The 144,179-nt window shown below is 42.7% G+C and overlaps 1 protein-coding gene and 1 pseudogene across 2 annotated transcripts; both read left to right on the top strand.

Moving 5' to 3' along the window:
- The first annotated feature begins 57,794 nt into the window (after window positions 1-57,794).
- Window positions 57,795-132,818, top strand: Lrp12 (LDL receptor related protein 12). 2 transcript variants are annotated; one of them, XM_057792461.1, is made up of 7 exons: window positions 57,795-57,961; window positions 99,576-99,632; window positions 119,708-119,843; window positions 122,931-123,133; window positions 124,452-125,556; window positions 127,180-127,312; window positions 130,465-132,818. In XM_057792461.1, the coding sequence occupies exons 1-7, from the start codon at window positions 57,883-57,885 to the stop codon at window positions 131,326-131,328; spliced, it is 2,577 nt and encodes an 858-aa protein (XP_057648444.1). In that variant the 5' UTR covers window positions 57,795-57,882; the 3' UTR covers window positions 131,329-132,818. The 2 variants fall into 2 exon arrangements, with proteins under 2 accessions (XP_057648444.1, XP_057648445.1); XM_057792462.1 differs by lacking the exon at window positions 99,576-99,632.
- On the top strand, window positions 83,977-85,065 carry LOC130888499 (NADH dehydrogenase [ubiquinone] 1 alpha subcomplex subunit 6-like; annotated as a pseudogene).
- Window positions 132,819-144,179: the final 11,361 nt, after the last annotated feature.

Below are 144,179 nucleotides of genomic sequence, written 5' to 3'. Positions count from 1 at the left end.
GATTGATGCATCAGAGTATCTGGATGGAGGGATGGAAACACCCAGAGCCCTGACCTCTCTTCCTCATCCTAAACCTCGTCTTCCTTTAATCAGGAGGACTGGTGAGTTTTAAGCACAATCATCACCAAAGAGGAAGAGTAACAATTTTCTGCCTAGAAATCCAATAGGGTTGGAGCCCAGAGAACCACAGAGACGAGCTAGCAGCCTCTCCATTTCCTGTGGCCCAGAAAAGAGAGTCAACAAACAGCCTGCAGTCTCCAGTGAGAACCTCGCAGCAGGTGCAGTGGTGAGTGCATTCACCAATTTGATTGAGGTCATGGTAAAAAGAGGTGAGGATTACTGGGGAGTATGGCTGCCTACATCTGGTGAGGAATATTTTATTTTAATATTTTATAGCATAGAGGGAAAAATATAAAAAGCATACAGTTTCTAAAATCAGGTCCCTAGGGTAACCAACCATCCTGATTTGCCTGGTACTGCCCCAATTTTAGCACTGGGGATCTTTCATCTCATGAGAGTCCTCCAGTTCCATGTAAACTGGCATGGCTGGCCATCTTGAGTTTGGTGAGTTTGCAGCTGATTGACTGATGGTGACAATTGTACTGACGCTGTAACATTCAACACTAAGACTCATCCCCTCTGGGTAATTTACTCAGCATTTCCGACTTCAGGGTCCTCTGTATATCATGGGGGGAAATAGAGCTTGCGCACCCCCAATCGAGGGCAGACATGCTCTATGGTAGGTAGTTCTGATCTTTCATCGCAGAGGCTGGACCAGAACCAACTTCAACTACAATAGTACTAACACAAGAATGGCTGCACTGGTGAGGAACAAAGCTCAAAGAACCAGGATCATGGTCCTCAGCCAGCAACTATGACGACAACCTCTTGCCTCTTCCAAGGGAGGAGTTATCTGAGCAGAGCCACGGTGGCTGCCGAGATTCTCTCAGACAGCTGTGAAAGAAGAGTTAATTTATTACAACGTTAGGCACATGTGCTAATATCTAAGCAACAAGGAAAGCAGAGCATCAGCTGTGTTCTACCTTCCAAACAGAAAAAGTCTTAGACACGTTCTGTCAAGTGTAAAGACGTTGATGTTATTCTGAAAGAGGTGTTAGCAATTATCTAACAATCTCCATTTTAATTCTTTTACATTGTTTCTCTCGTGTTGGAGGTAGTTTCTCGCTTTGTTGAAAGTCAGAGTCAGCTATATTTATCTGAATAATTACCCTCTGAGATCCATATGTTCCAACTGATTTAACAAGGCCTGCTTTTGTTGTGGATATAGGCCCTAGATAAAACACTTCATATTTGTATTTTTATTTCTTTCTTCAAATGTTACTAGAAAAATAGCCATGAAATTATTCAGAGCAGCCCATCTTTTCCAATGTAATATCAGGGGCCAATAGTACCACTGTTCTAAAATAATGGTCTTTGATGGTGCTGGGCCCCAAAGACAGCAGAGGGACATTTTTTAGAACCATGTTGAAAGAAGCTGTGCCATACGCTTCATAAATGGTTAAGCAAGGTAAAATAGAAGCCATTAAACAAAGGCTTTGGTCAGGGACGAAGTCTAGGGGATCCACTGGAGGAAAACGGTGAGCCTTACCAGACAAGGCCAAGAGATTTTCCAGAGCAATGAAGCACAAATCATATGACAAATTAAGACCTTTAAACTACCAGAGGCAGCGAATGAAAAAGAACAGAGGTAAAATGTTAACATGACTGGGAGGATAGAATATTTGGGGAACAAATAAATCTTCACAACTAAAAGACCTCCAGCTGCAATAATTAAATGCGGGTAATGTTTTGTGCCACATCTTATGTGCCAAGCACTGAATTAGCTCTTCTTCTTGCACAAACTTTGTGAGACAGGCATTAGAACCCATAAGAAGTCCGGAAAAGATAACAAATGTATTGAAGGCTACGGAACTATTAAATAACTGTTGGATTTAAAACCCAACTCTATCTGTTTCCAAAGTGTGTGTGTGTGTGTGTGTGTGTGTGCGTATTAATATATGTCTAATTGGGGTTTTGTTGTTGTGAAGATACATCATGACTGTGACATCTCTTATAAAGGAAAACGTTTAATTGGATCTAACTTACAGTTTCAGAGGTTTAGTCTATTATCATCAAGGTGGGACACGGCGGTGAGCAGGCAGATATGGTGCTAAAGAAGGAGCTGAGAATTTTACATCTCAATCTGTAGACAGCAGAAGAGAGTCTCTGTGTATCACACTAGGTCCAGCTTGAACGTGAGACTTCAAAGGCCGCCTCTACAGTGACACACTTCCTCCAAAAGGCCACACCTACCCCAACAAGGCCACAACTTCTAATAGTGCCACTCCCTATGTGCCAGTCATTCCTTGGGTTCTCTATGGAGCTGTATGCTGTTACTGGCAACCGAGAATGCTGACGAGCTGCACTTGGGTTAGGCTGGACTCACAATTAGGGGTATCTAAGAGTCTAAAATAAATAAATAACTTGAAATATAATTAGCAGGCATGCATCCTACAAAGTTCTTTTATTGTCTGCTAAGATGCTGTTTTGGTGCATATGTGCTTGCTATTGCCATGACAAGTTAGAGAAATGTTTAAAGTACTTCCTGAAAGGCGTTCTTCAAGACAGTAACTCAACCCAGTTAAAGAAATGGTTGATGCATAATATACCTTCAGGCAATAAACTCCCAGTTGTAAAAGCTGTTGCCAAGCTCCGAATGGCTCCTAATTGAATAGAAATAAAAAGAGGCCATGTCTGCTCCTAAGGGGTTGGGAATTTTGTGATAGATCTAAGAGACAGAGGCCTGCAAGAGTCCAGACTGAACCTCTGGTAAACTGAACCATGCCATGTGAGGGGATGGGGAGAAGTGAGGAGAGAACCAGAAGCCAGACTCCAGGAAAGTGGGGCAGGAGACCAGGAGACAAAGAAACCCATGTAGACAAAATGACTGAGTTATATAGGAATCAGAGCAGCTGGGGTAAGGGCAGCCCAGCCCAGATCCTGACTGGAGAGTTCAGGACAGGGGCGGGGGGGGGGTGTATGCTAGGTACCGGCCCTGCTGAGACTGGACACCATCTGCTCTGTTATGCTACGTAGGCCCCTCAGCCACTTCTCTGGATGTGTTTGAACTCAGGGCATCCGTCAGGCTTGAACGCAAGCACTTTTCCCTGCTAAGCCATCTCACCAGCCTGTGTTCTGTTCTTCATTCCCCTTTCTGGAACCAGGCCTTAGACCCCTCTGGTTCAGGCTCCCCTAATGTCACCTGCTCCATTGAACAAGCCTCCTCATTCTATGAGCCACCACCTAGACTAAGTAGGTTGGTGCAATTTCTGGCTTACTTCTTCCAGATTCTAATCCCTCTTGACCCCGTCTGGCTGAAGTTAATGCAATAAACCTTTGCAAAGTTCCGATGACTATCCTTCTGTTGACTTCCTAGATTCATAAATAGTGTGTGTGTGGGGGGGGAGATTTTAGGATCTTGAATCTTTTGACCCACAAACTCTAAGAATGAGTGCAGCATAAAAGACGAGACTGTGACCTGTATAGTTTAAAAACATGTTCTGTAATTGAGAAAATCTCCAAGGGAAAAGAAATCCTGCAGCTAATCTGGAAAATAAAATGGCAATACTAATAAATGGAATTATATCTATTCACATGGGCTGTCACCTCACAGATTTGCTTCTGGAATCCTAGGATACATCCTAGATCTAGCTTAAGGTTTTCCATAACACTAGAGAAGTTGCTTCTCCAGTGGAAAAAGCGACTTCTAGTAGAGAGGTTGAAGAACACTCTGTGCACTCAAGCGAGGAATACGGCCCTCTAAAGAAGTAGGTTAGATCAATAATAACCTATGGGAATGTCTGCCCCCTGGAGCAATCTGGTACTCAGCTCACCATGCACACACTCCGCAGCTAATAAACAAAACCAAGACCATTAGTGTGCACTCCCCACTGACCCTGTTCTAGCCATATCGGGCTCTAAATTCCTGAGTCACCACCTCCCTCTAAGCTTTACAGTTTGTCCCTGTGATCTTTGCCATTGGTCATTCTAAAATTCCACCCTAGTGTTCCCTAGTGAAGCCCCGTGAAAGAATGAGTTCCATCTAGGTGTACAGGGCTACAGCAAGATCCAGAGTTTTGTAGAGAAATTATATAATTTTACTTTTAAAAGTAAATAATGTCCAAAAATCAGATAGATAACGCTATAAAGAGTCATATTTAGATATTTATATGAGTTTGAGTAGGGTTTCTGATTCTTCTTTCACCAGTTTTTATTAGCAATGTAAGATAGTTAGGATGGTAGCAGAAATAGGATGGGGACACTTTACTGTACTTAAATAAATACATATTTTAAATTATGAAGCCTTTGGCTTATTTCTATAGTGAAGCTTCCACATATACTTAAGATAATTTTTAAGCTTTCCTATTTCTTTATTGTATGTGTGCAGAGCTCAGAGGATTGCGTGGAAGCCTATTCTCTCCTTATCTCTATCATTTCAGATAACAGGGATCAAAATTGGGACCTATGGGAGCAACAGTAAACAGCATTGTTTCATACTATGTCAAGGACGCCATTTCTGTATGACTGTCGTGTTCCTCCTACATCCTTAGGAAACGATTCAAGAATACACGATACTGTCTCGAGCTACAAAATCATCAGTCTCATATGAGCTTCTCCTGACAAAAAGACCATCAAATGAGAAGCCATGGAAGTAAACCAAGAAGAAGTCCAAAGAGTCTGCCACACCTAGAAGGGGACAAGCAGGCAGGTGATAAGGAACAGCACATACACTCGGCATGGAGTTCACCTGCAGATCTCAGCATGTTTTCCAGAAGAGACATGACAGATAACCTTTTTCGCAACACAATTCGATGGGCACACCACAGTTTAATAAAATCCACTACCAACTTTAGCATTCTATTATGCCAAATATACAATGCCAATAACTTATATATCATATATGTGTATTATATGTATTACATAAAATCATATGTGTATATGTATATATATAAATATGGCAATGTAAACTACTATTCCTTTTTCACAGCAACTATCAGAACATCAGGAATGATGGGAGTCCTCAAAGGATTGCAGTATATGTAAAATAAGCCTCAAGTTATAAGCCACACCCCAGGAAGTACTCGCAACACTGGACCTTTTCTTTTCAATCAAGAGAGCGATCCAATGTAAGAAAGGCTGACAAGGTATGAACGGGACAATCAATCTGCTCTAATTTGTATAGAAAATAAGTCTTCATAAGCTTCACTGTTTCATGTTAAGCGATAAAGTACCTGAGTCACACAAAATGCAGCTGTACAAACCTCCTTAATCACAACACAGGGCCTTCCAGCTCAATCCCAGAGAGCGTTAAAACAAACAGTGGGGTCTATGTAGAGTTTCAAGTGTGTTCACTTGAAAGAAGTAGTGTGGAAAGACCATGTTAGCACAAGGAAAAGGGAACTGTCTATCCGACTCCCTTCTCAGCCTGCCCCGTTAACCACCATGCACCTGCCATGACAGGCATGTACTGTCTGTCGTCCTGAGATCTCACCTCAACTTCTTTCTGCATCACCAAACCATGAATCCATTTTTGTCACTTGGGGTTTTTTTTTGTTTTGTTTTGTTTTTTTGTATTTTGACTCTATGACCATTAATTCTCTAATCTTTAAGGAATGATTTCAACATATCTAGTGACAGGCTCTCCCTGTCACCTTGGATAAAAGAGTCGATGCTGGTCCTTCCTTCCAGTACTCGTTGACCAATCACCATTACCAACTTGCTTAGACCCAGTCTCTTCCCAAGAAAACAATCAGAAAAGATGTTAGAAATAGGAAAGTTAGTGGGGGCAGAGGGGAGGAGCAATCCAGTGAGAGCAAAATTATAAGGGTTCAGACCAGAGACAATGAAGAAACTCCACATAAAAAGGAACTGAGTTGACAATGACTAATTCTACACCGAGAGAGAGAGAGAGAGAGAGAGAGAGAGAGAGAGAGAGAGAGAGAGAATGAGAATTGTATGAAGTGACTACCTTAAGCAAATATATACCTCAACACATACAGAATAAAAATCAATATGAATTTAATTTTTGGTGTTTAATCTCTCCACACTTGGGGCGCTGGGAGGGGGGTGGTGATCCTTGCTCATGAGTGTTTTAAGGTGTAATTCTGAGGTATACATCTCATGTCTTGCTTATCCCCTAGGCGGAACAATTCCTAGTTTCAGGGCTTTTACAATCATTGTGGAAAATGCTCTCTCTGAGTATGATCGCTCAAAGTTCACACTTTAAGCACGGTGACTTATGAGGCACAAATCAACCACAGTGTGTTTTATACGATCAGTTTTTTCTTTTCTTAAGCTCCAATTGTGTCTTAAAAGGTACCATAAATCAATGGCTCTTGTGCTTGGCAGCAATGAAGACACCAGCCTCTTACTCGTAGACGCTTCACACTTTTATGGGCCCTTCTTGGTCTCTGTTTACATTTATGAGGCTTTCTTGGCTCCCGTGTGCACTTCCATTTACCGTCTCATATTGTTTTCATAGCCTTACCTATATATCTATCTGCAGCCGCTCACATCTTGGCGACGCGTGGTTGAAAGTGGCTCCTTTCTCCCTTACCATCCCTCTTCCAGAGTGGCCTGCTGCCCCTAGGAGTCCTCTCACCCCGTCTTTGAGCCTCTCTGTCCCGCTTCCTACCTTCAGTCCTCCAATCCTTCAGACACACTACCCAGGAGTTGTAAAGATTCAGACTGAGTAGGGCCTGAAATGCCGATGTCACACACTACCCTTCTCGCTGCTGCAGCACAGTACTAGTAAGTGCAGGATGGGTTGGGGTCGCTGGCAGGAGAGGACTCATCAGTCATTTCATGACCTCTTCTTACCCACAGAGCCTGGATAAAGCCACCTTTTAAAGGAGATGGTGACATATGTCTATAGCTCCATCGCTCGAGAGGTGGGGTTAAGGAAGATCATGGCTTTGAGGCAGTTTAAGCTACACAGTCCCATTTATAAATAGAAATAACTAATGCAAACAAACAAACAAGTGCTAATTCGCCATGCCACTTGAAAAAGCTGGAACCCCTCCCCATTTGTGAATCGCGGGGCTGCACAGGAATAGACATGTTCCTAATCAGACACCTGATTAGACCGTGTCACACACAAACGTCCAGTGTCACAAATTACTTACAGCACTATCTCCATATAGAACTCCACTTTAAAGTGTTTCTCATCTCCTTGCTCTGGGAACAGAAAATGCGGCAGGATCAACCACATTTTTAATTTGGGTGAAGCCGAAATGAAGTCTGCCCACCAGAGCAATTAGACTGCTCGCCCAGCATTCTGGGAGCTCACGTTTATGTCGTCCATCCCATCCCTACTCCCTACCACCTACAAATACATAGATTGAAGCATTTACTCCTAATGTGATGTATGTGGTCATGAGGATTTTGGGGATTCAATAAGTTTAGATTTGATCATGAAGGTCAGACCGTCACATAAAGGTTAATGTCCTTAGAAGATGAAGTAGAACCCTCCCCCACTTCTGCTCAACACCATGCACAACCAAGAGTAGCCAAGAAGGCATGAAGACAGGGGTTCATAAAGGGAACTGTGAGAAATAAATGCTGCCGTTTACACCGTCCACCCTGCAGTGTTTTGTTACAGCAGCCCCAACCGACTAAGCCACCTGGAAGCAAATGCAATAATCATAAAAATCAAAATTAATAAACTGCAGTTGCCCATCTAACAGCTAGGCGCTGGCGCATTAATTTCCCTCTCTGTAGAACCAGCCACGCTGTTGACTCTTGGTGACTCTGGATGAAACGGGCTGCATTAAGACAGCCATCTGTTCTGTTTGATGTGATGAGTGGAATGAAGACAGGAAACAGAAAGTTTACATCGGGGCAACCTAGACTCGCATAGCAGAAGGTAAACAATCTCTCGCTGTAGACATTGGGTGGAAAATCCTCCAGGGATGTTGCTTGGATTAACTCTTGTTCTGTAACAGTCCAAGTGGGAATTTCATCTGGATAGCTTTGCCGCCAATGGACTGACTAAATGCTAAATATTTATGCCATCCCATAGCTCCAACATTAAATCGTTTTATTTTATCGCTCTTTCACGCTTCATCTGTGTGAAAAAGCTACAAACATTATGTAAAGATTTCAAGGCCAATTAGGTTATTCAATGATTATTTTTACTTTCTGTGCGTATAGACTACTGATGGCGTCTTGTTTATAGAGCTTCCAGCTGCTGAGGCATTAAAGGATTTCTTGATTCTTTCACACAGGACTAAAGCGTCTACCAGTACTTTCCAAGAGTGGCCATCCTCCTCCAAGCTCTTAAAATAAACTGTTAGTAGCATTCCGGTAGAAATGGAACCTAAAGGGATTGGGTGCTAACTGCAAAGAGCTGCTTTGCCGAACCACACAGTGTGCAGCTTTCGGGACGAAAGCAGAAGAGGTCATGATGAACCACGCCGCTGCTTATATATTCTTCCACACAAGAACAAGACCCAGAAACGTGCTGGATTCCTGTGGATGCACACAGATTTTCAGGATTATTGTGGTTTTATTTCTTCACAGCACCATTTCCCCAGACCTTTTAAAAGCATGTCTTTTTCTACGTTCATGAGTAGTTCCCTATTACTGCCTGCAAGGGTAATCAAATTATTCTTAATCTCCTCTTCCAGATTATTATAAAGGATGTCCAGTGTAAGTGGCCACACAATAATAACCCGACTGACATTCTGCCAGCCAACCTCACCCTTGCTCGGTTGACAACAGAGCCATCTTTCATTCTGGCTTATATGCTTCTGTTCCCTGTCCAGTCTGTTCGACGCACAGCAGTCAGAGTCTTCCTAATGCATCACTACTCCACATCGAGTTCTTTATTACCCTCGCACCACACTGAAGGGCAAGCCCACGAGGGCTAACTCACACCAGAGACCTTTGGTGAGCTTCTTCTAATCTGACCCCACGTCCTCGGTCACTCTGCCTTCTCTTTCATTTTCCACCCTGGAAGCCATAGCTACGTCTTAGCCTCTCAAACATGGTATCATTCATTTTGCTCAAAGGTCTTTGCACACGCATGGTAGATAGGAACTGTGTCTGGAAGCTTGGGCTTCATCAGCAGCTTTGCTTTAACTCCCTCCTCTGCTTTCTAAACCTCTTTGTAACACCACGATTAAGTCATTATCTGCCAGGCCCCAGTTTGAGTTGCTTAAGGGCAGGCCTGAATTTGTCATGCTCATGCCTGTGGCCTCTGGTATAAGTCACAGACTTTCAGGACATGCTTATGGAATGAGAAAATAAATGAGTAAATAAGACTTTTCATAAAAAAAAAGCTTGCGTCTGAATCTTGCAGCAATTTTCTGCAGATTTTATATAACAAAAGAAGAAAATATTGCTTTTATTGTAGTAGTAACACGAGTTTCACTTCAGGAAATTAGAGCATTCTTTCCTTTTTAATCATCTGACAAGAAGGAGCCAAAGCAAAATTGACAATACATACAGAGTAAGTTCATGCCACAAAGCCAGGATGATATTTCTACTGTATTTGAAAGCTTCCAGTTTTAGACACATCCTAAGGAGGTTGTCTTGTTTTTACAATTATCAAATCCCATGTCTGATAGAGCCCCCTGAGAATGCCATGTATTGCTCATGAAATTATGAGAGACATTATAGTTTGAAGAGTCTTTGGCACAAAAATCTTTCCGAGCAAAAAGACTGTAGCCAGCGATGTGGCCGTAAATGTTTACAATCCCACTGAGCACTGGGGTAAAGTGTATGGACTATGGCGTCTGCCGCTTCCTGTAAGTATCCCACTGCAGCAGCCAGCGCTAAGCTGTCTTTAATATTTACAAAATCCCTCCACATGTAACAATCTGCTCCTCCAAAACTATGTGAGCATCTCTAGTAAGTCACTGGCTACGTAAGTTCACAGAAGCACGTTTATAGATGTGCATGTTTGCAATTACAAGGGGCATAAAAACTTCATTAAAATCACTTTCCACTTAATGTATGTAGTTACAATAAAATATGGAACAGAATAGTGCATGCCTTTAATTCCAGCACTTGGGAGGCAGAGGCAGGTGGATCTCTGTGAGTTTGAAGCCAACCTGGTTACAAAAGGAGTTCCAGGAGAGCCAGGGCTTTTATACAGAGAGAAAACCTATCTTGGAAACTACATATATATATGTAGTGCAAAGAATGAATTTATACTATTTACTGTGAGAAAGTTGATTTTACATTCAGTTGACTCCTTCCTGTTGCCATCTAGAATCTACCCCAAAGCTGTTTCTCTGGTCAGACCCCATCCACATCCCTTGGCTGAAAAGAAGGTATTAAATGTTATAATAGCGTTTTCCTCCTGGTTACTGAAAAGCTCGCCAAGTCCCTGACTACTACCACACATAAGTGTCACCATGAACCACTGACAGGGCAGAGATCCTTTAGGACTCAGACAGACAGGGATAAATGCTGATCTCACTGTTTGTGCGTGTCCTCATAAACTGCCTAAACCATCCCCCTGTCACCCACATCCAGAGAGCCTAGTTTGGTCCTATGCAGATTTCCCAACTGTCAGTACAGAGTCAGTGAGCTCCTACTAACTCGGGTCAACTGTCCCTGTGGGTTTCCCCATAATTTTCTTGACCCCTTTGCTCATGTAATCCCTCCTCCCTCTCTTCAACTATCTGGGAGCTCAGCCCAGTGCTTAGCTGTGGATTTCTGCATGTTTCCATCAGTTACTGGATGAAGATTTTATGATGACAATTAAGGTAGTCATCAATCTGATTACAGGGGAAGGCCAGTTCAGGCCCCCTCTCCACTATTGCTAGGGTCTTAGCTGTGTCATCCTTGTGGTTTCCTGGAAATTTCCCTAGTGCCAGGTTTCCCACTAACCCCATAGTGGTTCCCTCTATCAAGATATCTTTTCTTGTTTCCTTCTCTGTCCTTCCCCCAACTTGACATCAGTTCCCTCATGTTCTCCTCCCTTAACCCTTTCTCTCCTCTCCCATCCCCTTCCACCCTCCCCCCCCCCGTCCCCTATGCTCACAATTTACTTTGGAGATCTTGTCTATTTCCCTTTCCCAGCAGAGTCCACTCATGTCTCTCTTAGGGTCCTTCTTGTTACCTAGTTTCCCTGGGGTTGTGGAATGTAGGCTGGTTATTCTTTGCTTTATGTCTAATATCCACTTATGTGTGAGTACATATCATGTTTGTCTTTCTGGGTCTGGGTTACCTCACTCAGTATGGATTTTTATAGTTCCATCCATCTGCCTGCAAATTTCAAGATATCATTGTTTTTTTTTTCTTTTAACCACTGAGTAGTACTCCATTGTGTAAATGTACTGCATTTTCTTTATCCCTTCTTCAGCTGAAAGGCATCTGGATTGTTGACAGGTTTTAGCTATTATGAATAATGCTGCTATGAACATAGTTGAGCAAATGCCTGTGGCATGACAGTACAACTTTTGGGTTTATGCCCAAGAGTGGAATTGCTGGGTCTTGAGGTAGATTGATTCCTAATTTTCTTTTATTTATTTATTTATTTATTTATTTATTTATTTATTTATTTATTAAAGATTTCTGCCTTCTCCCCACCACCACCTCCCATTTCCCTCCCCCCCCCATCAAGTCCCCCTCCCTCATCATCCCTAAGAGTATCCGGTTCCCTGCCCTGTGGGAAGTCCAAGGACCACCCACCTCCATCCAGGTCCAGTAAGGTGAGCATCCAAACTGTCTAGGCTCCCACAAAGCCAGTACGTGCAGTAGGATCAAAAACCCATTGCCATTGTTCTTGAGTTCTCAGTAGACCTCATTGTCCATTATGTTCATCAAGTCCGGTTTTATCCCATGCATTTTCAGACCCAGGCCAGCTGGCCTTGGTGAGTTCCTGATAGAACATCCCCATTGTCTCAGTGTGTGGGTGCACTCCTCACGGTCCTGAGTTCCTTGCTCGTGCTCTGTCTCCTGCTCTTGATTTGGACCTTGAGATTTCAGTCCGGTGCTCCAATGTGGGTCTTTGTCTCTGTCTCCTTTCATCGCCTAAATGTTTTTCTTTGGGTTCACCTTCTTAATTAGCTTCTCTAGGATCATGCATAATAGGCTCAACGTCCCCTATTCATGGCTAGAAACCAAATATGAGTGAGCACATCCCATGTTCCTCTTTTTGGGTCTGGCTCACCTCACTCAGGATAGTGTTTTCTATTTCCGCCCATTTGCCTGCAAAATTCAGGAAGTCATTGTTTTTTACTGCTGAGTAGTACTCTAATATGTATATATTCCATACTTTCTTCATCCATTCTTCCATTGAAGGGCATCTAGGTTGTTTCCAGGTTCTGACTATTACAAACAATGCTGCTATGAACATAGTTGAGCATATACTTTTGTTGTATGATAGGGCATTTCTTGGGTATATTCCCAAGAGTGGTATTGCTGGGTCCAGGGGTAGGTGGATCCCAATTTTCTGAGAAACCACCATACTGATTTCCAAAGTGGCTGAACAAGTTTGCACTCCCACCAGCAATGGAGGAGTGTTCCCCTTACTCCACGTCCTCTCCAGCATAAGCTGTCATCAATTTTTTTTTTTATCTTAGCCATTCTGACAGGTGTGATATGGTATCCTAGAGTTTCTGCTGTCTTCTTGATCTGTAAATCTCCATTAGGTCTTCTTCTTTTTTTAAAAGAGTAAACATGAGTCAACATTTTGTATCATAAATTTAAGGAAGGAAATGAGAACAACACTTAGTAAAGCAAGAAGATCTGGTGGCCAGTGTGAATTTAAGTTTAAAAGAGGTAATTCAGTGCTGCGGATGTTGCACATTGTACACCATTGTGAATCAGCATCAACATGGTACCAAACTGTGATGTCCATCACTGTTGCTCTTATGGAATCCTTGAATAGACTTCTCTATGTGGCTCTCATCTCTCGTGTGGTGACTGGATGTAAAATGTCTCAAAAGACTTTCTGCTGGCACACTTGATGACTATTGCTGTCTGTCTGTTGGGAGTGCAGTAAGGGTTCTCAGCTAGATCTCTGTGTGATTTGAGCTTGCTTGGGGCACACTGTAGGATTCTGCAGTGAGTGAGCTGAAAAAAAACCCAAACAAACAAAAAAACCCAAGTCAGTTCTATAGATGTGAGTCACTATGGGTGGCTTATTTAAAAAAAAAAAAAAAAAAAAGACAAGAGAGTTAGAGTTCATAGTTGATGAGGGAGGAAAAGTTTATCTAAAAATGCAAGTTTCTGGTTCACACACCAAGATTCCAATTCAGCAGTAGGCTTGGGGTGCAAACTGAAGTGAAGGTGAGCATCTTCTGTGAGCCCGGGCACTGTTCTAGACACAAAGGATGAATCTTTGAATAAACTGCAGCCTCTGCCCCTATAGATGACATTCCAGACAAAGAGACACACAGGGAACAAGCACCGTTTCACGCCAAGAAGTGCTGTAATAGCGAGAGCACTCTAACAGTTGAAGATGTAGGTCTGTGGTAGAGTATGTACATGCCTGCACAGCCTTGAGTTCAATCCCTAGCACTTAAAAAAAGGAAAGGATGAGGAGGAGGAAAGGAAAGAAGGGAGGGAAGGAGGGAGGGAGGGAGGAAGAAAGGAAGGGAGAGAAGAAGGAAGGAAATATCTGTTGAAAATAAAAGAATACAAATGTTGTCCCAGGAACAGAATGGGAAAAGCCAGGGTCAGGGAACCAACAGAGATGACTTAAAATGGAGAGTAGAAAGTGGGTTCATGTGAGTCTCCCAGCTTCCTCCCTCTAACAGAAAGTCCTCTCTTTGGGGCTGATACAAAACTAGGAAGAAGTCTAAGGGGAAGGAACGTGTTGATTGACTGCAGTGGGAAAACTGATGGAAAATCAGCAGCATAGGAAACAAAAGGTAACTGGAGAGCAAAACCCCTTAGAGAGCATCTTCTGCCCCACTCTTACGGTAGCTCTTCACCCCCATCACACTCCCATGTTGTCTTCTCATCTGCACCTGCCACATCTGGACTTGCATGCTGTGCCTTGGTGGGGTGTGTGCTCCCAAAACTTGAAAATTCCCCCACTCAACTCTCCCAATCTGGAAATTTATAGCCAGATTAAAAGCAAAACTTTTAACTGATATATGAGACTTTCTCTCTATCTATAAGGTGTTGAAAATAATTTGATAAATGTATAATGACCAAACCATGGTAACGAACATTTTTATCTCCATAAATATTTATCATTTATTTCATCATTGAATGTCTTTTTTTAAAGCATTTTTTTTCCCAAAATCACTTGGAGATGTTAGGAAATTCCATGACTACTGAGATACATCTTTAACCACTAGCAACCTTTCTTACACATTCATTTACTATGTAGCATAATAAAAACCATATGACATCATTATAAAACATCGCTCTGTTTAACCACCATTTAATTAAAGAATGAGAAGTGGGAGCTGGAGAGATAGTTCAGCGGTTAAGAGCACTGCCTGCTCTTCCAGAGGACCCAGGTTCAGTTCCCAGCACTCATGTGGTAGATCACAACTCCCTATAACTCCAAGACCATGGAGTCAGACACCGTCTTACAACTTGCACAGACATCAAGCATGCATGTAGTATACATACATACATATAGGTACTCACACATTCATGTAAAAAATAAAAATAAATGCATCTCCCCCCTCCAAAAAAAAAAGAAAGAAAGAAATAGAACTTCATCAAGATACTAGAATCTTAAAAAAGGTGAGCCAGAGAAGGCTTCTATGAGAAAGGACACTGAACAGAAACACATGAACCAAACTTAAAATCTGTGGCATTCTAGACAGAAAAGGCAACCATGGTAGAATCTGTACACAGTCCAAGTTTAACCTGAAGACCCAGAGGGAGAGAAAGAAATGAGACTGTGGCTGAAGATAAAGTTGGGCACGGGCACAGATCATAGGACTGCATAAGACAAAATAAAATACATTGGTTATTTCTCTCATCGTGTGACAACATGTCCAAGAGAAGCGCTATAAAGGAGAAAGACTGGGTTGCTTCACAGTTTTTAAAAACATTGCTCATCCTGGTGAGGGAGATAAGGTCCTGGTAAGCCCAGCTCCTATCTGCAGCAGCTGCAAGAGTCTATATTTGCTCTCTCCAAACTGGTTGACCAGGGAGCAGAGAACTAGGACCTTGATTTATTTGACTATGACCCAGAAGCTCCTCTCCCAACAACACAGTTTCTCCAAGGAGAAATTCCATTAGAGAAATTCCACGGCCTTCCTAAGAAGTGCCATCAGTTAGGGGCCAGCTGTTAAAGCACTCAAGATTGTAGGGACTTTTCTATCCAAACCATAACAGGTGGAATTTGAATTTTAAGTTTGATGGAAATTACTGAAAGATTTTTGAGTCACTGATGACATCAGTTAATAGAGGTTCTGAGAAGGCCATTCTAGTAACTGTATGGAAGGTGAAAAGAGAGGGAAAAGGACAAGCAACAAGCACAGTCAGGAGGTTACATCAGTGGTCTAGAGAGGAGGTGACCATGAGCAAGAGGGTGGGCACTGGAGATGAAAACTGGTTTGAAAGGAGAGCCCAATAACGTTGCTGATGGAGTAGGTACCATGGATGAAGCAAGAGAGAAAAGTTACAAAAGATTCTCGGGGTTTTGATCCTGAGAAGTACATGTGGTTTTGCCACAGGAATCCACTGAAGAAGGAGCACATTTCAAGGAAACTGCAGACATGAGTTAAATCTGAAATGCATATTGTGTAGTCAAAAGATCAAGTTGAAGATGCAATTGAGGGAAAAATTGACGTTGTGGGGGAAAGATCAAGGAGACTAATTCGTGAATGTGTTCTTTCAAGAGAGAAAATATATTTTAAATAAATAGAAAAATTAGCCCTCCCTTCTCTAAAGCCTACAGAGAAGGATGAAGGGTGGATGTCATGGGGGAAAGAATAACTACTGACAGGAGAAAGCGTTTTCTCTAAGACAAGTAAAGTTTTCGGAGAATAAAAATGACCAACTTGCTAAAAGACTTCCCAGAAGGGCAGAGTTGACTGTTAGGTTTGACAAATCTGAGGTTGTCAGTAATCTCGGTCGCTCTAAAATGAGAGTTTTCTCTGAATTGTGGCAGCAAGATGCTCAGAGATTTGCTGGGGGAAGAATGCAGAGAGGCGAGTGGAGGTTTTGCATTTTGCTGAAAGTGAAGCTAGGTTGTGGGGCAACAGTTAGATAGGAATTAAGGCTCTAAAGATTTATTTTAAGGGTAGACATATGACAACATTTTTGTGTGCTGAAGGGGATGAAGCAACAGAGATAATGATAGTGACAAGGATGAGGGCAGGGTAACAGGGATGTGCAATTGTCAAACAAATGGGAAGGGACAGAGCATAGCGCCGATGCTGTTATTTAACATGACCCAGTGTTATATTCATAAGACCAATAAGTTACTCCTGCCCTTTGAAAATCAATAACAACTTGCCCTCCATAGAAACGAGACTAATCCACCCATGGCAACAGATAGGAAAGGACAGGCATATGGATAGACACACACACCTGAAGTGATCTGGTGTTGGAAAAACCCCAACCACTTGTTTAAAACAGCTAGTCTAAATAAAATGTCCAGTAGGAAGAAAGATGAGAGACTCATTCATGAGCAAACATGAATAAGGAATGAGAAGGAGTAGGGAAAGGACTTCAGTACTTCGGGCCGTCAACATCACCTTATGATGGACTGGGAGAACAGTGAAGTGTTGCTCTGACCACACAACTTCTCTGTGGCAGCAGCGTTCTTCAGCTCTCTCCTCACCAACACCTCCCAAAACTGCCAGACCTTAACCCAGTTCCTCAAAAGCAGAGAAAAAGGATCATCAACTTGAGTATTTTTTGAATCTTTTGCCCAGAAATTTTGCCACCTTCTCTGGAACTCTTTGGTTCCAAGCTACAGAGTCACTTCTGGTGTAAACCAATAAAAAATAATTAAGGAATAATGTGGAGAACATGATACTCACTTTTTCTGGCATTTTTCCTCTGCAGACAGTATGCTAGAAGTATTGTGGGTGTGGTTTGGTTGGCGGTGCTTTGTCTTATTGCATGGAGCTGATTTTTAATCAGTAGACTTTAAGTAAAGCATATTGTATTATGCTTAGTGATTTGGGTAAACTTACCCTGCTTCAGAAAAAGATCCAAGATCTTGTTGTGGTTTATAAATGTCTACCAAAAACAAATGTCAGAAAGTCAATCCTTGGTGCGAATATTAGAATCCAGGGCTACACAGGCTCTCGGAATCCCGAACATGTATGCTCTGGATTCCTGCGCACCACCAGATCCAGAACACCTGTTCTAAACACTGTCACTGAAGAAGCTTTGTCATCACTTCCCCAAATGTGAGGCTACTGGATGTTTCTGGAAAAAGGAAAGAAGAAATGGAGGGAGAGAGGGATGCCGGGAGGGAAGAGCTTGCTCCTCCCTCCTTCCCCTCTCACTGGAAGCAATCTAAAGACATTACTTTGTTCACACTCTTCCAAAGAAGAAAGATCCCACTGCAGAGCTGTCAGACTTGGCTATGGTACAGCTTGAGAATTATAGGCCTGAAATGAGAAGATCCAGGCTGGCTCCAGTTCCTATTGTCTTAGTTAATGTTCCTATTGCTGTGAAGACACACCACGGCCACAGCAACTCTTCTCTTCTTTGTCTTTATTTTCTCCTATTTCCTCACAGAATTTATCTTGTTTACAGTTTCCCCTCCCTCTGCTTCTTCCATTCCCACTCCACCTCCCCTCCCACCCAAATCCAGTCCCGTTCTGCCTCTCATTAGAAAACAAACAGGTTCCATCAGTAACTGGATGATGGCTGTATGATGATAGTTGGGGTATTCACCAATCTGATTAGTGAAGGCCAGTTCGGGTGCCCTCTCCACTATTGCTAGAAATTTTAGCTAGGGTCATCCTTGTGGATTCTTGGGGATTTCCCTGGTGCCAGGTTTCTCCCTAACCACATAGTGGATCATGCTGGAGAAATCCACTGAGACAACTGAACCAAGCTTGTGGAAAATCATGAACTCTAGACCGACAGCTGTGGAGCCTCCATGGGACTGAACTAGGCCCTCCATGCGTGGGAGACAGTGGTGAAGGTTGAACTAGCTGAGGGACCCCTAGCAGTAGGAACAGGGTCTATCTCTGGTGCATGAGTTAGCTTGTTGGAGCCCATTCCCTATGGTGGGGTGTCATACCTTAAAGCAGGGTAAAGGCTTGGTCCTGCCCCAACTTAATGTGTCACACTTTGTTGACTCCCCATTGGAGCCCTTACCTGTTGTGAAGAGTGGATGAGAGGTGGGCTGGGCCAGGGGGAGGCAAGAGGGGGTGGGAAGAGAACTATGATTGGAATGTAAAATGAAATCAAAAAATAAATTAAAAAACAAACAGGCTTGGTGCATCTTTTTACATTCAAGCAATTGGTCCTTAAAATATTCCTGTGTGCCAAGTGGTGGTGGTGCATGCCTTTAATCCCAGCACTCAGGAGACAGAGGCAGGTGAATCTCTGTGAGTTTGAAGCCAGCCAGGTCTATAAGAGTAGTTACAGAGGAACTCTGTCTCGAAACACACACACATACATGTGTGTGTGTGTGCATATATATATTCCTGTGTACCTTGACTAATACTGTAGAGCTCATGTGGCTACCTCGGAATACATTTATTATCTAATTTTTACATAACTGCACATCCACAGACCAACCAATGCATCAATAGTGATAGAAAATGCATAGGAAAAATACAGTGATTGTTAAACCTGGATAACAATAGAAACATCTGGTGATGTTATTAAAATTCATAGTTTTAGATTCCCCCATGGACAAACTGAATCAAACCTTCCAAGAGTGACAATATGAATATAATATATATAATATGTATATAAAATATTTCCACATTACAATGTAAAATTGGCCACACTTAAAATCAGAGGTATTCAGGGATAGAGGTGGCCTAGTGACTCTGATTCTGATGAGGGCTCGTATGAGTGCCAGTATAAGTGCCCCTGAGGTAACCTAGGTTCTGGACAAAGAAGCAGGCAGTTATCTTACTCCGTGCTGTCTCACGAGGGCCCTTGGAGATGATCAGGAGATCCAACTGAGAAAATGCCCATAGACCAGTAACTCACTTAGAACAAATCCTGCTCTCATTTGCATACTCCGAACCATTAAAGGAAGATTTTACAGCTCATGATCATTTTAAGCACCATGGATTTACGAGTATAGCTGCTTCCACTGTTTCAAAAACTTTATTGAGAATTCTTTATCTTCCTGCAGTCCTTTAATATGGAGATGATGTAATATATTCTGCAGTGGGAGGGTGGGGGAGTGGGAGACATTAACGAGAATAAAGCACAAGATAGCCGTGTCGGTCTTTGCAATAACATTGTCTTTAACATCTGCTGTGACTTTATAATTGAAGTATGAAAATTAATTTTTGCTCTCCAATTTTCCCTTAGAAGAGAAAGAAATTTTTTTAAAAAAGAGTATTTAAAAGCAAAGGCTGTTGAAACTTTCTATTAGCACAGCTCATTTCTGCAATCTTTCCTGCCCTAAGCTTCTCACTGTTTTATACTGGATCATTTTGTTGTTGTTGTTTTGTTCTGTTTTATTGGTTTTTCGAGACAGGGTTTCTCTGTAACCTTGGAGCCAGTCCTGGAACTAGCTCTCCTAGACCAGGCTGGCCATGAACTCACAGAAATCCACCTGCCTCTGCTTCCCGAGTGCTGGGATTAAAGACGTGTGTGACCACCACCCAGTTTTACACCAGATCTTAATAAGAAGAGGTGCCACTTTTTCTGAAATGTCAAGTCATAACATATGCCATGCTGAAGGTGACATCGACTTTAGTGCCGCTTTCATAAGAGAGGAAAAGCTGCATCTTTCATCTGACTGTTGTGCCATAGGCTCCGGTCGGCTGCCTTCCTTCCTTCCTTGACAGATCTACTGGACAGAGGAGCATCCTTGAGATGCCCACACTGCTAGTCACCATGCTGCTCCTTGAATGGACTCGAAGAAATATTTAGGGTTTTCATATTCAATGCCAAGCTCAACAAAAATGTAAATGACGATTCTCTTTCATACTTTGCATACTCTTCTAGAGATGTGAGCACCCTCCAAGCTTTCCTCGACAACTTTATGGCTCCATTACCACAAACAAGAAAGATTTGAGAATCTCTTCTCCGGTCTGCCTCTTTGGAATGTTCAGAAAGCTCCCACATGGCTTTCTGAATTCCCAAACCCCACCTGATCTACTCACAAATCACAGTGAAATTAGAACTCACAGATGTTCCCGGAGGCTGACAGGATCCTAGCGGTAACAAATGCTGAGTTTCTCCAGATATTGGCACAGGGCGACATTTACTACCATCCCGCAGAACAGCCCATCGATCCCTAAATTATCATTGGTCTCTGCTTGTGGCTGTTTGAAATAGAATGGCCTCCATAGGCTCAGACATTTGATTGCTTGGCCCCCAGTTGTTGGAACTGTTTAGAGTGATTATGAGGTATGTCCTTTATGGAGTCATTAGGGATGGGTGGGCTTTGAGGTTTGAAATGCTCAAGGCATTCATTATCAATTCTCTCTCTCTCTCTCTCTCTCTCTCTCTCTCTCTCTCTCTCTCTCTCTCTCTCTCTCTCTCTCTCTCCCCCCCCCCTTGTGCCCATGTCTTAAGATGTAAGCTCTCAGTTCCTGCTCCAGCACCATGTCCAACTGCTTGCTGCCATCTGAGACCAAAAACCCTCAAAAATCTTCTGTAAGTTACCTCCATCGAAACAACTACAAATTGTCTTACAGCATTAGGAAAGTAGCTAAGACACTACTCCTGCCATTAGCACTAGGGCTCAAGTGCCACTGACGACAGTTAAAATACTGCCTCTGTCAGAAACTTGTACTTCTAGAACAGTAAGCCCAGTCTTAACCTCAGTCGGAATCTCCTGCAGACCCGTTCGAAACAAATGCTGCCTCTCTCCAGCAGATGATATTAGTGGCCATACGAATATGTCCTGCACAGTTTCCAGGGCCTGAGCTTCTCCAGAGCAGCAGACAAGGAAAAGGCCCTTTCTGTTTCTTCCTGTGTGAAGAAAAATGGCCCATTTATTTCTTTGTGCTGCTATTCAAAGGTACAAATAGAACCTGCACCTACAGCCCCAAATAAGAGAAATGATAGGGACCACCCTATGGAAGGAAGTACAAGTTCATGTATAGATGGAAGTTTCTGTCCTGCCTGGTCCTGCAGCCTTTCAATCTCAACAAAACACACAGAGGCTTATGTTAATTATAAACTGTTTAGCCTATTAGCTTAGGCTTATTATGAACTAGCTCCTAAAACTTAACTCTTACCTATATTTAGTCACACTGTAGTAAGAAGGCCACGCATTCATTTCCTGGCTGCCCAAAATAACCACACAGAAACTGTCTTAATTAAATCACTGTTTGGCCCATTAGCTCTAGCTTCTTATTGGCTAGCTCTTACATCTTAATTTAACCCATTCTAGTAATCTGTGTATTGCCACATGGTTGTGGCTTACTGGGTAAAGTTCCGTCTGGCTCCAGAGGGGCTACATGGCTTCTCCCTGACTCTACTGCCTTTCTTTCAGCATTCAATTTAGTTTTCCCTGCCTAGCTCTACTCTACCCTATCACAGGCCTAAGACAGTTTTGTCATTAACCAATGTTATTCACAGCATACAGAGAGAAATCACACATCACCACGTGCCTTGGAACCTTTTCTCAGTGCAGCATTCTCATCTTGCTTTCTCTGCGTCTGACTGGTGACTACAGACTGAGCCTTTCCTTTTCCCAGAATTCTCCTAGTCTGGTTTCCCCACCTATACTTCCTGCCTAGCTACTGGCCAATCAACATTTTTTTATTAAATCAACGAGAGTGACAAATCTTTACAGGGTATAAGAGCATTATCCCACGGCATTCATGTGTCAGTAGAGGAGGCTTTCTCTGGTGTGCGATCCTCCACTACTCATGTCTGCTACCATAGGAAAATTGCTGTCCTTTAGCCATCTAACCTCTGCCCAATTAATTCTTCCAGTTTTAAGTCTTTCTGCACTTTTATGGTAATTTATATCATAATTTTATGATTAAAGTTTTTATCTTCCCAAGATTTGGCCTTACTCAAAGCCAAGTGGTCAGCCCAAGTAAATGTGCATATTATTTAATTTGAGAGTATCATAATCTAGTCTGCCCTGCAGACTCCCCAAATGCAAGAGATTTCAGCTTTGTCTTGGAACCTTCAAACTCTATAGCTGAGATGCCATAAGGAGACCAAGTGTGACTACTACTGTTTGGGTGATGAGCCTTAATTAAAAGACACAGGACATATGAACAGGTGTGTACATGTGAGCACACAGACACACACATAGGAAACCCTGAGACTACAAGTTCTCCAGCTGAAGGAGACGTAATGCAAGGTTTTCCTTTGCAACGAGGCAATGCAGTTGCCTGCATCCAGTCAGAGTGAGTATTAAGTCACTCGGTAAATCAATAGCTGTCAGTCACAGCATGCAGCAAATCTCCAAGCCCTAGCCTTAGAAATGAGCGCTCCAATATTAGCATAAATGTGATCATACTCACAAGGAAGTGAGCAGACAGGTGAGTCTTTTCTATGGTCGGTGACCTTTATTATTTCAGCATGGTATTCTATTATATATGCATACCCAGTCAGCTTGGAAAGTGCATATTAATAATACTATGGGAGACTTGCATTCTGGTCAGTGTTGCCTTATTTGATATGTATAGCATTTTAAATCCATAACAATAGCAAAATTTGCTCAGTGTTTTCCACTACCAGTATTTACTCTGTTAAGTACCTTAAGGCATGTTCAGTATGAAGGATATTGTAAAAATAATTATAGATTTGTTCCTATTACTAATCTAGGTAGATCATCTTTGCATGTACTTTAAGGTTAAACAAAATTAATCACAAGTATCTTTCACAAGTAAACAACACTGAGTGAGAGAACAAAAGAAATAAGAAAATGAGACACCTTTGTCTAAGTATATCACAAACACGTTTGTGTTCAATAACCACATTATGATATTATTAATTTTTAAAATATCTAATTGAGTGCTGTTTTTCTTCATATTTTAGGTTCCCAAGTGTAAGTTTTGATGTTTTCATTATATTGTCCAGGTCCCAAGGTTTATACAATGGATTGAGCTTTTAAAAACCTATTTTTGACAAAAGTTTCATGAAATAATCAAGGCTACTTTCAGAATTCATAATCATCCTCCTTCAGCATTTCCACCACTGGGAGTGCAGCTAAGGCACGCACCACCAGCTAGCAACAGCATCAGCTAGGCATGCGCCACCAGCTAGCATCAGCACCAGCTAGGCATGTGCCACCAGCTAGCATCAGCACCAGCTAGGCATGCGCCACCAGCTAGCATCAGCACCAGCTAGGCATGCGCCACCAGCTAGCATCAGCTGTTTTTCTTCAGGAACCTGTAACTGATAGGTAAGTCCACAAAGCAACCATGTGATCTCAATGCAGCATCACAAGGGAGGTCTGCTTAGGTGTAAATCAGATGCTAAAGGGATGGGAACTTATTCTGCAGGTAAATAGACACCGTCAACCTTTCCTCTGTCCATGTTGAACACTAAACAGTTGTCCTTAATTTCAACAAAAGGGTGTCCCAGAGCCTCATCAGACATCTAAAGTCAAACTCCAGCATCTTCCATAAGAGGTCATAGCACTTGCATATGAACTACCCCCTTCTTCTTTCCTTCAGTAATCTCTAGATTATAATACTCAGTAGAGTGTAAACATGACATAGTTGCTATACTGTATTGTATGGGACTAATGACAGTGGGAAGTCTATATATTTGTGCAATTTTTTCAGAGTACTCTCAATCAATATGTTGTTGAATCTAGAGACATGAATCAGCAGACCAGGAGAGCCAACTCTTAGCAATCAACACCTTGCTTGTTTTCAAATGCACCACCAGGATGCATTCCTTCAACCTAATCGCCTCCTTCTTGGCCCTTATATAAATACCAGTATTCTGCGTATCTTGCTTCTCTTACTTCACATTGTATTTTGAATAGTTTATAGATGCAAGTTGTTCACTGTGAATGGCGAATTCTAAACACGACTTAATAAAAGTTATACACGCATTCATCATTTTGGACATGTTTTCTGTTTACATTTTGAGATTTACAAAACTGAAACTGTGTAGGTGTTTGGGGCAACAAAGCAGTATCAGTCAGAAATACCGTACAACACATCCAGACTCCACTGGCCTTGAGCCTCCCGAAGATAGAGCAAATATTAGCACCATTGCTAAGAATATACATATTATATTCGTATGTATTATATGAGGAATATATTAACTTCTTGTGCATGTATCTAAATGTGTACGTGGTGAAGAGTTCTGTAGTCACAGCGTACATGTGGCCTCAACTTCCCACAAATGATACCAAAGTGTAATACTAACTTATACTCTTATTGCAGTTCAGTAGGTCTCCCTTGCTCTTTACCCAGGTCTCAGCTGGAATTTGATGTCCTGTGGCTATCCTCGTTCCAGAACACCCAAGCACTACTCCTCCAATACCGTCTTGTCTATTGCTCTTAACAATTTTCTCTGAGTCCCTGATCCCTGTTTGATGTCACGTTGTTTGTCACTGTGCAATTCCAGTTAAAGGCAAGATCCAAGCAAGCAGGAACACCCTCTTGCCTAAGGAGACAAGCAGCTCATCTCAAACAAAAAAGGTTCCCTACAACTCTTTGCTGAGTGCCTGCTGTAGATATTCACAATAATGCCAATAGAAAAGATGTCGCAGAATACAAACTTTGAATATCCTATTGAAAGGAGCAATACTTTTTGAATGGGAATTTCACGATTCTTGAAATATGTATAACAGTGAGCATTTAAAAACAATTAACCATTTAAATTATCCTGTAATATGACCTTCATGCCACATGTGAAATATTTTCCCTGCCTCCTGAGCACGGGGAGGATGAATATTGCCTGTCCTGTGTGAGCAAGCAGGTGCCTGCAAATGAAGACTTCTTGTCGTTTAGAGCAGGGCCCGTAGCAATCGATTGACATGCCTGCCATCAATAATAACGTGTGGCTTCTCAAGAAATCCAGCACATAATTGATGATTTGGTCTGAAGATGTTCATGCCTGTGATTGTTTGATGCCTATGGAATCCTCCAACCAACTTTATTGTCTTAATTTTAGCCAGCACTTGGAATAAATATTCATGAGTTTTTATTTTCCCTCCAGTCTCTGTAAAATAGAAAACTGTAGTGCATGACTCTGGCAATATGCTGAGGCCTGTCATGGCCCTTCAAGGACACAGTGACAAACAGTCAGTCAGGGAGCAAGGAGTCAGTTTCTTGCAGGAACAGGACCAGCCTTCCAGTGAACCTAAATATTCAAGTCAGGCAATAATAAATTAAACTATAGTTGATGACAAACCACTTCCCAAAGCCCCAAATCACTAAATATTAGTATGACAACAGAGTGGATGGAGATTTTCAGTGTTTGAACTTCTTGCCTGGTCCATGATTTCCTTTGTTTTAAGGGTGTTCTGGGCAGGTGACTCTATCAGACTGACCACGGTTAACTGGACCCGGGAAGAGTGTCGGACTGAAATCTGGTGAGGGCCTTGTGTGGTGGTATCTCCACCAGCACTACCACTCCACCCAGAAAAGTAACTAAGTAAGTCATCTCCCGTAGGGAGTCTAAACTCAGGGCATAAACAGCACTAGAGGAAAAAGTGGAGGAACAGAAAGGAAACATGATAAACTATGTGGTTTTCACTATAAAACTCAGGATATACAAATCACAGTTTTATTTCTTCTGTAATCCTACAAATATTAAAATTATTCATGAGGCTAGAAAATAAAAACAAATAAAAGCTGCGAGAATTATCTTGTGCAGCAGTCTACTAATCTTTGATTTAAACCCTTGCGTGCCAGCTGCTTTGCAGACGACAGAATCACAGAGCAGGCAGAAATCCAGAGAAAAGTGAGTCGGTAGAAACCGTGTGGCAACAGAGCCTGTGCTGTAGGGCAAAGCAAAACTCAGGAGGTAGCAAACAGAAGGGCAGAGAACGAGAGCTGTGACCTAAAGAGGTGGTAACTTAGAATAAAAAGTAAAATCATTATACAATTTCTGGGATTTTATAATAATGATAACAAAGAATAACAATAATGCTAAAAATTATTGTTAGAATCAAATGAATTATGAGAGTTTTTATGATTCTGAGAGATGGGTAAGTGATGAACACTCATTGTCTTCCTCTTTTTTTTTTTTTTTTTTAACTTTGGTGTGAGAATTCAAGCCTGAGCTTCGAATTCCAGGTGAATCACTTCTGATGCCGGAGAGTCTCCAATTTGGTAGATCTGAGTATACCCTAGGAATCCTCAGTGAATATCTAAGCTTGATATCCAAAAAAACCTCATCTCTTGAAAAACACTGTTGTAAAATATCCTGTGATTGCTATGCCTTTATTAAAACTGGAAGAAGAGTCTACCCAAAACAGACGCCACATGACTCCAGCTTCTCAGGTATAGCCCAGGCTTGATGCATCCAAGCTGTATTGCTCTTAAAATTATATATCTATTAAATACGATTTCTCAAATTTGCGTATTTTTGGATATTTCATGGTGAAAGTCCTTCTGTATACTGATCCCAGTGAAACACAGCAAGCTTATCTTCTCGTTACTCTGCTCCAGTCAAACTCATTGATTCCCTAATGAGCTAATTATGTTTATGTCTGAACCCATCCGTGCACCCTATGGTGTTGTGAATGAGAAATGGTCCCCAAAGGCTGATGTATTGAACATTTGGTCTCCACCTGATGATGCCGTCTGGGGAGCTTATAGAACCTCTAGAAAGAAGAACCTTGATGGAGAAAGACTATCACTGGGATGGGCCTTGAAGATTTATAACCTTGTCCTGCTTTCTTCTTGCTCCCTCAGCTTCCTGTGTGCAACTGAAATGTCATCTTTCTGTTTCCTGTCCTTACCACCATGCCCTACCATTCCCCACTAGGATGAACTCTGTCCCTTTGGAACCAGGAGCCAAGATAGACCCTTTCTTCCTTAAGTTCTTTTGGGTCATGGCATTTTATCATAGTAGCAGAATACATACCCACCTACCCAACTTTACCCTGGGGGAAAGTGAGGAAAGAACTCTAAAACAGACTTGTGGAGGATTTTGGGTGATGACCATGCTGGGTCCTACAAGATTTGGTTTGGGGTGGAAATAAAAATTGGAACTCATTAGAGATAGTCTAAACAAAAGCCAAAATGAAGTCTAATGGTGAATCTTAAGTCTTAAGACTAGAGGAAACAAACCCAAGGACCATTGCAGTAGCTAGAGGCAGGAATCAAGACCAAGATCTCAGAGCTAGAAGCATAAAGCAGTAGAGTCCAAGTGAAGGGTATCAGACTGTATCATGTCAAAAGATGTGAGCGTCATTTCGTGGCTGCAGCTTAAGTTCAGGAGCTGGTGAATGAAAAGTGGTGAGTGGAGACCCATGTCAGCTTAAAAGATCCTATAAATCCATTCTTCTAACAGCTCCTGTCTAATTCCTAGATTCTCAGAAGATACAAAGTTGGCAATAGTGCCTCTTCCTAGATACTGAAGTATGTGTGGATAGAACTCCCTATGCCACTAGACTAGAAGATGCTAATGACTTGCAAGTTAATATCGTGATATCCTTGATAGCCTACCAAATGGGAAATATAATATCTAACCCACAAATTAATGAAGATTAGAAATATTAATATGTAAGATAATAGGTAAGTGCCTGGCGGTTGGCTGGCACTCCAATGTTCTTGGTCGCTGCCGCCACCAGTGCAGCTACAATACATCATTGCTGTTATGATTTATTATTATTTCTGATCAAGCAATTATGCTGACATCTTTCTCCTCTACGCTGAATTTCTCCTTGATGCTGCCTGCCTGCGCAGACTATGTCACGTGTTATTGGCTGTCAGTAATGAATCTGCCTTGTTCTGATGTGTACCCTATTATCTACCCCCCCTTTAGGGTTACAGGTCCCACCACATAACAAATAAACAGCACTTGTGTTCCAGGTAAAAGCAATTCCTTCTCATTTACCAGTTGTTTTGAAAGCCTAATTCAATTCTTCCTCCTTCACAATGTTCTCTGATCTCCAGAATGCCTAGTACAAGTAGTCTAAATAATTAATCTGTCAATTAATCACTTAGTAAAATTCTTTCCGTCGTCTCTTGAATTGTTATTTAAATCGTGTATTATTATTTAGTTTATCATGCATCTGTCTTGTGTGGTTAGTAAAATAGCCCCCTTTGATGATAGTAACTATGTCTTGCTTGTCTTTGTGTGCCCCACAGCTAAGTGCCACGCTTTGCAAAGAGCTCCATAAATACATGTGATTTGATTTGAAATGCTTAGTTAGTTAGACTACCAGAAAAGACGGGACCATTCCACATTCTGGGGCAGTCATTAAGATTTAAAGAGGCCATTAAAGACTACTCCAGTAAGGGAGATGAGAGTAAATTGCTTACCTTTAGGATGACGTGCAAACTTTCTAGGCCACTCTAGTTCTATTTAAGCAATTTACTAAGACTAAATTACCAGATGGTCCGGGTAGCTCAAAAAGGTTAATACCTGCTACTTCCCACAAAGAGGTGAGCCATGCCTCCCTTCCCAGCCAAGTCCATCTGTTGTTTACAGTATATTGAGAAATATGTTTAAGTAGCCATTAGAATTGAAGTTAATAGCTGCAGAAAACCATCCTGAAGACTGTAAAAGTATGGTGGTGTGCTGATATTAGTAATGACTGAGCTGCTGTAATGTTGACAGGACTCCTCTTATTCCATATTCCAAAATGCCTATAGGCAATAGGGATGAGGGAGAGCAATAATTAATTCAGTTGTATTCGCTGTTAATTGACAGGAGAATTATACTCAATACTAGCAACATAAAGTATGAAAACATAATGCCCACTTCATAGAGCTACCATTCAAGCTGGAAGTGAATGGGTAGAAGGGAAGCAGAATAGGAAATGCACAGACAGTCACGACACACTCGGGTGTCTGTTACAGTAGTGATATTCTCAAGTGCTCTGGGAAGATAGGGGAGCAACAATGAGTGTCTGTGGTTTGGGGGTAGACATGGGAGCCGCAGATATGTGGGCTGTGCCTTAGGGGTTGCTAAGCATTTTCCCAACGCTGCAGGGGAAGGGAAGACATTCCCAACAGACAGAGATGCAGAAACAACGAAACAGTTTGTCTGGGGAATAGCAGGAACCACGGAACTATAGGCAGATGGAGATTCCCAGAATATTTTCATCCAAACCATGGGTTTTATAAACCAAAAGCAAGCAAACAAACATGGATAATTCCAGAGCAAGGTAAGTGACAGCCACCACTAGGATGGATAAACAACCTTAATCTGCCTGACTTTTGTCAGATTGTGTGTGTGTGTGTGTGTGTGTGTGTGTGTGTTACTGCCATAAGTTTTATATTTAACAGAAAGTCAATAAAAATGCAGGCTTGGCAAATGAATTTTACTCCATTTGAATTTTCAGGTGTATCCATTTTATCACCTACTCAACAAGTCCGTATTAGTATCGACCCTGTGCCAGGTGTTCTTCTACAAAGACTACAGGAAGCCAAGACTGCAGTAATAAGTAATTCTGGCGTGCACCATGACTTCACAGAATCAGCATGTTAGTGCAGGGCGTGAGCAAACAGGCGGCTAAGTCCGATGCAAGTGTTGTAACAAGGAAGTAGAAGAGGCTGTGGAAACACAAAGGCCTTGGGAGAAGTTCTAGAATAGAGAAGGACAATTCTCCACAGGGTAAAATCTGAAGGATGAGAAAGGGTTGGCAAGGTATTCCAAAAAGATATGATAGGCCCAAAGGAACAAAACATCCGAAGGAAAAGTCAAATTTCAATAGTCAAAAGTGTCATATTACTCTGTGTGGCATTTATAAAAAGCAGATCCCCTTGGCACCATTGGCTGTCTTCTCATTACAAACTTCAATGCTGACTTCCCTCCTAACTTTCCCATTATATCCTAAGCGCTGTACGTTCAAATATGATACACTGGATCTCTGTTGCCTCTCTGTCAATATACACATGGTTTGGTACAAGCACGCGAAGGGATTAATGTATGTGAATTGATGTAGATTGAACCGTGGCTCCACCAAAGATATGCACGTTCTAACCTATGGAATTTGTGTCTTCTTGTAGACTAAAAGGAGGGGCATGGATTGTAGATGTGATTTGATTAAATGACTTGAGAGGAGACAGGTACCCTGAACTATCAAGGCAGGCCCCAAACGCAGTCACGTGTGTGTTTGTTGGGATGCTGCAGTCACACACACTGATAAAGACCAGTAGCCAGCACAAGCTGGAAAAGGCAAGGCATAGTGACTCACTTTTGAGGAGGACATGGAACCTTTGAGAGGCAGGGTCTGCTGGTGGCTCTTGAGGTCTATAGCACAGCCCCATTTTTTGTGTGTGTGCTCTCTCAGTGCTTTCTGGCCTACCCAAATGTAAATAAACTACTTCATGCTCCTTCATAGCCACAAACCGTCCCTAGTGTCTTCCTGTCCCCTCCCTACTGGGCATATGGGGAGGCTATATATACCCTCAAACCAAAGGCCAAAGTAAATCTCTCACTTCTTTCAGAAATTTCCACACAATTAAAATAGAATATTAATACCAAGAAGTAAGACCATTGCTATAATAAACACAATGGAGTAGTTCTTAAGCCTTTGAAAATGTCAGCGGTATGAATGGCACAAAGAAGCCCTGGTTTCTGTAGATAGTTTCACGAGGAATTCTGGTGGGAACGTGGAGGATGAGAGTGTTGAAATAATGACAGTGAAGATTAGGCTCACGAGACTTCAGAAGAGAGCATGAACTCTGCCCAGAAGTAGGGACGGTCACTCATGTCCCACTCCTGCAAAGGGTCTGTTTTCTTTATCCATGTTCTAAAAACATGAATGAAGCTGAATGGAAAGGCAATGGGATCATTTGTTCGGCAAAGGAAATTTCAAGATAGTGTGACCTTCAGACTGTGATGCATCTACTGTCCACTGCTTACAGAGGCAGAGAGCAGAGAGATTAAAACAAAATCAAATGAAAATGCAGTGTGGTGCGGAAAGGAGCTTGAACCTGTAAAAGGTGCAGGCAGGATCGACAAAGATAAGGTCATTGTTAAAGAACTTAGTATCACTAGAGAGGCCCTGGAACAATAAGAAAACATCATGGAAGCAGGGCATCCCCCACCCCTGCCCAGGGTGTCACAATGCAAACTCATTTGAGAATTTGTCATCAGAAAATAGAGGGCCTGAACAAAGGGAATTTGTAGGGTGCTGCCTTATGTCAGTAGAGTAAGCAACTTCAATGTTGCCCAAATCTCGGCCATAAAAGCACACAGAGCCATACCAACTGTGGGCCACAGGGGCCCAGGATGCCTATTAAGTTGGTGATTGAACTTCCTCTCATCCATATAGTGTTGGTTTGGTAGTCAGGCAATATACAAGACTTACCCAGTCATGGAAGCTCATTATGAGGCCTCCGAATGCTACTAAAGTCAGACAATATAGGGGGGTGGGGCTGCGAAAGTGAAGCTTACATTGCAATAGAGACTCTAAGATATTGTTCATGCCAACAACATGGGATACCACCAAGCAGAGCTCAGAGTCTAAGTGAATTGTTGCAGGACAGAGGCCACCTCTCTTAGAGGAAAAGGGACTTGTGATGCAGGGCCACCCAGGCCCTTTGGCGCGCAGATGAAGTCAGCATGTGTCTGAGATGCTGGCCACGGGGTTACTGGGTTTGACATTTGTCCTGTTGGGTCTCAGTCTTGCCTTGGTCTGTTCTTTCATTGCTATGACTCCTGTTTGTCCCTCTTGAAATGGGGGTGTTCACTCTGCACCATTGAATGTTGGAAGTGTATAATATTTTTATTTTAGTTTATTATTTTATAAGGGCTTTCAGTTAAAAGATTGCCTTAAATTTCAGAAAACGCTTTAGATTTAGGGCTTTTGAGAAAAGTTGGGACTGCTGGAGACTGAAGACTTTAGGACTGAATTGACCATATCTTGCATCATGAGAGGGCCAGGAGCCTCTGGGGACAAGGGTATACTATGGTATGAATGAGAAATATCCCCACAGGTTCATCTGTTTGCGTGTTCAATCCCCTGTCTCAGGTGATGGTTCTTGGTGTGGTTGCACTGTTTGGGGGAGATGTGGTGGCTTCGGGACATAGAGCCTAGCAAAAAAAAGCAGATCTCTGGGGACAGATGTGTATAACCTGGTCCTGTTCCCGTCCTGCCTCTGCATTCTGAGCTGCTCAAATTTGAGCAGGCAGCCTCCTGCTAGCACAAATCGCTGGCTCCTGTGATCACCCCTTCCCTGCCATGATGGTCTGTATCCACAAACATGAACCAAAAGAATCCTTCCTCCCTCCGTTACTTCTTTCGGTACTTCATCAGAGAATGAAAAAAGCAGCTTGTACAGAGTCCTAAAATCCACCTGTGCACAGCAGTGAAAGGTAGGAACAGGCTGGGACCGTAGCCCGGTGGCGGAGCCCTGACCTACGAACAGTCAAGGCCCTAGATTAGAGTCAAGTGCCATAAAATATCACCTGCAAAGCTAGGCTGATGGTAAACTTTGGTGCGAGCAAACATCAGGTCTGCATGCGAGAAACGATGTTTTCTCGAAATAGTTACACAGATGACTTTTTAAAATCTTCTTGTCATATATAAACAAAGCCAATTTTTAAAGATTATTTAAGCAGTTAAATATCACAGTGTGTGCATGTGTGTTGTGTGTGTGTGTGCATGCGTGTGTATGTGTGTTCTATGAACAAAGTTCTGGCAATAAAAAAATTAACAAGACATTGAGCAAGCCATGAAGAAGCTCAGGCGGCAAGGGGAGCGACAGGTAAACAGGGAGGCCGGGGCCTTGAGTTCTACCTCACTACTTTCCAGCGAGGTCACCAAAGCTTTCATCCTGTGGTTGAAGCAGACTAGAAACCACAGGACTCCCTTTCCTTAGCCGACTTCATTTACTTTGAAATAACAACTGACACCTCCTATGAAGACAGCACAATGGGACAAAAATTGTGACCATAGATGATGAGGACATCTACTGAGCAGAGTGTGCTTAAACTCTGCCCTTCAACGTAAGCGTTCTTCTTTGAATACAGAAAAACAACAGAGACTACTTCAGGGAAACTGACTGTGTTGCAAGAACATGGCATGTCCTGGGGAAAGCAAGTGCTTCCATAAAAGCAGAATTTCAGTTATGAACCAATGTGGGAAAGGGAAATACAGTGTGGTGGGGGGGATGGGGGTGGGTGTGGCGGGGGGAACCTTCCAAAAGTTAAGCCCAAGCTGAGTGCAAAGTTCCTGCAATGCTGTGGTCTCTGTGCTGTCAACAAGGGTCACACTGAGTTCTCCAGGAACTGTGCTACACAGCCCGGTCCTTTCTGGACCTTGTTAGCACTGTGTCATCAAAACCAAGTGCTTTTAAATGGTAATGCTGAGAGGTGTATAAAAAAGCTGACAGAACACAGGCCAAGACTGTGACAACAGCGTCACAAGTCAAGCAGGAACTGATGGGGAACAGAGAGAAACTGGCAAGGGCACGTTGCTTAATAGGATGGCTGGCACAGAGAAAAGGGAGAGGTCTGTGTGCCTTGGTGAGGAACCCAGGATCCTCTCACAGTTCCTAGCTTAGCTCATTTACAGGATGACTTCCAGGGTTGGCGATGTCGAGTTTGAGTTGACTCTGAATCACCAGGGAAGGCGGTTCAAAGCAGAAATGCGCGCGTTGGTTAAAACTAAGATAGGGGTTTGTGATGCAGATGTAAAGAATTTCTGAATTTGCCTGTCATTGGTCTTTCTTTTTAATCCTAGTCTTTTTCTAACCTGTAGGCTCAAAGGTCTGATCACCTTACAGCCATAATGCAAACAGACCTCAGAGTCACAAGTCTAGAATACAGCTGGAGAATGCCCGTCACCTGATGGCATTGTCACATAGAGATGCAGTTCAGGGCATGCTTCATGTGATTGTGATGGAGGCAAACCTATTGTTCTATGAGTTGCATGAATCATTCACCCTACTAATGCTGGAGAATCATTATTACTGTTTATTCTACTGATTTATGCATTAGTTATACTCAACTGTTTAATCACCAGTTTGGAGCATACTCCCACCCATTTACAAAACGTTGGCCTTCTTGACATTTACCACAAAGACTTGTGTGAGTTGTGTTCACACATGCGACCACCTAATGATGCATTCCTCAGAATGCACTCTGTCATTGGGGACTGTATGACTGTAACTGATTTGCGACCATCCGCTATTATTATAATCTCATTTACTTGAGTCATTCATAAAATGTAGTGCTGAGCCAGGATGCAGAGAAAGGGTTATGATCTCATCAGGACTACTCCCTGTAGTCAGAAGGGAGATGGTAAGTGCTACCTGTCACAAGCTCTTGTGACTATGACCTCAAACGGTAAAAGCACATGTTTATGTCCTTCTCTTCTATGTCTGATTGTGATACTTGAAAAGACAAATGAACCTTAGCTGAGAGAGGTATATGGGCTCAACCGGCATACTAGCACGGCTTCCACTGCCACCGCTCCATGGAAGTCATTTTTGTTGGGGTCTCCGACACTCGTATTGCAGGATAAGTGGGTACTTTCTGCCCTCCTCTTAAACAACCACTCCTAGGTTTCCACAGAAAAAATGCTTCTTTTTCTTGGCACATTCTTCTTGCACGGCCTGACTTGGCTTGCTGACTCTCCATTTCAGTCTCCATGGCCAGATCCTTCTCAAAGCCTTGACCTCCAAACAATGTATTTCTTCAAACCTAAGTTTCAGTGCTTCTTTTCTCTTATCGTCGTGCATTTTCCTCTGAGCCATCCAAGTGATTTCATGTACTTTCAATTCTTTATGACATTCAATTTACATCTAAAGGACTTGGGCACCAGACATACACATCCATCTGCTGGCTGGGTGCTGGCCTAGGCTTTGGAAACTCCCAATCCAATCCCCCAGTGACATACTTCCTCTAATAAATTCAAATATATAAGCCTAAAAGGCGCCTCTTCGTTCAGACTCCCACACCCACAACTACAATTGTTTTCTGCTCACTTCATTCATCACTTCTTCCTCCAAAATGTGCAGTACTTTGAATATCTTCTGCTCCTATCTTCCCGGCCATCTTCACTTCTAAAGCCTCACCCTTTCTCACATGAACTAATTCTTTCAACATCTGATTGATTCTTCTGTTTTTCAATATGCCTCTTCCCAATCATTCTATAGGTCAACTATTCTTTAAATGTATACATAGATGAACAGACTCTCTCCACCATGTGAGGATACATTCAGTGTAAAGAATGCTCTCTGCAAGACAGGAGGAGGGTCTTCTCAAGAATCCAGCTGTTTAGAAACACGCAGAGAGACAGAAAGACATTACATGACTGTTGGGGTATATCATGTTAAGGTGTGTTACTTTTGATTAACCGTGAAGCTGTCTAAAACACCTGATGGTCCTAATTAAGAGTTGAACAGCCAATAGTGAGGCAGGAGCAAAGATAGGCGGGGCTAGCAGGCAGAGCATATAAATAGGAAGAAGGAGAACAAGGAGAGAAGAATGTCAGAGGCCAGCCACCCAGCCACCCAGCCACCCAGCCATCCAGCCACCCAGCCACCCTGCCACCCAGCCACTTAGCCACCCTGCTACCCAGCCACCCGTCAGCCATGGAGTAAGAAGGGAAGTAAGATAGAAAGAACTAAGAAAGATAAAAGCCCAGAGAGAAAAGGTAGTCAGGATAATTTAAAATAAGAAAAGCTGGCTAGAAAGAAGCCAAGCTAAAGCCAGGCATTCATAACTAAGAATAAGGTTCTGTGTGTGATTTATTTGGAAGGTGGGTGGTGGGATCCCCCCAAAAGTCAAAAGAATAAAACATCACAAAATATATAACTCCCTATACTAAAAATGAAAACACAAACAAACCAAGTCTTTACTTTTCAGAGCCTGTGGATCTAAGCCAAACTTTCAAATCCCAACATTATTGGACCCCACCTTTTCTCTTAACCTACTGGGCACTGACTCCCTGGTCTACAGTCACATTAGCCTTCCTGCTATTCCTGGACCCTGACACGCTCTCTTGTTCCCTACGGTGAAAACAGTCTTACTCCGAAGAGTAAGCATAACTTTCTTAAAGAGGCATTTCCCTAGATGCCTTATTTTAAAAAGCCCTAGTCATTACCCACACCTGGCTTTATCTACCATCTTTATTTTGTAACAGTCTAATTAATTGTGTTTGTGTGTGTGTGAACAGGTTGGCACTCCATCTTCTCCATGCTGAGAGTCTGAGCTCGGCTAGGACAGCGGTCGTGTCCTATTGTCCTTGCTGTGTTTTTAGCCCCAAACCCAGAGCCTGGCACATGGAGACAAGGGAAATGCCACTGGAAAGGGGAACGGCAGGAAGGGAGAGAAGGAGGGAGGGAGGGAGAAGGGAGGGGCAGACTGGACAAAGGGAGTCTGGATGTCACAAACTTCCGAGCCTGTTACTAAGGACAGTAACTTTAGCTTTTGTTGTTTAAACACGGCACCGGCAGAGCTTCTGTAAGCAGACATTTGGGATTTGCCTTGTGACACAAACACTCACATAACCGAGAGAATTCAAGCTGGTAATTAAGGCTGGCAATCAGGGTTTTTCAGCTCTTCTGGATTTAATAACCCTTAATTTGCGAATGCTTGTGCCAGAAAGACTGCATCTTCAAAAAAAAAAAAAAAAACAGAAAACATGAAAACATAACTAATAAACAGGCACCCTCTGTTAGATTAAATATCAGAGGAAGAATTAAAACCCTGAAGGAAACATACCAATGTTCAGCGCATCTGAGCAGAACATGAAGGAAAACATGGGCAGAATGCGTTCAAGAAAGCATGCGTGTTTGGAGGACCGTGGTGCCCCCCACTCCCACCCCACCATGCCTCAGAAGAAGAAGCATCTTTCTTACTCCAGGCTAAGCTCTCCACCAGAGTCTGTTTCTTTATCTTTTCTGGTACCCTGCTACAAAGGCAGTGTTCTCCATTCCCTGTGTGCCAACATCAGGATCTCTCTGCGGGTTCCTTCTCTGAACACTAAATAAATTCAGCTTCCTGTTCAAAATGTGATTGGTCCTCCATGCCAATGGGTTCCACACCTTCCATTCAACACACCTCTAAATGGGAATATTTGGGGACAAACAGTTTTTACCTCACCATTGTTTTCTGGATAACACAAGGTGAGCACTGTGTATGTAGCATTTACTCTGTTTTGGCTGTTCTTGGTGACCTAAGGTAGAGTGGTCTTGCGGGAGGGTGTGCGCAGGTTACACGGACACGTGCTGCCCGGAGCCTGCAAATGTCAGCGGGTGCCTCTGGAGCCAGTCTGGCTGTGGATACTGAGGGGAAACTATACAGTTTTTATTTCTCCATGAACAGTCTATCTTCCTTTCCGGTAAGCTCCTCTGCAGAACAGTCTTCCCTTCCTGGGTGAATTGCAACAAAGATTTTGCTCTTACTGTCTCCTTGACACCATGCTAGCAAAGGTCAGCTTTGACATTCTAACTCTCTGGTCTTTCTTTAATCAACATCTTGACCACTCTGCATCATCTGACCATAGTGACACCTTCTTTTCGCAGAGCAATTCTTCCCTTGGTTAGCCAGAAGAGCTCTCCTGAGTCTTGTGTTGATATTACCAATTCTTTTAGACTTGTTGGCTAGGCCCTTTTCCTCTCTGGCCATTTGTTAGGAATGGACTGGAATAACGCCTGGATTTCTTTCTATTCATTATGTTCTCCTAACTTATCTTACCCATTTCTGCAGCTTCAGTTGATACTGGTTTAACACCCAGAAGCATGTCACCAGTCACACAAGTCTTCTGTGATCTATAAGTGTCAATTCTATGACCTGCATTGTTTCTGGACATCGAAAACCATCTCCAATCTTGACATCCCAGCTTTCTCTAAACGTTCCATATCTTAGCTGATGGGCTAGCCCTTCGTCCATCATCTGAGACAAGATTCTACACAATCAACCAGACTCACCCCTCTTCTTAATCCCAATGCACAACCAATTCCTGTTTGCAAATCACTTTTCCAGTGTATCTCCTTCTCATCAGCCTTGAGACAGCCACCTTCTAAAGCTTTCTCTTCCTCAAAATTTAGCATCCCTCTACCATGTCGTGTTCAGGGGCTTTTTTCTTATCTTTAACTCCTTTCTCTGGGTCCCACCTCTCACTCCTCTATGTCGCTCACCCACATCCGTGGTCTAGAATTTCTTAGTCTTTGTTTACCCACAGGGTGTTTGCTGAATTTTCAGTCACATTTCAAGGTTAAACTCTATGGAGACTTCTTAAGCCTCCCCACACCATGAAATGGATGCGTCATCCAGATTCTCTCATTACAGTGCACACAGACATCTGTCATGACACCCCACTTTGTGGTACCTAAAAATAGGGCCACCATATTCTAGGTTTCCTTTGCTCTATTTTCGCTTCCTTGATTTTTGAGAACTGAGACTTACTAGTCTTTCTACTCTCTGCACAAGCGCCGTGTGAGGCACACTATTGACAATCTCAGAAGCTTGCTGAATGAGGAAGGAAGGCTTTGCACTGTCAAAAGGACAAAAAGAATGCCATTATGAAAGGCAGTCCCTCTTGTCTGGAAGCAGTCATACGGCACATTAAAAATTTACTGCTCCCACATTCACCTCAAAATCTGGTTTTGCCTTTAAATGACAATCTTAACTGTAATCCTGATGGAATATTAAATATTTGTTGAACAACACTTTCTGTGACAGAAGGAAGCATGGATTTTCAGGATTGCCTAGAGGTTGGATGATACTCCAGACCATTCACCGTTCATTGCAGGGCCTCTGTCCCTAGCCCATGTAGAGTCGTGAGCCTTACTGAATTCTCTGTGTTTTCCACACTACAGCTACGTACCTGAGCCCTGACCCGTCTCTGTGCTCCAGGTGCCTAAAGGTACTGTGAGAAAAGATCAGGAGTCATGCTATGTTCCAGGGATCTGTGTCCTACACAGGATCCACATCACGTCTGGGCCATGCCTAGACTGGCATCCTACTGAGGTACTTACCCAACACTCCTGACCTTGCCTTGCTGAACTTTGGCTTCCCGAATTCACTTGAATTCACTTAACTCTCTAAACCTGTCCTGTGACTGACTTGCTCTTATCCGTAGTTCCTTATCACAGCTAGTTCCTGGACAACACAGACTATGTCCTAGAAGCAAAGGTATGGCTAGGTAACAAGAACTCATGAAAGTTGACAGGAATGAAAGGAACAGAGGCCGCACGAGGGTCCCCAGTACTAGAGGTCAGAGACCAAGAATTGTAAGAAACCGATTGCAGATACAGTCCAGAGTTGTCCATGGTCCTATAAAATCAATGATTGCTACATCCAACAAGGAACACTGGGTACAAACTAAGTTAAGATGGGGGAGCAGACCTGTACAAATACAAGATGGAGCACATCAGAAGCTGGCCTCGTTCCCCAGAACAGACAGTAGTGGAGTCTCAGCATGAATCTGACTGTGGTTGGCAGCCTTCAAAGCCTGTGCTGACACATGGAAGCACCCTGAACCTTCGGGATGCTGGTGGTGGCCAGTGCAAAAGCAAAACACCCGCCTCGGCACCTGGTGCGTAGACTGTGGTCACCATTCACAGCAGTGTTGTCTTAAGGTTGACCCCACGAAGGTCAGCAGCCACCTTTTTAAAACTATGATTTATTTTGTTTCACTGTCTCAAGGAGCTTTGTGCATGTGTCAAATTCAGCAGCTCCATTGTGCTTGTCTTTCGTGAAAATTTTTACAAGATGCCTATTGATTACTATCGTGACTTTTTCTTAGCTGATTCTATTGTGAGTCTTTCTCTGTATAAAGAACTTCATTGTCGTGAAATGATTTCTCTGTGATTTCACCTGTGGACTTCATTCTGTGTTGATTCAGTTTTGATTTGTTTTGATAGTAAATTCGTCTTCTAGCCATACTTCTCCCATGTCCCTAACAGGCTTCTTTCCATCACTTGATCATCAACTCTTAGGATTCCAACACACATCTTCTTTACACTCGGAGTTGGGTTTGTAGATTTATGTCTCATCAGAGGCTTGATGAACCCCATATATATATATATTCCTCCTATAGAAACGTTTTAACCGTGTTCCTACTAACACACTGATGTTATAATAATAATAAATAATAATAAGTATGCTGTGTCCCCTATACATGTACATAAACAGAGCATATTAGATATATCGTATAAGCTGAAGAGATGTCTCAGCAGCTAAGAGAACTGCTATTACCGTAGACTTAGGTTGGAATCCTAACATCCAGATGGTCTCTCGTAACTGTTTTGGTCCCCCAACTATTGGGACAAAATTCCAGGGAATCAAAGACCTACTCCGGGCCTCTACAAATACAAGGTACACCCAGAGTACACATACATTCATGCAGGCAAGATACAAAGTGAAAATAAATAAATCTTCAAGTATATTTATTAGTGTACTTAGTAAAACAAATAAGCCAATTTACAGGATGAATTATTTTTACAAAAACAAATGTCTCTTAAGAAATATACAAGGAACAAAGTGGACTTTAAAATGCAATCCCTCAGGCTGGAGAGATGGCTCAGCCATTAAAGGCTAGGCTTAACCACAAATATAAAATGAGATCCCACACTCACCAAAGAAAACCAGTGCATCTCAGAGAAAGCTTCAGGGAGATCTGCACGGGGACCGTCCTTCAGTTTTGGCATGTCTGTATTTTAATTTTAAACAATTGATTCCATGTATAAGGATAAAGATTGGCAACTTTTAAAATATACACTATGGTACATAGAGCTGTTCAGAAATACTCGATATAAATTTAGCAGCACAGATTCCTTTAGATGGGAAACTACATTAGAGCACTATGAAACCAATAGTGCCCCCCTTTAAAAAAATAATAAGAGTTTTAAATTTGAAATTTGATCTTCCATAAGAACGTAAACTTAATTTCTTTGACATTTCTCCTTTGTCTCAAAGTCTACTGTTTTGTATGGCATGAACATGAAAACGTGGAACTTCTGCCAGACAAGATGACGGCCACTCGTGACGGTGGCTCATGACCAGTAGAGTCGGGACAGGTGCCACATTCTGCTTGAACAATAAAGACACATATTGTTGGTTGTAAATGTTTATACTCATTTCTTAAAAGGAAAGAGTCAGGAATAATTTGAAATTTAGAAATGGAGTCTCTTAGGTTCTTAATTTTTAGATTAGAAAGACATGGTATTATATTGATAAGGTCATAGCTGCTTGTATTTAAAATGATAGGAAAAGTGACTGAAGAGATTTGGCCATTACACATGGAGGAAAGGAAATAGAATATACGTCAACTTAAAAGGGTACACTTATTGCCTAGATTAAATAATACCTTTACAATTGCCTCTGGCATTTGTTTCTAAAGAGCAATCCAATTTCTGATTGCTGCATGCGTGGTTGGATTGTCTCTTGGTGTAGCTTCTCAGTGCTGCATGGCTGTCTTCCTGGTCTAAAATGGGAAATGGTTAGTGTTTTCTATATGTTTCTTCTGCAGCTCCCGCCTTCACGTTAAATTCAGTAAACGCTTAGAGCTATTATTACATAGCTCTTGCATCCTTCAAGAGCCATTAACAACTCCACACTAAAAGGATAATTTTATGCTACTCTTGTTAAAGCCATGAACTTGCTATCAGAAGCCCAGTGAGGCCCATTGCTGACACTTAGCCTCTGTGCGAACACCACACAAATCACCCATCTCTGGGGATCTGGTTCTTCATCTATAAAATAGGAATCATGATACCTTCATCTTAGGGAGCCAGTCTCACTGGCTGTTTAACTTGGTTACATTTCTGAACTCTCTGTGCCTCTAGTTTCCTCTTTTAAAGGTAAGCGTACTTGAGGATTGAATAAGATAGGCTGTGTTAAATGTGTACAACAAGCACATTTCCAAAATGTCATCTATTGTGATCGCTAAAAGGACAAGATGAGCTGTAATTAGCATGATAGAGTAGGAATAACGCAGAATTTAATATTTTGGGTTCATATTAGGCTCTGCCATTTATGGGCTAGGATATCTTACATAAGTTACTCAGCAACTTCTCTGAGCCTTAGTCACTTAAACTGTATTAAAGTCAAAATTATCAATATTAAAAATAGCATGTACAAAGAACAGAGTAGGAATCCAATATATGGTGGTAATTTTTAGTATCATGCAAAAATCACTCAAAAAAAAAAAAAACCTCATCTCTCAGAAGCCTCTAGCTCAGACTTTGCTAGGAAAAACAAGAAAGCATATGCTAGATAAATAAGAAAAGTAGCAGAACTATAGCAAAATATTTTAAGAACTACACTAGGAATTTCACAAAATGAAGAGAAAGTTTGTTAGATTTACAGTTGTGAATCTTCTACTTGGGGATGGTCAGAGAACAGCTGTTAGTAAGGAACACAGATCTCCTTCTAAGAAAACCAGGCCTTGCCCATTCTTGGCCTTGGTAATTATCATGACAAATGTATTAACTATGTGGAGTTGAGAAAGGAAAAGGAAATATGTATACAGATGTGTATATAATGGTTATATTATATAAAAGACAATGTATATGCATAAAGTAACTTCCAAATCAGTAGGGCTGACCTACTTTGACATGCCAGGCTGTTACAGAGATTATATTGGAGATGTCTTCTCCCACAAGTTATAGCAGAATTGGTAAGCATTGGATCTCACTTCAGAAATCACACATCAGTCTGGATGGTAGTCATGGCTACATGAAAATCAGTTTTTCATCATGGCCACTATTCACCAATCTGGATAGCCTGAAATTGACCCCTAGGACCCATATGGTAGGCACTAACTAACCCCCATTGATCTCCACACATGTACCATGGCATATACCAGTCCTTCACACACCCACACACGCACACACACAGTCACACCACACATATAAGCACATAGACATGAACAAACAACCATGTAAAACATAGTTTAAACACTATCAACAGTCTCATGACATTTTTCTAAAGTGGTTTATAACTTCAGAAAGTAAGGAAAGACACAAATATCTGTTGAATAATAATAGGCATATAGAATGCATATTCACTGAACTGAGAAGAAGTGGGGGTGTTAATCAGTAAGCAAAACCAATCATCCTTCAGTATCTGAAGAAATTGATTCGTGGACTTCTTACAAAATGCAAAATTCACAAGTGCACAAGTATTTACTGTAAATGAATTAACATTTCCCTATAACCTAGCACAGTCTCCCATATACTTCAAATCATTTTTAGATTGGTGTAAGACCTAATACAATTAAGTACTACCTAAATCGTTGTTATACAACATTGCTTAGGGACTAACAACGATGAACGGTCTAGCTATCCGGTATAGACGCAATTTTAAAAACTTTTCACCTCGCCATTGGTGGCGTGCACAGACACAGAACTGCTGATGGGGCATGATTGTATATGCCACAGTGCACAATTGTCTTGTTGCTGTTCCCCAACCTGTTCTAACGGTTGAGGACTGTGCTATGCCAATTTACTCTCAAGGCTTCCTGATTCCAGGGTCACCTATTCTGCTTCCAGAGAGTAAAGTTTCTATCAGCATTAGCTCGGGTTAGCCAGGAGGAGAGGCTAGCCAGGAGAGGCCTTTCTTTCTCTTCATTTCTCTACATTCAAACTACACTACCTTGATTGTTAACTTTATGTGTTAACTTTATTAGATCAGGGTATCTAGTTATCTGGTCAATTATGTGTCTAGGTGTTGCTTTTAAGATGTTCTTGGATGTGTTTATCATTTAAATAAATAGACTTGATTTAAAACAGAATATCTAATATCGTATGGGGAGGCCTTCTCCAAGCAATTGAAAGCCTTAAAAGCAAAGACAGACACTCTCTTGGGAAGGAAGAGTTCCATCTTCAAATTGTCATTTCAGACTCAAGCTGAAAGTCAGCTCTTCCGTGGTCTCTAGCTTGGTAGCCTAGCCTGCAGAATTCACAGGAATTGATCTGGTACAGAGTTAGGAACCAGGTGGGCATAAACATTGTCAACTGTTAGGTTGAAATACCTGCTCTTCTCTGGCCTTGAGCCTAGCAGCTGCCCTGCAGCTCTCAGACTTGTCGGCCCCCATAATTGCACAGACAGATTCTTCAAAAGTCCCAGTTCTCTCTCTCTCTCTCTCTCTCTCTCTCTCTCTCTCTCTCTCTCTCTCTCTCTCTCTCTCTCTCACACACACACACACACACACACACACACACACACAGAAACATGCTAGGAGAATAACACTGAGGATAGGGCTACAGTGGTAATCAGGTGCGACAGGAGGAAGCACAGGTCAAGCAGCTCCTTGTGTGACTGGAGAGGGCTCTCAGAAGGAGTTCAGAAGCCCTTGGACATTTCTGAGTAGGTATGATACAGCTTGACAAGCTTTTTTAAAATGGCCAGCTTACTGAAACCAGCACTGGAAATCATTTTTTTTTCCTGTACCTTATTTCTAAAATTTATATACTAGATAGGGACCTTTTTAGGTTGCAAACAGCTCTTAAGAAATCATAAAAATATGAGTGGAAAAGATTTTTAAGTCTCCAGCTTAATTAAATGTTTTATAGTTTATGATAAATCAGTTGCTTGACTTTTTTTTTAAAAGAAAACAATGAATGGACTTGATGATACTTACTCGTGATGTGCTGCTCACCCGAGTGCTCTTCAGTGTTCGGACTCTGCTAGTCGCCATGGCCCCTTACTTTGTACACATTCTCACTAAAACTTGACTTGAAGAGCTTCTGAAACGAAAAGTGGCAGGAATTCAGCAGGGGAAAGCTTCACCGTGAATCAAGTGTAAGCAAAACTAATCAAGCACTGGCATCAGAAATACAATGAGCTGGGACGTGTCTCCCCGATAAAACTCACAAAAGAAATCCAAATACTTCTGGTCTCCCTAGACCAAGCTAGTTAAAATAATAAAGATACTTCTACATTGGATCGGCGCTCGGTGTGAAAATAGGGTATATGTAGGGTTCTCCAGCACTGAAAAGATAGATTAATGATAGTATATGGTAGATGATAGATAGATAGATAGATAGATAGATAGATAGATAGATAGATGATAGATAGATAGATAGATAGATAGATAGATAGATAGATAGATAGATAGATGATAGATAGATGATAGATAGATGATAGATAGATAGATAGATAGATAGATAGATAGATAGATAGATGATAGATAGAAGATAGATAGATAGATAGATAGATAGATGATAGATAGATAGATAGATAGATAGATAGATAGATAGATGATAGATAGATAGATGATAGATAGATAGATAGATAGATAGATAGATAGATAGATAGATGATAGATGATAGATAGATAGATAGATAGATAGATAGATGATAGATAGATAGATAGGTAGATAGATAGATAGATAGATAGATAGATATAGATAGATAGATAGATAGATAGATAGATGATAGATGGATAGATAGATGATAGATAGATAGATGATAGATAGATGAATGATAGATGGATGGATGGATGGATGGATGGATGGATAGATAGATAGATGATAGATGGATAGATAGATGATAAATAGATAGATAGATGATAGATAGATAGATAGATAGATAGATAGATAGATAGATAGATAGATAGATGATAGATAGATAGATAGATAGATAGAACATAAATTCACTTTAAGGAATTACCTCTTGTGGCTGTGATTGTACATTTAGCAAGTGGAAATTTGTAGGATAGATAGCAACCTGGAAATTCAAGCTTTTGCCATCTTGATTACAAATTCCACAAGGCAGAAGGATGGAAAGTTAAACAGAGGTTCCCAGCAACACTACTCAGATATTTCCTTTGGGACAAGGCTCAGCATGCTATGTAGGTCCTCCTGCTTCAGCTTCACTCAAAGTTTCTTTCACACACACACACACACACACATTTATATACATATATACGTCTATACTGGTCTTCAGTCAAACATATAGGCACAACAGTCTGATCAAACTCATCTATAATTCATCACATTAACCATCATTTCAAAGATGCTATTAAAGGTTTCCCTGCATGCTGAATTAATGTAATAATTCCCAAATTATCCCACTTATTTGAAAATTCATGTTATATTCCAATCATATTTTCATTGTTCTTCATTTTTCTCTTCTTTCTAGAAATAAAGCCAAGATCCATAATTCGAAGATCTCTGATGAGATGCATGCATTGCAATGTGTAAGAGCTCCTGAGAACACAAATGGGGAAGACAGCACACTTCTCCATTCCTTTCTCTATCCCTCTGCTGATAATGGAAGTGATGTTTAAGAATTGTTAGGAACTCCCTAGATTCGGTTCAGCTATTGCTATAGACAAAATATTTCTGTGTCCCCCAAATCATAATGATGCTTGTGTGAATCTATTTGAAGGTAGGGCCTGTGGCTAGTATTGCCTACCAACTTGACATGCTCTAGAACCACCTATGAGACAAATCTCTTGGGAACTCTATGAGGGATTTGATTTGTCTCTGATTTGGTTCATTGAAATAGGAGGGTGACCTACCTGTGGACAGCACCATTCCTTAAGTTGGGGGTCCCAGACTGAATAAAAAGACTTAGCAAGTTGAGCATCAGCGGCCACCGCCCCACTTCCCGACTAATACAGTGCAGTGGGCTAACTTGAGCTCAGGATTCCGTGAATTTCTCCTAGCGATGGGCGGTATGCTCAAACTGTGAGCCAACAGAAACCTGTCCTTCCTTACCCTGCTTTTATCACAGGAATGAGGAAAGTAATTAATACAGGAGGTAATTTCACTATAAAGAATTCATGCCCACATAAAAGGGAGCCCAGAGATCTCACTAAGGTTATAAAAAAATATGTCTGCCTTCATATTTGCCAAACACTTAATCTGCCAGTCCTTTGGTCTGGAGATTCCAAGCCTCTGTAACTTTGAACAATAAATTGATTGTAAGTTTTTTTCTATAGAATGTTTATTATAGCACCTCAAGTGGACTAAGACATCTCTTATACGATAATGCACAGAAATGTTTTACAGAAGGCAGTCTAGCATATTAGAAAGGACTTAATGTGTTTCCATAGGACATGAAGCCCCTTTTCTTCTCACAGATAAAAAAAAAAAAAAAAAAAAAAAAAAAAAAAAAAGTTAACTTTTCACAGACTGGAGTTGCTCAGAAAAATCCTTCCCATCAGAGGAGTGCAGGTATCCCAGCCTATGAGATGATGTTTCTGTTGTCTTGTCCAGATCGGCTGGGCTGGCTGCAACAGCGTCCCCCACCCCCCACCCCACCCTCTAAGGTTGCAATATCTACCTCAAACATTTGTTCTCACTTGGTGTTGATGATCTGGTCTCCACTAGAGAGTGTTCCAGTCTTTCCAGGATTGGAGCCCTGTGAGGCTTTTTTTAGAGTTCCATTCTTTTTAAGGACAGAATATCTGTCCCCGGAGTGAAGATGTAAATATTTCTCTCTTGGGACTCACTGCCTACCCCGATTGTCTCAGCTAACTGGCCTGTTACTGTTGGTTTTATGTCATCTGCACCACTTTTGGGTAACTCTTGCCACCTCAGCTCTTTTTATGCTCCATGCTTTCCCATGAGGCCACGCAAGGTCCACCATCTCCGCTGTCCTCTGTCTTGCCCTGCACCAGAATCCACACAGTAAGTACCGTTAGCTTGTTCAAATGGGCCCAGATTTGTCCCTTGGAGAATTAGGAGGCTGGACTGGAGATGACCCCTTCTGTTCTGGCCGTTTTAGGATTCTATAAATGCCTCTCCCACTTACTGGGCCTTGACGGTACCTCAGAAAAAATGAAATCCTACCAGGCCTGTGGAAGATTATTTTGACTCCACCATGTCTGTGCCTAGCTCTTTTCTGATAAGTTTTCCATCACGATTTTGGAGCAATGCTTCTGCTTCATGGAGGAGGCTTTCCTGCAAACACATTAGTTATTGTCGGCTTCCTTCATTTTTCTAGTCAGATCATTTAAGATATGTGCTAAAGATTTTTCTTCCACATTTATTATGTCACACAAAATGAATTTAAAGGGAAAGCTTTGCTAACCAATTACCTCCTGTCCTCAGGACTTTGTCACTGAGGTTTCTGGCCAGGACCCAAGCAGGCCTCTGGCCCTGGGTCTCTGCTGTTAGGATATCTTTGGGCTGACGCACTTCCTCCTCTCTTCTGGTGAAAGGATCTTTTTTATTACAATGCATTTATTAGGAAACTTGCTCCCGGAGGCTTATATGTAAATAGAGGATTATGAGCATAACTAATTTACATGAGATACAAAACATATTCATAAAGCATAACATATTACAAATGATACAGTGAACAAAAATTAATATGGTTTCCAGTTGCAAATCAGAATAGACAAATCCTCTTGTCACTGACTTTTGCTTTTTAAAGTTCATAACAAGTCTTTTTTTTTTTTAGTCAATGAACCAGTCTTTCTTTTTACATCAGAGAACTTCAACAGAGACTGCTTTAGAAAATAAAATATCTATACTACATGCACAAACTAGATCTTAAAAAAATGATTAATGAGATTGTTTTTCTTTTCCCAAGCTGAATTAAATCAAAAGCATGATCAAACCACTTGGCTGCACAGAAGTCAGTCATTAATATTGCTTAAAAATCTAATAGGAACCTGCTGATTCCGGGCACATGGCTATACACGGCCTCTATAAAGTTGAGCTGGTCTGTCCTGAGTCACATTTGAAGGTATTCCAATAGCTCCAAACAAACAGTGACAGAATAGCTGGCACTAAACAAGACAGAGGATATTGTGTTAGCAACTAAGTACATTGAAATTGGCCAAAAATGGGATTTCCAAAAAGAACATTACCAATGTAATAAATGTTTGTGACCTTTAAGTCTTCCACGGGCTCCGTATGGTTATAAGAGAAAAAAAAAAAAAACAGACATCTTAAAACATTGATTTAACCTCTTCCTTAGGCAAGGATTGCTTTCCAGCAAGAGGGCCTTTTAAAGGGAGCAACAGGGAAACCTTCCATGACCCCAGGTCTTTCTCACACAGGCCAGAATTCCACCCTGAACCTTTCCCCAAGTGCCTGCTCATTGACAAGGACTTGAGGAGAGAGAGACTTGGCTCCAAAATGGATGCTCTTATAAGATTCTGTCCCTGTGAGAAGGATTGCTGAGGAAGGAGAGTTGAAGGTGAGGAAAATACAAACGTATCAAGAGACCACCCTCCAAGGGAGGGCTGAAAGCAAGTCTGAAGACAGAGCTGAAAGCAGCTACGGGGATGGGGGAGAAAGTTTACAGGATCCAACCCAAAACTTAGAAATATAGAAGTTTAATTCAAAACAGACAATGCTATACCATGAGGAGAGAGAATGAGACAAACAGAAACGATCCCTAGATCACTCTGAGTTCCACACTGAGTTCTGAATTAGAGACCAAGCGTATCTCTGCAGCAGCTCTCAGACTGATACAGACATCAGATTTTCTTGTAAACCATTGTTGGTTCCCACAGTGTGTAGACTCTTTGGCACGGCCCTCTTGCTCTCCTGGGCCCCTCCTGCATTCCCTTTCTGTTCCCTCCCGTGATTTTAGACCCACCCTTCTATCCTTCCCTGTTCTTTGCTCCTGATTTCCTGTTCTTTCCAGCAACAATCAATCACTGTATTCCGTCTCCCTTCCCACCACGGTCAGCAAGCACCGCCCAGCCTGTCTCTTCAGTGACTCCTCTGCTCAGGTCTTACAAGGCCCTCAGTCGCTTGCATGGCACCAAAGAAAATGACACTAAGTTGATTCTCATCTTCTATGATATGATATACATCAGCACACACGTGCACACACACACGTGCACACACAACTAGAATCCTCAATACCAAACCACTTTACATCCTCAGAACACTTTTGCTCCCCTTTCCCGTCTCCACTTGGTCATCCCAGGGCTGAAATGTTTCCCCATCTCCTATGCACGTCCCCCTTCATCCTAGCAATCTTGCGTTCTGTTCTCAGATGGAGCTTTGACTCTCTGCAGCCGTCTCTAATTCTTTCTAACAGTTGGACTGCATCATCCGCATGCACCCTCTGCAGTGGCTCTTGCATTTGTTACTGAGCAGCTCCAGCACCTGGATGCTCACCCCTACATAGCAGTTGCTCAGCGAATACTTTCTGCATGGATGAGCGTTGTACATATAAACTGGTATGTCTCTGACTGTAAGCGTCTCTGTAGTCACAATAAACTGCCTGACAGGAGAGAACTTCCATCGCTGAGTGATCCTGCCAGGGAATGTCTCCAACTGCTACAGCCTGCACCACCTTTAACCTATTTCCATATTCGGAAATAAAATCTCAAAACTCTAGCTAGTTTTTGGAGGACTGATTTTATTTTGCTTAACAATCAACTTTAGTAACTATACATTCATGGAGGAGAAAAAAAAACAAGATTGGTAACAGAAAATGATGACTTATGAAGGTAATTTACTGAGCGTTTTCAAACTGGAAACTGCTCTGCGTCATTAGCCTTTGTGATGGTGACTAAAGACTGAGAGACTCATGATATCATGAGAAAACTTGAATATGTCCTGCCAGGTCTCCCATCTGGGGTGCCCTCTCTGCTCCTTGATCCCGACTTCATTCCGGACATGAGCTCACCACCTCTGAAAACTGACACAGGAACAGCATTTTGCCACAGACGAGAGGATTGCAATTGCTCTAGACAAGTGAAACAAGGCTCACTGGTTGCTGAAGGAGGACACTTTAAAGTCCTCTGTTAAAATCCTCTGCTGGGTTGGAGAACCAGGGTCAGATCCATTTTAACAGCAAATAAAATATTACACAATTTATAGATTTCATAGGACTAATTGAGGCTATAAAAAGTTCATTTTACTTAGTAGAGTGGAATTACTAAATATTGATAATAAAATTATAGAAAATAGTCTTCAATGTTAGAATGATCTTTTTTAAAATCTTGACTAAGCAGCATCTTGAATATTCACAGGGTTATGTAGACTTTGCCTTGCAGTGATTCATACTGGCCCTTCCTAAGACCAAACTGAAAGATTCCTGTCCTTTCTATTTATCCTGCCTAACAGCTTTGTTTCCCGTTTTCCCCAGGGGAACATTTCATTGCCAAGCTCCTTAGCTCATCACTCATTAAAGACTTCCTGAACATACTCTTGCCTGCAGACACTTATCTAGGAAGATTCAGTACTAAATAAAACAGATTAAAGCCCTGTCCACCTGAAAGTTTCTTTACTTTACCGTTCTTCCTTAATTGAAAGATGGGAGAATCCAAAGATTTTTATTCCGTTTCCCAGATCAGGGAAAGACACCGACCACAGGCTACAGAGGCCTGCTCCAGTTCTGAGAGTGAACGGGTGCTCATTTCTTAGTGCTTTCTTCCCTGAGTAACACCCATGGAGGGACTGGCCAGAACAGATCTGAAGCCTTCCCTAAAAGGAGGTTTCTGGAGCACTGATTAAGCACTTTGAGAAGGAAGAACAGCAACTGAGAAGGGGTTTCTTCAAAGTCATCACCCACTATGTGGTAGTTTGAATGTAACTGGCCCCCATAGTCTTATAGGGAGCAGCACTAATAAATAGGAGGTGTGGACTTGTTGGAGTGTGTATGGCCTTGCTGGAGGAAGTGTGTCACTGTGGGGGCAGGCTTTGAGGTTTCCTATGCTTGGATACCACCCAGTGAGTCAGTTGACTTCCTGTTGCTTGCAAGCTGTACACTCTCAGCTCTGGAACCACATTGGCCCACATGCGGCCATGCTGTCATGATGATAGTGGATTGAACCTCTAAAACTGTAAGTGAGCCCCCCCAATTAAAGGTTTTCCTTTGTAAGAGTTGCCATGGTCATGATGTCTCTTCACAGAAATAGAACCCCTCACTAATACACACTGAAAAGGAAAACTAGACAGGAGTGGAGAAGCTTGGGCAACCCAGCTCTCTTCCTGTATAAGGCTATGAAAAATGGAAAATGTGCCCAGGAGTCTCATTCCCTGAGGTCCGGCCCGAGAGAACAGAAGGCCAGAGCTGTTGGGACTCAGATCCCAGAGGGCTGTCAGAACAGCTGTCCACTTCTCCCAGTCACGTGTCAGCTGATGAAACCTCTGAGGCTTCTCCCTCCTAATCACCGCTGATTGCAGTAAGCCATGCATTTCAAGGGAAAATGTATTTTATGCAATTTTGTATCTCTGAGTTTATAAATTGGAGTTACCATGTCAGGAGTGTTTGGACTTCGGCAGGGCTAGTCATAACAGAGGCCAGGGTGTCTGGTGACTAAAGAGCCCTGGCGACCAGAGTCGTTGGAACTAATGCTCCCAAGTGCTTAACATTCTTTTTCGGTTCTTTAATCCGTTTCACCGAATATAAGAATAAAATTTTTATGCTGAAATAGTGATGATACGATTTCTCTGCCATTCCCTGCTGTGTGAGCAAGGCCAGCGGACTACGGGAATCCAAAGGCTTAGGCTGTTCTTTTCCCTCACAGCTGGTGTATACTCGAAATGCAAGCCCGCCTGGGTATTTCCAAGGAGAATATTCTTTTCATGATGAAGCTGGAGTAATCTATTCTTCAGTAGAAATGACCTCTGTTTTCATGGCCTCATAACTGAGCAGTTTCATATGAGTTGATGTATTCTTTTGAGATCAGAAATATCTGTCATAGATTTTTTTTTTCCTTAAGATTAGGGCAATAAGCAACCTAGGTTTCTCTGATCTTCAAAGGGAGCTATAAATGACTTCAAGGTCACCAGGAAGAAATTAGCACAAGCAGCAAAAAAAGCCAGATGGATGCTTCATCTGATTGATTCTCGCTGCTTTCCAAAACGGAAAGAAATAAAAAAGTTTTTAAAAGTGACTTTTCTTTCTTAAAATAAATCTAAAAAGGCAGATGTCTATCTAATTTAAACTGAAGATAAGGTAATGTTGATCACTTTGGTGAAACAAAAGGCAGAAAAATAATCGTATAGATTTTATTTTAAATTGTATATTAGAGAATAAGGACTGCTCTGATTATATCATTTATATGTTAAATGACAGTGGCTGTCATTTATTGCCTAAGTGCCTGGCTTCACATACAACATAGTAGACTGATGGTATGTGCAGGCTCCGGCATCTGAGTTTAAATGTTCACCATTTTCCATCTGTGTGATCTCAACAAACTACTGAACCTTTCTGCCTGTTTGCTCATTTGAACATCGAGGATGATAATAGTATTGACATCAGAGAATTGTTTGAAGATTAAATGAAAGCCATGCCATAGGTGTGTGTGCACACGCACGTGCACACACACACGCACACACATACACTAAAAATAGTATGATTTCACTGCTGGTACGTAATCAAAGAGGCCACATTCCACTTCCATTTTAACAGGGAGAATATAAGATACAAGAATTTAGGGTTTTATCAAGGCTAACCACCCAGATCAAATCAGCCTTGTAAAACTCTTCAGATCTCTGCTTTTATCTGCTCCAGCATGCTGCATTTGTTAAATGCACTGGTAACCTCAAACTCCATTTGATTTGGGCAGAATACAAATAAGTTCTATGTGCTTGAAATTAGTGATATGTCTCTATAAAGAACCACTTATTTGACATCATCGTTTCCAGGTTCACTGCTAATGGGCTCATGGGGACTTGGGATGAGCTCCCATCCAACAAGAATTACCAGTTCGTATCCTCAATCAGTCATGAGAAGAATTTAAATGTGAAGACAAAGACATGTTCAGAAGCTTGCAGTTCAACAACAAAAGCCCGAGAGGATTTCTAACAGTGTGCATGACTTGTTATTCTCCTTGATGGGGGCAGTGGCTTTACAATGTCTGCAGAAGAAAACAGGTTATGGCTATTCCATGCTTACGTAGGGGCAACGGTCTGGCTAGACAATCAAGAAGTTGAAGTTATGAGGGCAAAACTAAATGTGCAAGGATTTGGATGACTATGTGATGTAGAGCCAGTGTTACGCTTTACCAGTAGGTACAATGGCAGGCTGTTAGCGCTCAGAACATAGTAAATGACCTCGATAAAGGGGCCGGGGAACTAGTATTCGAATTGCCTAGATTGGTAGCTCTCATTTGCAACCCTGTATTATTCAACTCCAGTGAAAGCCATTTTCTTAGGAAGAGTTCTCACTTATTTAATTACCACCTTTAATATTTTTCCTTGTATTTGTATGTATTATCTAAGTTTGTTTTTCTTTTGAAAACTAATAATCCAGTGAAGGGGAGATAATTTGTCTTTGTTTGGAAGTACACCAAGAGGGAAACCCACTAACCTCGATTTTCTTTCTAGAAAAGATGATGCTCAGAGTTCTAGATTTAAATTCCCAGAGGAACCTTAGTTCTGAAGAGATCACCAAGGGCCACCAAATAGAACACAGCTTACCGTGAGTGCTTATTCATGACAGTAAAAATTAAACCATGTGATGATAAAAGAAAAAGATCTTTAAAATTTTTTAAAAGGGGAGATTTTGATTATTTAAGGGAATATTATCATAGTGGAAGATTCCAGCCCTTTCCAAACTGCACTAATGGAAAAAGAAGTCCGCACACGTCTCTACTCATCATCTGTTCTTGAGGAGTATGAGACTCACTTGGAAGCACATTAGGAAGCAACCCAGAATTGTTTTAATGACATTTTCTTAAACTTTAATGGTTGACAGAGTTCTTTAAGACTCTGTGGAAATAACCTCCCTATGAAAAGTACATGAACACAAAAACTTAAGCAATCTCAGAAGGCGTAGCGGGTCACTTGACACGATTTGTGCTTTATTGGATGCAAATCTGAATTGTCCAAGCACAATATGTACTCCACTCAATGGGATGGTCACCAAAACAAACCTCTTCATAGCTAGAGTTCTAATGGATTTCAAAGTGTTTCTGCATATGACCAACCTAACCTAGAGAGCTAGGAAGGCAGGCTGGGAAACGTGGAGGGTGCTCATACTGCCTGTGCCTCATAAGGTGCCCACTCTAAGACGTGTTGCTTGTACTGATGTAGATTGATGGCATATGCGGGCTCCGGTGTCTGAGTTTAATGCCCACCACTTACCATCTATGTGATCTCAACAAACTACAGAACCTTTCTGCCTGTTTGCTCATTTGCACACTGAGGATAATGATGGTATTGACATCAGAGAAGATAAAACAAAAACCATGCCATAGGTGTGCACGCGCATGTGCGAGCGTGCATTCACACACATGTGCATATGCACGCGCACACACACACTAGAAATAGTATTTCACTGGTGGTATGTAATCGAAGAAGCCACATTCCACTTCCGTTTTAACAGGGAGAATGTGAGATGTTGTTTAACAACACCCAAGATTCTACTAGAATTATTTTGCATAAGGAGGATTGTTCCCTCGTACACATCCTTCTGGGTCCTTTTCTTTGACTCCTCTAAGACAGACAGCTGGAGTGATCGTCTTTAAACTTTCACAAACCGCGTGTTCTTTCATCGGAAATGCGTGGGAGCTCACATTCTTGGGAGTTTTGCTGTTATGGGTTTGCTCTTTCGTCTTTGAGTTTCATTGCTCAGTGCTTTGGATCACTCCAGGGCTTCAGACTGGAGGTGCCTAGCCTGTATTTGGTGGGGGATGTCCTTGCGACTATTTCAAGGAAGTATATGAGATCCTTTCTTTTTCAATTTGCAGATCTCTGTCTGGGTTTCTCAGAATACTTCAACCAAAACAACAGATTGCAACAGATTGGACGCAGAAGCAGATATGAGAATCCAGATGTTTCCAGGCAGACATAAAGGAGATCTGCAAAGACAGAAATGATGGAGCCTTTCTATTTGCTTTGAGGACACTAATATAGACTTGTATGTTTCATCTTAAAAGAATTAAAGATAGAACTCTCATTTTAATTTCTAAGTAGAAGCTCCTTGGAGTCCTCACTAAGATTTAAGAACATTAAAGGGGCTTGGATAACAAAAAGCTTGTTCATTTGACAAGTCTAAGACACGGCCCAGCAGGTGTAGATGGAGAGGCACAGATGGATAGTCGGGGTCCTATGTGGGCACCATGTATCTTCTCTTGGGACAAGAGTTCCTTGAATGGTACTAAAAGTGATAGGGGGAGGGAGAGATGGACCCAATCCAGTCTACTTTGTACCTCTGCTTGTGACCTGACCCAAACACAGCTACTGTGGCAACTCAATTTGCAGAAAGAACTCGGGAAAAACAAGCAATCAGAGTGTAGTATAACATAAAACAAGGAACGCTATCTGCAGATGGCAGACTCAAGAGCACCAAAGCTGGTGCATTCTCATCAGAAAGAATGGAACAAAATGCCCAGAGTTCATGGCTTTTGTTTGCTTGTTGCCACTTTGTAAAAGATTCGTAAACTTTTGTAATACCTGTCAATAGAGTTTTTATCTTCTGTAACACAATTTCGGGGGTTATTAAAAGGTCAAATCCGCAAGAGATACAGGAAAAAAAGCCTAATGTGTTCCCCCCAAGGCATATACTAAAATTTAACAATAACCGGTAGTCACTAAACATCTTGCTTGATTTTCCTGTTACTGTAGAAGGGTCTTGACTTTGGAATTGGGAAACAAAAAGTTTATTGGCAATTTGATACCTCGTTCGGGACAATTTAACTTCAACAAGTCTCATTAGCTTATCTAAAACGTGGATAATATTTATCTCACGAGGTTGTCAGGGATCAAGAATCCCAGGGTACAGTATAGATAGAACACTGTGGATCTTCGAGCGAATAGCGGATGGTGCCTGGTAAACGGTGGAAGGTCCGGTGTGCCAATGTCAGTCGCTACAGACAGAGAGAAGCGTCACAGTCATCCCTGTCAGGAGATGGGAAGAGGCTTGGGAGAACTCAGGGCCATCCCTCTTTCCACGCCCCGACCCCAGGTCCACTTCAGGCATACCTGTCCAGCGGCCACCCCATCTCACCAGTGACCAAGGGACACCCCGCTGCTTCACCGCCAGATTAGAAGCGCAGGACCCGCAGCCCAGCGGGATGTCCCCCAGAACCTCTAGTCCAGGATCGGGCTGATCACGCGGACCCACGCGCTGGTGCAGGGTCGATTCCAAGTGGAGCTTATGGGGTGTGTGTGTCGGGGAGGGGGGTGGGGGGAGTCACGGTCAGGAACTTCCAAGTTCACAGCTCCGACCGCCCACTCTCCCCTCACGAGTGGGCCACCATCAACCTCAAGGATCTCCCGGGTGGACCCCAATACCAAGGTCCGGGACTGAGAAGCTTCATCCATCAGAGGACTCCCCGCCCAAATCCTCCACACACACACCCCCCCCCCCCCCCATCGTGGCTCGGGAGCCCGGGACTCGAGCGTCCAGAGTTCGCGGCGCTCGCACATCGATTGGCACTGCCTCGCTGCTCCGGCTCCAGGCGCCGGGGTTGAGCGGCGCGAGCTCATGAGTCCAGCGGAGCGCGGGGCGGGCACCGAGGCAGGCGGGCCAGGGGATTGCCGAGTGCACGGATGAGCGCAGGGGGCCAGCGGCTTGCGCTCTCAGTCTGGGGGGGGGGGGGGGCCGCCGGCGAGGCCCGAACCCCGCATTCGCCGGCCCTGTCGCCTCGTGCCGACCGCGCGCCCGCGCCGCGCGTCCTTGTGTCCCTCCCCTTCCACCCCCCCCCCGGGAAAGCCGGCTCGCCTGGGGCTCGCGGGAGGGAGCGCGCGCGGACGGCCCCGCCCCTCCTCCCCCCCCCCCCCCCGCCGCCGCGGAGCGCGCAGGGATCAGCCAGGGGCTCGGCGGCGGCGGCGTCTGGCCCCAGCTCCTCCTCCTCCTCTCCTCCTCCTCCTCCATCTCCTCACTCCCTCCATCTGCCGTGGGTATGGCCCGTCGCTGGAGCACAAAAGAGTCTCCGCGGCGGGGGTCGGCGTGGCTCTTGCTTTTCCTCACTGGGGTGTACGGTAAGTGTCCGCCTCCCCGCGCCCCGCTGACCGAACAAAGCTGGGGCGACCCCGGGGGCCAGCAGGCCTCCAGGACGGGCTTTGCCTGGGCGACCCGAGGAGACCCCGGCCGCCGGCGGGACAAAGACCCACGCGGGGTGTGCGGGGAGGGTTGTCTGCTCTCGGGGATGCTTGGGTCCGTTCGCCGCCGCCGACCCCTCCGGGCGAGGGAGGCGGGCCGGTCGGGGCCAGGGGTCCCTGCAGAACGACGACGTGCGGGCGGACTGCCCGGCGCGAGGGCCCTGGCGGGCGGCTCGCTCCTCTATCTCTAGCGCTCGCCCGGCGCCGGCTGCACAGTCGTCTCGCACAAAGATGTGACCGTGAGACTACGAAGGGGAGGTCGCCTCCGGGACGGTCCTGCCGCCACCACCTTCGATCCTTCCCGAGGCAGGAAGTTCTCTTCTCGGTGAAATTGCCTCTCTCTCCTCTCTCTCCTCTCGGTCCTCACTCCCTGAAAAAGCACCTCGCTTTCTTCCTTCCCACCCCTCCACCTCGGTGCCCCGGGCTCTGTGGACTCCGGGCGTGTAGGATCTTGTTATTCCCCAGTAGCTGCACGCCAGAGAAGGCCAGAAAATAGTTTCCAGCCCCACCTCAGTCTTATGCTATTGGGGCGTACAAGTCTGCCCTGACTCCCTGTTCGCTTGTCATTCCATCCGTGCCCTCCCTCCCCTACTTGTCACTGTTGCCTGATGCCAGTCGGTGCTCCGCTAGGGATACCAGTCTCTAAGGCTAGCAGAAGGCTGATGGGATGTGGGAACTGTGCTTTGTGTGAACTAGAGCAGTGTTCATCACTAGAGTCCTGAGCTTGGGCTCAGGTCTGACTTCACTATTCTTAGTTCTCATTAGTTAACTCTTTGAATGGGTATTGCAGGGAACACGGTTAATATTTCCATTTTGGAGCATTGCTCAGATTTCTCCAGAAAAACACTTAGAAGCTACCCCCCCCCCAGTAAATTTTACTTACAAAAAGTCCAAGTCAATTGCCATAAATACTGGTTCGGTAGTATAATGGTGGTGGTTTCTGTCAACATATAATTCCCCAGCATATGGTAGCATCTCTTTTGAAAGCGTTTGTCTGTAGAATTGAATATGATGGTAACTTTCCTCACCTGAAAATTCGTATTACATGAAAAATATAATGGATGTAAATTGCCATTTACTGGCAGCCAAGAAATAGTAGTCTTTTCAATATAATTCAGGATATTGCTCCCTTTTCTGAATAGTTTGTTAATTTTGTTCTGGGCAGGAGGATGGATTCATCCACATCTGATGTAGTAACTGTCAGTGATGTGTTTGTGTGGGACCAGAAAACTCAGTGCATTTTCATTGTTAGCTCCGTCCCCACTTGGCTGATGACTTGTGGGTTTGGGTCTACGTCAATGATCAATAAGCTATTACATTGTTTCTTCTAGCCTGGAGGTGAGTACAGTTGTGCTCTAGGTTTGGTAGAATGGCCCTGGAGAAAGGGGAAGCGAGCAGAATCTTTAATCTAGAGTGATTAGGGGTGTCCAGTTGTGTAAGCGTTGCAATGTAATCAGAATTGAGTGTATGTGGTGTCTGATCAGACGAGGTCAGTAAGTGAAGTCTTTGATTAAAAACACGTACCATTAATATTTGAACGAAAAATCTTTTCCCTGTAGAGGAAAAGAGGAGGCTGTAAAGCAGTATTGGCCTTGGTGTATTTTTTTATTCCAGTACACAAAGTGGCCTTCTGGTAGGTACTTTCCAAAGGGTTATCTTTTGGGTGTTTGTGTTCTGTGGGGGAATTGAAGGCAGAGACCAGAAGTCCTTTTTCCAGCCTCGCAGGATCATATTTATAAAACTAACCAGTAATTAAGGTCCATGTCTCCAGCCACTCGAGTTTCAAATAATAAGAAAATAGGAGTCAGTGAGGTAGACAAAACATTGAACTATGTTGGTAGAGCTAAAAGGAACTCTTCACTCTGGAGCTAGGGGCATTCTCTGTAGTGTGTGTGTGTGTGTGTGTGTGTCTGTCTGTCTGTCTGTCTCCATTCAGGTTTGGGTTTATATTAATGGCAAGAATAATTAACTGTAGTGACAAGTAAAATACGTACTCAGCTTGGAATAGCGGTGTTCGGGTAAGTGGACTGTGTGATAGTATAGTGAACTATTTGGGAGATGTCTCAGTAAAGTGCCTGAAGACCTAAATTCCATCCCTAAACCCACGTAAAAAGTTGGGCAGAATGTCATGCACTAGGGATGGCTGAGACAGCCAATAGATTCTCTGGGAATCATTAGCCAGCCAGCCAGCCAGCCTAACCATCTTGGCAAGCTCCTGACCCGAGATAACTTTGTGTGGGATAGATGGACAGCACCTAACAAGGGACACCTGACCTCTGACCTCCATATATACCTACACGTGTGCATGCACATATGTACACACACACACACAAATGTGGCTTCCATAATAAAAATCTCTTGTGATAGCTCCGTAGGTAAAAGGTGTTTGCTGCAAAGTCTGATGACTTGAATTCAATCGCTAGAGCCCACATAGATGGAAGGTGAGAACCACCTTCACAAAGCTGTCCTCTGGCCTCTACCAACATACATGGTGGCACACATGCCCTCATTCATGCTTATATAGGTAAAGGAATGAATAAATAAAATTAGTTATGTTAAAGCAAGTCAGTATTCTGAATACCTTGACATAGACCTGGTAAGGAAAGGTTTTTGAGCCTATATTTAGGAATTCCAACACTATTTTATTTGCTGGCTTGTTGAGTTGATGTTTTAGGTTACTCTTGGCTATTAATCAAAATATGAACCTTTAAAACATTTCATGTAGCTTTAAAAATCCTCACTTGGTATTTATATTCTTTACATGACCTTTTATTTCTTGGCGAACTATGATATGTGACTATTATAGCTGCAGGTTATCTTTCTAGATGCCAAGGTCTTATTTGAACTTTTAGTTGTGTAAAAGTATAACTGCCAACTACAGTTAGTGTTTTCTGAGGCAATTGTCCTAGGACCAGTGATCACCTTCCGGTTGTTCGTCTGCAGAGCTTTGACTATACAGGAGAGCAGGAGGAAGTAAACGTTGACAGCTGCCGATTAGAAGCTTGAAGGAGTAAGAACATTACTCCTTCCCGGAGCTTAGCTGGGTTAACCTTGCCCACTGCCAGGGGGATGTCCTGCTCAGCTTCTCATCCCAGGCTGCCCACCTTGCCCCACTGTGGAAGTTCTGAAAATCTCTCTCTTCCGGTCGTTAGACCTTAGTCTTGTTTATTTCCCAGACCAGTTCAGCCACAGTAGCAGCACCTCTGCTCTGTCTTTGCTGCCTGCATCCTCAATCAGGGTTTGCCAGCCGCCACTCAAATAGAACCCTAGGTGTAAATTTTACATGGTTTTCTAGATAGATCTGGAAAAAGAAACAGTTCTTAAGATGACACCCGTCGGCTTGTGATACGCTCAGACATACTGTCTGTTATTCATTCTCCCCTTTCCTGCTTTTCCTTCTTTGGGCTTGTTTTGGGCCCGTGGTTTCATTTGATGAGCACTGCCCTAGGTGAAGCCTTAGCTTGTAATTTAGACATTTGTTTTGCTCATCCTTCGTTTTATGAATTGCTTCGAAGGGTTACAGATCATTAGTTTTTGCTAACTTCCTGCTAAAGCATTGAGCGGCCGTAAAAACTCATCCTGACGGATGGATCTTGGCTGACCTGTGATAGCATTCATATCTGAGCTGTCAGCTTTTGATTGCAGCCAGGAGTCTTTGTTGTGGACCTGCTGTTGGAGATGTTGTGGAAGGGTATACCATTCTTCTTACTCTCTCTTTTATATTTAACGGGTGAAGCTTTTCCCATGGAACAGTGAGCAGTACTAAAAAATTTTCCAATTTAAGGATAGACTAGAAGTTCCAATTTTAGAAAAGTGGTAGAAATAACTGGAACAGAAGGGGGAAATGTAAGCTGATACCAATTACTTCTGAGGAAGTCAAGCTTGATTACATAAAATATGTTGAATAAAACTGAATTAATTGCTTAATATAAACCCTTCCTTGACTTCAGAGTCTAAATTACGCCTATGTCCTAGGGAGACTGTGAAGATGGGTGTCGCAGTCCACACAATTGTAGGTGGTTGTGCTGAATGGCAACCTTGAGAGGGGTAGCTGTCCCCGTTCATTCAGAGGGGTAGCTGTCCCCGTTCATTCAGAGGGGTGGCTGTCCCCGTTCCGAGAGGAGCGTGGAAGAGATTTGAGTGATGTGCAGGAAATGGCCTAGAAGGTTCCTAGAGAGTATCATCTCCACGGAAAAGGGGCTTTCAGCTGAAAGTGAGCAGCAGTTAGAAGAACGTTAAACCTTAAATATTTTAAAGCCAGGGTCTCGCTCTGTAGCCCAGGCTGTCCTCAAACTCACAGCCATCCTCCTGCTCCAAACTCCTCAGTGCTGAGTACAAATGTGAGCTGCCTGCCTGGGCCAAGACTTCTTCTTTTCAGAACAGAAAGTCTAACGTTTATGGAGAAATAAAGGGAATGACTGTTTCTGGTCTCAGGTGGTTTTTTTTCTTTTTTACTTAATTGATGGTTTTTCTTAAAAACTATCGTTAGCAATATTAACTAAAGAATGAAGTTAAACAGGAGAGGGCTGCAGATGAGATTTGTGTACATTTAAGCAAATTGAAAATGCTTTGACTTTGACATGGTAAAGTGAGCATTAATCTGCTCTTGCTGCTGTCTCTATAAATAGTGAAGGTGGTTCTGTGTTCAAGACTTGAACTAGCACTAACCTCTTCACTTCTAGGAAGGACACTCAGTGTGCGGTGATGCTGTCCATGCCTCCTACTAGGAGGGCACTGGGATGTCATTACACAAACGACAGGAGCATCTGAGGCGCTGGACCACGGGTCTCGTGGAACACTCAGCTCTCGAGCTCTTTTTCCTCACTCAGTGCAGAGCATAACTTTATCAGTCTTAGGAGTATTTCAGGCAAGAATCCAAGGATAGTATGGAAGCTAGATTTCAAGTATCGTTTTGCCCAAATTTAAAAAGCAAGAGATCAATAGAAATTGTTTTATGTCATTGGAAGAGGCAAGACTATATTAGCAGATTGGTGAATTTCATAAGAAATTGAGAATAAAGTGACCTCTCACCTTTTTACCGGATCCTGTATCTTACTTATAGAAGATGGAGTTTTAACAGGTTGTAGAACGTCAACATAAATGAAGCTGACAGAACAGGTCTCCGGTTTTCTTCTTAGATATTTGACAACTCACTGCCCTGCCTAGACTCAGTATGACGAAGTCAAATTGTTTTAGACTGATGCTCTCACTATTGAAGGAGTCCAACCTACTACCTCTTTTGATTCACTTAAACATTCCAGTTTTTAGAAAACTAAAAATGCCACCGACTTTCAGTGTTGGAGTTAAGTGAGCACAGTGGAGTGTTCAGCAGTTGGCGCTTGAGCCTTTCAGATACGAGGAAGATGCAGAATGAGTGCATATACCTGATGCACTCTGAAGTATGATTCAGATGGTTTTGTTTCTTGTTCTCATGACACCAAAACCTTTTCACAAATAGAATATAAAGCTTTATACACACATACAAAGTGCCACGACTGCTGTAGTCGGTGTGAAGCGACCCCAGACAAGCTAGGATTAGTCATTTGCTCCAGTTCTTCCTGCTCCACTTCTGCTCTCTATGTGGAGAGGCCGTCGCTCTATTCTTAATGGTAGTGATATTCTCTTTACATCTTTACACTAGCTGCCCGCCATCCCACATTGATTCAGTTATGCCACACGCAAGTCCTGATGCCTTGTCTGAAATAAATGCAGGTTTGTTTATGTAACTTTCCTGCATCAAATCTAGCAGCAGGGGCAGTGGGGTAGTTTGGCTGGTGAAGGCATTGCCACCAAACCTGAGCTCAGTCTCCAAGAGCCACATGATGGAAGAAGAGAATCAGTCCCCACACGTTGTCCTCTGACTTCTGCATGTATGCTGGGGCGGAACACACATGAACATATGCACACATCCATACCTACATACTCATAAAGAAACTGGGAGGGGTGTAGCAGCATCTCTCACCCCTGCCCTTCCTGTGCTGAGTTCTTGCCGTGTGTATATTTATCTCCTGGCTCTTGCACACACTCTTCTGTTTGCTTGTCCGCTCTCTGCACTCGGCTGCCTCTTGCTTCTCTTTCAGCTTTCCCTTAGAAGCTGCTCCCGTGAGAGTCTTTCTTGGCTTCTCAAAAACTGTTATACACATCTGGAATACATAGGCCTGCAATATAAAGCATGTATGTACATATGCACGCAATATACTCACCATTAGCCATGCTTAAAAAGAAGAGAACAAAGTTAATGTTAATATATTTAATCCAGCATGCCTAAAACATATTGCTTGTACATAAAACCAATAGGAAATAATTATTAATGAGATACTCTATGTTATGTTTCTTTGTTCAGTCTTCAAATACAGCGTAAATTTTATACTTCAGACTGATTTCAGTTCAACTCACCATGTTTAAAATGCTCACTAGCCACTTGAAAAAGTGTCTGTTCAAGTGGAGTAGACCAGTGACCCGGGAGCTTTACTATTGCTATAAAACTCAACACAAGTGCATAATGTGTGCCAAAAGGCACATGCGAGGGGCCATGGCATCCTTGTCTCTTGTAGTCCCAGACTGCAAACAACTCATCCTTACATCCCCAGTGGAAAGACGAGGGGAACAGGGGGGCAGTGTGGGCAGCAGTTCTCAGCTTGGAAGTCTCAAGAGTCACTTGTTTGGGAATCCAAAGGATATTTTTGAATTGGGGCTACATGCTTGTCTAAGCCCACAATAGAAATTAAAATGTTGTTAATATGAGTCTATTTAAAATGGCAGTAAGAAACATGTTACCATGCATACATTGATAAATAAAAATTCGCTAAAGGACACATTTTCTACAACAAAAAAGTGAGAAGACTGGAGTTGTTTTACTTTTGTGCAAATTGCGGTGGAGCTCTAGTGGTGTGTGAAACACACTTGGTTTAATAGCAGACAATACTTGCTGAATAAATGAATTCATTTACCCATAACTAAAGCAAATTATATTCGTGGTATTTCTGATGTTGAAGTATTTACACATTCATGAGAGTGCCATAGCAAATTGGTAATGACATTATTTTGTGCTGAAATATGTTTACTAATATTTATTAGACTTCGCATTTGTAAGATCAGTTTACAGCCACCCTTTGCTTTCTTCCTTCCTTGCTTCCTTGCACACTTGCAACCTAACGTGTCCCCCTCCCTGCCTGATTTTCACATCTGCTCATCCGTTCTTTTCAGTGTTGACATTAGTGGACGGAGCAGCACGGAAGTTTCTTCAGTGTTTGAGCTGCGGTTGTTTTGCCTTCTCAGGTTTGGAGAGCGAGTTGTGTTTATGAGCAGTATAGGTCCTGTGGTAAGAGCAGAAACGAATGGTTCTGTCTGAATGAGAACGGCTGAAAGGAATGCTGCCGTTCTCACTGTGATTAAACTTTATTCTACTGAACAACATACTAGAGAGGAGCCAGTAGGAAGTAGCAGATTCCTGTTGGGACTAGGTCTTGGAGGAAATGGGGTTGCCTCAAGAGAGCTGAAGCCCAGACCGAAAGGCAGAAGTTGGGAGGGAGGCACGTGGGGGAGGGGGTGTTACCAGAACAAGAAATGTGAACTGAGCTTAAGTCAGGGATCGAGGTCTCTTAGATCACATTCAGGCACAGTGTACCTGTTTCATAGACTGGATACAGAATAACGGGTTAAAGTATAAAATAGCCGGTTTTCTTCTCAGCGCTGCTATTGAACTTCTCTGAGTACCAGCTAAAATAGTTGGCTATCGTTATAGGCCACAGGGCAAGCATAATGCGTACAGATAAGATTGCCTCGTTAAGTAAACTTAGCCCCACATCACTTTTCTACCAAATTGTAGCAAGGGGCTGAGTGGTTTTTTAAATTATATTGACATACACTGTACATATGTATGGAGTGTAGCATCATAATCGGATATATATGCACACACACGTGCATATTTATACCATGTGTAATGATCAAGTCTGAGCAGTTAGCATTCCTTCTCACTTTTTTTGTGCTAGGGACCTTTAAACTCTTCTAATTACATTAAAAATGTACTACATTGTGAGCTGCAGTCGGCCTGCTGTGCTTACGTGTGGATGTGCTAGAGGGACTTGGAACTGGAATTCAGGATGTGGCCTGGCTTTACTTTATTAGTTTAATCTCTAATCTAGCCAACTGTGGTGGCACAGACCTGTATTCCTAACACATAAGGGGTGGAGGCAGGAACCCAGGAGTTCAAGGCCAGCCTGACAGCCTGTCAGAAACCAAACACACACAGGAAAATCCCTCATCTAAGTAGGGAGTTAGCTCTACCTCAGCTTTGGTCAGTTCGCTTGAATTACTTCCAGTTTGGTCTGGTCTAAATCTGTTGTGATATTAAACATTCACGTATAGGTTTTCTTTTGACATGAACTTTAATTTCCCTAGAGTGAATATTTAGGGGTGTGGTTCCTGTGTCTCAAGTTTCATACATGTGTTCATAATTAGGAGTAAGTACCGAGCCGTCTTTCACCGAGCTTAGCAGTTTGCCTGGACCAGCTGCGTGTAAGGGTTGCATTGCTGTGGGGCTTCACCAAGCCCAGATCTTGGTATCTTTTTTTTTTTTTGTCCCTCTGAAGCTTCCGTAGCAGACCCTCCTGTTTGATTTTGCGGTGTTAAGTGGCCAATCATGTTGAGCATCTTTTTCACGTGCTGTTCTGCTGTATTGAATGAAGTCATCAGTTCATGCATTTCCAATCATTTTTCATTTTACTGTTGAGCTTTTAGGGGTCTTGTGTGTTATTTTCCTCCGCATCTATAGCTTGTCTTCTAGAACTGTCATGGACAAAGCAAAAGTTTGACATCTTACGAAGTTGAGCTTCTCGGTATTTTATCTTATGAATTAGGTTTGGTTATAATTCCCTTTACCCAGCTCAGATCAGGAAGGGTTCTCTCTTTCCTAAAACCTTCTTGTTGCACATTGTGACCTAAGACCCATTTTGATTTATCATTTGTGAGTAAAGTTTGTAAACAAGTTTCCTTTTTGCAAATAGTTTCACTATCACTTGTTGAAAGTATCACGCTTCCCATTTGAATTGCTCTTCTACCAGGTTAAGTGACCACATAGCAGGGTCAGCCTGGACTGAGTTGCTCTTCTTTGGGGTCAGCCTGGAACCTGCTCTCAGCTCTCAGTCCTGTGAGATCCCTTCCCCTATCACACTGACTTGATTGCTGTGGCTTTACGATTAACTATAAGCAGGTCAGTAAAATCCTTTACTTTTATCTCTGTCAAGATTTCCTGACACTCTAATCCCTGTTCCCTTCCAGAAGTTGTAGCTCATCTTTGTCTGGGAAATATCCTGATGAAGTTTTTTTTTTTTCTTTTATCATACAGTATTTGTTGGCAAAGGCCGCTCATTTGTTTCCTGGCCACTCAGACATGAAATAACCACACAGATGTGCTCCCCCTCCCCCAGCCCCTGCACACACAGACTACACACAGAAATAAGTTTGAAAACATGAAAATGATAATTTTCTAAATTTGGTTTCTAGGTGTACCTTCTTTTGTATATGTTATGTGATTGCTCACTTACTAGTTTTAAGAGGTATTTCTGTATATTTTCCTGGGATTTCTTTCACATTTTATTTTTAATTGGGAATAAAGACAGTGTTGTATTTATCTTTCCAAACTGTATAGAGTTGAGACAGGGTCTCACTGTGTGGCTCAAGCTGCCTTTGAACTTGTGATTCTGCTTCTGGAGTGCTGGGATTACATGCAAGCCCCATGCCTGGCAACCAGTGTTTTAATATTGAACTTGTGGCCCTCCTGTTTCTGCTTCTGGAGTGCTGGGATTATATGCACGCATATAATCCTGGTGGCCAGTGTTTTAATAGTTCACTGGCCTTTCATTCTTCGAATAATCCATCCAGTCATTGTGTTACAGTTTTTATTGGTTGTTTGAGACAGGATTTCACTCACACTCTATAGCTTAGGCTGCTGTGGAACTCACTGTAGCGCAGGCTGTCTTTGAACTCATGGCCGTCTGCCTGCCTCAGCCTGCAGAGTGATGGGACCATAGGCGTGAGCCACTGTGCCTGCCTATTTGCTTTTTATTTCCAAATATGTTACTGTGGACATCAACCTTTAAAACTTCAACCTCTAGAGTACAATTCAGCTGTTTTTAGTATATTCACAGGGTAACCATCACCCCTGCCCAACTTCAGAAGACTTGCTTCAGCGCCAGAAAAACAAACAAAAAAAAAGCCCTATACCTGTCAGTGATCACTGCCTCTTCAGCACCCTTGCCACCCTGGCAGCTAGGAGTCAGCCCTGTCCCGAGATTGCCTTGTTCTGGGTGTCTGATGGAAGTGCAGTCCTGAGACACACAGTCTTTCGTACCTGGTGCTTATCCAGCATGTGCTGTTCTTGTGACTGACTTCTTGGTTCCGGGTTTGTCCAGACATACTCTGTCCTGTGACTCGTGTGGTGTGGGCATTTCAGCACTTGTCGCTGTCTGTGTTCCCTTATTTGGGTGTTTAAAGAGGGCTTAGAATTTGTAATTCATGTTGGAAGTCTGCCTTTGTAAAGAACTCCAAACTTACCCAGACGGGCAGTGCTGTTTCCCATTAGTGTGACATTCTCTGCTTTTCACCAATGCTTCGCTGTGCTGTCCGTCTCGTATCATAGCTACTCTGTGTGGGTGTGGAGTGGATGCCATTGTGGTTAAAATGAGGAGGGGGTTTCGGGTTTTTTCCTGTGTTTGATGGCTGTTTGTTTGTATGTCCCTTGGAGAGATGTCCATTCAAATCCTGTGACAGTCCTGATTAGTTAGCTTACTTTCCTTTTCGTTATGTGAGAGTTAGAAACTTTGGGGCCTGGTTTGGAAATATTCTCCTGTCCTGTGGGTTACCTTTTGCACTTACGAAAGTGCCCTTCGGCGTACAAGTGTTTTCAGTTTTAAACAATTACGATCAATCTGTGGTCCCCTTTGTTTCCCTAGTCAGAGGCCATGGTTCATCCCTGTGCTTTTGTTTGTTGTTTTTGTGGAATTGTGTGGTCCATTTTGGCCTTTTTGGTTTTGGTTTTTTACTATGGTGTGGGTAGGTCAGCTCATCCTTTGTGTGTGTGGCTTTCTGTTTAGAACGATTTGTTGAGAAGACTTTTTAATTTTTTAATTTTCTTGACAGTTCTGCCAAAGGTCATGTGACCTAACAGTGGGCGCATCCTTCCTGGATCTGAATCCCATTATTGCCTTCATCTGTCCATCCCGTTTCAGATTCTCTTCCCATGCTGTCAGTGTAACTTGAGAGAGAAGGGTTTATATGATCTCTCAGTCCAAGGGCACAGTGTGTCCTGGTTGGGGAGCTGTGACAGATAGCAGAGACTGAAGCAGGTGGTCACACTGCATCTGCAGGCAGAAGTGCATCCTGCTGCCCACAGTCCAGGGCACAGCCAGGGAAACGCACCCCTGCAGTGATTGGACATTCACACAGGAGGTGAGTCTCCCCATCTCAGTTAATGAAGTCAAGATAAACCCTCACAGATGTGCCCAAAGTCCCATCTCCCAGGGGATTCTAGAATGTATCACATTAGCAATTAACTCCTGTATCAGTATGCTGTCAGTACTCACCTTCCTAGTAAGTTTTCAAATTAAGAAGTATGAGTTCTCCAATTGTTCATCTTTTCCAAGGTTGTTTTGGTGATTCTGGATTTCTTAAATTTTCATATGTATTTTAGGTTTAGCTTGTTAGTTTCTGGTCATTGTGGGGATGGGAGCTGGGGTTTTCCTAAGGATCACATTGACTGTAGAGCGGGTTTGCTGAGGACGCTATCCTCCCAGCTATAGTGATGGCCCCTGAGCAGCCGTTCTCTTCCCATTTTTGTCTTCAATTTATTCTAGTGATGCTTTGTATATAGATTTTACATATTTGTTGTTGTTAAATATATTACTACATTGTTTTCCTTGCTTTTGTAAACTGAATTATCTTTGTTTGGTTTTTAAATTATTACTACATAGCAAATATACTTTTCATACATTCTCTGACTTTATCTAACTTATTAGCTTTAATAGACTTGTTTTTTTAATTCCTTGAGATTTTTGTATACAAGATCATGCTATATCTTTAAACAGTGAGTCTTATTTCTTCACTAGTCTACTAAATGACCTTTTGTTTTTGTGTCTTTCACCAATTGTCTTTAGCAAACCAAACCTTCAGTTATTAAAAAAATGAATAGAAGTAGCAAAAATAAGCATCCTTATTTTTACTTATAGTTACATTTAAATTATTGTAGCAAAGATTGTATTACTATGGAGACAGGAGAATACATGTTATAAATTTATACTGCTCTGTTTTGCCAAAAATGATTTTAAAAAGTCCCGATAACAACATAAACTAAATAGTGCTCACGCCAACTGCTTTAAATTACCGGCTCCATTCTCGATAGTGTTTTAAGTGTTCAGGCTTCCCTTTCCCTCGCTGTGGCCTTGTTTTGGCCTCAGCCTCCTCATAGGCAGAATGGTATTTGTACAGAACTGTTAGTGAGCAGATGATTCTGTGCAGTTTGTGCAATCTGAATCCAGTGTCTCCTCAAGTTATTACCCTAAGATCCTAATCCCGGGGGGGGGGGGGGGTGTTAGGAAGTCTGGGGCACTTGAACATGTGGTTCTGTTCTAATTCTCGGAGTAGTTGCCCTTAGAAGAAACAAAACAAGCGAGAATTTGGGGAGACACTAGCATTCGGGTTAAATATATAACACAAAATCATTTGCTTATTAACAGTTCTGTCCACTTAAATGCTTACTATTTACATTGTATCTGTAAGGAAACCGAGGCACAGGAAGTTCGTCATCTTAGCCTAGGCCACATAATCACAAACAGGAAGGCTAGGATTTGAACCTAGATAATGTTCAAATTACCTAGCTGCGGATTCAGAGAGAGAATGCTTTGAAGAAGCTTACCTAATGCTTTGAAGAAGAGAAGCTCCTGTAAATGTATACAAACGCATTCATAAAGGTCCTGTAAATGTATACAAACTCATTCATAAAGGTCCTGTAAGTGTATACAAACGCATTCATAAAGCTCCTGTAAATGTATACAAACACATTCATAAAGCTCCTGTAAATGTATACAAACACATTCATAAAGCTCCTGTAAATGTATACAAACACATTCATAAAGGTGGCTATAATGATGAGGCTGTGCTCAGACAGTTATACCATATACCATATACCATAGGCTATCAAATAAAAAGCCCAATGCCACGTTTGGGTTATTGTTTTCAAGTTGTTGGTCAGTGAGGTCCCATAGACACATCCCCAAAACATTACAGGCTGTTCTTGTTCTTAGTGATCCTCTAGAACTCGATGGTAAGACCCTTCTACTGAAGACACCACATACTTGAGGTATAGAACATGGAGATGTCAAGCTGGTACCAACCTGGAAGACTCGTCCCTATGCTGGACAATTCTTTACACACTGTTGTTTTTTGGTTTTGGTTTTGGTTTTTGGTTTTTGGTTTTGTTTTTTGAGACAAGGTTTCTCTGTAGCTTTGGAGCCTGTCTTGGAACTAGCTCTTGTAGACCAGGCTAGCCTCGAACTCAGAGATCCGCCTGCCTCTGCCTCCAGAGTGCTGGGATTAAAGGCGTGCTCCCCCACCGCCCTGCTTACCATGTTGTTATACACTGTTGGAGAAGAGAAGTCACCAGCAGCCTCACCAGCTGAGAACCCTGATAGCTTCAGTGACAGCTGGTCTGGCAAGACCAGCCCACTGGCGCAGTAGTACCCAGTACCCTTCAGTGCCCTGCAGTGCCCAGGCTGCTGCTTTGCAGTGTTGCTTAGAGACCTCCCTCCAGTCAGTGCCTCTTTGTAAACAAGCTGATTTAATTCTTCTTGCATTATCCATTTTAATTTATTACTAGGACTTATCTGCTTGTGAGCCTACTAATAGATGATCCAGAGATGCTAGATTATTAATGTTTTCTGAATTTATCCCAGTTTGCTCTTAATTGAAATTTCTAAGAGGCACGATGCTCGGTTATTGGATTTTTATGCTACCCCCTCAGGGTTTGTTGTAAGGCTATTAAGTGACTCACACACATACTTGGTGCATCAAATGTTAATTTTCTTTTTTCTTTAGTAGATAGACAAATGACAACATATAGGAACAGTAATTGGATAGTTAATAAAGTTAGAAAGATTAACTTCAGAAGCATTTAAAAATACCACCAACCAATTTAACAAATAAGTAAAAATCAAACTGTTCTAGCAAATGTTCTGAATCATTAATAAAGACAAAACAAGACTTGTTAGGGCTCAATGAGATGAACATTCATGCTTAGCTAACAGAAATACTTGAGGTATTATTTGACATAACTTGGACATATCTTCTCTCCATAAATTATTTTCTAGATATTTATCATATTATTTGTAATTTTGTTCACACTAATAACTAATGCTATAATTGATGCTTTTGTTATTTTTGTGCTTTTTGTGTTTCTATAATTGGGCCGTAAAAAGTACAATTACTGAGTCAAAGGCTGGAATACTTTCAAAGTTCTCAATAAAAATAATATCCTATTTGTATTGAATGCTTCTCTTTTACTAATTATTATTTTGAATCCTTTATATATAATTTATTTAATCTTTCCCCCAAACTCAAAATGGATCATATTTTAGCCCCATAAGTAAGCCACAGAGAAGATTTTTTATGCAATTGCAGCCAAGATTTGTTTTCTAGAAGAATTTGAGCACATCAAGCCTTTGCTCATAGATGTTAAGACTATAAGTCTTTTAATGCCTTCCCAGTGAACTATTACAATAATAGCACCACAGCAGTGAGCACAGCCAGAGCCATAATTATGGTCACTAAATATGATTTGTCCCTGAGAGGATTCAGGGGTCATGGGATGGATGATTGGTTCCAGTGTGGCAGGCTGGATTATCCTGCATACAAAGCAGGGAAACCACCAGAGACCAGAAGTTCATGTCCAAACGACACAGGCATGAGTTGATCTGAGAGGTCCCCTGGCTGACAGTGAGAAAACTGAAGCATCACGCCAGCAGTGAAGACAGGTGATGGGAACACACCGGGTGTGCGGAAACGCATCCTCTGTACAGTAGTGTCCGCTTACAGTAAGACACGCCCCGTTGTGACAGACGGATGAGCGAGTACCAGGGCAGACAGAAATAGACCACTGTGAGAAAAGAATTAAACATTTATGTGTTTTCTCTTTATGAAACGCTGTTTCAGGGTAAGCAGATACCTTAGCGGGAGAGGGTTTTCCTGAAGGGCAGCCGCGTTTGTGTGCGGATCGCCCACTGCCTTTGTGCTGCAGTCTTAGCTGAGCGCTCGCAGCAGACTTTGACCACAAAGCCTGAAATATTGAAGCTCTCCTTTCACAGAGAGTGTTTGCTGATCCTTGAACCAAGTGGACAGAATTAAATGAGCTAACAAGGAAGTGATGCAACAGAAGGTGGACATCGAGCAGCTGGTCAGTCCAGTGGACATGAGACTGACCCGTCCAAGTTCAGAGCTACTGGAGCAGAGTAACCAGACAGAACGTTGAGGCTTGACAGAAGGCTGTGTATGAGCACACCAAAAAACAGAGCTGAGATAATCAGGCAAATCTGATTATGGCCTAGTTATAGTAGATGATATCAAGACTCTTTAAGATCTTTCTTTGTTAGTAGCTTTATAGGTAAGTAGAGCCGTGCTTTGAGGCACACTGGGGACCCATACTTAGTGTGTACTATTAACACAGGCCACGACAATGGAGAGGGTAACAAAAGCAGTAGCCAAATGCAAGACTCTCAGGCCTACAAGACTTACGCACTTCCCTACGTGTGGCAGGCTTTCTGGTAGCCTGCTTTTGGCAGCTACTGGCACCAGTCTGACCTTTGAAAATGCCTTCATCCCTTGGCTTTGTTAGTGTGAGCATAGTCATTCTCTCTTGCTCCACTGAATCCAGATGTCATTTACAGAGAAGCATCTGTCCAGAATGAATCTGCATCCTCTAGTGCTGGAGACTCCAGAGCCAGCATTTCATGCCTGCTTCTGCTCCCCAGTAAACAGATGAGTGTTGTCCGTTTAATTGCTGCACTTGAACCTCCTGAACTTCAGAAGGGGCATATCAGTTATTCCCAAGATGGCTTTGAAAGGAAAGATACATCATAGGAAAGTGTTGTACAAATGATGATGCTATTGGCTGCCATAAGACACATTTGTATATTAGGAGGTATCATGAGAGCGTGTAGTACATGATTTTTGTAGTAAGATAGACCTAAGCTTGGATATTGTATCTTCTAGCTGTGTTATTGTGAGCAAGTTACTATTATCCTTAACATTTAATTTCTTTGTATATACTGGAGGCAATACCCGTTTCAGTTGTTTGCCATAATAAGTAAATCAGCAAAATCGAAATCAGCAAAACATCATTTTTCTAAGGCTGAGATGTTAGCTCAGTTGGTAACGTGTCTGCCTTGCACCTAAATGTGATCCCTAGAGCCCATGTAACAAAAATGCCCCGTGTGACCTTGCACACTTGTGATCCAAGCCTCAGGGAGGTGAAGCCATGGGTGGATCTCTGGGGCTCACCAGCCTGACATACTTGGTGTATTCCCGTCCGGTAACGAGAAGTGAAAAGGTAGCAGTACCTGAGGATACCCAAGCTCCTCTGGTTTCCATGTGTGCATGTGTGTGCATGTGGTATTGTCTCCAGTACACACACACACACACACAGAGAGAGAGAGAGAGAGAGAGAGAGAGAGAGAGAGAGAGAGAGAGAGAGAGAGAGAGATGTACAGATAGATGTAAGGTATTTTCTCTTTCACTTGGAGAAGCACTTGTACACAACTGATGTAGGTACATTTACATGGGATCATTTTTAAGAGTTACATAACAATGAGTAAATCCCCATGTGGTATCTCTGTAGGGTTTTATTGTGCGTGTATACGGGTGTGCTAACGCACATGTGTGGGAGTGCAGGCATCCACAGGCCACAGAACTCTGCTGGAGCTGAGAGGCTAACTCTCATGAGTTGGTGCTATCCTGCCACCTTGTGGAACCCTGGGATTGAGTGCAGGTTGTCAGGCCTGCCTGCATGTCCCTCTACCCACTGAGCCATCTTGCCAGCCCGTAAAGGTTTTAGACTTACAAAGTGAGTAAGTTGTGAAATAAGCTTTTTAGAGGTAAATGGGAAACTAGCTGTTCACTGGGAGGAAAAAGCGAAGGAGCATATTTATTGAGATATAGTCTGTAAGCTAAAGGTGCACCCAGGATCGCTGGAGATTAAACACGGTAGCAGCATGTGCTTTCCTTAGTGCCTTCTTCCAGCTCCACCCTAGCAAGTAAACACTGATGCAAAGTGTGTTACGCAGTGCTTTACACTTCCAGGGTCTTTGCCACACAGTGGTCTCTAACCTTCAATTAGGGTGGCAGTCTGAATTCTCTTCCCTGTGGTTTTCATACATTCAGCCTTACGGAATACCCATTCTGTCCTCCTTCCTTGTCAGGCTCTCCTATTCCTTCCCTTATCGTCCACCCTCTTAACAACTAAGTGTAACATAAAACCAATGTTTAATTATACCGAGGGTATTATATGCCTTATTTCAAAATCTGGTAATTTGAGCCATTGAATCAGTAAGCATTTGCAGATCTTACTGCTGGAGACCAGGGTAGGTGCTCTAGGTAACAGCAAGGGTGGCAGAAGCGCGCCTAAGGTACTCAGGGTTCTGCTGAATTGAATTAGCTGTATTAATTATACATATTATGGCAGTTGATTGCTCACCCCCAGAGATGATAAATGCCATGGTTTATGTTCAGAAGTCAGTACTAATCTGATATTCTATAGAAACAGGAAGACCCTGCCTATCCTAAACACAGACATATGTTTCCTGAGCTGGGAAACAGGGCCTAACACACTGATAGCAGTCCAGTAGACTGCTGCAGGCAGAGGGACATCACACTGAAAATGTCGTGGTTTCAGACCCTGAATCCAGATGTATAAGGTAAACCAGAAAAGGGAAGCTAATGCTATAAAGGTTAAAGGATAGGGACGAGCCAAATCATGTGGGCCTTGTAAGTTCTTATGCATAAAGAAGTTGAAACACTTTTTAAAGATTAATATGAAATGTGCCTTTAAAAAAATGTCTTGTAGCAGTTCAGAGAATGGGAGGATGAGAACAGTGCCAAGGATCAGAGAGCTGCAAGATCAAAAGTAGGAAGCCAGCATATGGGCCGATTCCTCTAGCCCCACACTTGTGAGTACTCATCCACTATCTGAGACGAGCCAGGCACTGCTCAGTGTTTTCATCCTCGTGGAGCTTATATTCAGTGCAAAAAAGATGGAAGAAATGCATTAGGGGCATGAAATCAAGAAATATCAGGAGGGTTACAAAGAAGGGTGTGAAGAGTCAAGAGAACTTACCATATACTGCATGTGGGCGGGAGATGTTGAAAGACGATGGAGTGACTTAGGGGGTTCTGGCTGGACAGATCGGAGATAGTAGTGTCGTTCACCAGGAGATGTAAGAGGAAGGGCAAGGGGTCCAGAGAATTTCAGTCTTTCTGTAGGTAATGTTAAGGCACAGTGGTACAGAGGGAAAACAGAGTCTTGAGGGTAAAGCTATTATAGTACGGTGCTGGCACCAGCCCAGACACGGAGACTTATTGGAGCAGAATAGAAGACCCAGAGTCAGAACACGTAGCGATAATCATCTGGTCCTTAGCAGAGGCGTACGGGGGAAAATAGCCTCTGTGGTAAGTGGCGCTGGCTGGGAAAACTATCCAGATGTTGGCTGAAACTGGATTCTCAGCCCTCACCCTGCACAAAGGTCAACCCAAACTGGACCCCAGACATTAATACAAGACCCGATTTGAAACAAGTAGAGGAAATGCTCCCAGGGTACACATAAGCACAGACTTTCTGAGATGGACTCCCTCAGCTCAGGAAATAACTGAGCTGACACGGATTGCATGAACTCAGCCGCATCTGCACGGTAAGAAGGAAACACACAGTGAAAAGACATGGGGGAAGAACAGGGTCTCATCAGCTGCGGCTGACAGATGGTCAGTATCCAGAATGTGAGGAGAGAATGAATCCAGTCAACAGAACTACAGATGAATTTAAATGAACCAGTACAAGTAGCTAATAAATGCAAGAAAAAAAGTGCCCAACGTCTTAAGCCATCAGGGAAACACCAATCAAAAGTACACCGAGATTCTAACTCACTGCAGTCGGAATGGCTGTCATCCGGGACTCAAGAGAGAGTTTTTGGCAGGGATGCCAAACCTTAGATGGTTTCACGGTGTAGCCCTCACTATCCCAGAACTCAATCTGTAGACCAGGGTAGCCTTGAACTCACATAGATCTGTCTTTCTCTGCCCCCTGAATGCTGGGGTTAAAGGCGTGCACCACCATTGCCTGGCAAGTTTCAACATTAAAAACCTGAAATACCTCTGAGACTGGAGGCAAACTTTTAGCTGTGAACAGGAGTAAAATGAAAAGAAAGTTATATACAATATAACACAAAATGACACCGAGTAAACCCATTCCAAGGGGAGAAATGGGCATAGCGAGAAAAAGACTAGACCAAAGCAAGATTGAAACCCAGTAGGACAAATATTAAATCCTACATGCCCCATGTCCATCATGTCAGATTCATGGGAGCATCATCTGAACTCCAGTGGCCCCACCCCTGTGCACGGCCTTGCTACCTGTAGCTGACATGGCTTCTTTCTTAGGTAGGCTTCAGCCATGCAAGAGTTCCTATTACTGGAGTCTCCAACATCCTGGGGTCTTTGCAACTTAAGGTTCACTCTTAAAGCTTTCTGCATAGCTTCTTAGGGGCTCTCTGACCCTACCACACATTTGTCTGGTCTTCCTCTTGAACCTTGGTGTAAACATCAGTGACCCTTCTGCAGTCTGCATTTTTACAAAACTAGCTTCATGTAAACAAGGCCACGCTCTGCTGCCAGCTTGAGAAATAGCCAGGCCTGGTTTTAGCATGAGTTCTGTGGCCTCTGAGTGTTTGGGCAATTGGCCTTATGGTGGGGGAATTGTGGTTGTGTTGTTGGAATTTTCTTTGGGCCACCAACCAGCTCCCAAACAAAGACACAGAGACTTACTATTAATTACGAATGCTCGGCCTTAGCTTAGGCTTGTCCCACTAGCTCTTTAACATAATTTAACCTATTTCTGGTCATCTGGCAGGCTCCAGACATCTCTCTTTCTCCCTTGTTCGCTCTCGAGCCTGTATTCCTCCTCCTACCTTTTCTCTCTGCCTGCCAGCCCTACCTATCCCTCTACTTCTTAGCTATTGACTGTTCAGCTTTTTATTAGACCTATCAGGTACCTTCAGCAGGCAAGATGAACCAAATGTAACACATCTTTACTTAGTTAATGTATTTTTTTTAAGGGCTGAACGCTCTGTCTGCATGTATGCCTGCAGGCCAGGAGAGGGCACTAGATCTTATTATAGATGGTTGTGAGTCCCCATGTGGTTGTGGGAATTGAACTCAGGACCTCGTGAAGAACAGCCAGTGTTTTTAACCACTGAGCCGCCTCTCCAGCCCTACTTAGCTAAACTAATATTCCACAACATAAACAAATGCAACACACCTTTGCCTAGTTAAATATTCTGCAGAACTTCCCCTCTGTGGTCCTTTTTCAATAAGATGCCCTCAAAGCTGTTCTCAGTTATTCTTCTCTCAAGTGGGTTTGTGTTTTTACACCTTGGGTTTTTGATGGGAGGGCTCTCGATCCAGGAGACTTCCCTATGTCGCAGTGCAGAGTCGCGTGCCTGTAATGTATCTTTTTGTCAACTACTTTCTCCAAACCTGCTTTGTCAACAGCTCTAAAAGTTATTTACTCTTCTTTCCTGCCCGAACAGCACGTCTTACAGATCCTGCTCTGCTTTTTGGCTTGTGCTTCCCACTGTAAAACTGGCTGAAAGCAGCAAGCAATAACTAATCCACAGCTCGAGCGTTTTACTGCCTTGACATTTCCTCTGCCATGCAGATTAGCCCGTTACTCTTGTATTCAGCCTCACACAGATCTTCATGGACAAAATGTAGCCAGCTTCTTTACCAGATTGTAGCATGGTTAGGCTCTCATGCTATTCTTTTTCTACTGTGGAACTCCATGAGCACCGTGTGTGCTGGTTTCCTGACTTTCCACTGAAGGAGGTTAGAGTGTTGTAAACTTCTTTAATCCACATTCCTCCTACGAACCAGGTCCAAGGTCTTACCACACCCTTCAGTTTGTTATAGCAGCAGTCTGTTCTCGGTACCCTTTTTAATGTATTGGTTGCCTCTCATCACTGACACAATACCTAACATAAACGACTTAATGGGGAAGATCCTTATTTTGACTCCTGGTTTCAGAGCGTTTAAGTCCATCCTAATGAGGAAGGCTCGCAACAGCTGGAGTGTGAGGTGTTGCTGTTTCACATCGTCAGGAAGCAGAGAGCTAGGCAGGAACCTGTGGTAACATTCAGAGACTCGCTTCTAGTGACCTCCCGCCAGCCCAACCCCATCTCATAAAGTCTCTATGTGCTTAAAGTAGCAGCAGAAGCTGGCGGCCAAGTTCTCAGAACGTGCATATTGGGTATTTCACATTTAAACCATAACCACAATTATATCAAAAAGAGTTTCCAGAAAAGGAAAGCGGTATAGTACGCCTCAAGATCCCTGACTAGTTGGCAAGAGTATTAACAATTCACAGAGTTTTAGTTAAGAAAGTTGGTTGAAGCTTTGAAGAAAATAACAGGATTGATGTGGTTGTGAAGAAAACAGGAGCTAGATTTGAGTGTGGCATCATTAAAAGATCAGAGGACCGCACTGAATGTCCAGAATTGGAACCGTGAGTCAGTGGGGAAACTCTCCTGTCATCTGTGCTTCCCCACCTGTCCGAAACCATATTCAGAACCCACGGTTTTTGAGGATGAGGTGTTGTATAGGTATGATGTTGGTGATCTTTTCTGTTTAACTTTGTATGAGGCTCCTTGTTAGGGGTAGGAAGGTACTCAAGCAAACCAAAATCTTGAGTGTGCCAGACAAACTCTACCCCAGGTTTGCTAGGGATGAGAGCTTACCTGGGAAGACCTAGAGTAAAGGACGGAAGGGGGCGCTCTACTAGTAACTGTCAGTTTTCCTTTCGAGACCTTTGAAATACAACAGAAAATAAGTACAACAGAAAGAATCTTAGACTGAAAGGGGAAAGATAAAAATACAGAAAAGGAATGCCTTCTGAAATGAAAGAAATTCTGTTTTGTTTTAATGCAAAAGCATTAACAAACAAGAAACACATGCATATATATGTAAGCGGAAACAAGGGATTGGAAAAGGAGAATGATGGTCGATGAAGGAAGGACTCGGCATCCAGTGTAATCTTAAACATGGCGTTTGCTTGCGTGACAGCTTCTGGTAAATGAGAGAACCAGCTTTCTGTGTGCAGATACTGTTGTGTGACAAAACTCCTTTGGAGGAAACACTGCACTGATCCTCCCACCCTAGAGAGGGAGCCCATGACAGACAAAGTCTGGGCACCACCAGAGTCCAACTTGGTTCAGCAGTTGAGTTTTATTGGGGTTGCTTACAGGAGTATGGGTGAGAATGACTCCATCACCAAGGCTCACCCCAGCGTGAGTGACAGCTCACAAAGCAGGGAAGCTGGAGCTCACTGTTCAGTATATAGGCAGCTCAACAAGTTAGAGGGTGCGAAAGCTCAGCTGGGTTTGCTTCTCCTGGCAGCAAGTATGGCCATAGTCTTTGCAGCTTGGCTTGTCAGAGAGAGGCCCAGTGATTCTGGTGAGTTTTAGGAACTTACTGGACCTGTTTTGAGTTGGTTACTTCCCTGCATAAAGAGCTTCCCTGCAGGATGGAATGTCTCTGTCTCAGAGGAGACTGTTACACAGCAAATACCCACCACACACTATTTACGCTTTGTGTCATGGGTATGGCTAGAAGTTGACATAGACGGGTCCTCATTTTCCTACATAATGAAGGTAAGAAAAATATCATGTATGTAATGTGAAATAAAAAAATGCTAAGTTAAAGTTGGGGAAAATTAAATATATATAAATGTTATTGATGATTTTAATAATTTGGTAGTTTTTTAAAATGTTAAAAAGTATACTTCAAAATACTGATTTATAAAGTTGATTTTTAAAAATTCTTTTAAAGGCAGGTTTTCTGCATCCTGATATATTATAAATCACATATTTTTATTATAAAGCCAGTACTTTTTCTGGCTCTTTCATCAGTTGAGTATAAATGTCAAAATGTTATTAGTGATGTCAGCAAACATAGGAAGGCTGTCGCCGCCTACTAGTCTACCTATGGTTGGTTTTCACGTATAAGAAGTTTTTAAAAACAGCCCATCTATAAAAGAGGGTATCACTGGAGATCTTAAAGAAAAGCTTAGAACTGCATAGCTACAGAATTTTATCTTAGGAAAGCATTCAAGTTTGTGTATTCTACAAGCCAATTAGGAAAGTAATAGACGCTCTAACACGGCAATCACAGAAATGTACTGAGAATAAAGCCAGCATGTTTACCCTACCTTGACAGTGTTTAAACTCTTGACCATCCACTTTATCCACATGTATTTCTTCATGTTTAATTTGTTTGTAGTGGGGAGGGGAACAAAACAGATGTGCATGCAGTACCTTGGGAGTCACAAACTGAAATGCTGATGGAGACCAGGAAGGTGATGGCAAATCGATAAAAGAGGCTCAGGCCACTGTCAGAACCCCAACATGGCAGTGGGTTTGGGTCACTGTCAGAACCCCAACATGGCAGTGGCTTTGGGTCACTCTCAGAACACCAACACGGGGCAGTGGGTTTGGGCACCTGGACGTTTTTGTTTAGAACAGGGCAGCCACAAATGCTCAACAGGTGTACATACAGAAATTCATGTAGGCAGACAGTAGAAGTTTTTCAACAAAGGCAAATTGCTTATTTTAGGAAAAACTTTTGAATGTTGAAATTAAACAGATCAGAATTTCATCCAGCCCTACCACTTGCTAGCTGAAAGATCTTGGGTGACTTCCTCCCATGGGTCCTCAGCTGCCATGTGTAGATAATGGTATTCTCCCAGCTTCAGGAGGCAGATTTAATAGTATATGGCAAGTTCAGCACGGTGCATAATGATGCTCACGCTATGGTCAGTGGCTGCTGAACGTGAGCGTGTGAGATGGGGGTTGACGGCAGAGGGCAGCTAGAGAGCTTTCAGGGTCATGGAGCTGTTTTGTCTTGGCTTAATCTTGGCTGCAGCATTGTGTATATCTATCCGAGCATATTGATCACTCTCTTGAAATCCATGAAGTTTTTCAAATAACTTCCGTGTTAACGCAGCTGACTTCTAACAAGTGACTTACCCTTTCTCTGCACTTCAGTTGCGTTAGGGATTGGTAAAATAGTCTATAAAAGCCCTTCCCAGAACTGTCACTCAGCTCTTAGGGTGGAAGGGGAGGTAAAGGGGGTGGTGGAGATTCTTCACTAGAGATGTTAAAGCCTTCCTTTTTGTTTAAACAAAAAGGGGGAAACGGTATAGGATGTGTGGCTTTCATTGGTTGAATGAAGAAATTGCCTTAGCCTTTTGATAGGGCAGAAACTTAGGTAGGCCAGAAAGACAGGACTGGGTGCTGGGAAGAAGGGCAGAGGCAGGCAGCACTGGCCCGAGACGGACACAGGTTGGGATCTTCCCGGTGAGCCACGGCCTCGTGGTGCTACACAGATTACTAGAAATGGGTTAGATCAAGATGTGAGAGTTAGCCAATAAGAGGCTAGAGCTAATGGCCAGACAGTGATTTAATTAACGCAATTTCTGTGTGGTCATTTCGAGTATAAGCTAGCCGGGCAGCAGGACACAGCCTGCCGCTCCTTGTACTAACTACACTTGTAGAAATAAAATAATCGTAGAATACTAGTAATTCCATGAAATAGGAATATCGAATCTTAACCTTTTTTGGTATGCAGTGTCTCATTATAGCCATCTTTTGTTGGTGGTGCTGTGGTTTTGTTGTTGTTGTTTTGGGTTTTTTGTTTTGTTTTGTTTGTTTTTGATGCTAGGAAATCTTTCATCAGAATATTGCACTGAATTCTTTATACATTTTCAAAGAATTCATAAGTAGGTCAAATTATGTCTGGGGAAATTGCATGCATTAGTTTGTCTGAACACCCACATCAAAATGCCTCCGACTTGCAACAGCAAATATTGTATCTCTGCAGTTGTGGATGCTGGAGGTTCGAGATTTCCATGGTGTCAGCTGAAGTCCTGTGTGCTCTCCGGCCTCTTCCCTGTACAAATGTCAAGGGAAAGCTCCCTGCTGCTTCTTTCTCTTAAAGGGATGTACAGATTGGGGCTAAGATTGTAGGACTTCATCCATCAGAAAGCCAGGACTCAGGGTGGTTCTGAAAATCCTGTGGCCACTCTGCACATATCCTGTCCTATGCAACACAGGCAAGAAGAGTGTTTGCTGTCCAACAGCTCTTTCTGACAGGCCACATAAAGGGTTAGTTATAAAACTCTCACTGGGAGTGCAAAGATGAGTGTGTATTTGCCTTTTCTTTCTCTTATTTTTTGTGTGTATTATATGCATGTGTGTATATATGTATATGTACACACACACAAATAAAAAATAGTGGATGGATCAGGCTACAGCATGTCAGAATTGAGGATTCTAAGACCAGGGTTTGAGCACTTCTCCCTGAGGTGTTCTTACACAGTTCAGCATAATTATCTATGGTGCTTTGTACAGAAAAGTCACTAGGAATCATACTCTTAAGTATCTACCTAAAAATACCAATAATACAAGTATATTGGTGTGTAAACATACAGATAGTTTAAATGGAAGTTCAGGCTGACAGTGTTCCCTCCAAGAGCCAAATATCATCAACACTGAAAAACAAAACAAGAAATAAATAGGGATTTCCTTGGTAGGATGGCAGCCAGCAGCTTGCAGCAGGCTGCTGTTTTAGCCAGTACCTCCATGAAGTTCATTTTCACAGTCGTGACCTTAACGAGGCCGAGTGGAGGGTGTGCGAGCTCTTGCAGGCTGTCTGGGGAGGTGCCTAGCACTGCACTGTCCCAGCTGGACAACACCGTGAAACAGGGACGGGATGACGTCCGAGAAATGCTCGTGAAGGATGTTCGTGTCCCAGCCCCAGAGTGGTTGATCTCCCGGTCACTAAGGGAAGGATGGCTCTCCAGGAAACCACTGAAGTGTGCAAGCAGTGAACACACATTATGCAGTTCTTCCGTGAGACAGGAACACTAAGGCCAAAGGATTTCCTGTCCAAGTTCTATATTGGCCATGACCCAGGAGGTCACCCAAGGGGAAGGTGCCTGTTGATATTTAATTATTTTAGAGTACAAAGAAACTCATAATTTGATGGTTGCTTTGTGATTAAAAAAATAAAATAAAAACAATAGCCAAAACACCCCTTTTGAGTTGTTGGTCAAGTTTGCCCAAGAGACCCCTCCAACATTATAGGCTATTGCTATTGCCCTGGGTTTCCCTCAGAGATACAAGGTAAGTCCCTGTTGCTGAAAATACCGTTCACTTCTGACACCCTGCCCAGGCACCTCTGAGCCGGCACTGACCCGAAAGTCTCCTCCCGGAGGACTAGCTTTTGTGGGACCAAAAGGTGCCATGCACACTTTCAAAGTAGGGAAGCAACCAACAGTCCTGCCCAGTTATGATTCCCATTAACCGCAGTGCTGACCAGCATGGCACGATAACCCTGAGGCGGCAGTAGTGGCACACATATGCTCAACAAGAGGAAACCATGTCTGGTACTGGAAACCTAGCCAGCTACCCGGGGTGAGTGAAGTCATGGATCTTGGAAGAGAACCAGCAATCACCACTTTACTAAAGCAGCACAGTCCCTGACTGCTTAATAATTGTTTGTCTTTGTATCCACAGATAACTGTAGGAGGAAGGCTCACTGTGGATTTACTTGGCCACGTTGGTGTGACAATTTGTAGGAGGAAGACCCGCTTGTACATCCCGACCACCCAGCTAGCTTAGCCCCAAAATAATCACACAGAAACTATTATTTAAAACACTGCTGGCCCATTAGTTCTAGCATCTGTAGCATCTGATAACTGTAGTCCTCACCCCTCATCAAGGAAAACCTTTGCAGTAGGTTTGCAACAGCTGGAGACCATTAGAGAAAACCACTGCCAATCCAAATGTAGAGCTATGGGGCTCTCCCACCAAAAAAAAAAAAGTAAGAGCAAACACTATAAGTTGTCAGAAAGTTTTATTTTACAAATTTGAGACAGTGGATTAAAGTACCAAGAAGACTGAAATAATACCTACATGTTTTAAGTCCTTTGTACAAACCTGTCACCAGAACATTTTGTGTGCCGTATACTAAGCATAAACACTACCAGGTTTTTTTTTGTGGGGTTTGTTGTTGTTGTTGTTGTTGTTTTGCTTTTGTTTGGTTGGGTTTGTTTTGTTTCGTTATTTCATTTTCATGTTTTTTAGTGGAGACCTTAAGATAAAATAGTGAGACCCTACATGTTTCCCAGAATTAAGCCCCAGCAACCATTAACTGAGACCTAGCTCCGTGTCCTGCCCATTGCCCTGGTGATGGTTTTCCTCCACCACATTTTAACACAGATAACAGTCGTCATTTCATACATTGATTTTTTGAATTTATAAAAGATCTGTTTTATTTATGTGTGTGTAGGTGTGTACCACATATGTGTGGGTTCCCACAGCGGTTGTGTGACCCCCTCAAGCTGTAATTACAGGAGGTTCCCACCTTGGTGCTGGGATCCAAACTTGGGGCCTTCTAAAAGAACAGTACATATGCTTAACTGATCAGCCATCTCTCAGGCCTCGTCCATCCATACATATTTTTTATTGAAAAAATAATTTTTTTTCTCACATAATATATCCTCATTATGTGATCTCATCTCCCTCTGCGCCTCCCTACAGCCCCTTCCACCCAGAGTCACTGCCTTTCTGTCAAACAAGCTTCTAAGGGACAATAATAAATTAGAATATGTAAAATAAGTTAAAACAAAAACTAACACACTGGAATTGGATAAAACACAAAAGGAAAAGAGCCCAAGAGAAGGCACAAGAAACAGAGACCCACTCATTTGCACACTCAGGAGTCCCGTAAAAACACTACACTAGAAGCCATAATATATATGCAAATGACCTGGTGCAGACCCGTGCGGGCCCTGTGCACACTTGTGCAGGCCCTGTGCAGACACATGCGGGCCCATGTAGACACATGCAGGCCCATGCAGTCCCCATGCACACCTGTGCATGCTGCCTCAGCCTGAGTTCATTTGAGCTTTGCTCATGCTGATTTAGAGGGCCTGGTTCTCCTGGTGTCCTCATCCCCTCTGACTCTTACACTCTTTCTGCCTCCTCTTCAGTGGGTTTCCCTGAGTCCTGACAGAAGGGATTTGGTGGAAACATCATTTAGGACTGAGTGTTCCAAGGGTCTCATTCCTTACATGATGCCTGGCTGTCTGACTGTGGGTCTCTGTATGGTTCCCATCTGCTGCAGAGAAGGAAGCTTCTCTGATGGCTGAGCAAGGCACTGGTCTATGAGTATAGAATATCGTTAAATCACTTTATAGCTACTTCCTCTTTTTCTTTCAGTTTTCTTTTTTATTTTATTGTTTAGAATGGTAGTATTTGGTTTTATCCTAGGCCCCTGAGCTATCTAGCCTCAGGTTCTTGGTCGCCCAAGTAGTGTCACATATGGGTTCTATCTCATGGGGCAGGCTTCAGTCAAATCACTTGTTGGTTGGTTACTCCCACACACCTTTGTGCCACCATTGTACAAATGGTGTCAGGACATCCTTGTAAATGGAAAGGTTTTTGTCTGGGTTGGTGTTTATGTTTCTCTGTTGATAACATGCAGAGTACCGAAGACACTAGAACATAGGGCGGAGGCTGTGTGTAGACACAGCTCTACTTCATATTCAGTGAGTTGTGTAGGCAGGCAATGGAGCCTTGCCAACAGTTTGTGGAGAGCAACGTGTTGACTTGGGAACAGCCTGGGTTGTTTGGTGATTCCCGTGGGACCCCTTTGGCCAACAACTTAAATTTGATGTAATCCATCCCTGGTACTAGCTGCTTCATTGGCGACAAAAGATGGCCAGGTGGGCTTTGTCTCCTTTACTTGGTGATTTCATTTAGATTGCCTTCATATAGGTGTATATTCTAGGAAGCTTCTATTCTACCCTCAAATGCCCCTGAATTTTAGCTGTCTCTCCCCCATATTCCCTCCCTCATTTCCTCTTCCTTCCCCCTCCCAGTTCAGCCTACCCACATCCCTGCATCCATCTATAAGTATTCTATTTCCTTTTTCTAGGGAAATTTGTCTCTTCCCCTTTTCCCTTACTCTGGTTCTGTGTTTGCTAACATTCACTTAACAACTAATATCCACATAAAAACAAATACAAACCATATTTGTCTTTCTGAGCTACCTCAATCAGGATGATTTTTTTCTACTCTACTCATTTCCTTGTGAATTTTTTTATCTCATTTTTTTAAATGGCAGAGTAAGATTCTGTTGTGTAAATGTACTTCATTTTCTTGCTTTCTTCTGTTGAGGGACATCTAGGTTGTTTATGAATAGAGCAGCAATGAACATGGTTGAATAAATGTTTCTGTGGTAGGATGAAACATCCTTTGGGTATTTGCCCAAGAGTGGTATAGCTGGATCTTGAAGTAGATCAATGCTCATCTTCCCGAGGAGCTGCCACACTGATTTCCATAGTGGTTGTACAAGTTTTCAGTCGCACCAGCAACGTATGAGTGTTCCCCTTGCTCCACAGCCTCCCTACCATGAGCTGTCACTTACTTTTTTTTCTTAGCCACTCTGACAGGTGTAAGATAAAATCTTAAAGTAGTTTTGATTTGCATTCCCTAGTGACTGAGTATGACTGTTTCACAGCCGTTTGGGTTTCTTCTTGAGAATTCTCTGTTTAGATCTGTACCCCATTTTTTAATTGTGTAATTTGTTTTCTTGATATTTAGATTTTTAGCTCTTTATATATTTTGGATATTAGCCCTTTATCAAATATGCAGTTGGTAAAAAATTTTCCATTCTGTAGGCTGCTACTTTGCCCAAATAACAGTGTCCTTTGTCATATAGAAACTTTTCAGTTTCATGAGGTTCCATTTATTAATTGTTGATTTTAATGCTTGTGCCAAAGGTGTTTTGCTCAGAAAATCTTTTCCTATGCTAATGACTTCAAGGCTACTCCCTTCTTTCTCTTCTGTCAGGTTCAGTGTATCCGGCTTTATGTTGAGGCCTTTGATCTGTATGGCTGCCAGTCAGTTTGACCAGCACCTTTGCTGAGGATGCTGACTTTTTCCATGGTGTGTGTGTGTGTGTATATAATCAAAAATCAGGTGTTCGTGGGTGTGTAGATTTATGTCTGGACTTTCAATTCAATTCCATTGATCAACATGTCAGTTTTGTGGCAGTATTGTGCTGCTCTTTGGTTGGTCAGTTGGTTTTTCAAAACAGGGATTTTCTGTGTCGTCCTGGCAGTCCTGGAACTCGCGTTTCTACCTGCTTCTGCCTCATGGGAGCTCTGTAGTATAATTGGAGATCAGGGGAAGATCTCCATCAGTTCTTTACTTATTCAGGATTGTTTTAGCTATCCTGGGTGTGTGTGTGTGTGTTTCCATATGAAGCTGAGATCCTTTTAAGATTTGTCAAGAATTTTGATAAGGATTGCATTAAATCTGTGGATGGCCATTTTTACTCTATTAATCCTATCAGTCCATGAACATGGGAGGTTTTTCAGTCTTTGGACATCTTCTTCAATTTCTTAACCTCAGTGCCTTCAAGTTTTATCATACAAGTCTTTCGCTTGTATGTATGGTTAGAATTACTGCAAGATATTTTATATTATTTGAGGCTATTATGTGTTATTTTCCCAATTCTTTCCCTCTGTCTGTCATCTGTATATAGGAGTGCTGTTGATTTTCGTGAGTCAATTTTATATCCAGCTACTTTGCCAAAAGTGTTTATCTGCTGTAGGAGTTTCCCAGTGGAATTTTTAAGGTCTCTTGTGTATAGTATTATATCATCTGCAAATAAAGACATTTGGACTCCTTTCCAGTTTGTATCCCATGGTCTCTTACAGTTGTGTTATTGTTACAGCTAAGACTTCGGGTGCTGTGTTGACTAGGTATGGAGAGACTGGACAACCTTGTCTTTCTATGATTTTAGCAGAATTGCTTTGAATTTTTCTCTATTTAAGTTGATGTTAACTAAAGGCTTGTAAGTTGTCTTTATCATATTTAGGTATGTCCATTACATCCCTAATCTCTCTAGGAGATTAAAAGTATCAAGAAGGGGTGTTGGATTTTGTCCAAAGGCCTTTTCTGCACCTAATAAGCTGATCTTGTGGTTTTTGACTTTCAGTTTGTTTGGATTCAGCTTGTAAGTATTTTTTTTTTTTGAGAATTTTGCATCGATATTCATAAGGGAAATTGGTCTGTAATTGTATTTGTTTGATCTTTATGTGTTTTGGGTGTTAGTGCAACTGTGGCCTTATAATATGGGTTGGGCACTATTCCTTCTATTTTGTAGACTAATTTGAGGAGTGTTGGCATTAACTTTTCTTTGAAAGTCTGGTAGAATTCTGTACTGGAACCATCTGACTCTGGACTTTCTTTGGTTGGGAGACTTTTAATTACTGTTTCTATTTCACTAGGAGTTATAGGTCTGTTTCAGTTGCTTATCTGTGGCACCTATGGAGAAGATTATCCATTTCTTTTTGATTGTCCAGTTTGGTAGAGTACAGGTTTTTAAAGTATGTCCGTATAATTCTCTGGATTTTCCTCAGTGTCTGTTATGTCTCCTTCTTCATTTCTGGTATTAATAGTTTGACTCTTTTCTCACCACCTTTTAGTTAATTTAAATAAAAGTTTGTCAATCTTATTTTTTTCTAAAAGAACCAACACTTCATTTTATTGAAACTTTGTATTTTGTTTATTCATTTCTGTTTTATTGATTTTAGCCCTGAGTTTGATTATTTCTTGCCATCTACTCTTTCTGGATGTGATTTCTTCTTTCTGTTCTAAAGCTTTCAGGTGTGCTGTTATTTTACTACAATGAGGTCTTGCCAATGTTTTTATGTAGATATGTATTACTATGATCTTGCCTCTTAGAACTGACTTCATTGTGTCCCATAAGTTTGTTTTGTTTTGTTTGCTTTTTTGAGACAGGCTTTCTCTGTGTAGCTCTGGCTGTCCTGGAACTCACTCTGTAGACGAGGCTAGCCTCGAACTTACAGAGATCCGTGTGCCTCTGCCTCATGAGTGTTGGGGTTAAAGGCATGTGCCACCACTGCCCGGCTTGTCCCATAAGTTTGAATTGTTCTGTATTCGTTTTCATTTGATTCTAGGGAGTCCTTAATTTTCTTAGTTTCCATCTTGACTCATTTTTCATCCAGTAGTAAGTGGTTCAGTTTCTATAAGCTTGTAAGCTTTCTGTTGTTTCTGTTGTTGTTGATGTCCAGCTTCGCTCCTTGGTCAGATAGAATTCAAGGATGGAAAGAGAGACGGCACTTTTCGTTTCCCGGCCGCCCAGACCCAAATAACCACACAGAAACTATATTAGTTACAACACTGTTAGACCAAAGGCTCAAGTGTATTTCTAGCTAGCTCTTACATCTTAACCCAATTCTATTATTTCATATTTTACCGTGAGGTAAAATATGAAGATATTTCATATTTATGGTTAACTCATGTCTTGCGTCTTGGGGCTACATGGTGTCTGCCTGACTCTGCCTTTTTTCTCCCCTGCATTCACTTTAGTTTTCCTGCCTAGCTATATTCTGCCCTGCCATAGGCCAAAGCAGCTTCTTTATTAACCAGTGGTAATAAAATATATTCATAGCATACAGAGGGAATCCCACGTCACAAGAAGTTATTTCAGTTTTCTTGTATTTGTTGAGACTTGCTTTGTGTCCACGTATGTGGTCAATTTTGGAGGAAGTTCCATGAGGTACTAATATGAAGGCATGTTCTTTTGGGTTTGAGTTAAATGTTCTGTGAGTATCTTTTAGATCTGTTTGGTTTATAATGTGGGTTAACTCCGTCATTTCTCTCAAGGTTTTGTCCGGACGACCTGTGCATTGCTGAGAGTGGGGTGTTGAAGTTCCCGCTGTTACTGTGTGAGGGTCTGTGATTTAAGCTGTTGTTGTATTTTCTTTTACTCTAGCCTCACATTGGAACGCCAGAATGTAGTTTGTTGTTTTTTGCTCTTTTAGCTTTGGGGGGCCTTCCACCCAGCTCCCAAATAAATCATACAGAGTCTTACTGTTTCTTATGAATACCTGACCTTAGCTTGGCTTGTTTCTAGCCAGCTTTATCTTAACTTAAATTATCTCATTTATCTTTTGCCTCTGGACTTTTACCTTTCTGTATTTCTGTATATCTTACTTTGACTCTTGCTCCATGACTGGCCCCTGGTGTCCTCTCTCCTTATCCTCTCTCGCTCCTGCTGCTGCTTCCCAGATTCCTCCTAGTCCTCCCCTCTGCCTGCCAGCCCAGCCTGTTCTTTCTCCTGCCTCCTTTGGCCTCCGGCTCTTTATTAGACCATCGTGTTCTAGACAGGCAAAGAATCACACTTCGCAGAGTTAAACAGATGCAATGCAAACAAAAGCAACACGCCCTTACGTCATTAAACAAATGGTCCACAGCATAAACAAATGTAACCCACCTTAAAATAATATTTCACAGCAAGCTATAGTCCTGTTTCTTTCACAAACTTGAGTGCCCTTGTGTTTGGAACACATATGTTAAGATTTTCAGTATCCTCCTGGTGGATTTTTCCTTTGATGAGTCTATACTGTCCTTCACTATCTCTTCTGATTAATTTTGGTTTGAAGCCTATTTTGTCAGATACTAAAATGGCTACACCAGCTTGCTTCTTGGATCCATTTGCTTGCAATATTCTTTTTTATCCTTTCACCCTGAGGTTATGTCTGTCCTGATTTTAATATTTTAAAATGTACCTCTAAAGGACAAAGTGCTTTCATTTTTAATGACTGTAAATGCTATATTAATTTATTATTAGTTTTAAATAAAGCCCCTCGGCTTTATTAAAGAATTCAGCTAGGTTCAAATTTACACTTGTTTAAGCTTTTGTTTTGTTTTGTTTTCTGTTTGTAAGTTCATTCACAGCCTTTTGAAAGTTGTTTTTTGTAAGCAACCAAATATATTTTAAAGAAACTAATTTTTCAATTTCCACTCTGGAGTTTGCCAAGTGTATGTCAGTAATGCAATTGAAGATGCTTCCTGTTCTCTGCCTTTCCAGTTGGAATTGGATTTAGAACCAAGTCTACATGGCCACAGGAGCTGTTTCGAATCTAAGGTTGAATTAATCACAATTAAATCAAATTAACTTATTTGTTACAGTACAGTGCCCTCGTTTCAAATGACCAATATCCTCCACATGTGCCAAATGGCTGCCGAGTGAGGTGGTGTGTCTGTGGTGTGTGTTCGTCTTTGTAGAAAGTTCCATGGCACGGCTCTGTTAAAAGCTTGCTCCAGTCCCTCTCCTTTTGGAGTGTGTTCACCTACTGGGAGGCGGGCAGTGTCCCCATGCCTCCTTTCTTTCTGACTTTCATGGCTAATGCCCAAGTTCGTTATGTCATTAAAGGGCACAGAACGCCGACCATGTTCTAAAGTCACTTGCCACTGGCATGATCCGCGAGCACTTGGCTGCTGCCTTACCTTACTTAGGCCATGTCATCTCTCTAAGTGCTGGGAAGTGAGGATACAGCAGAGCTCGTGTGGGGTTAAAGGGACAGAAAGTTACAGTTGAAAATGAGCCTCAGGTACGTGGATCCTTATCGGATTGATTCGAAAGGAAGGAAAATGCTGCAGCTGTAGCTTGCCCTTCGCCAGCCATCTGCTTGTTCCTTTTCTCTTCTTAATAATGCCCTTGGTGTGTTTAGAAAATTAACACGTCACCCTCAGCCTGGGACCTTCTTTCCATTCATTGTCTTGTGAGAAAATTGTCATGGAACTTCAACAGCTGTCAGCAGAAAGACAGGACTGGCATTCTGTCTTCCTGTGGGTCTGACGTCTGGAACCGCTGCAGCTGCTCTGTTAGGCTGAGGAAGACAGCAGCCAGCAGGATTAGCGCCAGGAAGCTGGATCTCCGAACCAAATCTTGTCTGGACTCCAGCCTGCCTCTCCTTTTTCTGAATTAACTTTATTACGGTAAAATTTGCATGCAGTAACATGTGCCCTTTTGACGATACATTTTGGTGAATTTTGCTGACATAAGTACACACGTGACACTTCCCAAAATACAGGGACCACGTGATCATCTCAGACTGTTCTTTCCTTGCTTCCACAGGTCAGTTACCCTCGCTACCGACTGTAGAAACTACTGATCTTTCCTGTCTCTCTGTGAAGTGTTTCTGTAACCAGATTTTGTGGCTAAAGTCCCACCTCCAGCAGCCCCGACAGGCAAGGCTGGGCCGCGCGTGCCCGTACCCCAGCTAAAGAGAAGAGGAATGGCAAAAAGGCAGGAAATGCAGTTGATGCACTGAGAAAAGACACGAAGGGTCCAGGCCCTCCATACATCTTTGGGGTGCTGCCATGAGCTTTGGTTTTAAGTGAAGGAAGGATTAGGACAAGGACAAGAAGGTGCAGAGTGCATCTGGATGAGACATAGTTAGCTATCTACCCAGGGTGGGTTCTGGAGCCTCAGCACTGTGGGTGTACATGGTAGTCTAAGGAAGAAGGGGAGCAGTCAGGTTGTGTGAGGTGGCTGCTGGGGTGCTGGGATCCAGAGTGACAGCAGGCCCTGTGCCTTCAGCCTGGAAGGAGGGTGACAGGTTGGCAGATGTCCTGCAGTGATTCCCGGGCTCGTTCAGACTTGTAGCAGACAGACACACAGCAAAGGCGGGACTTTAGGGCATAAAGGAGGACTTTTTGCTGTTGCATAAAGAATTTCTAAGTGCTTGTTCCTTCTAGACATTTCCTGGCTTTTTTAGATTTGTTCGCTTGTTTAATGTTTTCATTTCCCTTCCGTAGGTGTGTGTTTGGTAGTGCATATTCATCGTGAAAAGAAACTTTCCTAAAAGGTTGTGCAATTTTGTGCTCTCACTAGCAATTTTTAAAAATAATTATTTTATTATAATTTTATTAAGTAACAAATTTATCTATTTGGGTTGTGTGTGTGTGTGTGTGCGCATGCACATACATTCTGTGACCCACCTGTAGAGTTCAGAAGACAACTTGCAGGAGGCAGTTTTCTCTTTCTACCATGTGGGGGTCCAGGGATAAAACTCCGGTCGTCGGGGCTGGTGGCAAGCTTGCTTACCTAACACTGAGCCGTTGAGGAGGTTCCAGAGAAGTTTCTGGAGAGGAATAGGAGTAGTAACCATGAGTAAAGCGCTCGGTCAGCCCCACTGCGCTGTGCATGTTCTAATTGCTGGTAATACCCGGGCGATCGCCTGCAGTGCTCCGCCTGAGAGCTTTTCCATACCTGAAAGAACTTTAATTGGGTGACCTAGAAGTGTAACTTCCACCTTGTAGCAAGGCTTGATCTGTCCGCTTGGGAAGACTCATGGTGCACACATGCAGGTTAGTCTAAGGCCAGGACCCTGATGGCCTTGATACACATTTGGGGAGGTATCTTGTTTTTGCAAGGTTTCGGTCTATCATGTACTTAATATTACTGCTACCTCCCAATCCCAGTTTGTTCCCTTGGCCTAACAAGATTTCCCCGCCCTGCTGGGATGTTCCTGGTCCAGGAGCTTTCCGGGCAGAAAGCCTGCGCAGTAGCAGAACCCACCTTCTTGTCCCTTTGGTCCCGGCAGTCGCCATCTTACATCACAGACTGTCATCTAGACCTGAGTTTTAGTCACCGTTACCCCAGCTTTTTTCAGCGGGGATTTGGTGGATTATTCCAGTTCTTATGACCTGTAGGGGAGGCTTATGTGCGAGTTTCTTATTTTCGCTTATTTTCTGTTTGTGTGTGTGTGTGTGTGTGCTCATTTCAAGTCCCAACCCTTCACCAGTTCTCCCCATTAGTTATTTTTCTTTTTACTGTCCAGAATTTTCCAAATAGATGTGCAGTTACATAATCTACAGATGCAGGTTGGCATTTCTTTTGCAATTCTCAGTGTCTGTGAATTACCAGTTGAATTGCCTGATATGGGAACTAGAGTGTGCACACCATACCAGAGTCTTACTTTTGGCAGAAAGTCCCTAACATTTCCCTCTATGAGTAGGACACTTGCATTCTTTGCTTTTATTTCATGTATTTTTGAGTAATTTTCTCAATAGACTGCCAGCCCTTTTGGGGCCAGTACTTGGCCTAACTCTTATTCCTATGTCACGTGTTCTTTATTTGAGCAGCTAGAGAAAGACTGCATATCCCTATTTATGTCATGTTCTGTGCATGGAAAAGTAGCAGAACCCAGCTTTACACCAGTGCTGCCCACGAGTCTTCTCCCAAGTCCTCCCCTCCCAAGAGTAGGACCTAGTGGAGATTTGTAAATGCTCCGCAGCGAGCACAGATGGGCTGCACGTCCAGCAGTGTATTAGACGTCATAGAAGCCCACTGCAGATTGGCCTAACCCGGTGCAGGGAATCAAAGTCACCTCCATCAGGTGTGAAGTACAGCAGGACCCCTGAACGGTTCTAGAGCAAACTCATTCCTGCAGATGAAAGGCAGAGTGAGGATGTAAAATCAGATGAGATTTTACAGGTAGAACCAGTCTGGAGAGCTTGACGAGCCTAACTAGGATTTTAAACTTTTTCTTTAAATATTCTAAAAGACAAACTATATTGGTTTGCTTGTTTTGTTTTTGCAAGTGTGTGTGTGTGTGTCGTGTGTGTGTGGTTAAGTCTCATAACTAACTGCTCTTTTTATGTGTGTGTGGTTAAGTCTCATAACTAACTGCTCTCTCTGTGTGTGTGGTTAAGTCTCATAACTAACTGCTCTCTCTATGTGTGTGTGGTTAAGTCTCATAACTAACTGCTCTCTATATGATGGAAAAGAAACTGTAGGACGCCAAGCATGCACTATCATGAGCTGTCAGTCATTAAGGCTGCTTGTCCATCTGGACTGGGGTAGCTGTCTCCAGTGGGTTTTAACTCCAAGAGCTAAGCACTGTTTCTTTCATAAACAGGAAGTGTGTCCATGTCTGGGTCCTTTGTTTTTAAGTGAGAAATACATCGTGGGAGTTGATATAGAGTCTGAGTTCTTCTGTAAAGTAAGCAATATAGATGTCTTAGTGACTAATGACTGCGTTCAGGGTTCTATGCAGTTACTGCTCTGAAGAGAAAGCTACTATAATGTAAGAAGCTGTGGTTTCTTCATACGTAAAATGACTGTTTGGTGTTAAGGGCTCACTTAACGGATGCTTGCAAGGCATTTAGGAGTTAGCCGGCACATAGCTGCCAACCCTTCGGTGTGGTTTTTATTCAAGAGCTTTAGCTACTGAATGAAGATAGAACAGAAAGAAACCACAGATGGAGAGACCATAAATATAAGCATTATTTATAATACCACCACTTTATACAAGTGAACAAGCCAGGCTTTCAAGAGGTCGTCCAATTAATGTCAGTGTCTAAATGCCACAGAGCTGGGGTTGGATCCCAGCAGTCAGTACTAGAATTTATGCCATCACCACACGTACCTGAGCGTCACACGACCTCCCTCCTGGTTGTCACAACTCCAAAAGTGTACAAAGTGTTTAGTTAGGACCATTAATCCTGTCTAGTTTGTGAGATAGGAACCATTAACCCTTCTTATTATTTAATGAAATGAAGACCATTAGCCCCTTGTAGTATTGAATTAGTGATACTAGAAACAAAATACGTCAGAAGACTTAGGTACCAGTGAAGTTTACATTAAAAACCTTTTAGGTGTTACCCGCTCCATTGGCTGGCATTTTAACTAGCCGGCTGCTGATGTGTGGTTAGAGAAGTGATATTTACACTCTTTCCTTTTTACAAATATTTGCTACCAGTAAGGGTAGCATTCCTTGAGACTCTGCAGAGACTGTGTGTGCTGCTGCCATAGTAAAGAAGGTAGTGTGTGTATGTGTGCGTGTGTGTGTGCGCGTGTGTGTATGCATGTGTGTGTGTGCGCGCGCGTGCGCGCTCGCACCTATGGTGTTCATTTCCTGACGTGGGAGGACCCAGAACTGTTTCCTTTGGATTGTCACTGATAAAATGGAAGTTTAAGTGATGCATTTGTTAAAATATTTTTGATAGCAGGACACCTAAATTAAGTTATCCGGTTCAGCTGATGTGAGTCAGAAACATCTGAGGTAATAACAACAAAATGTTCAGTGTGAACAGAGATTATCATTTTTTTTTTTTGACTTCTGGAAAGGACTGTGTTCACGCAGGAATGAGTATATAGGAAAGAAGCAGGACCAGTTTTTCTATTTGAGGGTGTTAGCAGTTTCTGATAGCACGATGCTTCTCTGAAATCTGATGTTTTCAGCATTGAGCAATGCCACATATTGTTCACCTAGAACGAAAGGCGGTAACATTTGCTCACTTGTCTTTCGGTATTTTACATAGCATGAATAACATTTTTAAAGAAATCTGTGCCTATATATGGCAAATTCAGTCCTTGTTTAAATGTGCAGAGCATGCCTGTCTAGCCCCTGTTCCTGGAGTTTACAGTTTTACATGCTGTAGACCTGTCAGAGTCTGTGTAGACGTGCACATGTATGCAGGTAACACTCTAGCCTGTGTAGACGTGCACATGTATGCAGGTAACACACTAGCCTATCAGAGTCTGTGTAGACGTGCACATGTATGCAGGTAACACTCTAGCCTGCACACCAGGTGGTGGAGCTGGTGTTAGACGTTTGGCCACCTCATCTGAAATCCACAGTGTGCCTCTTTTCTTCCTTCAGCCTGTTCATGTTTACTGCTCTGGAAAAAGACTTCATGTAACGTAGGTCTAGCATTAAAATCTACAGTTTTCTATACTCCTTCAAGGATATCAGAAGCACGGCTGTAATTTATAGATGTGCCCAAGCCCACACCACGGTGCTGCTCCAATTACACAGCTTTCACTTGGGTTCCTCTGCTTGGAGTGTGAAGGTTTGGGCAGTGGATACTGCCCTTTGACAAACTGTGGTTGCTTAGCAAATGTGTTTCTTCTTTTGTTTCTTCTCCCTTTAAAATGAGTACGTTGTGTGTGGTGAAGAAATGGACAGGATCTTTCTAATGGTTCTAGCTTTCCACATGTATGATTTGCTTTGGTGGGCAAAAATAAATGGTGCTCATGTGGTATGAAACACAGTGATTAAAATAAGCGTAGCCAGGCTTGCTGGCGCGTTTAATGTCTCACGCCCCTCTTTCTCTCGTTCTGTTGCGTTGTTTCTAACCGAGGGGCCGAAGCAGTTCCTCTCACTTGAGAACAGCCAGCTCTGGGGACTGAGCTGGCTCTGCTGGGGATGTTTCACTCTGCAACAGCAGTTCTGTGCTCTGCCCAGTTGGTAAAAAATAAACAACTGCTCAATGTTATGTGTCATGACATGGCTTCATCTTAGGAATCATGACATCTCTTATGTATTCATCTGTCGACATTTTGAGCATTTGCTCTTCTGATCTAGGATATTTTTTTTAAAAAAAAAAAAAAAGGTTGCCAAATAAACAGACTCTCTTCTAACACCTCTTAATGAGGTAGGGATGGATGCTGGGTGATGATCCCTAACCTGGAAGTGTAGTGTATGAGGTGGGATGTTGGGCGATGATCCCTAATCCTGGAAGTGTAGCACTCAGAAAAGGAAGGTTGTTGGTTACAGTCTTGCAGTTTTGTTTTCTCCATGTTCAGTCTGAAATAATTCTGCTTCCACATCCTACATTTTACTCAACTGGCTTCAAGAAAGAGCTGGGCATGGCTTAGTGGTAGAGTGTTTTCCCTGCAAGCGCAGGATCCAGGATTTGTCTCCAGACAAACAACAGTGTTGGGGAGGATGATATTTGATGGAAAATGATTTATAATAAAGTGAAAATGTCTCCTACAACATGAATACCTGAAGGGACTCCATTAGCTCTAATCTGAGGGAGCGGACACCTTAGTAGGTGGCGGTGGCACTTGGCAAGTTCCTTCTGCTTCTGTGGAAGGAAGTGTAGAAATCAGTGGCTTCCAGAGTGAGAAATAAAACTATTAAAACCACGAGAAAAAGGTTGAAAGATATACATGACAACGGAAGACCTTTGTAAAGTGGAGCACCGGGGCATCACGGAAGAGGCTCTGAACAGTGTGTCTTAACTCCCATCTCCTCTTCAGTCAGCTCGGTTCCTGCTGATCTGTAGCTGATGGCTCCTGCTGGTGCACTCGGCTCTCTGGGGTCGGGATATCTCTACATTGCACCGTATTGTGATTTCCAAAATGTCGTGTCTTACTCTTTCTTGTACATTGTTTTAAAAATTGAGTTTCTGATAATTGAAAGTCATTCTGAATAGTTTTCTCTTAAGAATGTGAATTTTTTTATGAGTTTTACCTTGGAAATTAGTTTATTTATTATGTTTAATTTTAGGAAATGGGGCTCTTGCAGAACTTTCTGAAAATGTGCATATTTCAGGAGTGTCAACTGGTAAGTCATCTTTTGTAATGTTTAAATTTCATGCATGACTTATATGGTAAATATTGAAAGCCACCTGGTATCTTATGAAGTGATATTTGGCTATAAAAATTATTGCTGCTTTCACAGCATGTAATAAGGAAGGAAGGAACTGGAACATGGAGAAATTCTCATAAGATAAAGTGATATTGCATGCCTGAGGGTTGGTTATACTTTTGCAAGCAGACTATGTAATTATTTTCATGTGAAAGTTAAACCAAGAGAAAAGTCAGCTCAAGTAGAATTAGGTATTTTCTCTCCATGCAAACTTGTGTAAAATGAAATTAATTTTGAATGTTATCCTTAGAATTTACAGCCTTAGCAATGAAGTGTCCGGTTAGATGTTTTAGGTGAGATAGAGCGATACTCCACAAGAACCTGCTTACTTGCGTGCACAGTTGTTAGCGTCCTTGGCTGTGTGGAAGCAGAAGTCAGTGAGAGTCTTCACCCACCTGAGCTACAGCTGCGACCACGGGCCACGGCGGCACAGCTGTCAATTGTGGATGACTTCCAGCGTGTCACTGCATTTGCCCCATTAACTGTAGTTACCACATATCAAAAGCTATCTCTTCATGTATGGAAATAGTCTACTATTAATAATTACTAATAACTCTTCATTTCCCTCTATCATTGATAAGATTTGGGTAGTTAAAAGTCACACCACAATATCAGTCTACTGAGTTTCTATTATAAATTTTACAGTTCTTGTGGTTTTTTTCTTCCATAAAGCAGAATTGGAAGTTTGTTGTTGGTTTTGTATCTCTGACTTTGTATTCAGGACGTTAGTGCTCTTACCATGTGCTCTGGTCAGTCTTTGTCCTCACTAAACACTCAAACACACCTGGTCTCCAGAAATCAAGGTCGTCTTCTTCGTTCTTCCACATCTTTTTCGCTTTTTTACAGGCATTTAAATGTGTATCGATTTTATACCTCAAAAACAAGGTATTTAAATTTTATCTATTACTGTATGAGTTTGGCACCCGTGAGGAGGTCAGAGAACACCTGTGGGAGTCAGGTCCCTTCCACAGTGGGCTGTAAGTGAAAACCAAGCAGGGCCTTGAGCATGGGAGGCAAGTGTCCTTCCTACCCCTCAGCCTCACCTCTAACTCTGTTATTACTGCTGTTGTCGGGTGGGCAGATGGGCTCTAAAGACAGGGGCTCTGTCGCCCACACTTTCATCCAAGTAGCTGTGGCTAGCTGACTAATCCTCCTGAGATTATGAGATTACTGGTCTGTGCCACACACACCCCCTTTTTGTTGTTTTTGAGACGGGGTGTTACTGTGTGGCCCAGGTTGTCCTACGTTCTTTATCCCCCTGCCTTGTGAGGCTAGTATGAAATCACTGGTTCACAGCACCATGCCCAATAAAAGTTGGTATGTTTGATCACTACCAGTGTTTACTGTATTAGAAACTAAAGCTGAGAAGTTGCCTTAAAACTTACAAGTTTGATTTACAATAACAAGAATGAGTTTATTGCAACCTTGTGACTATAGCAGAGTTTTATTAAAGTAGACTTTTCAGGACAAAAGTGTCAACAGTATTGTTGTTTTATAATATTGTAAAGCCTTTATTGATAGATTTAAAGTAGCTAGGTTCTCAACATCTGTTTCTGCATTCAGTCTTTTCAAACATAAGGTTTTATTTGATACGTGAAAATAATCTAATTGATATGTAACTAAAAACGTAAAGGAGTATTTTAACAATCTTTTTCAGACAACTGTTACAAAAATCCAACAGATGATAGCTTCTCAAGGTTAGCAACAGTTGAAATCTGAATTCATGTGTGAGCTTTCTGTGCTCTGTGACAGTGCAATCTGGTTGGCTTTGACCTCTGAGCATTTTCATTACCGTATATGATTCTATAGAATGTCAGTCACTTAGTACTGTTTGCTGAGTTGTAAGGATTAATATGGAATGTGAAAAGCCACAGAAATTTGGACATATTTAATATCAAATTGTAAGTTTATTATCAATGCATCAGGACTGAATTATACTTCTTACTTTTGTCTGTTTGCTTGAGATCAGGGCTGCTGGACTCTTGCTTAGTATTGCCTTTGCTCTTAGTAAATTCCTGTTGGAGAAACATCAGCAGAACGTCATGCTTTAAAAGGAGTCAGATGTGTTCTCTCTGTAAGCCTTTCCCCACTTAGGAATTGCAGACACATGTAGACGGACTTATTGTTTGCCGGGGCTGCCATAGCACAGCACCACAGACTAAACAACGTAATGTGTTTTCTCCTGAGCCTGCAGGCTAAAAGCCCACAATCAAGATGTGGCAAGAATAGTTTCTTCTGCATTCTGTCTGTGGCTTTTAGATGCCATCTTCCTACATCCTGCCCTGGAATCTATCCTAATGTCTTCTGAAGTTACATCATAATATCCCACCCATGTGACCTCATTTTAACTTAATTACCTCATCAAAGAGTCTCCATGTAATTACAATGACTCTCTGAAGTACTAGCATTGGGACCTTAAAAAATGAATTTTGAGGACAATACAATTCATCCCATAACAATGTATATTTTAATTATGTGGACTTATACATCAATAAAATACTCCATTTCAGAAGACAGCAAAACCTTATTAATATGGAATATTTTTTCTGGAGGTTAGTCTCATAAAAATTATTTTTCTTTGAAGAGCAGCATGTAAGACCCATCTCTAGTATACATTAAAGAGGATAAATGGGTGTTTTTTTCAAAGGCCTTGCCCAGTGGGGGAAACTGTGTGTGAAGTGTTTCCAGTTTGAAATGTTTAGGGACTGGGATGTTCATCATGTAGTCTATTAATTAGAAATCTCAAAGATCTGAAATCCAGAATGCTCCAAATCTATAATGGCAACAACAAAACCTTTCAGATTTCAGAGCATCTTTGGATTTATATTTGGAGATTAGCAAAACACATGCTGTAGAGGTTTCAGGAATCCTGGTGTCCAGCAGAATTAGGTCCCTGCAGTGCTGGTCCCAGGCTGAGATGTCTCTCCTGAGCGGACTCTAAGGCGAGCATGTTTTCCCTTGAAGAATCAAAGCTCGGGAGTCTGTGGTGCTGCCCGCTCTGCCCTCAGCCTTCACCTTAAGTTTTTCTACTCTGTTTAGCTCTGCAGCCCCTGTTCCAGCTGTCCACACTGTAAATCGACTGAAGGTTTTAAGTTAGGTTCTACTTTATCCAGTTAGTACGCTTTGAAAATGATTTAAAAAAAAAAATTTCCCACAGGAAAAGTCAGGACCATCTCAGGCAAATCAGGGTGCATTACTCCCTGTATGTGGTGACTTTGTTTTATGCTACAATAAAGCACTGATGTGGACCTCGTGCCCCGTAATAGTGGGAGTAAATGCCTTAGGTACTTCTCCACTGACAACAGGGGATTACAGGAAGCCATGGCAGCAGCCAGAGAGCTTGAGGCAGCCTGGCCAAGGGTAAAGGGTACTCAGCTGGCCTCCTTTTACAGTCAAGGTTCCCTGCCCAGAGCACGGCCCCTCCCACAGCTCAGGTGACTCTTCTCACTGGAGTTAAGGTAGATCGTGCCCTACAGGCAGGTCCAGCCGCCTGTCTCCAGGTGATGTAGGTTTTGTCAGGTTACAGTTAACAGGGACCCTCAGAGTAGGGAATGGGTCTCCAGGAACCTACCTAATGGGAGAAGTGAGCATGTGCGAAGGGCACCTGTGGTGTGTCCTACTGTGAGAGACCCTGTGGTGAGTCATTAGCATATTAGCCAGATTTACAGAAGGCCCAGAGATGGCGTCTGGTGAAGAGGGTATGACTTGGCCCAGAGTGGCAGGGCATCAGTCTATTCTAAAGAGGGAGTCTATGTGTGGCTGGTGGTACCGTCTTGGTCTCCACGCATGCAGCATTTGTTTCTAACAGATTATTCCTTTCCGTCATTTTCTTCCTCTGAAAACTTGCAAGAGATATAAATTTGTCCTTTGCTCATTTTATGACTACAAGTTGATATAAGAGATATTAAATTATAAAGTCTGGTGACTGAATATGATAAAAAGTGTTAAATATCATATTTTTATATTTTAATTTAGAACTATTTATCTTTTTGCTTTTTCATTTTTTTAAAGTTTAATGAAAGTGCAATTAATGAATAAATAGGATTTTTGAAAAACACCCTGATTTAGAAGCAATCAAAAGTAAGAAAAGAATAATCAAATATTAGTTGTTTGATTCAGGTCAATATTATAAGTTAGAGTAAAATTTAGTTTAAATAAAATAACATCGTTAAAAATCAAATACACTTGTATACTGTGTTCAAAGGACTTGTTATAATCAACCTGACCTAAAACATGGCCCCTTCTATGAAATAAAGACGCCATATTTTGACTATTTTTTTTAAATAAAGAAAATCACGTATGGGTTGAATGGATGACTCGGGTTAAGAACACTGACTGCTCTTCCAGATGTTCTGAGCTCAACTCCCACAAGCACGCAGTGACTCCCAACCATCTCTAGTCGGATCTGGCGCCCTCTTCTGGCCTGCACGTACACTTGAATTATAACGGATCTTAGTTTAAAGTTTATAGACTACTTGTTATTTTTCTTTGTGTTTATGTCCATTATGAATGCACAAAGTTCCCACTGTGCAGGGCTTGCAGTTACTGTCTGGAGCACACCACTGGCTTTGTCCAGTGATTTCCCCCAGCGTGGATCGTGCTGCAAAAGATGTATCTATTATTAGGTAATACATTTTGATATGAGCCTTATGCTTTTATTCTAAGACTGTACTCACAGTCTGAAATTCTGGTAGAATTGCTGCATCAAAAGGGGTTGCAGCAGCTGGCGCAGCATATGTAAGCATTTACATTAGGTGTGATCATCATTTCTTGCTTAATATTTTTCCTTGTGCTATTTTTATCAAGTCCTAACCTTTTACTTCCCCTGCTCTGTTTCTTAAAGAAGAAATTAATTGTTCCTCCTTTTGATTCCTAGCCTAGAAATGTAAGGTTGTAAACAAAAAGAGTAAGATTGACTTCTTTTTATAATTAGACAAAAACTATGCTCTTTTTTAAATTCTGATTGTTAATTAGAACAGATTTTGGAGCTTAATCCTTTTACAGCTGAAAGGGTTTTTGTTTTGTTTTTTCATTTAATTTTAATGTTAGGACTGGCATGTCATATTCGATTCAACAGTGAGACAGCTCTGTGTTCCTACCTTTTAATATCAATAGTCAAATGTTCTAAATGAGGTTAGTTTATCTGAAATCTATTCTGCATTTGATATGAAATCTTTTATCAAGCAGAACGAGCATATAATAGCTAATAAAAGAATAGTGCTTCCAAAATTCTTTAATCCTTGCTGATACTGTTAGGTTTAAAACCTGTGACAAATGGCTTAGTCAACTATTTAACATATCAAAGCAGACGCTGGCCACTACTTCTCTGGCATCCCTTAGCCTGTACCTGTCACAGGGCCCTCCTGGGTGGCATACCCCTTTCCCTACCAAAACTTCTTCAGCCCTGGGGCTGGGCTGCCCTTCCCCCAGTCACCCTTCTCTAGATCATCCAGCTATTTGGTTACCTGCCTCTTTCGCCTATTCTTTGGGCCTCCTGGCTGCTGCACCTTGTCCCCCTCTCTCCCCTCTCTTTACCCATGCCCCTTCCTCACGCGGCCCAGGGTCATGTCCACTCCGGACTCCCCCAGATGCTGCTGCCTCTGCCCATGCTTCTCCCACATATCCTTTCCTCCACCAGACCGGGACCAGTCATGTTCCTTTCCTTTTTATTTATTTCTGTCATTCAAATATTATTAAATAAGTGTGAACTTCAAATAGTTTTTAAGCATTATTTTTTTAATTGCCAGAACTGAGTCTTTCAAAATCACCCCCCTTTGTTGTGTATTTGCATTTTCTAGCTACCTGTTTGGAGGGTTAGAGGTCCAGCGCACTGCTGATCCCAAAGCCACTTACAACTGATGCTTCAGTTGTAGCCTTAAAAGAAGGGCTGGGGTGTGGACCTAATACTGTCTGAACAGCAGTTGATTCGCACATGAGTTAACGACTTATGGTGGATGCAGCATCATGGTCACGTGACATGTTTTTAGCCACTGCTTTAATTTTAAATATCATAATGTAGAATTTTACAGTTTCACTGAAGAACATTTAGTCTGATGAAATATTAATTCTAAAGACTTGTAAGTAAGGAATCTAAAATAAAACTTAAATGGCAATCATCTGATAGTGCTGTATGGTTCATTTTAATACAGAAAGTTACGCGAGAGAACAGTGGTCTTTGTACCTTTCCTGTGGGTTTTAATGTTTTACAGTTTTTCAATCAAGTACCTTGATCTTTTGCTGAAGCAACCAAGAAGAATTTCACGGTTTCATTTGACCAGTGCCTTTTATCTGTTTCAAATAAAGACATGAGAAGTTACTGTGTTCTTTTTGATAGAGAATATGAAGTAGAACTTAATGAGAACCCAGGAAACTCCTTCGGACAGGGAAGAGGGTGGGGATGCAGGACACGTTTTTGAGGAAGGCAGCGCCCACTACTACAGACTGCTCTAAGCTGCCCATCTTCCCAGAGCCTGTGGAGGAAGCGCTCCAGAGGCCATGGTGGAGCTCCCCGTGAGCCTTAGGGAGTGGAGATGCCCCATCTTTTATATTCTATGCTTGTAACTTCATCTTGTTACTATTTTAGTATGCAATAAAGTATTTTATTTTGATATGTAATGTAATCGTGTTTTGTATATTCCCAACTATCTATTAAATATCTGCTTTAATAAGATTATGTGTGTTTTCATGTTACATTGTCATATTGAACAGTGTTAGAACAGTGGGGTGAGTCCCTGGAGTGCCGTTGAGAGGGTGTGATGCTTAGATGACGGACGTGAGGTGTGCAGCGTGCATCCAGCAACAGGGCCAGGGCACTGAGTGGGCATAAAACAAACACGTTCACATATGGAGGATTTCTCTTCTCCTCTTATACTTGAGAATAACTTTTCCAAGTGTGTTGCTCATTAGTTAACTTTAATTGTGCTAAATCTCCTGTGTAGTGCTGTACACAGCCAGCCACGTAATGGGTACTTTAGTCTGGACATTTCAGAAGGTTGGTCCTCTTGTGGGGCTCCTCACAGTGGAGAACATGCATTAAAGGCTTAGGTCGCTAGACAGTGCCCAAGGAGGTGGTGGAGCATACGGGAGGTGGAGGAAGACAGTGGGAGGCCTTGTGGTCCGCAGCTGCAGCCCGCCCTCAGTGGTGATCGTAGGACCCCGTTCCTCCTCTTACCTAAGGCCTAGAGTAGTGAGGCCATCATTTGACCATAATTCCAGAAGCGTGAGCCAAAAGAATCTGTTGTTGTTGGTAAAATGAGTGACTCTGGGACTCTTACGAGACCCAGCTGCAGGTGGTGAGTGGACGTTTCACTACCAGCTTGCTGAAATGGCCCAGCATAATGAGGGGACTTGTGGTCTTCAGTCTCACGGGTAGAACGTGGTGTCCAGAGCAAAGGAGGGATAGTTTTTAATCACGCTCCTTCTGCACTATTATATTCATTTTTGTTTATTACTCTTCAGAAAGGGCACAGTGGCTTAGATATGAATGAATAGTGTGTCATAGCTGATCGAAAAATCATGAACTCTAAGGCCACTGTTTGCCAAGTACTGCGTCCTGCCGCTCTCTTCTAGGCTTCCCCGAAAGTCATCATAAGCTCCAGAAACGAATAGCTTTCCCCATTCGGGGACGAGGAATAATCACTTGCTCAGCATTTAAATCTCTAGTGTATAAATTAGAAAAATGTAGGTACCGTAACAATAGTTCTTATGCCTTCACAGGGAAAAAAATGCCCTCCTGGCTTTAAAACCTGAATAAAAAGGCGAGTCTTCCCCTTTCGTCTTATGCTTCGCCAGCAGTTTCAGAATTACTCCTAGTACTTAGAAACCTCCTAGGGAACGGTTAATTTCTTACAGTGTAATTATATTCAACTTCGTTGCTCTCCTCATACCATATTTTGCCGTATGTCCAGAGCTCTTCAGTGTGTTGTGCCTCTTGTGACTATTGGGTGTCTGATTTTCCTACCATGTAACGTTTTCTTATTCTTTGTCAGGAACACTAATGGTCTTCACGACACCATGAAATCACCTGCTTTGATGAGAGCTGATGTCCAGGCAGAATAGCATGGTTCTTGAGGAATGCCACTGAGAGTGACAGGAATGATGGTGTTGATGTGTCCATCCCTCCATGTGTGCGCCAATGCAGGAGAGTACCCGTGTGTGTTAGAAACACTGAGTGCAGGATTGCTAACCATTGGTGTGAGTGACGAGAGCCTTGTGGGAGACAGAGCCCTGTATTTTCCCACTTGTGCTCATTTTACCTGTAGATTACAGTGTAAGATTTCCCACTTTAGACTATTAAATAACATTGCTAGAACCCTAGTAATCATTTCCACTGAAGAAAGTGTTTGGTTTCTGTGGGGGATGGGTATTGAACACCAAGGCCTTCTAAACCACCTGCAACCACTGAAAGACTCTCAGCGGTTCTGGTTTCCCTTTTAAAAGATTATGGTGTATTAGGCGCATTTGTGTGTGAGTGCAGGTTCCCATGTTCAGAGGTGTTCAGTCCTCTGGAGCAAAAGTCAAGGCAGCCACAAGCCAACAGCATGGGAAGCATCTCTCCAGCCCCCGCCGACTCCTGACTTCTTATGGAGGATTAAGGATGACTTTTGGAGCACTCCTTAGGGAGTACTTCACATACTCAGTCTCCTCTTTTCCCTTCGGACTGCTCATCCTCAGTGTTGACATTTCCATGAGGACAGAGCTCTGCTGGGTCCACCACGTGATCAGACACTCACTTCAGGAGTCTAGACAGCAGAGGCTCAAGTGAAGGTACTAGGTATGTGTGGCAAAGTGACAAGGTAGGGGAACTGGACTTGGAAACCCATCTATCCAGGAGCTTTTGCAGGCTCCCCTTCCTTCTCACAGAGGGCCGTCCTCCTGACGTGGCACCTCACAGAGGGTCTCTCCAGTGCTTTCACTCCAGCAAATTCAGCACAGCTGCTCATTTGCCGTGTTCTCAGGGGCTCATAGGTTTAGCATGTTTGCTTTCCAGATGGAGTGTCATTCTCTGTTAACATCTTTGAGAATGCTGCACCCTTCTTTATTCTCCCAGCCTCAACTGCTCTCTCCTTCTCTGTTTCTCTTCAAAAGAATGTTTTATTCTTTTGTTATTGTTTTAAGAACCCAGAACACTTCCTCAGCTTCCACTTAATCCTTTTATGGCTATTTTATCCCATGCCATCTGCATCTTACCCATGCATACCCGTGTATACGTTCTCTTTATCATCAAATGTAGATTCTTGAATGTTGTCTTAGTCAGCACTCTCTCCCTGTGACAGAATACCTGCGACAGTCATCTTACAAATAGAAAAGATTATTTTGGCTCATAGTTTCCTTTGATAGTCACTGGGACCTGTTGAGTTGAGCCTGTATGGCAAGACAAGCATTTCACAGAGGAATCTGCTCGCTCGTGACTGCCAGGAAGAAGACAGGGAGGGATAGTCTGCTGTCAGAGTGTCTCCTTGCTTCCTAAAGAACCCCAATTTCCCAGCCGGGCCACAGGCTGGGAGAGTGCAGAGACACTTGGTGCAAGCGCGATGCTTATTATTAATTCTGAAGATAATTTAGTGCTACTTGCTATTCCTAGATCGGTTTTTATGCAGATAGGGCTCACTCTTCAGAAACTGTAACCACGCTTATTCCCTGGGCTTTAACATTATTGTAGCCATGAGAACTCAGCTGAACTCTTCTTACTGTTCATGCTGATGACTTTCATGGGCCTTATGAGCTGTGAACTTTTGACTTGGAGCAGCTCTGTGAACTGTAATAAAACCCAGAGACAGATATTGGGGTTCAACCTGGAGATCAGAAAAACAAAGTAGCTAGCCTCTAGACCTTTTACCTCCACCAAATCTTCTGACCAAAGGGGCGAGATCCTGTCTCCATGAATCCTCAGACTCCACACTCCACTGAGCTCCTGTCTCTTCCCCTTTATATTCCTCTCTCCACCCAGCCCTGTCGCTCCTGTCTCCACCTTTCTATTGCTGGAATTAAAGGCCTGTGATCCCAAGTGCTGGGATCACCTTTGTGTGAGCTCTCTTTCTCTTTTAGATAGACTCTATCTTGTATAGCCCAGGATGGCCTTGAACTCACAGAGATCCATCTGCCTCTCTCTCCCAAGTCCTGGGATAAAAAGTGTGCCACCACTCCATGGTCTGTATGTCTGGCTGGTATGGCTGCATTGTCCTCTGATCTTCAGGCAAACTTTATTTATTAAAACACAAATAACTTACCACTATAACTTTTTTTGTTGTTTTGTTGTTGTTGTTGTTGTTGTTTTTGGATTTTCGAGACAGGGTTTTTCCGTAGCTCTTTTTGGTTCCTGTCCTGGAACTAGCTGGAACCACTATAACTTTTTAAAAAAATTTTAGTTTAATTTTTAACATATTTTTCTGCCCCAGCTCCTAGGATCTCCCCATTTTCCTACCCACCAACTTCTTGTTCTTTCTCTGTCTCTCTCAAAAAAACAAACAACAACAAAATGGAACACACACACACACATACCAAAAAAATCAAAACAGATGAAGGAAGGATAAACACATAAATGTGGGGTTCATTTTGCGGTGACTGGCTACTCCTGGGGCCTGCTCTGGTATGTAGTTTATATACCCAGTGACACTCCATGGCAGTAGCCTATGAGGTTTAGGGGAGTCTATGGGATTCCTTCAGCAAGCAACCCACTAAGATATAGCTGGTTCTTGGCACTGGAGGATTTACTTTGTGTCCTAAGATATCTAGTTGGGGCATTTGTCTCCCCCATTATAAGGTGACTCCATTTAAATTCCGTTCATATATGTATATGTTTTTGGAAGCTTCTCCAGTAGTGTGTTGCCCTATGGCTTCTCAAAGGGACTATAGTTTTAACTTTTCATACTGTTACTGTTCTAAATTGGTAGTGGGTTAGTAGGTATCTGATTTTCATGCTAATTATTCAACAATATGTTCTTTTTTTTCCACATTCACTGACTTTGACTTGCTGTTTATTGGACAAAGTATTTTTAGGGTTCATGGAGACCTTACAGGGGGTCTTGTTCCATCAAACCAAACCACATTATTCTGGAGGGTATCCACAGGTTCCCATCCTCTGAACACAAAAGCAGAACCTCTTTTCCAAAGTAACATATTCATAGACTCAAATTTTGAAATCAAGATACCTTTATAATATATATGTTGGTTTAGCTTTGCAATCCATACAATAAAATGTCTCTCTGTAGTTAGCTTATTCACAATCAAAAAATTCAAAGAAAATACAATAATATACATAATCCAGACATTCTGTGTCTATTCCATCTTTATATATGGCTTACTTTTTTTTACTCTCTTTTTAATATTCATTTTAGTATTTTTACTCCTTTAGTCTTCTCTCTCTCCTAAGCCCATGTACATTAATCCAACACTGTGACCCATTCATAGGTCTTTATTTTTATTTTTGTCTGAATATGTCTTATTGTGTATCTGTAATCATTTTCTGACCAGGAGCACTTCTTAAAATGCTAAGCAGCTTTGCTATGATTAATGCTGCAGCTTTGCCTGTTGATTCCACCCAGTCCAACATGGTGGAGGTATGTTCACTGCCTCTGCGAGCCATGCTCACTGCCCCAGCTCCAGGGATGCAGCGGGTCTGTGTCACCAGTTAAGTCTGTAACACGCTCCTCACAAACCCCATTTAGATTCTCCGTAACAGTACTTCCCGAAAGAGCCAGAATCATTCATGCCACCTGCAGCCAGCAAACAGAGCCTATCAGAAAAAAAATGCAGCTGCTGAGAAACTCCAATTGGTTTCCGTTTTTGTGGGTCTAGAAGCCCTCCCTTTAAAAAGGAAAAAGAAAAGAAAACCTTTCTTAGGTCTTATGTGAATCCATGCCCCACATTGGTTGCCATTTGTAAATGGAGACTGCGCTTTTGTTTCCTGGCCAGCTAGACCCAAATAATCACAAAAAAACTATATTAATTACAACACTATTTGACCAATGGCTCAGGCATACTCCTAGTGAGCTCTTACATCTTAAATTAGCCCATTCCATTAATCTGTGTGTTGTCACTAGGCTGTTTCTTACTGGTAAGGTTCTGGCATCCTTCAGCAGCTACATGGTGTCTCCTTGACTTTGTGTACCCTCTCTCTATTTGGATTTCCTGCCTCGCTTTACTCTGCGAGGCCATTGGCCAAAACAACTTTATTCGTCGACCAATAAAAGCAATATATACAAAAGGACATCCTACTATCCTCAGAAGCCACCCACTTGGGTTCTTTTTTTTTTTAAAGTATTTAATTCTTTGAAAATTGTGTATATATATATATATATATATATATGTGTGTGTGTGTGTGTGTGCAGTGTATTTTAATCTTACCACCTGCTATTGTCTGTCTTCATCCCTTTCCAGAACCTACTGCTTACCCCTCCCAACTTCATACCCTTTTCTCTTTTTCCAATCACCTGCTGAGTCGTTAGTACAGCCCATATGCACACGGTGTGAGGCCATGTGCTGCAACATGGGCAACCTACTTGAAGCCACACCCTTAAAGAAGTCCACCTCTCCCAGCTGCCCTCACCACCTAGGGCCCAGGTCTCATGAGCTTCCCCCTCCCTGTGCTGGAATGTCCACTGTCTTGAGTGTATGCAGGTCTAATTCAGGCACAAGTTCCTGAATGAGCTATTATGTTCAGAAGACATGATTTCACAGCAATTCTCCACAGCCTCTGGCCTCTACCGTTTTTCTGATCCTTCTTCCATGATGTTCCTTGAACCTAGGTGGGCTATATTGCATATGGCCACTAAGCACTCCACCATTGTGTATTTGGCTTTCTGAGATAGGATCTGTGAAGAAGGATAGACTGACTGGCCAGCAGTGAGCCTCGGGTACGCATGTCTCTCCTCCTCAGCGATGAGATTGAATGATTGCACACCACCACACCTGCTGTCTTCACAGGGGCACTAGAGATTGAACTCGGGGCTTTCTGCTTACAAAGCAAGTACTTTACCAACTGAACTGTCTCCTCAGCCCCAGTGATAGCCTTTGTTTTTTGTTTGCTTGTTTTTTTTTTTTTTTTCAAAATACATCTCTTTTATTGGAATTGACCCCTTCTTATTAGTGTTTTCTTACAAGTTTTCTTTGTTGGCTTATCTTTTTTCTTCCTACACATGGAGTTAAGTACATGGTATTATTGAACTATGTAAGTCGAGAAAAGGGGAAGTTACAATAAGAACAAAGGCGTTCTCTCTTTAATGTGTAAGTAGATGTAGGAAAAGCACGTGCTGAGCCAGCCAGATGAATGCTGTGACTTCATTTCATCAACACTAGCCAAGACTACAGATGGGGGAAGGTGTGCTCAAATTGTCCTGTGGAGATTATTTTGAAGTGCACACAAAATACATACCACATTTATGTATCTTTCTTGAAGTATGCTGTTTGCTTTAAGTTACTTTAAACACATATGACATCATTTAGCCCTGTATTTATTACATTTTTCCCCCAAGACAGGATTTCTCTGTGTAACAGCCCTGACTATCCTGGAACTACCTTTGTAGGTCAGGCTGTCCTTGAACTCACAGAGATCCGCCTGCCTCTGCCTCCTGATTAATCCTGTGCTGGGATTACAGGCGTGCGCCACCACAGCCACCTTATTACATATTTCTTGCAATAACTGTTGTGTTTCTTAGATTCAGCTAATAATTATACATCCTTCCTCATCTGTTATTTCCTTGAAAATACCAATTCTTTTTCGTGCCCTTCATATTTGTCTTGTGAGGTTTAGTAGTCAGTGAGTGTGATTTACTAACTTGTATGTCAGTTTTATAAAACTCAAACCACGTACACTTCATTTGTCCCTTAACCTCAAGTACTTATTGTCATAAAGTGTCAACTCTTGCCAGCTCTGAAATGAAACCTAGTTTTTCATCCTTTGAACAGGAAACTGTACATTTTCTTTTACAAGTAGTTTAGGTCCAATCATAAATTTCATTGCTAACTTCTTTTCTCCAAGCTTTAAAAATGTTGAACTCTGAAACTGAAGGATTTATTTGACATGGTTTTGACATGATCTCTTCTCTCCCATCCTCATCTTAATAAAAGTCATCTGAAGCCTTCCACTTTTAAATTGATGGCTTTTAAAAATAGGCCGTAAGTTTTAATCCTACTTTTACAACCACAGTTCTGTGTTTTTACTGTAAGATTATTGAAATATTAATAGAAACTTGAAGTCTTAGGTTTGTATTAGTTTTGCTTAATTTTTAATTCATGCAAACGATATCTTTATTTTAAACTGGGAATATAATGGCAAAATCTTATTAATAAATCCATCAAAGGACCTCTCCACCTATTCATTCTTTAGCAGATTCTCTCCTGAGGAGAAGAATACATGATAAATAGAAACAGTTTTTGGTTAAACCCTTTGGTGAACTTCGTCCCCAGGGTTGGACATGTGTCACTGTTTTCTGTAAGTCATTGCAGACGTCCTGGCACTAGATCCCCTGTAAATAAATGATGGACTCTGAGGGATCTTAACCAGGTCCCCGTGTGCCCGCAAAGACGGTGTTACCCGAGCTGGAAGCTGACTTCATTTCCCTCTTGTTGTTGTTTCTTCTTTGTTTGGTTTAGTTTTCTGCGCTGGGTCTTGCTATGTAGTCTAAGTAGACTTCAGTGTCTCAGTCTTCCTGCCTTCACCTTCCAGTTGCAAACAGCACCACCTCAGCAACTTGCTGTCTTTTTAATGAACAATTAAAAGCCATTTGATGTGGGGGCAGGGTTCTACTCCTACAGTTAATGAAGAATTTATAAAAGCTGTAGATGTGTGTCATCATTCATGCATGAATTTTGTTTATGTCTAAAGGTGCCCACCAAAGTAAATTAAATAAATTTGGGGTTTTTTTTTTTCGGTTGTTGTTTATGTTCAAAGAACAAACACTTGATGTTGCTAATTAAGAAACAAGATGAGTTCAAGGCCAGCCTGCTATATAGAGCGAGTTCCAGGATAGGCTCCAAAGCTACACAGAGAAACCCTGTCTCCAAAAACAAAAGAGAGAGAGAGAGAGAGAGAGAGAGAGAGAGAGAGAGAGAGAGAGGAACAAAGACTAATATAGCAATTTTTGATATGTGTGTACATGTGTGTACGTGTGTGTGTTCTTGGAAACCTCATGCCTTACAAATCACACACTAAAATAACAGGACTTTTGAAAGAAGTGGTGTTCGTACTGATCTTTTAGAAGTATTTTACTGTACAGGTATTGGGAACAAATAAAATACCAGTCAGAATACTAATGTGGACAAATAGCAAAGACTTTTTGTGCCTAGAATTGGTCTGTACTGGGCAGCCGTATAGGCCTGATTCATGCTTGTCTCTGCAAGACATTTGTTTCAAACAGAGACCAGTACAATCAAAACAAAAACAAGTAAGTGTGATTCAGACAGATCCTTCCTGGAAGGTGCTTGGTCTACACATGTGCTGGCTTTGCTACTTCCTGAGATGAGCATCCAGAAGAAAGCGGGCAGCTACCTAGGTCTGCAAAGGAGCCACTCCGTGTAATAAAGGAAGGTGCTTCTAGGCTTTTCTTGAAAATAGTTTTTCTTAACTAAAAATTCCTACTTCGGATGATTTGCATGCTAGGAAATTTTTCATACAATTTTACATTATCCTAACAAAATTCCTCCCATTGCCAATTACATACACTCTTATTGTATGTCAATCCATTACACTCTTATGGATTGAAGAATGAACTAGACCATAGCTAAAATAATTCTGTATAAGCAATAGAGAAGGCATGGATTGAATGAATGTAGGAAAACAAGGTTAACATTGAATGCTATAAATTCGAAGTTCTGGAAAAGTCTAGAAAGGTGAGGTTTAAACAAGCTAAAAATACAAGCATTTTGTTTTAAAACAAAAAAAGTTATAAACGTAGGGCTAGAAAGCTGGCTCATTGGTTAAGCACACTGGCTGCTCTTCCAGAAGACTCGGGTTCAATTCCCAGCACCTACATGGCAGCTCACAACTGTCTCTAACTCTACTCCAGGGGATCTGACATCCTCACACAGACATAAATCCAGGCAAACACCAATGCATGTAAGCATCTTTTAAAATGATTGGGCTCTTTAAAGAGTTATAAATAGAGGTTTGAGGTATGTCCCGCACGTCCTCACCCTGGCCTCCACCCAGCCGCTCACTGTATGTCGCACTTTCTTCTTCTGGGGCACAGCTTAGCCTACCTCTGCCCTCCTTCCTGCTGAGCCACGCCCGGCCCCGGAGCAGGCCAGGCTTTACTGTCCACCAGTCTGATTTGTCACGTGTGATATTACTCATTGACCATTCCTTTATCAAAATAATTGTGTTTCCACCTTCAGCACCCTTTGCTTGCTGTTCATGGCTTAAAAGCAAGAAAATAGCAGCTTAAATTTGATCACATTAAACGCAGTAAACCACTACAAATTACGGTTGAGGTTAAACATTAGAGCTGAAGTGTTAGGATGAAAGGGGTTGGGGTGTTTATAACATGCTAGCATAATGAAAGGAATAGGGGTTGAAAGACACTGTAAGGCTGGGCTTTGCTGACAGGTAGTGAAAGCAAGCTCGGCTCCCAACTGAAACTTCCAGTTCTCATGACCAAATCTTGTTTTTGAATGTCTGAGGTGACCTGTGACAGTCTCGAAATGAGTTTCCGTTTTACTCACCTGCCTTTCTCTTCACCAAATGGTGCTGGAGCCAGTGAAGATGTTGAATATAGCATAAAGAGGACTTGGGAACACATAGTTCTGACCATGTTGAATTTGAGCTTGGAATGGCCAGTGAACATTTGACCGTGCAGAGTCCCTGGCTAGAGAGTTTAAGCCCTGACCTGTGGATTGTAGCTGAGCCTGTAAGAGTGCGGGGTGTACCGAGAGTGAAAAGAAGGGGGCTCTGTATGAGCACTGCCTGATCAGAGTGGCTGGGAAGGGGGACCAATCCCAGAAAACCTACAGGGCAGTTGAGGGCAGGGGAACACCAGAAGACGTGTGCAAGCCAGTCAAGGTAGTGGACCCTAACACGAAGCAAAAAAGGCAATGCCAGCTGGGCGGTGGTGGCGCACGCCTTTAATCCCAGCACTCGGGAGGCAGAGGCAGGCAGATCTCTGTGAGTTCGAGACCAGCCTGGTCTACAAGAGCTAGTTCCAGGACAGGCTCCAAAACCACAGAGAAACCCTGTCTCAAAAAACCAAAAAAAAAGGCAATGCCAGGGTCTCTAGAGAGATCTTGGGAACTGGGGACCAAGTGAGTGGTGTGTGTGTCGTTTCTATGACCAAGGTTAGTACGGGAGTCTGACTTCAGTAGATCAAATGACTGCAAAGCAAGGAAAGAAAGAAACGCCCTGATGATCCTGGGTAGCTTCTGGGAATGCACCTCAGATGAGCGTGATGAGGGCAAGTGGGCTGATGGAGATGCTGGGAGTCGTCAACATGGAGAAATTAAAACTAAGTGTGACTGGGTTATACTGCAGCCAAGCCAGTAATGCAGATGAGAGCCATTGCCTGTGTGGTACAGACAGACTCTTAATTGAAACCAAAAAGACGGATTTGAATAGTTTGTTTCTGCAGTTTAAAGCATTCTTTCACAGCTATGGGAGGTTATGTTATGGTTGTGCCAGAGTTTATTTACACACCCAACCAATACAGTGCATTTGGGTGAACTGACTAAAGTGGCGGGGATCACCATAACGAATAGTGAGTATTTGAAATTGATATTTTAATCCTGACTTAAAGTTTGTACAGTGATGTGTGTATTTCCGTGGAATCTCATTAGCATACAGTTTTAATGAGTCTGTAGATCACCTGAAGGCTCTTTTAAAGCCTCTGCCGCAGAAAGCCAGATTCTAGCATGCTGTAGATGTGCAAAACAAAGTCAGAATATCTAAAATGAGTTCAAGGAAAATCTTCGATACTATAATTTAGTTCTGTACTTACTAAGAGGAATGAGGTATACCTTAAAATAATGTCACTAAGAATACAGATAGAAATGTAAGTGTAGTAAGTCTTAAAATAACCACTCCTGTCTGTGGTGGCATGTCTCAGCCCTGTGGAGGTGTGTACAGTGTTCATGAGTATCCAGGTGTGCTCAGACATGTTCATGTGTGTTCGTGTGTGTTTATGCACAGTTACATGTCCTGTGTTCACGCAGAAGTTTTATTTTTTGGTATGTGAGCACCACCTATTGGTTTCTCATGCACTTGGATTTTTTTTTCTTAAAACCTAATTTAAAAAAAAAAAAAACGAAAAATAATAATCTTTCTAGCTTTCCCTAGAGTTAGTCCAGTGTTTATTTAAAAGTTGGCGGTTTTATGCTGCGGATAATCTACTAGGTAAAAGTGACCAGAATAAGGCCTTAGACTTTTCCCGTGAGATCGTGGCAGCTGTCATGAAGCAGAGACAAAGCAGTGTGTTATTTCAATAAATCTTTATAAGAGAATTACACCCGAAGAAATCAAGTCTTTCTCGGAGCCATCATTCCTTAAAATCAATCTTTTTTCTTGTAAGGGAGGGAATTTACTCTCTGGTGTAGTCAGAGATTACCTCAGACACTGATCTTCTTGCCTCTGCTTCCCAAGTGCTGGGAATGGAGGAGCTCTCCACCATGCCCAGCTCAAAGAGTTTACTAGTAATGAAACTAGCGATGGCAGCCAGTTAATAAATAATCAGTGAGTAACAGTGGCCTTGATTGTGACTGGGCATGAAGGCAGAGCCCTTGGTGTTTGTGCCCTGTATTCTGGGCTGTGAATCTCCATGTCCTGAGATCTTGATCTGACTCTTGGCCAGTGCAGTCTAGTTCCCTCTTAGGTTTGAGTCTTTGCTCTGCAGTAGGACAGACTTTAAAACATCGATGTGGGTTTTCTGCAGACAGTGAGTTGTTCAGTAGACACAAGAATTTACTGTCTAATCTACATGGGAAGTAGAAAAAGACAAGATCTCATGAGTAAATTGGGAACATGGGGATCATGAGAGAGAGGGTAGAAGGGGAGGGGGAAGGAAGGGAGGGAAGCAGATAAAAATGTATAGCTCAATAAAATCAATAAAAGAAAGAGCAAAAAAAAGGATTGACTGTAAGCAGTTTGGCTTGCTTTATTTTGAACACCGTTGATGACATTTCTTTAACTGCATTTTATTTCCTGTCCATCCTTGGCCTAAATTAAGTGGGCATCAACCTCTATTTAAAAGGAAGGATTTTACACACACACACAGAGAGAGAGAGAGAGAGAGAGAGAGAGAGAGAGAGAGAGAGCACACAAGGAATCTTTCTTGTTGAGTGCATCTGTGATGGGAAATTGTCTGTTTGTGAGGATGCAACTAAGACTCCTCACCTACAGATGTAAACACATCAGTAGAAACGGCTCATAGGAAAACAGTCTTTCTGTGTGTGTGTGTGTGTCTGTGTGTGTGTGTGTGTGTGTGTGTGTATACTGGGGTCCTGGTGCATCTGTAGAGTCATTCTCCTTCAGACCACAGCCCTGTGATTATGCGGAGAGTATTAATGCAGTGGCGCAGGGACAGTTTGCAGTGTTTTAATATCTTACCGTCTGTATCCAGTGGCCTACTTCATCAAACACTGCAGTTCCATATTTATGGTTATCTAAAGCTCACTGAAAACAGCTTGATGATCCTAAAGATCTAAGTACATTTACTGAATAGATATTCAACATTTGGTAGCTCACAGTAAAATGAATTTAAAAGATAAACGTGAGAAAAGATCGATGGGGGAATTGATTGATATCTGCACTTAAACCTAAAAATTCTGATGCCCGAGTGATCTAATTGGAGATTTTCCTTGCCTGCCAGTAAGTAAGGATAAGGTTCTTTTTCTAAAGGGGAAGGAAATAAAATACCAGAGTGGAATAGAGGCTTTCTGAGCCGAACCACGTCTTCCTGCATGTGATTTCACATCTGAAGTGTTTGGGTTTTGCTTTTGTTTTTTTAAAGAGATACTGTCTTTTTGTTAGGATGTAGTGATTAGCTAAGGTCGCTTTGGCTGTCTTCCAGCTTGTGGAGAGACTCCAGAACAAATTCGAGCCCCGAGCGGAATAATCACGAGCCCGGGCTGGCCTTCTGAGTACCCCGCCAAGATCAACTGTAGCTGGCTCATACGGGCAAACCCAGGGGAAATCATTACTATAAGGTAATTCTGATCCTTTCACATGGTTGGTCTTTTATTTAGAAATGTAAATGCGGTTTCCAAATATCATTGTCAAAGGTACAGCAATATAAAAATATTTTGCAGAACATAAAATAAGTTATGGTTATCATTTAAAGAGTAAGACAATGACCTAACTAACCTGGTTTTCAGCATTTTCAGGTTTCTGTTGCTCATAGCAAATATGCTGATCTGGAACTCCTGTGGCCTCAGCCTCCAGAGTGCTGGATTCCCTCTTCTGAATCCAGGATAAACACATCATATAAAGTATAATCCACTACACCCAGCTATTGTAACTGCTTCTTAACAAAAGCAGAAATTGCTAAATAGCTTGTTAGGATCGAGAGTGACCTTTAGCAGTGTGTAGACAAATAGAACCCACCAATCAGCTCCAAGATCCAAGCCATGACTTCAGCCTCGTCCATTGTCTCCTCTTCTTTAAAGAAGTTGCAGTACAATTGTCGGTGGACATGCGTGTCCTTATATAACTAAACATGCTATTGAACACATCTTCATTTTTTTTTGCTTTCTTTGGTGTGTAATTGCATGTGTTGCAGGTGTGTTTACCCATGTTTGCACATGTTGAGACCAGAAGCTAACATTGGGTGTATTCCCTTTCTTTTAGAAGGGTCTCTCACTGAGCCTAGACTAGTGGACACGAGCCTATTACCCCCGCCCCGGCCCCTCTGTGCACTAGGCTTACAGACATGTGCCACCATGTCACATGTTCTGGGCATTGTGTTTGCACAGGAAGCACTTCTCTCACAAAGCCATCTCCTCGGCCCCCCTTTTATAATTTAGAAACAAAATAACATAGTTCAAGAATACAGAGTGAGGGCGGAGAGACTGTTCAGTCACCTGCACATGAAAACCCAGGTCTGAAAGCCCGCCAGTCCACTCATTTGACAAACTCCAGTCCCCATGAGAGATCTCATGGTGAGTGGAGTCTGAAGAACGAACACCAGGTGAAGCTGACCTTTGACCACGTGTACACGTATGTGCACATGCCCCCCCCAGGAACATGTGTGTATACTACACACACACCTAGAAAATGATTGAAAACTTATTACTTGTACAACCTACACTAACTTAAAGTGAAATGACTCGAAGTGAGGGCTGCAGGTGCCGCTCAGAGTAAGGGGTTTGCTTGGGCGAAGGTGTGGGCTTGACCCTGACAGACAAGCACAATCGTGAAATACATAGGAATATGGAAGTGCGCTGGGTTTTGTGTGTTTGTTTAATATTTTAAGAGCTGGAACTGACCTTCAACTTGACACGTAGCCAAGGATGACCCAAATTCATAATCTTCTTGCCTCACTTCCTTTTTTTTAACATTTATTTATTATGTATGCGTTGTTCTACCTGCACACATCCCTGCGACAGAGGAGGGCGCCAGATCTCATTTCAGATGGCTGTGAGCCACCACGTGGTTGCTGGGAATTGAACTCAGGACCTCTGGAAAAGCAGTCAATGCTCTTAACCACTGAGCCATCTCTCCAGCTCCCTGCCTTAGCTTCCTTCAGAAACAGATGTTCAAACAGTTGAATTCAAGTGGGGAAGAATGATGTAGACTATGCGAGTGAGAGCTCCCTGCAGAGACTTTAGAGATGGAGGCATCAGCCACTTCTCCTTCACTCTTCTCCCTCAGCCCTTAGACAGAAAATATGAGTCAAAGCCGGGGTCTGCCTGTTTTGCTTAGGAAGGCTGTGAAAAAGCCGCTCGTAGCCATTGGTCGCACCCCAGCAAACATGGATCACTTTGCCACATACGGACTTCATGGGAGAATCTGTGGGTGTGTGAGCCACCACTTGAGACCAGTTGTTAAAAAAGAAACCTGGATAAGGAACACAGAGGAGAGGAGGAGGAAGGGAGAGAGGTCCATCCAAAGAGCCTCCCACAAAGTAAGCCCACACCCCAATCTCCAGACTGTATGAAAAAAAGTAAGTGCTAAGATAAACAGCCAACATAATCCACCTGTAACACAGCTACCGAGATATTGTAATGTTTAGGATATCAGGACTTTCTTTTTAACCTTTTTGTCCTCTCAGTTCTTGGTAGTCTGGTCAAACCAATGAACTAATTCCAAGAATGTTTCTTAATTTATAAAACACATCATATTACAAAGTATAATCGCATTAAAACATAACTGCTGGGTATATCTGAACATTTATAATATATTTTTATTGGCATGTTCATGAAAACAAATCACAGTTCTAATAGCTTCTGGTGTAAATGGTATCTTTAGAAAGTTAAAAACTTAGATGTAATGTGAAAATCCCACTTGTAAGAGAGAGGGGCGTGCACACAGGGATCTCGGGAAGTGTGGTATGTGATGCTGGCAGGGCCGGGACGAGCACAGCCTGCACAGAGAGAACGCAGTTAGTGCCCTTGTCGCCTGGCCTGAAGCAGAGCAGAGAGATAAAGTCGCGTTTTCGTTTGTTAGGGAGCCATGTCCAGATGCGGGAAGCAGAATTAGATTCTCATTTCTCCCAAGCAGTGGCTGCTGCCCTGTTCTTGTTTGACTTTTTTCCCACTTTCTTGAGCCCGTATTTTAGGAACAACATGATAATGGTTAATTATAAAGTGATTTATATGAAAGATTATTCCCAAACTCGAGGGCCAGTCACAGCACATGTTACTCTTGTTTGTTGCCCCTTCTTCTCCTTCCCCATCCTCTCTCTGGAAACTTAGCTGGAGCTGCCTTGAAGAAGTGGGTGACCTAGCCTAACTGAAGAGAGAGGAGTTTCTGTAGGGCACCTCCGCCATGCTTGAATTGGTGACTCAAGCAGGAAGAACTGCAGGAGGTCAGGATCCGAAAGGGTTTCCCTGGATACAGACAAGGAGCCTGTGCTGTCAGCTGGCCTTCAGCAGGGTTCTGGAATCTGCTGTTACCTTATGAACCTGAGGGAGCGATGCAGGCACAAGGCCCTAGCAGCTGGCGTGTGATGGCTGACAGTGTGGCTGTCTGCTGCTGCGGACATCTTCCATTATGATGTCTTCCGTTACGTCTCATTTTTATGAACATTCTTGTCAAATTATTTTAAAGCCTCTTCCAACGTTCTCTTCTTTTAGTTTTCAGGACTTTGATATCCAGGGATCCAGAAGGTGTAGTTTGGACTGGTTAACAATAGAAACATACAAGAATATTGAAAGTTACAGAGCTTGTGGGTCCACAGTCCCGCCTCCATATATCTCCTCACAAGACCACGTTTGGATCCGGTTCCATTCGGATGACAGCGTGTCCAGGAAAGGCTTCAGACTGGCGTATTTTTCAGGTGTGGTGTTAACTGCTCTTCACTTTTACTTGTTTTCTGAACACTGTTTAATCATGTGTCGGCCCTCAACGATTGGAAGCTGAAGTCAGCTGCCCTCAGATTGAGTATCCAATTCGGTGTTTCTGCAACCATAATAAGCTGTCTAATTTCATAAACTAGGGTCTGTCTTTTAAAACATCCTAAATATATTTGTCTTGAAAGCGTGCTTTTCTCTAAGCTTTTGCCCTTATTGCAGAGATCTCATGAGAGTGTATTTTCTGGTGTGTGAATTACTTCTCATTACATCTAAAGCAAAAGACAGCCCCCTCCCACCAGCACAGTTCACAGTCTCCGGGTTTTTGATGTTTCTTTTCCTAAACCACTCTCCAACATGAGCAGGTCACCACATGTGGAAAGTTTAGAGCACTGGGTGCCTTTGCCACGTTCACGCAGCCTGGAGGGCTCCTGCCGCCTCCTCATCCATACGTAGGTTGTTAGTGGACAGGCAACAACGGTTCAGCCTGCCGAATCTGCTAGCATGGGAATCTGCTAGGGTCTGGTTCATTTCTGTTGCTCTTGTGGAATATTTAACACGGCATACTGAAATAATTAGAATTCCCTAAGCACTTCTTCCCCCGTCCTTTATGAGCAATTCTCCAAACTTCCCAGACTTCTACCCTCCCGGAAGCGGAACTGTACCCGGCAATAGGCACTAGTGATCGTCGGAAAGTCACTCCGTGAACTGTTTGCAATTGTGTTAAAAATAAACTGTAAAATGGAAGCATTTCATCATGATTACATGGAGCATGAGCAACTTAAAGTTAAGATGGCAGTTTATGAAAAGCAAGTCGAAACTGTAAAACACTGCAAGTGCGCATAGCAAAATGCTGCTTTGTTTGAGGACAGAGGAAGAGCGAGAGGAGAGTGTGAAAGATTATTTGCAAAGTGCTGGCCTGGACGGTTTTTCTTCCTTCAAACGTGTGTCCTGTTTTAGTGATGTTCATAAAATGTTAAGCTCTTAGGCAGTATATCCTTTGGCCCGTGTGTCTTACGTCATTCTCTCAGTGTTCTGTAGTGAAATAGCATCTACAAAGTAGAACCGATCCCTTCTGTCGTTAGGGAAACAAGCAAGGAGCAAACAGTTAACAGATGCAATTGCCGGGTGTGTGGTGCTGGTGCCGATGTCTCACCAGGACGTTAACACACTTTCCACGGGGTTTTAAGCCCTATCGCTCGAGCTTAGTCATCATCATTATATAAATTATGCCTGTCTTCTGTATTGTGGCTGGGTCTGATTTTCCTCTTCCCTCGCCGTTTCCCTTCCCCCACATTCTCCCAGGGAAATCTGAGGAGCCAAACTGTGCCTGTGATCAGTTCCGCTGTGGTAATGGGAAGTGCATTCCAGAAGCCTGGAAATGTAACAGCATGGACGAGTGTGGAGATAGTTCTGACGAGGAGGTGTGCGCCAAAGGCGCCAACCCCCCAACTGCGGCTGCTTTCCAGCCCTGCGCCTACAACCAGTTCCAGTGTCTGTCCCGCTTCACCAAAGTCTACACTTGCCTCCCCGAGTCCTTAAAGTGTGACGGGAACATTGACTGCCTGGACCTGGGGGACGAGATAGACTGCGACGTGCCGACGTGTGGACAGTGGCTAAAATACTTCTATGGCACTTTCAACTCTCCCAACTACCCAGACTTCTACCCTCCCGGGAGTAACTGCACCTGGCTGATAGACACTGGTGATCACCGGAAGGTCATTCTCCGCTTCACGGACTTTAAACTTGATGGTACTGGTTACGGTGACTATGTCAAAATATATGACGGGCTGGAGGAGAACCCTCGAAAGCTCCTGCGCGTGCTCACTGCTTTCGATTCTCACGCTCCTCTCACCATCGTTTCTTCCTCAGGACAGATAAGGGTGCACTTCTGTGCCGACAAAGTAAATGCGGCAAGGGGCTTTAACGCTACTTACCAAGTAGACGGCTTCTGTCTGCCGTGGGAGATACCCTGCGGTGGGAACTGGGGGTGTTACACGGAGCAGCAGCGGTGCGATGGCTATTGGCACTGCCCGAACGGGAGGGATGAAATCAACTGTACCATGTGCCAAAAGGAAGAATTCCCGTGTTCTCGAAATGGTGTCTGCTACCCTCGCTCTGACCGCTGCAACTACCAAAATCATTGCCCGAATGGATCCGATGAAAAAAACTGCTTCTTTTGCCAGCCAGGGAATTTTCACTGTAAAAACAACCGCTGTGTGTTTGAAAGCTGGGTGTGCGACTCCCAGGACGACTGCGGTGATGGCAGCGATGAGGAGAACTGCCCGGTTATCGTGCCCACCAGGGTCATAACTGCCGCCGTCATCGGGAGCCTCATCTGTGGCCTGCTCCTCGTCATTGCGCTGGGCTGCACTTGCAAGCTCTATTCTCTGAGGATGTTTGAACGCAGGTCAGTACCAAGTTTGTGGTTTCTACAGTAAACACGTGTCCCTGGGAGTGGTGTGTGTGTGTGTGTGTGTGGCTGGGTTGTTAAAACGCTTGCCATGCAAAATGAGGAGCTGCATTAACCCACAGAATTAAACGTGGTAGTGAACACGTGTGATTCCAGTGCCAGTAGAGACACGAGGATCCCTGGGGTTTGAATACCAGCCCGCCTAATGAGCAAACTCTGGGTTTCTGTGAGAGGCCTTGCCTCTGTAAACAAGGTGGATGGTTACTGACACCTGAGCTTGGCCTCTGGCCTCCACAGGAGCTTACTCTCACATGCGCACATGCATGATTTAAAAGTGTGGCCCAGATGTTTGCCATAAGTCCTTTGAATGTGCTTTAGAGATGTATAAATGTTTAGAATATATAAAATTAGGATGAAAAGCCCAATAGTCAAGGATAAATATAGTACAAATAATATTTAGTTTTATGAGATAAGAAATATATTTACTAGGTTACTGTCTGGAGGAGATTTTGCAAACTGTTATTCTCAGTTACAGTTTTATCTTGTCTTTATAAATATGCAATAATTCCACATATCAGAACCTCCAGTGTTTATAGCTTCCTACAAGTGAGGAGAAAATAAATGAGCCATAGTTTCACCAGGCAGGCTCACAATAAGAGGAGAGCGGTGAGTCAACCGTGTAACTGAGTGAGCACCCTCATGGTGGCGGCATGTGGAAGCCCTCGCTCCAGAGGTGCCTGTTGCAATATGAGAGCAGGATGTGGAGAAGAGATGCCGAGGGAGGGGGCTTCTCTGCAGACGTGTGTAGAGATTAAAATAAAAGCCTTGCTCCAAGAATAAACACCTAATTCACTGGGTCTGGAGCCTTGGAAACATGCAGTGGACTAGCAGCACAGAGAGGGAAACTCGAGGCCTGGCCGTGTGCAGTTCAGTGAGAGATAGGATCTCGGCTGAGCCCCAAGGAGGCTGGACTCTAGGGAGAGCAGCTTCCAGCGTGGTTGAAGATAAACTGAAAGAAGTTAATGGCAGAGACGGCTCCCAGGAGGCTACTGTGGGGACGGCTGCTTCAGTTCTAACAGTTACAGATTATCAGTTAACAGAGAGCTAAAGGTCACAGCTGGTGCGCAGGTGCACAGGGCCCCGATGGAGCTGCTGCATCTTCCCTTGCAGCAAATGCAGATACCTGAAAACCTTGACCATACTCCGGCAATGGTGTAACACGGTGCAGAGTCGGGCCTCCAGTTCCATCCGGCTGCTGCCGGCAGTAGACTGGGGGCTCATTTCACTCCGACCTGAAAAAAACGATGTGTGAGACTTGATGGCTACGGTGTCTTCTGACGCCTTTCAACAGTTGTCTCCTAGACTAGGGCTTGGGGTTTTGACATCTGTTATCGTGTACCCTTTACAGAGCTTTCCAGTCTGCTAGAACACAGTCACCTAGGTTCTTGCTAGCATGAAGCTCCTCTGGACACTCCGCTCTCCTCAGCCTTGCTGAGGGCAGCCTATTCCCAGATAGGAGCGGTTCGTTGAGTCAGTTGGCTGAGAGCCAGCTGGTCTTCAGCACTGATGGGAAACACTGATGCGCGCCTTCTTTTGACCCCTTTATTCCCCTTTACAAAGGTCGTTTGAGACCCAGCTGTCCCGAGTGGAAGCGGAACTGCTGCGAAGAGAAGCCCCTCCCTCCTATGGACAGTTGATCGCTCAGGGCTTAATCCCACCAGTGGAGGATTTTCCCGTTTGTTCACCTAATCAGGTATAATTCGGATTTTAATGCTTTGTCATTTAATGCTTTTAAAGTTTCTATGTAGTAAAACAGGAACCCTTAGCTTTAGGAATTTTCAGTCAAGCAAATATTAAATATATGGAGAAATGAATTTATAAATTTTTATTATATTTTAAACAGAATCTATAAAATTCTAATTCTTATTATTATGATATGATTGTTCTTAGATATTTTTCTTTTTATAATGAGTACACTGAAATTTAAAATTTTCCAATTGAACTGAACACTTAGAGATTTAAGAACGAATACTTAATACTAACAATACTAACAATGTTCTTAACCAGTTTTAAGTGAAAGTAACTGGAAAAGTTCTTTGCTCCTCATTTGAGGGAGAACTTCTGGCTGAATTTTGCACTGTTTAAAAATTTGGTCCACTATCTTTGGGTTGTAATTCATGTTTCTTGATTCTTCAAATTTCTCAGTAAGTTTTTTTTAAATATACCACGGTTCACTTTAGTCAGGATTTATATGCATTTAGATTTTAAATGTGTTCACAAGTGTCTTTAAAAATGATGCTCAGACTTAGAACTGAAAAAATAGTATTTTCCCAGTGATCTAACCCTTTAAATACAGAACGCCCTTTCACTTCTGGCATTGCCACCTTACTTGAGTGTTCAGCAGATCCTTGGTCAGAATTTGTAGGTTTTGAACATTTTTCCAGGTGTAATTTATAATTCAGAATTTATACTGGTCAAAATTTAGGGAGTAAAATGGAAAAAAAACTATAGTGTCTTTATATTGTTGACCCTGCCGCAGTCAGAGCTTCTTTGAAGGTAGGTGAGGGACGTGGTTGACTCTCCACATCCTCCCATCCTCCTCCCCGCTGTGCCTACAAAGCCACAGACCCTGGGACTGCTCACCGCTGGGACCATTTGCAAGTTCAGGGGCTTCCCCAGCTCCCTCTGGTTTTCTAGCTCAGTAAGAGGATTTGAAAGGCTCACTGGGCGCTGTTTGTCCATGAGATTGCCATGATTCTGTTCTGTGATTGAAACAGACTGAGGGAAAGTGCAGGGCAGAGTTCAGGCAGCCCAGCTGACGGCATTGCTGTTTGCCCCTGTGCGACAGTATTGTGTGTTTGTTACCAACGAAGGACACTCCCCTGGGCCCCCATCCAGACACACTAGTCACCACACACTAGTATGTGGCTAATCTAAACTAATCTAAGTCTGTAGCCCTCCCTGCAGCCGCCACCCCGCCCTGACTCTCCAGAGCCCCACCCTAAGTCACATCATGGTAGCTGCCAGCCAGTCTCCAGGGAGACGCCCCTTTCTGTCGCCATGACACTCCAGAAGCCAAGTCAGAGGCCTCCAGGAGGGCTGAGTTCTTTGTTCCTCATTGCTCCGTTCTCTAGAGTTCGTGAAAGAATTCTGTTTAAACATTTTAAATGAAATAGTCCTTGAACAGTAAACTAGGCTTTGTTTAATAAAACCAAACTCTCAAGTTTTCTGGCAACAAATTATCAACTTCGCACAAGTTTTTAAAAGAAAATAAGTTTGTAATTTGCCATCTAGTATAAAATAAGAAATGTTTTCGGGGAGTGCCTGCCGCTTCAGTCCAAGCTCTAGGCTCCCATCCACCTGACTCCCATGAAGTGTCCTGTAGAGTCCAGGTTACACTGGCAGCCTTGTGAGCAGGCTTCTGACCAGGTGGAGAATGACTCCTGACTGGCAGAGGTCAGAGTTGGGGTCAAGTGTGCTGAGGGCCTGCCCGCCTCTGCTCCCCGCTGTGCGGATAACCTGCCCCTCTTGACTGTGGCTTGAATACTAGGTCTGCGGAGAAGTTCTTTCTAAGTTTAACTACTGTTCGTTTTTATTGTGTAGTTAGATGCTTCTTAACTGGTGGAAAACTTACACATTTTGTACTGAAAGTCCATGTGTGCTGTTAGGCAAATGTATTGTCCTAAAGCTAGGCTAGGAAATGCTCCCTGATGGTGGCCTCTTAGCATTTGCTGAACTGTTTTCAGACTATACAGGCATAATGTGTGAGCAGGACGAACACGGGTGGAGAGCGGAAGCTAGCGTGTCTCCCCCATTCTCTTCCTTCTGGGCCCTGGCAGGGTAGACCGTTGTGTAAGGAGTGTGTCGGCTAGCCTTTGCCAAGATAGGTAGGATTTTAAGTGCTGGATCCAGGATCATTAAAGCTGTATTTGCTCCAACTCCATAACCACCAGGTGGAGCTTAAACACTACTCAAGTGCTGCATGTTTAAAGATAATCTAACACTATCATCTAGAACAAAAGAATCTATCTTTTAATTACATTTATTTACTGTTGTGTCTGGAAGAGGGTGCACGCTTGCTATGATGCCATCTGTGGTGGTCAGAGGACAACTTTGCCTGGGTCCCTTGGGCTCCAGGTTCAAACTCGGGTGCCAGGCATGGGGCTCATGCCTTCACTGGATGGGCCGTCTTGCTGACCCCAGGCGTGGGGCTCATGCCTTCACCGGATGGGCCGTCTTGCTGGCCCCTAGGTTTCTTTTAGTTGAGCAAGATACTTTTATTATGTGCAATTAATTTGTGAAGCATTTCATATTTTAAAGTCTGTATTTTTTTTAAATTATCCATTTTTAAAACTAATATGGTTTAATCCTAAACTGAAAACTAAGCTAATTGTTAAAATTGAGGAGTCCAAATGTATACTTTTGATTTCTAGTCTCTCTTACAAGCGTGCTCAGTCCTTTATTTGTGGCCGTGTAACTGGATCCTCAGTATTCATTGGCTCGGTCTGGAAACCAGCTCTGAAATGCCATTCCCACATGGACAGGACAGTTTAGCCTGGTAAAGCAAGGCTAACTTATTAACTTATTTAAGAGGGTAAAAGATCGTAAACATAAAATGATGCCAGGTCACTTAGTGAAATATGCTAGAGATTTATCAGTCTTCTGGTTGTAAATGTATTTATCTTCCTACACTTGGTACAATTTTAGGATTGGATTCTTATTGACGTTTGAAATAAAATAACTTAGAATTGGCATAACTATTACTGTAAAGTTGAGATTGAAGTCAGGTTAGAGCCGAGGGGATTTACTTCATCCTCCAACCCTGAAACAGTGGCCAAAGAACACTCTTCATCTTGACACTTCGTTATTGATGGTCTTACTTTTCCCCCTCTTAATTTTTTGCAGGCTTCGGTTTTAGAAAACCTGAGGCTAGCTGTCCGGTCTCAGCTGGGATTCACGTCAATCAGGCTTCCTATGAGCGGCAGATCTAGCAGCATTTGGAATCGTATTTTTAACTTTGCAAGATCACGGCATTCGGGATCGTTAGCTTTGGTGTCAGCAGATGGAGACGAGGTTGTTCCGAGTCAGAATAGCAGCAGAGAAACGGAAAGGAGTCACCTTCACAGAAGCCTGTTTTCCGTGGAGTCTGACGACACAGACACAGAAAGCGAGAGAAGGGATACGCCGGGAGCGTCTGGTGGAGTGGCTGCGCCGTTGCCCCAGAAAGTCCCTCCCACGACAGCCGTGGAAACCACCGTGGGAACGGGTGGGAATTCCTCAACTCAGAGCACCCGAGGTGGCCATGCAGACGGAAGGGATGTGTCAGGTGTGGAAGCTCCTAGTGTGAGCCCAGCCCGCCACCAGCTCACAAGTGCGTTAAGTCGTATGACTCAGGGCCTGCGCTGGGTACGTTTTACATTAGGTCGGTCGAGCTCCACAAATCAGAACCAGAGTCCTTTGAGACAGCTTGATAATGGGGCGAGTGGAAGAGAAGACGACGATGATGTTGAAATGCTAATTCCAGTTTCTGACGGAGCTTCAGACATTGACGCCAGTGACTGCTCCCGACCCCTCCTTGATCTGGCCTCAGACCAAGTACAAGGGCTTAGACAGCCTTCCAGTGCCGCGAACCCTGGAGTCAGAACCGGTAACCGCGATGGCCCCTGCGAGCGCTGTGGCATCGTGCACACCGCCCAGATCCCAGACACTTGCTTAGAAGCAACGATGAAGAGCGAAACGAGTGACGACGAGGCTTTGCTGCTGTGTTAGGATGGCGCACCAGAGAGACTGTGCGAGCTGGAGCAATATCCGTTCATTGTTTTGTATCTTCACAATTAAACTAGTTTTAGTTTAAAATGAAAAGTTGCAGGGTGATTTTTTTTTATTATTATTATTATATTTAGCCTGCATGGTTAAATTAAACACCGTGTAACTCTGTGAGCTGGAGTTCACTGGGTTAGCAGCTAACAATGCATTGTGTATTGGTACTCCAGTCACGAGCTGCCATTTGTTGTTACTTGTTTTGTTTTAGATCCTGGTACTTTAGTTTAATAGTAGAAATATGGCTGCTTTAATTCCCAGTCTCTTTATCTATCTTATGTTAAAAGATTTGTTTATACAAAATAGTACCTTCTTTTAATTGAATCTTTTATGCTCTTTGACACTATGTAATTTATTATACTAGATGCTAAGGTTATTAATGTACAAAAAAAAAAAGAAAACCCTTGCAATCACCTCTTTATTTGCATAACATTGTCTGCTACTGGATTTCATCATATGGACCTGTCAAAGGGAAAAGATTTTCCTCTTACATTTAACACACAATGGTGTAAAATTTGCGTAGAGTTAGATAAATTACTGTCAGAAAACAAACTTTTATAGATTTTCTAATGCTGACTTTAATACTCTCACATGGTACAGACCAAATGGTAAAATCCCAAGATATTTCTGTTTTCATCTTGATGTAGGGACAGAATTAAGCGGATGAAGATATTCTACTATGCATTAAACTTTGAACTTTATAAACTGTATACAGACATTGTACATGCTAAGTTCCACCTGGTAATGTCTCTCCAGTACAGGGGTGTGCGTGAGTTGGGGAACTTTATAAACTGTGTACAGACATTGTACATGCTAAGTTCCACCTGGTAATGTCTCTCCAGCACAGGGGTGTGCGTGAGTTGGACCCTCGGGCTTTGCACTGGAGCCCTACAAAGGTCTCAGATGAGCTTGGTGTCCAGCCACTACCACTTTAGATGCTATCCTTTGCTACCACAGTGACTATATATTTCCACAGCTTTGGGGGTGGGGGACCATTTTTATTACAACTTGAACTTGCTTTGCTGGTTTCATATTTATTTGTTGTATTTAAAAACTGCATTATTGTAAGAATGATTTTTTTCCAGTATGTTTTATTATTGGGGTTGGGAGGGGAGTCACCACTGTAATCCTGAAAAGCAAATTAAGTTGTTCAGATTGCCCCCTCCTTAAGTAGAGTGAATTACAAAACCCCATTTACTATTTTTTTTTAGTGTCAATTCTTGTTTATTTATTCTTTAGCTGTCTGTTTTAGTAGCTTAATGATTGGGTATGAAGATGTGTTTGTGTGTGATTATTGCTATTTATTACATTTTGAATACTTTGCTGAATGTCATTTTAAAGCATGTTTGAGGTCTTGTGTATCTGTCCTGTTATGCCGTCAGGAATACCTGACTAAAATGTTTTAATATGTATCAAAAATTAAAATAATTTTTTTTATTGCCTTGGGGTACTTTTTAAAATCAAAGTTGTTCCTTACTTTTGTTGACTTTCAGTTCATTTGCCAAGTCAGGCCGCATATAATACAGCTGAAGCCATGAAAGGAGCGAGTCACCAGAGATAAGGTATTCCAGTCAAATTTCCCTAGGGCAGGAGCAATTCCCCTTTAAGAAAGCCGCCTCCTGCTTAATAAATCTTGTCCAGTCTGCTGATGCAAGAGATTCAACATAGCAAATTAACCTTTCGGTCCTAATGATGCTGCTAGTAGCCGGAACTTTGGGGTTGGTTTCCTGAATTTTGCTTCAGGTTTGGTTTGGTTTGGTTTGGTTTGTGGTTCTGAAGATCAAGCCTTGTCCATGCTGATGACATATGTTTTAATTTATTTTTAATTGGCTTGTATAACTTCCTGGTTCAAGAAGTAAAAATAAGTCTCCCTCCTACCCTGACACCCATCCTTTAGTTCTGTTTAAACAGATACACACCAGCACCAGTGTCTTGTACATCTCTCCAAAAACACCATATGCTGTCCATACAGTACCGATCTGTGTATTCCCTCCAAAGAGCATACTGTAGATCGCCCTTGTGGACATCCTGTGCCCTGTCTCTTGTACAGGTACTTCATTAGAGTTGGAATACACAAGGCTAGATGTCTTTTATTTGATTGTTTTAACCTTTAAGTCAGTGATTCCTCCTAAATTTAGGGTTCAAAACTGATCCCCCTCCCCAAGGCAACTGCCTTCTTTCCCCACAGCTACTAATCATTGTCTCTTAACTAGTTTGAAACAGAACTCTCACAAAGAATAGCTCCACTTGTCTAGACTCTTCTCTGCAGTTGGTCTGCCTGCCTTTCTGTACCAGTACTAACTACATTGTTTTTGACAACCACCATTTTAAAGCATAGGTATTCCTCTTCCCTCCGCTCTTCTCTCCTCCCGCTCCCCCTCCTCTTCCTCCAAGCGTCAAACCAGAGGATTGCTGTGAAAGGAGCGGCGGGGCAGCGTCCCGCCACCCGGTTAGCTTTACCCGGAATAATTACACGGAAACTGTATTCTTTTAAACACTGCCTGGCCCATTAGTTCCAGCCTCTTATTGGCTAGCTCTTACATATTGATCTAACCCATTTCTAATATTCTGTGTAGCACCACGAGCTGGCTTACCAGGAAAGATCTTAACCTGCGTCTGTCTGGAATGGGAGAATCATGGTGACTGCCTGACTCAGCTTCTTTCTCCCAGCATCTGTTCTGTTTACTCTGCCTATCTAAATTCTACCCTATCAGAGGCCTAGCAGTTTCTTTATTAATTAGCCAATGAAAGCAACAGATAGAAAGATGACCCTCCTCCATCAGAGGATGGTGATGGACAGCCTTCCCTGGATGGCTCTTTTGTGATCGTCGCTGTCATTTTGCTCTTTCCTTTGTGCCAGTGCGTGAGCCACCTGCACAGTGTTCTCATTTCTTTAAAAAAAAAAAAAAAATTAAGCCGGGTGGTGGTGGCGCACGCCTTTAATCTCAGCACTTGGGAGGCAGAGGCAGTCGGATCTCTGTGAGTTCGAGACCAGCCTGGTCTACAAGAGCTAGTTCCAGGACAGGCTCCAAAACCACAGAGAAACCCTGTCTCGAAAAACAAAAAACAAAAAAAAAAAAAAAAAAAAAAATTAAATTTGAGAATTTCCTATGTACAGTTCAATTATCTTTGCTTATTTTTTCTCTTTACTGTTTTTCCTTGGCAATTTTAATTTGTAATTAACTTAAATTCAACATCATTGTGTTAAATTATTTATCTAAATTAGTGCCTTGTCAAAAAAATGGCATCCGTTTACTTAAGTCTTTGTGTTGGGTCTTTCTGATGTATTTTGCAATTTACTTTACAGGAGCCTTTTGTTAAGAATTCTTTACAGATTTTATCAGGTTTTGTTGGCGGTATTCATGGCATCCTTTCCTCCCCCCCCCCCCCCCCCCCCCCCCCCCCGTCTCACACACTGCCCGACGATCTGATAGGTCAGTCTCCTGCCAGCCCCAGTCTTCCTTTTCTCATAGTGTGTGCGCGCGCGCGTTTCAGCTACAGGATCTTTTGGTATACAAACATTGATAAGCAATTTTTGTATCGCTTTACACATGTCTGTGTGCTAACTGATAACTGGCTTGTATCTCTGAAATAACGTTAAATAGCAGGCTAGCCTGAGCTTGGTTTAGAGAGAGTTGATCCTACTGAAGTGTCCCTGGAGCCTGATTTTAAGCCAGTTTCCAGGAATGCATGCTGAACTTTATCACATGCCCCTTGTTTGACATCCAGCGGAGAAGCAAGTCCAGTTCTTCCGCTTCAGGCCGAAAGGGAGTCTTGTAGGATTGTAGTGTAGTCTTAAAACATCCTTGCATCCTGGGTGAATTACTTCATCCGAGTCGTGGTACTTGCCTTTAGTCGCTGCTACTCAGGAAGCCAAGTTCCAGGACGGGCCCTAAGTTTGAGTCAGCCAGAGCAACATAACAGAATTCTGCCCTTAAAAGGCTGTGGGGAGTATACATTAGCAAGTTGACTTTTTTTGTGTGCTATGTCTTGTGTGTCTGTTCTGTGACATGGTTTGCTTTTTAATTAGTTGATTCCCACTTTGATAAATTTCTCACTTTTTGCCTTAGTTAGTTTGATGCTCTTCCCTAATTCCATGATTTAATAATTCATTTTATTTATTTATTTATTTTGGTTTTTTGAGACAGGGTTTCTCTTTGTAGCTTTGGTGACTGTCCTGGAACTAGCTCTTGTAGACCAGGCTGGCCTTAAACTCACAGAGATCCGCCTGTCCTCTGCCTCCAGAGTGCTGAGATTAAAGGCATGTGCCACCACTGCCCGATTTATTTTTTTTAATTTTAAAATACATTTTAATTAAACTATATCAGTCACCCCTTTCTCTTTCCTCCCTTTTGCCCCTCCTATGCCTCCAGTTCTAAAACTGAATCCTGATTTTATTTGATCATTATAGTTACAGTTAGATACAAACACATAAGCTCAGGCCTGAACTCATCTCTGAGCGCCTCTCAGGCTGGGATCTTAGAAGAGCCAGTGTAGCCATCGTTGATAGGAACCAGATGCCAGCTAGTTTTGGGGATAGGAACCAGATGCCAGCTAGTTTTGGGGATGGCAATATTGTACTACTCGGCTCTCCCAGTCCTTAAGGAAGGCCTTGTTTCTCTTTAGCCTGAAAGTATTTCCAAAGATTCCATTTCTGTCTTTGCTTTACTTTTTCCAGGTAGTAGGGTTTTTGACAGAATTGGGGTATTTTGTTGTTTGTTTATTTCGTCTCATGAATTTTCATCCTTTAAGATGCCAAAAACAATGTAATAATCTTTGGCCTTATGACATGGGCCAGTCCCTAAATGTGTGAATCCCATGTTCGCATCATCACAGAGCATTCTGGGAGCCCTTTCTGCTGCCTCTTCCTTATGGGATAGAATTTTCTTCTCTCTCTTTGTCTCTCTCTCTCTGTGTCTCTCTCTTTCTCAGTTGTTCGTTTTTAATTCTTTGAAGTTTCGTTTTGTATTCCAAGCACAGCTCTCCCCTCCTACTTCTCCTCACACCCTCCTTTGCCTCTCCTCCCCCAGCCCACCTCCTACCTCTCCTCGCACCCTCCTCTGCCTCCCCTCTCCCAGCCCACCTACCATTCACTCCTCCCAACCAGTCAGGGCTCCAGTGAGGAGTCAACAAAGTCTGGCACCTTAAATTGGGGCAGGACCAAGCACCTCCCCCTTGGATTAAGGCTGAACATGGCTTCCCACCATAGGAAACAGGCTCCAACAAGCTAACTCATTCACCAGGAATAGATCCTGGCCCTACTTCCTGGTCCCCATCAGTTAAAACTTCACCACTGTCTCCCACATGTGGAGGGCCTAGTTCAGTCCCATGGAGGCTCCACAGTTGTCAGTCTAGAGTTTGTGAGTTTCCACAGGCTTCAACTGTCTCTGTAGATTTCTCCAGCATGATCTTGACCTCCCTTGCTCATATATTCCCTCCTGGGATAGAGTTTTCAAAACAAATTAACCCATTTTTAAGTGCCTGTCATTGCCGAGTCTTTCACAGTCCTTTGACACATGAAACACTATTTATTGTAGCAATGACGGCAGGACTGAAATCTAACCTCACTCATGCCTTAACTACTGAAAGATGAATCACACGTGAAGTAAATTTATCAGCTGAGAGAAGCTCTGGTCCCAGTTCATCATGACGAAGGCTCACCCTCATACGTGATCAGCGCCACCTCATGAGATTATTGTGAGGAACAGGCATTTTTAAAGGCCCCGGTCCGTCTATGTGGCTGATTGTCCCAAACAGTCTATTTAAAATGACTACAATCTGGCTGGGGAATTCCCTGCTGGCTACTGGCTGCTGGCTGCTGGCTGGGAGCTCAGAGAGCCTGGGGTCCTGCAGGGAAGTCTGTTCCAGGGTCTGTGTGTGCTTCCTTCCAGCATGGAATCTAGAATGAGCTGGAATAAACCTCTACAGAAGCTGCAGACTTCTTAGGACCGAGTTATAGATCTGGAATATTCTGCAACGTTCACTTTTTTAAATCACTAAGGCCAGCCCAGCAATTCAATAGGGAAAGAAGTCAACTCCACAATCAATAATAGAAACAGCAAAGGGTTCGTGACATCTATCTACCTCACATACTGATACATCAGAACATTGAAATGAAATTATAGTCTTTAAGTAAAAGGTTTTATTGTCCTCAAAAGAAACTTATTTGTTAAAAGACTATCAAATCTGCTCCACTCTCATCGGCCAAGTGTATTGATTGTATCCTGTATTTGTTTAATTACTTTAATTTTAAAAACAGCATTGGATAGGGATGTTGCTAAGTGTGGCGATTTGAGTAAAAATGCCCCCCTTAGACTCACCTGTTTGAATACTTGGCCCATAGGGAATGGCACTACTAGGAGGTGTGGCCTTGTTGGTGGAAGTGTGTCCTTGTGTAGGTGGGCTTTGAGGTCTTATATGCTCAAGCTAGGGCTGATGGGACAGTCTTCACTTCTGCTACCTACAGATCAAGAACTGTGTCAGCCCCTTCTCCCGCGCCATGTTTGCCTGCATGTCACCACAATTGCTGTCGTGATGGTAACGACTGAACCTCTGACCTGTAAGGCAGCACCAGTTAAATGTTTTCCAAGAGCTGCCTTGGTGTGTCTTCACAGCCAGAGAGACCCTAAGACACTAAGTGTCCTAAGATTTGCCTAGCATGTGTGAGGTCCTGGATTTGAGTCCCCACCATGCAACTTGAGAGAAACACTTTTTGGCATTTTGTAAATATGAATGATGCACAGTTATTTTTTTCAATTATTTTTAAAATAATTTCTGTCTCTACGTGATGTTTTAGAATTTATTAGAAGCAACAATATAGTAGTTAAAAGCCCAGAACTGAATTGCCTGAATTATAATCTTTTCCTTCTCCTTACAACCTAGCAGGACACTTCACCACAGAGAACATGTTGGGTTCTTGCCAAAGGCATTTTCTGCATCTATCGAGATGATGGCATGGGGTTTTTTTGTTTAAGCCCATCTGTATGAATTTATTAGAGCTATCAGCCTTATCCACCCACACATCAGCATGGGCATCAGCAAGTGATTTTGTCATTGGGATCAGATAGACGATAACTGTAGAACCCAAATTAGTTCCTCCTGAGCTATATTTTCACTTATAGACCGATAGATTGGTTTCCTGTTTAGATCTGAATAGGCGCATAATGCAAGTTTCTGTTTTGTTAAGAAGATTAGAAACCAGACACTTCACAATCAATAGGAAGTCTCTGCTAAGGGAGAAGGAGCAGTAGGTATTAGCAAGGACGTGGACTTAAAGGCTTCACATCCTCCTGGAGGGGATGGAAAGTCACGCCTCTGCTATGTAAATACAGTCTGAAAGTGCCTCACAAACAAACAAAGCCACCACACGAGCCAGAAATACTATTCCTAGAAACAACCGAAAACAGGTCCGCGCAAAAATGTGCCTACAAGTGTTCAGACCACCGTTATTTCTAACAGGAAAAAGTGGAAAATGTAAAACCTCATTAGCTCCATAAATGAATAAACATGACCAAAAAGCCCCACAAATGTGTGGGGTTCCATTGATATGAAACATTGGGAAGGAGCAGATTTATAAGGATACAAAGTTGCTAAGTGTTTGCTTAGGGTCCAGGAAGGAAAATTAAGAGGTGGTGTCAAAAACTACACAGGACAGAGTTTCACAGTCAGTAGAAGACAGGCAGCCCATCCCTCCTGAAGGAAAGCCAGAGTGAGCTAGCGAAACAGTGCTGGAGGATATAGGGAGACTAGCCAGGAGGGCCAGTTTACCTGTGCCTGGTCTGGTCCTCCCACAGAGACTAGGGGATTGGGAAATGTCTTCCTTTATGAATACATTTAAAGAGGCAGCTCAGAGGCCCCGGAGGAAGCAGTCCCCAGTTATGTAGTTACCAAGAAGCTGTGAAAAGATACATCCACATTTAGTTGGGTAAAGAAAGATTTTACAGTTACAATCTCTAAGCAGGGAGAGGTGGTGGTGAGTGACCATTACAGGGTAAAATACATTAGAGGGTTCTTGACCAATGAGTATAACGCTTCTCTGGGAGCCGACACTCTCCTGAAATTAGAAGAGAAGCTTGCAAATCCTTGCAAATACACTAGACACCCTTGAATTGCAGATGAGTCAGCTTTACGATACAGCAATTAAATAACAATAAACTTAAAATATGAAAGAATTGCCCACGTGCGTATGTGTGTTTGTGTGTGTGTGTGTACAGATATAATGTCTGCCTTTTCATTTGTTTTTCAAACTGTTCTATAAAAAAATTGCTTATTCTGCAGCAATATGCTTTATCAAATTAAAAACAACAAAATACCACATATCACCATTTGGTGGATTTAATGCAGTGACCGTGGCCCCCTATAGCCTTAAAATCAGGCCAAAGCAGTGAGTTCCTTTGGCTGTAACCACCTGAGCTGCAGCTCACCTGTAAAGTGAAAATGATATTTCCCACCTGATTCAGTTTTTTGTTTGTTTGTTTGTTTTTGCACATGTGTGGACATGCACGTGTGGATGCAAACGTGTGTGACAGATGTGTGTGCGCCTGCCTGTGGAGGCTTGAATCTCTTGTCTGAAGCTGCCTTTGATTGCTGTCCTCTGTACTCAATGAACCCAGAGCTCATGGATAGGCTAATTCAGCCGGCCCATTGGTTGTGAGGAGTCCCCTGTCTCTGGTTTCCATGCTGGAGTGTCCACTCAGCGTTTATGTGGATTCTGGGGATCCAAATCCTGGTCTTCAGACTCGCATCTGAACCATCTCCCAGGCACCACCCTGTGGAACTCTTGTAGAAAAGAAAGAACACATGAAAAGCCTTAAACCCATGCCTCAAGTTCTCCGTTTCACAGAATAGTTCACAGATGGAGGGCTTATTCTAAGCCAGGTATTGCTCTAACTGGTCCTGCCCTTGTCTGACACCATGAACCCTGCCTTGGATCAATCTTCCTTTGATATCTACTATAGGTTTCCCTAAGGGACAAGGAACACATGGGGGCAGGGAGCAAGGCTACCACCTCACTCAACTGAAGACCAAATTTTTGGCACCTATGATCCAAGAATTTTCTGTCAAAATGGTTGGCATGTAGTACAGCCTGCTTGCCCTTTCCTCTTGGCCTGTCTTCCCTAGAGAGGGATAATGTGTCCACAGACCTGCATAGCCACACAGAAGAGTACAAGGCCTCTCGCAGGACAGGACTGGCCTGGGTAAGAGAAGGGCTCACTGTTCACAGCCTCCCCAAGTCTGCTTCTGTCACTGGGGATGGGGTAGCCAAGACACATGTGAATCTCGTGAAAAGCACGGGCTCGTAGCTCCCAGTTGGAAGGAGAGTTATGGCCCATTGCCATTGATTTCTCTGGAACTCCTAAGTGTGTAGCCATGAATCTAAGACTCCTCTGTCCCCCACAAAGGCTGCCTGCATTTTAAAAACTACTATAAAGGAAGAATCGGTGCCTTGAGAAGGTGCGCACTTGTACTTCCTTTGTGATCAATATGACTTTGTTCTCTCACAAAGAATATTCAAGGTTTTAGATTATGACAATTAAAACACATTTTCAAAAAAAAAGAGCTATTCATGTAGATTTTTTTCCAAGTTTTATATACCATGATATGTTCCCAAAGAAAAATGTAAAGACTGATAGGAACCAATAGATGTTAAAGAATGGGAAACAGTGAAGAGAGGATACAAGGATTCTAAAGAGAGAATAGATTACAGGAGTCTATCTCTGTACTTCTTCCCTTCGTTGCATGTGGTGTCAACGGGCTGACTTTTCTACAAATGTTCAAATATTAGTCAACTATATTTGATATAAGCACGGTAGCCAATGTGAAAGCTAAGCCCTAAATAAGACCGTGAAAACCATACATAGGACATAATGTTGGAAATGCAAGACAGGGGCTCATTGTGTGAAGGGCCCCATTGATAATCTCTTCTAGGTCAATAATCACTCTCAATACATTTTTCTTTATCATAATATGAAAAATTTGCTCAAAGAAAAAGAACGCATTGCATAAATCCAGAATGTCACAATTTTATTATATGAAACCAAACTTACAGATGTCCGCAAAGATGACTAAAGATATATTTGTCATACTTGAGGGAAAAAAAAACAACAATTATGTATCAATAATGTAGATACTCAGTTCCAATGAGTGACTTTTTTGATAGCAAGAGCAAACCAAACACACAGGTGGTTTCAAGAAGCTGTCTGTGGCTGTGGTCTAGGTCAGTAGTAGCTCATTTGCCTAACCTTCCAAGAAGCCTACAAGAGGACAGAGCCATCTAGTGGTGCACATAAGCATTGCAGTTACTTTGCAAGTTACTTATTTAATAACTTTTCAAACTTATCTTTGAAGTCAAAAGTGAGAATTGAAATGTAAAAGATGCTAACGCTGAGTTGTGAACTCCAAGGAGTTTAAAAGACACCTTTGATCACACCATTAATGCAGACTAAACGCCTGTCCGTAGAGTCCTGCTGCACCAAGGTATAAAGTTCCTCTTACACAACGCTGCAATAGACCTTTGCATCCCGAAAGTTATAGGACACGGCTTCTGCCTGCCAGGGCTTCACAGATCAGTGGCCTTGAATAGCTGGTAACTTAATGCTTAGGCAATTAGCTATTATTTCTTCCACAACAACACAGTCACTATGCTTGCTTGCAATAGTTTACAGGAGTAATTTTACTCAAGCTGATATATATTTAATGTGACTTGTGTGTCTAATGGAGAGAAAGAGGGAGGAAGAGAGAGAGAGAGAGAGAGAGAGAGAGAGAGAGAGAGAGAGAGAGAGAGAGAGAGAGAGAGATACAGCCCCACTACCTTTACTTTGTCTTCAGGCACGGGGTCAAGCCTTGTCTGTCCAGGGCTCATGACACTTCTCTGATTCACACCCAGGTCACCAGCATTACCAATGTTATTGTCTTTATAAATGCAGTCTGGCTTAGAAGTAGTATGAAGTGGAGTCTACTCTTCTGACTCCAGCCAGAGACTCTCAGGGTCCCCTCTAAGTTGCAGAAAACCCCAGTGCATTCTGCCTTTGGCTTTAAGACCTTGACACTTAAGGGGTTGGTTTTACCTTTTTCTTTTAATAGTACCTATCGTGAAGCCCAGATGACCTTCAAACATGCTGTGTAGCTGGGGTTAACCTTCAGGTGTGCATGCCAGGGTTACAGGCATGTACAACCACAAAGTTTCTAAGTAGTGCACAGTAGCAGCGCCACCTACTAACGGAGCCCCATCCCTAGCCCAAGTTACAGATGGTGACTTTCAAAACTAAACATAGGTCCTGTCGAGTGTGGGGGGGGCACAGGATGGGTGAGTAGAAGGCTCTCGGATGAAAGCCTTGCCTCCGATAGCCACTGCTTTGTGACCTAAAACAACGCATTTGACCTCGAAAGGGTCATGCGTTATAGGCTAACACAGTGCTTGTCTCAACTCGTGGTCAAGAGGAGCACTTAAAATCATGCGGGTGCCAGATCCAACCCACTCCTGACAACGTGTGCTCACTGAACCTTTCCAGCTGCTGGCACTCCCCCTCAAGAGGAGGGGTGCTTTGGGGATGTGTTCCTCCTGGGCTTATATTGGCCCAGGCACAGCTCTGCAGGACCCTGTGACCATTCTTGTCTAATCTTGTCCTTTATCCTTGTGCAGTGATGAAAATGGCCCCGCTTCAGTGCAAGGACTTTTAGAGCAGTCCTGTTTTTCGAGTCCACCTGCTGGAACAAAATGCATGAGACTGGGCCATTCATAAATGACAAATTTCAATTCTCGCAGTGCGAGAGGCTGGGAAATGCACAGTTGAGGTGCTGGCTGTCCTGATGAGGGCAGCTCCTAAGGTGACATCTTGTTGCTCCAGTCCCACAGGCGACAGATGTGTCCTCACACAGTGAAAGGTATAGAAGGACAGAAGTATTAGATTATGGTCAGAAGTAAAGCCACCGCACCTCTTAGTATTATTTTATGGATTATGTCAACGTGAACTAGAAAGTGACTTTTTCTCGTTGCATCAAGTGCCTGACAAGAAGCAACCCCGGGATGGGTTTATTCTGTCTCAGTCAGGGGGCAGAGTGCATCATGGAGAAAGCATGGCAGCAGGAACACAAACACCACATATCACGTTGCAGCTGTAGGCATGACACAGAGAGAAGCAGGAAGTGGGGCCACTACCAGACCTCTAGGCACAGCCCTAGTACCACTCTAAACTGAGGCTGCATCCACTAAAGATGCTCCAGCCTCAATCCACCATGAGCTGGAGATCAAATTCTCCAGCATGGGAGCCCATGATAGACCCTTCACAGTCAAAACCCAAGACCTAAATATTCAAGCCTTGACACTTGTCTGACAGGTGCCTGGCATCACCGTGGCTTTTATGCCCGTCTCCCTCCCAAGCTGAGCCTCTCCATCTGGGAGTAAAAACCAGAGATGAAGTGGTCCTTAGTATAGAAAACAAACCCTACCCAGCCATCAGCTACACTGCTGCAGCTAAGGGAGAGTTGAATTCTAGAAATACCCAGCACCCTCCATTTAAGACTCTCAGAGTGTGGAAGGATAAAGAAGGGTGGGCTTATCAACTTTTGTTGGCCAAACTATGGTCTTCATGTAGGGAGAATGAGGCCCTGGCGTGTCTAGCCCATGTTCCACAGAAGTCCATATCAAAGCCAGAGTTCCACTCCCAATTCCAATTCCTCAATCATTTCCCTTCCAGCCCTGAGTTCTGTCTGGATCCCCAATCTCACTCCCATCACCCATCCACGTAGAAGCTCATTATCAGGCCAGAAGGTTCTCTCCCACCACAGAGCCAGGGACCCAT

This window comes from Chionomys nivalis, chromosome 17 (assembly GCF_950005125.1).
Source record: "Chionomys nivalis chromosome 17, mChiNiv1.1, whole genome shotgun sequence".
NCBI classification, from domain to species: domain Eukaryota; kingdom Metazoa; phylum Chordata; class Mammalia; order Rodentia; family Cricetidae; genus Chionomys; species Chionomys nivalis.
The sequence above is the reverse complement of the archived record's forward strand: the minus strand, read 5'-3'. Positions and strand labels throughout refer to the sequence as shown.

Excerpts from the sequence above, each read along its gene's own strand:
- Lrp12 (XM_057792461.1), top strand. The coding sequence starts at position 57,883 with ATGGCCCGTCGCTGGAGCACAAAAGAGTCTCCGCGGCGGGGGTCGGCG. Across the intron at positions 119,844-122,930 it reads GGGGAAATCATTACTATAAG|TTTTCAGGACTTTGATATCC; the intron begins GTAATTCTGATC and ends CTCTTCTTTTAG. Across the intron at positions 127,313-130,464 it reads CCGTTTGTTCACCTAATCAG|GCTTCGGTTTTAGAAAACCT; the intron begins GTATAATTCGGA and ends AATTTTTTGCAG.